Source organism: Mustela erminea, chromosome 1, assembly GCF_009829155.1.
Source record: "Mustela erminea isolate mMusErm1 chromosome 1, mMusErm1.Pri, whole genome shotgun sequence".
Lineage (NCBI taxonomy): Eukaryota > Metazoa > Chordata > Mammalia > Carnivora > Mustelidae > Mustela > Mustela erminea.
Window position 1 is genome coordinate 14,176,641 of NC_045614.1, and position 107,403 is coordinate 14,284,043.

The 107,403-nt window shown below is 54.6% G+C and overlaps 4 protein-coding genes and 2 long non-coding RNA genes across 23 annotated transcripts; 4 read left to right on the plus strand and 2 right to left on the minus strand.

The window, feature by feature from the left end:
* Positions 1 to 12,603: 12,603 nt before the first annotated feature.
* IL12RB1 (interleukin 12 receptor subunit beta 1) lies at positions 12,604 to 33,083 on the minus strand. The gene is made up of 17 exons (XM_032315632.1): positions 32,998 to 33,083; positions 32,721 to 32,874; positions 31,551 to 31,613; positions 30,673 to 30,787; positions 29,819 to 29,988; positions 28,576 to 28,718; positions 25,774 to 25,807; positions 25,222 to 25,356; positions 23,766 to 23,848; positions 22,480 to 22,717; positions 20,079 to 20,246; positions 19,227 to 19,364; positions 18,680 to 18,835; positions 16,921 to 17,055; positions 15,893 to 15,998; positions 15,499 to 15,580; positions 12,604 to 14,720 (listed from the first exon to the last, which is right to left on the minus strand). The coding sequence occupies exons 2-17, from the start codon at positions 32,848 to 32,850 to the stop codon at positions 14,367 to 14,369; spliced, it is 2,250 nt and encodes a 749-aa protein (XP_032171523.1). The 5' UTR covers positions 32,851 to 32,874; positions 32,998 to 33,083; the 3' UTR covers positions 12,604 to 14,366.
* LOC116574823 lies at positions 33,060 to 35,705 on the plus strand. The gene is made up of 3 exons (XR_004279513.1): positions 33,060 to 33,129; positions 34,227 to 34,463; positions 35,300 to 35,705. It is a non-coding gene; the product is annotated as an uncharacterized LOC116574823 (long non-coding RNA).
* Positions 35,706 to 39,088: 3,383 nt separating this feature from the next.
* MAST3 (microtubule associated serine/threonine kinase 3) lies at positions 39,089 to 76,769 on the plus strand. 18 transcript variants are annotated; one of them, XM_032315814.1, is made up of 30 exons: positions 39,122 to 39,170; positions 46,094 to 46,125; positions 47,961 to 48,331; positions 48,619 to 48,708; positions 56,817 to 56,905; positions 56,985 to 57,057; positions 57,239 to 57,259; positions 57,788 to 57,902; positions 58,313 to 58,473; positions 58,658 to 58,733; positions 59,031 to 59,240; positions 59,339 to 59,440; positions 59,695 to 59,827; positions 61,400 to 61,461; positions 61,828 to 61,913; positions 62,743 to 62,951; positions 63,581 to 63,719; positions 66,110 to 66,242; positions 66,430 to 66,595; positions 67,174 to 67,275; positions 67,938 to 68,060; positions 68,891 to 69,000; positions 69,822 to 70,000; positions 70,503 to 70,747; positions 71,215 to 71,421; positions 71,696 to 71,922; positions 72,399 to 72,521; positions 73,104 to 73,240; positions 73,358 to 73,545; positions 74,376 to 76,769. In XM_032315814.1, the coding sequence occupies exons 3-30, from the start codon at positions 48,285 to 48,287 to the stop codon at positions 74,906 to 74,908; spliced, it is 4,086 nt and encodes a 1,361-aa protein (XP_032171705.1). In that variant the 5' UTR covers positions 39,122 to 39,170; positions 46,094 to 46,125; positions 47,961 to 48,284; the 3' UTR covers positions 74,909 to 76,769. The 18 variants fall into 18 exon arrangements, with proteins under 18 accessions (XP_032171675.1, XP_032171684.1, XP_032171714.1 ...); XM_032315784.1 differs by lacking the exon at positions 47,961 to 48,331 and having other exon boundaries at positions 39,089 to 39,170; XM_032315793.1 differs by lacking the exon at positions 47,961 to 48,331 and having other exon boundaries at positions 39,089 to 39,170; positions 56,988 to 57,057.
* A 766-nt stretch (positions 76,770 to 77,535) lies between these two features.
* Positions 77,536 to 90,005, plus strand: PIK3R2 (phosphoinositide-3-kinase regulatory subunit 2). The gene is made up of 16 exons (XM_032316006.1): positions 77,536 to 77,688; positions 79,526 to 80,271; positions 82,977 to 83,069; positions 83,427 to 83,477; positions 83,560 to 83,691; positions 83,781 to 83,991; positions 84,497 to 84,582; positions 84,729 to 84,837; positions 84,926 to 85,024; positions 85,179 to 85,359; positions 85,440 to 85,565; positions 86,545 to 86,687; positions 87,116 to 87,292; positions 88,158 to 88,229; positions 88,401 to 88,571; positions 88,859 to 90,005. The coding sequence occupies exons 2-16, from the start codon at positions 79,950 to 79,952 to the stop codon at positions 89,064 to 89,066; spliced, it is 2,181 nt and encodes a 726-aa protein (XP_032171897.1). The 5' UTR covers positions 77,536 to 77,688; positions 79,526 to 79,949; the 3' UTR covers positions 89,067 to 90,005.
* On the minus strand, positions 82,113 to 91,394 carry LOC116575012. The gene is made up of 3 exons (XR_004279557.1): positions 91,198 to 91,394; positions 83,114 to 83,224; positions 82,113 to 82,660 (listed from the first exon to the last, which is right to left on the minus strand). It is a non-coding gene; the product is annotated as an uncharacterized LOC116575012 (long non-coding RNA).
* Positions 91,395 to 92,471: 1,077 nt separating this feature from the next.
* On the plus strand, positions 92,472 to 96,363 carry IFI30 (IFI30 lysosomal thiol reductase). Its single transcript, XM_032316014.1, has 7 exons — positions 92,472 to 92,848; positions 93,875 to 94,057; positions 94,146 to 94,220; positions 94,677 to 94,769; positions 95,597 to 95,749; positions 95,924 to 95,977; positions 96,069 to 96,363. Exons 1-7 carry the CDS (start codon positions 92,720 to 92,722, stop codon positions 96,129 to 96,131), a joined length of 750 nt encoding a protein of 249 aa, XP_032171905.1. The 5' UTR covers positions 92,472 to 92,719; the 3' UTR covers positions 96,132 to 96,363.
* Positions 96,364 to 107,403: the final 11,040 nt, after the last annotated feature.

Here is a 107,403-nt window from a genome sequence, read left to right on the forward strand (position 1 = left end):
TAGTCAAGGCTAAGTTTAGGATGGCCAGGGTCGTCTGGCAATTCAGGCAGGATGTAGTGCCCTCAACGGCCCACAGGTGGAAAGACAAAAGTCTGAGCACAACCTTGGCCCAAGGGCCAGGGGAGAGTGGTGGAGGGGTGGGCAGCAGGTGAGATGAACAGTCAGCTCGCCTCTGCACAGGAATTTCCTGAGCCACCTGCTTCCCCAATGCACCATCCTCTGCCCCATTGCCGTGGCTACCTCCCAGGACACAGAGCAGGAAGAATAAGAGACTACAGGCTGCTGGGTAGAGTCAGAAGGCAGAGAGAAGAGTTTTGGGATGCCCAGCTGGGAACTCTCAGGACTGAAAACCAGGGCTGGGATGGAAACAGTAGCAACCACAGTCATCATAGCTGCCTAACATCTCCAGCCAAGCCTCGCTGGAGCTACCTCTAATAGCCACAAAAGCCCCCAGCAGGCTGGTCCCAGAAATATCCCCATTTCACAGACTGGAAGACCGAGATTCAGAAGGACGAAGCTACTGGTTGAGGGCACATGGGGACCATGATGCAGCAAATCTTTGTTCAGGCTGCTATGACGAGCTACCATAGAATGGGGTTAACAGCAAACATGGACTTCTCACGCTTCTGAAGGCTGGCAAGTCCAAGGTCAAGGTGGTGGCAGATCTGATGTCTGTTGAGGGCTGATTCTGGGTTTACGGACACACACCTGCTCATGGTGTCCTCACGTAGCAGAAAACAGGGAGAGGAAGCCAGCTCTCCTGTGTCTTTTCTTCTAAGGGCACTAATCCTATCATGGGGGTTTCCCCCTCATGACCTAATGACCTCCCAAAGCTCCCACCCCAACACTATCACACTGGGGCTTAGGGCTGATTCAACTTATGAATATTGGGCAGACACATTCAGTCTATAACAACAGCCACCTTTCCTTTTTATCCTCAATTCTGAGGTGAGAAGATGGAGGCCCAGGTTTCAGGGCTGGAATCTGGGTCACTGGACCATTTGTCTGGGCCATTTGTCTCTGGCCTCAGTAGTACTGGCTATGAAATGGGACTTTGGCCAATTGCCAGTATCCATAGGCAGACCTTCACCCCAGGCTCCTGGACCCGTTCTGGGCTCAACGCCAGGGGACCATGGCAAGAGACAGTCTCCATCTCCCCACCTGCTGAATCTATAACTCACTGTTTCCAGTTGGTAAGGACAAATGTGTTCACCCAGTATTTATAACTTACCGTATACCTGGAGAAGGGGATTGGCTGCAAGGGGGTGGGGGGCGATAGAGCTTTCTAGGTAATGGAAATCTATCCAGAGTGATTGTTTCAGAATTGTATCCCTTTGTCAATACTCACCCAACTGTACTCTGTTGTATGTGAGCTGTGCCCCAACAAAGCTGACCTTTAAAATAGTTATATGATATTTTATTTTAAGACTGTGGGGAGGGGAAGGCAACATCGTAACAAAATCCAAATGCTTTGATACAAAGTCTTCTGTTTCAGGAAGATGTGTGACAGGTTACAGCCAGGGAAGGGTGAAAAAACCTTCCTACTATAGAGTCTAGCTCTCCAGGCGTGCCTGTTCGTGTTCTTTTTCTCACTTCAAAATAAAGCACATCCGTCTTTTCAATCACATGAATATTAATGCAATACATACAAAGCCTTCACGCAATTCACATGCGCATACTGTTAGGTAAAGGCGTAGACCCCAGTTGTACGATGAGGTCGTAACCCCCTGGCCACATGGGGACCGGGTGGGTTGGGGGTGGTGTAGTAGGTGCTATAGAGGAGGGATAAGTAAACCCTGGGTTGGATTTAATATCTTTTATCCTCTCTGCTGTATGTATTTGCTTTCTGCTGATGGCAATCCACAGAACAGAGATATCGCACATCGAACCATGGCCCCGCACTTGAGCTGTTCGTCTACAGGACAGGCTTGCTTGTGTGGCCCAGCCATCCCCAGTGCACAGCCGCCCCCTGACAAGGTCCACTTGTGGTGCTGCTTCTATTCTAGAACAATCGTGGGGATGCTGAGGAGCCCAGGCCAGCCTCCTGAGGCCCCGGAGTCCCTGGGTCATTAGGAGTCCGGGTCATTGGACTCCGGGTGACAAATGGGGGAGCTCATGGCCTTTCAAGGGGACTTTGCAGTGCAGGTCAAGGGGACTCGGCACTATGACTGTCAGGATAGGGGTTAACACGCGGGACAAGGCAGCTGGGCCCCGGCTCAGGCACAGCAAGGACAACTTTGACCTCATTCAAAAGTCCGGCCCCTCAACCACTGAGTGGACAGTTCAACAGTATGTCTCTTCCCACTCAGACTAGAGGCCCAAGGGTAGATGCCGGAGTGGGGGTGGGGGTGGGGCGGGGTGAGACTGGGCACCCAATCCACCTGGGAGAGAGACAGATAGACAGTGGGAAACAGATGAGACAGACAGGGAGAGAGGACAGAGAGATGGGGGAGAGACTAGGAGAGAGATACAAAGAGATAGATGGGGGAAAGAGAGATAAAGAGAGACAGGGAGAGACAGAGATACAGAGAGAGAGAGGGAGAGAGAAAAGGTTTCAGGGGTGACTTAGATTTTGGAGCGGGGCTTGTCCTGTGAGAAGCATCTCAGGTCTCGGGTAAGGAGTGTGACTCTGGGATTAGCAGTACCCTAATAAGGTCGAGGGGGAAGGAGCGTCATGGACATGGGTCAGTGCCTCCTGGATCACTGCAAGTCTGGAGACAGCCCATGGGGTCAGTGCGCGTTCTTGACTCCAGGGCATGTTTGAAATTTTCCATAACACAAGCATTTTAAAATGATCTCTGCGCTCCTGGGTCTGATTCCAGGCCTGATGTCCAGGATGGAGGGAAATCTCAGCTCTTCCTGGAGACCAGCCCAGAGGCGCTGGAGTGGGGGTTGCCGAGAAAAGTCTGAGATTGCCCCAGGCCTGAGACAGAGGCACCAGGCAGCCTCAAGGAGGTGGCTCAGAATTCTGCCCCTGGCATCTCCCTGCCATTTCAGCAAGAGGTAGGTGGCTCACACCCCCCACGCCTGCCGGGAGCGAGGCTGGAATGACCCAGGCAGAGACTGCTCCTTCCTAACCCAGGGGAGGCACTTGTAACATACAGAGTGACCACTCCCCCTGCCATGGGCTATGATCCTGGGAGAGGCTGGGGGTGAGGGGAGGCCAGACCAGAAGAATGAGGAGGAGTGAGAAGTGATGGCCTGAGTTTTAGGGTAACTGGACTCTCATCCCATTCCCTGAGGCTGGGGAACTGAGATTGGCCTTATCATTGATGTCCCTGAGGAAATGGGCTGGAATCCAAATGACCAGATCTGGAGAAGCCCCTCATTTCACCAGGAAAAGCCTCTGAACCATGGCCTCCACCAAGAGTGGGAACAGGAGGACAAATAGGACAGAAGCTTAAAATGAACTTGATGTGCACCCCCAAAACTGACAAGGGGAGATGCTGGCCACGTGAAAATGGGTCCCTCTGAAAACAAACAAACAAAACAACTTGGTCCTATCAGGAATGTAGTGGGGGAAACCATACCCCGGTCAAACAGAAAATCAGCTGAAGGACTCCCTACATAGGAAAGAGAAATAAATGAAATAAATAATGTTCTCACCCCTTCAAGGAAACAGAAATGGCTGCCTTAAGAGATGCCAAGGAGGATGCCTGGGTGGCTCAGTCGGTTAAGCATCTGCCTTCAGCTCAGGTCATGATCTCAGGGTCCTGGGATTGAACCCCACGTTAGGCTTCCTCCTTGGGGGGGGTGTCTCTGCTTTTCCCTCTGCCCCTCTCTCCTGCTCATGCTCTCTCTCTCTCTTTCAAATAATAAATAAAATCTTTAAAAAGAGAGAGAGGAGAGAGATCCCAAGGAAACAACAGGGATAATGGATGTACCATATTCATGGACAGGGAGGCTAAGGCTCAAAGGATGCTAATTCTCCCCATCTGAAGGTTTGGGGTTTTCTCCCCCCCATCTGAAGTTTTAACACCATCCCAATCAAAGTCACAGCAGGGGATTTCCCTCTGGAACATGATAAGATGATTCAAACATTTACCTGGAAGAACAGACGGTTGCAAATAGTCAAAATACTTACACGGAACAGGCGGGGTGTTACCTGTCCTACCAGATATGGGAACCCATGACAAAGCCTGTAATTAAGTCAGAGGGATATTGGCACCGGGAAAGACAGGTTGACCAACGCATTGGAATTAGATGCCCGCAGACACCCTATGCAGGTCAAGGATTTGCTCCAAGATCAAGAAGGTCTATCCCAGGAGCAGAGAGGGGAGACAATTCTATAAAAGAAACTGTGAAGTGAGAGTCCCTGTCAAAAATAATTCACTTGGGTCCTCACATCACTTCACACAAAAAGCTCAGTCTTTGGCTCCAGCCTCTGCTTGTGTCTTATCTGGCCTGTTCAGCTCTCAGATCCGCCCCACCTTGCTTTTATCTTATAAAGACACTTATCATTGGATTTGGGCCGCATCCTAATCCAGGATGACCATATCTCGAGATCCTTACCTTACTGACAAATGCAGAGACTCTATTTCCAAATACGGTCACATTCACAAGTTCTGGGTGGCTGCTGTCTTTTGGAGGACACCATACAGCCCACTTTGGGAGACCCCTGATCTTAAGATCACACCCTAACACCCTGAACATTCATCAGCCTGAGGTTCATAGATCACGTCCCTGGTGCTGCCAATTCTCGCTCGCCTCGTGTCCCCAGCTCTGGCAAGGATGTGGCCCACAGTAGATGGGAGGTGATTCGAGAGCTGGGAGGCTCTCGACAGATTCAGGCTCCAAACAGCTGGGCTTTAAGTCCTAGCCCTTCACATCAGCAGCCTGATCGCTCTGTGCCTCAGTTTCCCCTAAAGTAGCGCTGATAATACCTGCCCGGAGAACGTTAGATTGTGGCCCCCAAAAGACATGTCTACCAAGAACCTTAGAACGGGACCATAAAGGGCATTAAAAAGAAAACAACCAACCTAAAAGGATATTGCTTGGGCCAAGTCACCAGAAAGGGGCTTAATGCCTAACCTAATTGCAGTTTCAACCTCCCCCAGAATGTAAGTCTTAACCAGTCACCCAAGAATTTTCTGATCAGTGAGCTGTTGGACCAGTGAGCTGTCTGACATGTGGGCCCTCTCCATCCCACTCTCCTAGGGAAGAGGAGGTAATCCACCTAACCAGACCCGCTGTCCTTCTCCCTAAGGGAAGGTGGCCTTGCTTGGACTAACCCTTTCTTTCCTTTTGCTGATAACTGTCTTACCCCATCCTTCCATTTTGTACAACTCCTCTCCCCTCCACCTGCTAAGTGCAATGTTGTCCCATCCATTCGTGGCTTCATAAGGCCAATAAGATCTTCAGATTTACTTGGTCCAATTTTTACAAGGGTCCCTGCAGATGGCATGAGTTATGGGTCTGGGGACAAGATCATCCTGGACTCTGGGGATCCTAAATCCAATGACAGGTATTCTTATAAGAGAGAAGACAAAGAGAGAGACAAAGGCCACAGGGAGATGGAGGCAGAGATCGGGATTCTGCAGCCCCAAGCCAAGGAACCCCAAGGGCTGCTGGAAGCCTCCAGAAGCTGGGAGACAGGCCTGGGATGGGCTTTCCCTCTGAGCTCCCAGTAGGAACGCACCTTGCCACCACTCCCAGACCACTGCCCAACCCCCACCTCCGGCCCCACTGGATTGTGTAAGAATATTGTAGTTGAAACCCAGGCAGGGTTCATGGGCATTTGTTCCAGCAGCCCCAGGAATCTCACACGTTGCCTTAACAGAGCTATTGGGGGGGGGGGCGGGGATCAAATGAGCCAGCACCTGGGACACAGCCTGCCAAACAGTAAGCACTTAATACATGCTCCCTGGGAGAATAAAATGTGCTAATTCAGCAAAGCATGAAGTAATGGTTGACTGTGAATTGAATGAGGGATCAAAGCTCCGTGGGGAGGAGGGCTCAGTGCACTCCCAGGCCCCGCCCCCCCAAGCTCCACCGCTGACGTTGGCCAACCCTCCGCCTTCTGCCCCCTCTGTCCAGGGTTGCCCCGCTCCTCGCTCCCCCTCTGCCCCCCAGCCCATGGGCTGCTCAGCCATCTCGCACACAGACAGTGGTGCTGCAAGCCTTCCCGGGCTGTGGCTGGGGCAGGCAGGCAGTTGGAGCCTGACACTATTTGCAAACCGAAACTTGGGCTGAGGCTTTGGCCACCCACTTGTGAAACCAGCCGCTGCTGTTTCCTCCCTGTGAGAAAGTCCCCCAGTGAAGCTGCATCCGGGAGGGGCCAGGGGAGTGGAGGAAGGCTGACTACTGTGCTCCCCTGGGACCTTAGGAAGTGACAGCACCTTTGTGCCTCAGTTTACCCTCCTGCAACTGGGCGGCTCGGGGTGGGTGGAAAGGAAGGAGGGATTTGCAGGTTGGAGACACTAGATCCGGAGATGCTGGGCAAGTGACTTCATTTTCCTGAGCCTCAGTTTCCCTGCCTGTGAACTGGGGAGACCCACATAGCTGCTCTTTCCTTTGGGAGACATGAATCAAATCCTGTCACTTGCCTTGAGACATCCCAGGGTGCCCTGTTGCTCTGAAGGTGAAGTGCAGCCCCCTCCCAGGCCCCCAGGGCCCCATGAGTCCAGGCTTGCTGCCCTCCCCACATGCTCTCCAGGCTCTGCCTCCACACAAAGAAACAAGCTCATTCTCATCTCAGGGCCTCAATGCCTCCCCTCTTCCAGGAGGTCTGATCTGAGAAAGACCCTCTCTCTATCGCGTCTGGCCACGTGTCCTCTTTTATTCATTCTGTCCATCTCTCTCCCTGCCCCCAGGCCGTACGTCCCACCAGGGCAGGGATATGTCTCAACTGTCCTCAGCGCTGTCCCCAGCCCCCAGCCCAGGGCCTGGCACACAGTAAGCGTCTGGGAAATGACTCATCACGAAAGTAATTGTGAGCGCAATGATGAAGCACGTTGGCTTAACACGGCTGTGAATAAAACACAGACTGCTGATGGCAAGAGAAAAAGGGCAATGTGGGCGGACATCGGAGCCGAGACCCAAATGAAGGAGGTGCTGGAGACATGCGGGTGTCTTGGGGAAGACTATCCCAGGCAGAGCCACAGCCTGTGCAAAGGCCCTGAGGCTGAGTGGGCCTGATGTGGAAGCGTTTTCAGGAAGTCCATGTAGATCAAGGGGAGAAAGGGTTGTGTTGGAGTAGGCAGCTAGTTAGGCTTTAACAGGATGCCTAGAGGCCAGCAAACTGTGAGGCCAGTCAGCTATCTGGAAAGTCAGAGGTCTGTCCTGGCAGCTCTCCAAAACAAAGCCACGAAAAGCCAGATTGAACTAGATGAACCCAAAACAAAGAAAAAGAAAAAAAAAAAGCACAAAACCCTGTTCCCCAAAAAGTCTCCTCCCCAAGAAATAAATATTCCACTCCTTAATTAATAACTATCAACAACAGATAGAGACCCAAACCCCAGGCCCAACTGCCTCTCCCTTGAGCTTGCCTGCTCTCACATCTTAGACTGTACTTTTGCTTTAATTATATGTTCCTTCCTGCACCGTTATGTCTGGTCTCTCCTTGAATGCTTCCTTGTAGAGATGGAAAAGCCTCTGGCAACATCCAGGGTGGGGCTGGAAGGTGGGACCAGCGAGACCAGCAGGGTCCTGCGGTTACAAGTGAACTTCCGGCTTTTACCCTAAGGGAGATGGGAGCCATAGAGGGTTCTGGAGAAAGGTAGGATAGCTAAGTCTGCCTCCGGGCACCATGGAGGGAAGATTCTATAGAGGCTGAGAGCAGAAGCAAGGAGACCGGGGAGGCAGTGCCTGTGTTGGTCTCAGGGATAGACTGATACGGGGCAGGAACAAGTAGGGAGAAAGGGTCCGATATGTGAGCAGTTCTGCTGGAGAATGGAGAAGAGAGGCAAGGATGTCTGTTTGATCCCATATCACAGGGAGGTAAACTGAGGATCTGGGAGCAGAGGAATCTAGGTAAAAGAGACCCTGAAAGGGACAGTGGGAAGTTAAGAGGTGGCCAGGGTCCGGGAGGGAGATACGGGGCCACCCCTCACTCACCGGGCCAGTAGGCCTCCTGATACAAACACCTTCGCCATTCCATCTCTGATTGTCTCTATAATTTCAGTCTTGTCAGAGGGAAGCCGCTCACCACCTACGGTTGACAACAGGCCTGACCCAGCTTCGCACAGGTTCATTTACTCCCCTCAGCGATTCTGAGACCAGGGCACAACCCCTGTTTTACAAAAGGGGAAACTGAGGCCCGGAGAGACAGAGAGGTCATGCAGGTTGATGAGTGGCAGAGAGGGGAATCGAACCCAGGACTTCAGGCTCCAGACCCTATTGCTGGGATGGCACTCCGCCTGGGGGCTGGCCAGCAGCATCAAATGTCCCATCCTAGAACGTACTACTTAGTACCCGGCTTCCGATGGGGACTGGGGTGGGAGGCCCCAGGTGTGTAAGAACTCAGGTTTCCACCTGTATGGCCTTCCAAGTCTGGGGTTGTAGAACTGCTCACTCTTCCATTCATTCATTCTTCACCACCTTCAGGTTCTTGCCTCCTGCAGGGTGAAGTCCAAGGTCTCAGGTTGGGAGGGTTCAGGCCTAGATACTCCTAGTTCCACAGAGCCCAGGCCAGAGGCGGTACCCAGACCTGGGGGTCCCCAGGTTTCCGGGGGCTTCCTGAAGAAAGGACCCTCAGCCTGAGAACCCCTTCCCTGTGGCCCCACCCCCACGGTTATTATGAAAGGCAGGGAGTGGGGCCAATGAGGCACTTCCTGGGCTAGAGGCTCCAGCTTCAAGCCCCGCCTCCAGCCCCCACTCTCGGCTGGCACCAGGCAGCCTCAGATGGGACCGACGGGGACATGACTTGGGCCACCCGCCAGACCACAGCCTCTGGGAAACCAGCTCCGGGAGGTGAGAGTGTCACTGCCCAGTCTTCCCTGGGGTGGAGGCATCTGAAATGACTATTTCTGGGACAGGCCCAGGGGACAGCACACTTGGAGGACAGTCTGAAGCCACAGAGCCTGGTGGCTGGGCCAGAATGACCAGTATTGTCCCTGGGGCTGGAGGCTCTGGATGCAACTTGTTCCTGATACAGGCCTCAGTTTTCCCATCTAAAACCTTGGTGGCGGGGTGGTGTGTGGATGTTAAGAAGCTGGGTTTCCTAGGTCTGAGAGGGATTCTTACACAGTCTGGGTCTTCTGGACGGCAAGTGAGTGTCCCAGGCTTTCGGGAGCTGCCCCTGAGGCCACAGTGGGGACAGATGCAGGCACATTAGGATCTGGGCTTTAGGGAGGTGCCCAGACTGACCACTACCCTGCGCCAGCAGGGGTAGTCTGGGCTATCCTCAGGCAGGGTTCTGGGAGAGACAGAAGTAGGGAGAGACAGGGAGAGAGGTGAAGGAGCAGAGAAAGGGAGAGAAACCGGGAAGGGTGGAGGCGGGTGCAGTCAGGGAGACACAGGCCCATCCCTGCCCTGCAAATCCAGGGGAACCTGGGGGCTCAGGGTCAGCCCCCTGTCCCCTCCTTGGAGCAGCCCCTGAGTGGAGCGTTAAATCTCTGGTTTGTTGTTGTTGTTTTAAGATGATGATGATGATGATGATGATTATTTTGATTTGAGAGATCGAGAATACAGAGGGAGAAGGAGAAGCAGACTCCCCGCGGGGCAAGGAGCCGGATGCGGGGGCTCCATCCCAGGACTGTAGGATCTTGACCTGGTGGGAAAGGCAGACGCTTAACCGACTGAGCCACCCAGGCGCCCACAAACCATGACTTGAATATTATCATGGACGATGTTAACCACAGCTTCATCTTGCTCCCTCTCCCGCCTTCCCACCCTCAAAGAAGACTAACTACCCCCATTTCACCCACGGAGAAACTGAAGCTCAGGGCGCCCCAGGCTGCACGGCCAGCTGGGGACAGGGCGCAGAGCCAGGGCAGCCCCGGATCCGTGAGGCGGGGTGACCCGTCCCCCCTAACCCCCGACTCGAAAGCACACCCGCGACTGCCCCCTCCCCCCACTAGCCCTCCCGGAGTGTTTTTCTTCCCTCCTCCTGGGTGTTTTGGTTTCGGCAGGAGCGCCCGTGGTGCGGTAGCAGGCGGTTCCTGCCGGCAGGGTTAGCCCAGGGCTGGCGGGGAGCCAGAAGCAGCTCCGGGCCCGGGTAGGGAGGACTCAGGGCGCAACCTACGCCCTCGCCCCAGCACCGGGGCCCGCAAGTCCGGCTCCCCTCGCCCCAATCCGCCCCCCCTCCCCCGCCGTGTCTTCCTCGGTCCTGGACAGCCGGGGCCCAGCCGGGTCGCGGCCCCCACGTGTGGCCATAGGGGGCGCCAAGGAGCCGATGGGTCCGGGCGGGGTTTCCCACGTCAGTGCCAAGGTTCCGTGTGCCCAGTTCGTTATTAAACATTGATGGAGACCGCTGGGTGCCTGCCCGAGAGGCCTCCCGGTTGGGGGACTAGGACGCAGATGCCCCAACACCAGAGGGAGGGGGGGTTGCCGGCCGGACCGGGGCAGTCGCGGGGGGCAGGGGGATGGGAGAGTTGCTCGAGGGCCAGGAGCCTTCTGGGCTAGGACACCTAATCACAAGCAACCAAAGGAACACGTGAATTGGTCTCCATCAAGTTAAAAAAATTTTTTTTTTCTGCAAAGGACACTCTTAAGACAGTGAAAAGCTAACTCCCAGAGCGATAGAAAATATTTACAAATCTTGTATCTGACAACAGATCAATATCCAGACGATCTAAAGAATGCCTAGGACTCAGTAATAAAAAGATAAATAACCCAATTAAAAATAAGGAAAGGATTCAAATTGAGATTTCTCCAAAGATATAATAAATGGTCAATAAACACATGAAAACGCGTTTAACACCAACAGTCCTCAGGGAAAGGCAGATCAAACCACAGTGAGACCCCATGCCACCTTAGGATGGCTCCCCTCTCCCTAACTGGGAAATAAGAGGTATTGATGAGGATATGGGGAAATCTGAACGCTCACACATTGCTGATGGGAATCCGGCAGCGCCTCGAGAGGGAAAGTTAAACACAAAATTACCCTATGACCCAACAATTGTCCTCCCAGGCATATACCGAGAGAACTGAAAACGGGTGCTCGCACCAAAGCCTGTAAACCAAGCTCACAGCCGCACTGCTCACGATCGCCAGCAGGTGGCGCCCATAGGATGCCCGTCAAGGAACAGAGAAACCGAGCGATCCAGCCGCACAGCGGAATATTATTCAGCCATTAAAAAGAATGAGGTTCCGATTCATGCTACAACAACGGAGCTGAACTTCTAAAACATGATGCTGTTTCTTCCACAAGAGCACAGACAGAGAAGGCCACGTGCTGTGTGATCCCACGGATAGGAAGTGTCCTAACAGGCCAATCCATAGAGACAGCTGATATTGTCGGTTGCCAGGGACTGGGTGAAGTGGGATGGGGAGTGACGGCTCATGGGCATAGGGTTTCGTTTTGAGGTCATGAAAGAGTTCTGGAATTACACAAGGCGGTGGTTTCACAACATTGGGAATGCACCAAATGCTACAGAACTATTCACTTTGCAAGGGTGATTTGTATGGTGTGTAGATGTCTCTTTAAAAGAAAAAAAAAAAATGACAGGGGCTCCGAGGTGGCTCAGCGGGTTAAGCCTCTGCCTTCGGCTCAGGTCATGGTCTCAGGGTCCTGGGATCAAGCCCCATATTGGGCTCTCTGCTCAGCAGGGAGCTGCTTCCCCCTCCCTCCCTGCCTACTTGTGATCTCTCTCTCTGTCAAATAAATAAATACAATCTTTTTTTTTTTTTTTAAGACAAAACACGAAAAAACAAAAAAGGAGGCATGAACAAAGGTGCCCAGTTGGGGGCAGGGCAACCTTGTCATGGAGGGCAGTTATGTGTGAGAGGCCCGGCCATGGCTGTCCTGTGTCATCTCCCACAGCCCAGAGTCCCCAGGGAGCCGCTGATACCTCAGTCCCATCCTGGCTCGAGGGCAGAGACAGAGACAACATCTCTTTCTGACCAAGCCCAGAGGCCACTGGAGAAATAGAAGAGGAATATATCTGGGGAGGTAAACTGAGGCAGCCTCTCTCTCTGATAGAGACATGCTTCCTGACTCGCGGTGGAAGCCATGGTGAGAGGGAGACCAAGAGAGATAGAGACAGAGGAGAGGAAGTGAGAAGGGGCCCAGGGCTCTGGAGAGGCCACCTTATCCATTTTACAGACGAGAACACTGAGGCCAGCAGGGCTGGGTCACCCGCTCTTCTGAACGGCAGCAGGAAGAATCTTTAAACAACTCAGAAATCGGGTTTCAACAATCCTGCTCTAGGACATCAGCTCCCCCAGCACAGGAATAAACCCCGTAAGTCCCCAGTAGGCAGTGATCTCTAACACCCTCCTCTGAGGCACTCCCCCATTAACCACACCCACCTCGGGGCCTTTACTCACTGGTTTTGCTGCCTCCCCTCACCATCTTGACCCTCCTATCACCCCTTCCAGGAAGACATCTCTTACCCCCTGTTCTTTACTGGGCTGAAGTTCAGCCCCATTGTAGCACGATTCAGAACCTCATTCCTTTTTATGGCTGGGTAATATTCCACTGTGCGGCTGGGTCTGTTTCTCCGTTCCTCAATGGGCATCCCGGGGCGGGGGGGGGGGGGCACCTGCTGGTGGCCGTGAGCAGTGAGGAGCACAGGAGCAGTAGGGGTGGGTGTGGGGCCCTGGTCTTGAAGGGGTAGTTCTGAGCCCGGGGCTCAGATCCCTCTGGTTTTCTTCTGTGAGGGCGCTGACCCAGCATCCCTTCCTGTCTGCCCACTCGGTCCTGCCACCTAAGAATGAGAACTGATTCACACGGGAAGGCCTGCCAGACGGGGAGGTGGCAAATTCAAGGGAGGGAGCATGCGCGGAACAAGGAGCAGTCACTCGTGGTTGGAGCACGAGGCCAAGGCTTCTGTGTCCCCATCTAGATGCACAAATGGGGGCCCCCCAAAGGGGCGGGGCCTGGACCACTAGTCTCCCAGCCTGTGGGGCCAGACCGCTCTCACCCAGAGGCTTCAGGTCCTTTTGCCAAAAAATTCAGTGGCTCTGGGTTCTAATCTCCACCCCCCCACTCCCTTCCCCACTTAACACCGGAAAAGTCTGTTTTGCAAACTCCTAGCGGGCTGAAAGGGGCGGGGAAGGCGGTGTGCCCCCACGTCCCCGCTAGACCAGAGAGACACGTGCTGCTGTTGCCACCTGGTGGCCACCAGGGGAATCCGAGACGCCTCGTTTAACAATGGGAGAAGCTCTGGGCAGGAGGGGAAAGGAAGAGGGGGGATTCAGGGTGTGAACGGCGGGGGGGCAGGCACGCGTTCCTGCTGTGGGCCGTTGGGTGTCAGGAGAAAGGGGGAACCCCGATTCCTGACCTGAGCCCTGGGTGGAGGGCGGATCGACCCCCAAACGGGGCGGAGTTGGGGGGGGGGAGCCGGCGGAACTGGGGGAATGAACCAAGTCTCATGTTTTGAGGGAGCCAAATCCTACTCCCCCTCGAGTCGCCCCTCCCCTTGCCCAGTCCTGACTCTGCCGAGTGATCATCATTCTGTCTCCCCCCAATCCGGGTGCTCCTGGGGGCGCCCAGAGGGAGAGATGGGTAAATGCGTGTGGAGAATGAATGAACTCCCCTACTGGGGGATTTTGAGCATGACACGCAGGCTTCAGCCAGGGGAACGTTACCCAACAGAAGGCTCATTTATTAAGCCGTACACCCCCTCAATAGACCTGTGAGTTCAATATTATCCTCACCCCCATTCTAGAGGGGAGGAGACTAAGGCTAAGCAGGAAACCATCGCCTCCCTCAGAATGCTTAGGGCTGCCCTTGTTTTCCAACGACTAGATCTTCCGAGCCTGGAGCCTGCAGTGCTGCTGGAGTTCTGGGCCCAGACTCCCCATCAAGTGCTCCTGGGACACACGTCCAGCTTAGTGTCCTATGGGCCCCCCTCCAATCTAGTCTACCCTGAAAAATTCTGTCCCTTCCCCATGGGTTTCATGGGGTGTGGCAGCTTCCTTTTCTTGGTGGTTCCTAGGGTTCCCGCCACAGGACGTGGTGCAACCTGTGTTGGCAGGAGGGGAGGGGCCGGGACCGGAAATGGGGTCTGGATCTCTCTGCCCAGGTTTGACTCCTGCCTGTGCTGGGTAGCTTCTGGCTCTCTCTGACCCTTGCTCTCTCTGACCCTTAGTGGTCATCTCTGTAAACTAGAATAGCCATGTACCTCTCGAGGTGGTTATGGGGAATCAGGACATCATGGGTGTGTCTAGACAGAACAGACTGGGTATGCAATGTTTGCTTAATAACCGGCCACCTTCAGTCTTCCTGTCTGAAGGTCAAGGCCGGCTTTCGTCTCTCTCACTCAGGCCTCCAAGTCCATGTTCAAAGGGCCACTGATTATGGGGGTCTGTATTAGGTCTCCCAAGGGCAGTGAGAGTCCAACCCCCTGGGCAAGGTTGCCCTCCAGACCTTCCTGCCTGCCTGGCCCCAGAGCCCGAGGCTCAGGATGGCCTTGCACCTGTCTCCTGTCCTCCAACGGGAGCTCTGTGTCCAAGGTCAGCTCAGGAGTGTCCCGAAGTAGCTCTGTCTTCTCCTTGAGATGCATGGGTGTGTCCAGGTCAGTTCCGTCACCTTTTTCCCAGGACATGTTCACCACCAAGGCCTCTTTTGGGGACACCTCCTCCGGGAAGTCTGCCGGGCTTGTCCACTGCCAAGCCTAGATAGGAAGGGTGGGGCCAAGACTATGGGCAGGGCCCTATTTTCCTGGAATCAGGTTCCTACTGGCTTAATTCCCTAAAATCCTGAGACCAGAGGATTAGCTCTGCCTCAATGGCCGCCCCCCCCCCCCCCGCCCATTCAGCCCCTTTTAGGAAGCCCTCCCCACCACACACACACCATTTCTCTTTGGGAAATTATTCCTTCTCTTCTCGTTTTGATGTGGTTGTGCACTGACCCCACCACAATTTGACTGATGGATATGTGACATGGCCCAGCCAAGCAGAGCACTCTAGCCTCTGATTCTGGCAATGGGCTCAGGGATGAGCATGTGACCCACTCTAGGCCTATTGGTGATGGCCCTGGGACTTTTGCTAAAGTGAACTGAACACCCTTCTTCCACTGGGGAAAGGCTGAACCTGAGTGGGAGGGAAGCCTGCGGGCAGAACAGCAGTCCAGACAAATGGATACCCAGTCTCTGGATTCCTAGACCTAGCCATGCCTGAAGACCACCATCTGGGGAATCTCCCCATCTCCCATCAGTTTCCCTTTTTGTTGAAGCCACTTTGAGTTGTTTCTACTGCTAAGAAAGGACCCACAGGAGGTTCCTTTCTGGGCCTCTTCTTGCCTATCTGTGAAATCGGACAGGTTCTTGGAGTCCCTGTGTCCATGGTTAGGGGAGGATAAAACGAGTTAGTCCATGGCCATTACTCTGTAGAACCCTGGTCCAGAGTATAGAACCAAGAAATAGGACTTTAAATCAGAAAAGGAGTCCTTACCTGCTTTCCCTGGCTGCTAGGGAACTCGATCACAGTGCTGGCGCAAGGTGTGGGCAGGGGCGGGCACAGGTACCGCGCAGCCCTGGGGACGGAAGGAAACTGGTCAGAGAAGCAGCGTTTTCTGTTTTTACTTTTTAATTGTTCCAACTTACTCTTTTCATCTCCACTACGTTACAAAGGGAGATTAGATGTGGATTGGGGTTGGAGGGTGCGGGAGGCTGACAGACCTGGATTTAAATCCCAGCTCTGCCCCCCTTGCTGGATACCTGGGCCCTGACTCTCTGGGCCTCAGTTTCCTCATCTGTAAACTGGGCACAAATACTGACTTGGCATGAGCGGTTACTATGATCACTATTGGCATTACGGATCATCTTGGGGGAGACATGCAAATTACCTGTTCAGGCAGAGGTACCCAAAGACGCCCAGGAGAAGGATGCTGGCGAAGCTCCCCAGAGACACGAGGAGTACGGACAAATCGAACAACCGGGAAACCTGGGCTTCTGGGAGTGCGAGAGGTTGGGTTGGCAGAGGGGCACCTCCTGCCTCTTACTAGGAAGGGTGTTGGGAGGGCTGGACCCTCCATCAACTCACTGCTGACTGTGGCACACCGTGGGTCCCTCTGTGCCTGGTTCCTCATGTGTGAAGCAAAGAACCAGGGAACCCACCTGCCCTGGGTCTGCAGGATAAGTCCTGGCATACAGGGCTTGGGACATGTTAGCTGCGCATGCCTGCTTGTTGTGCCCCTGTGGTTGCTCCCCTGGGCCCAGATCTGCCACCCCATGCCAAGCCCGACTCACACTGTCTCTCTTGAGACCAAACTGCATTATAAGGGCAACAGGCAGGGACCACGGTAGGAACAGGGATCATTTGGTTTCCAAATCTCTTCTGGCCACACGCCCCAAGACAATGGAGTCCACCTCCTTATCTTTGTGACAAGAGAGATACCAATTCTTTCACTAGATCAACAAATGGCCCCCTATTCTCTCCCCCACCACCGGAGCCCCCAAGCTGGACAGAGCCTGGCAGAGCCTGGACAGCCTCACCCACTCCCAAGCTGTCAGGCCAGGAAGGGAGGATTGTCACAGCTTGGGGGGGAGGGGCGAGGCGCGTGGGGTAGGTACCCTGGAGAAAGCATGGTTGGCTTCCTGGAGGAGGAAGCTTTTGAACTGGGTTTTAAGGATGAATAGGAGTTAGCAGGAAGAACAAACATCCCAGGCAGAGGAGCCTGCATGGGCAAGGCAATGAGAGCATGAAAGGGAGGTTCACAAGGGGACACTGCACAAGGAGGGGAGAGCAGAGTGGGCTGGGACTTTCTCCTGCGGGTGCTACATGGGGAGCAGGGCCAGGGTGGGGCTGCTTGCAGAGGCTTGGGGTGGGGCAGTGCATGCTGGGTACATACCCAGGCCCTGCCCTCCTGCTCACCGATGCTGAATGGCTGGGGCCTGCTCCAGGCACCCTGCAGCATCACAGTGTCCGCTCGAACCTGCACGGTGTAGGCTGTCCCAGCCCGAAGGCCATCAAGGGTGACCTGGGTCTCTGTGGGCTTCACAGGCAGCTCTGTGGGAGGGAGGCAGCCGTGGGTCCCCAGACTCCCTTTACTGCCAGGAGGCCAGGCTCAGGAGTGGGATGCCCAGGTCCTGGGTGGGCAGCCGCATGCTGAGAGTGGTAGTGGGGACTCAAGGACATTTTGCTCAAAACATTTAAAAAAAATAATTTAAGATTTTATTTTAGAGAGAGAGCATGAGAGGAAGGGGCAGAAGGAAAATCCCAAGCAGACTCCTCGCCAAATGTGGAGCCTGACTCGGGGCTCGATCTCACAGCCCTGAGATCACGGCCTGAGCCAAAACCAAGAGAGGGACCCTTGGCCCCTTCTGAAAACTCTGAATGCACCCATTCACCCCATCTTACTTGGGGGACTGTTCTTCCCTCCAATATTTAGTGAATGATGCTATTTTTCTCAAATTCTGACCTCTGCTCGCTCTTTCTCTCTCCCCCACGCCACCCCATCCTCCAAGCTCCTTAAAGATACCAGGTTCAGTAGCACCTCAGGGCCTTTGCACTGGCCTTTGCACCACCGCCCCCACCCCGTGCTCACCCTTTCCCCAGATAGCCCCATGGTTTCCTCCCTCTCCTCCTTCCCATCTTTAGGGTCAAGTTCAGCATTAACTTTATCTTGCTTCCTCAGTGTCCCTCAAACCTCAGCACACAGTAGGACCTCAGCACACAGTCTGGAATCGGTTGGCTTTCATTCACAAATAAAGCTCTCCATAAAAGTCCTTAAAACGAGAATACAGTGGTTGGCTCTTATCAAGAAGAAAAAAATTCCTAGAACCCTAAGTCTATATTCAAGAGGAATGTTCTTCCAAAGAAACTGGAGTGGGGGAAATTGCTCAATTTGGCGAACGGGCATTTGGTGCATTCATCTTCAGCATTTTTGACTTTCAGCAAATCGGCAAAGGGGTGGCTTCCAGCTGTGCCACCAGAATGCGTCCCTGAACCCTACTTGGCCCCACTTACCCCCTCTAAACAGCGGGTGATCACGCAGATGACAGGATGCATGTGTTTCTGATGCGAGAGCATCCCCCCAGTATCCCTCCCCTGCTCCCCGGCATTCACGCCTTGGCCTTGGCCGGTGCTGGGTGCTGGGTAAGAACATGAAGACACGAATAGGCCCGTCCTGCTGGCCCGGACTGTTGCTGCGGGAGGTGGGTGGGTGAGGCCACAGGAAAAGACTGCATGAGGGGCCCCCAGTGTGTGAAACGTCAGGAAACTCCAGCGCTGGTGAGACTTACCATGTACAGACGGCTCTTTTTCCCTCCCAAGGGGCAGGAAGGAGCATCTGACTGAGCCCAAATCCAGGCTTGCTTAACCCTGGGGCAGGAGACCCTCTCCAAGCCTCAGTTTCCCCATCTGTGAAATGGACACGGTCATCCGGCTCCACGGCAGTCAAGCTGCTGATTTGCATGAGGAGCTGACTTCCACACATGGAAGCTGTGCCCACTGAGCCCTCCTGAGGGTCCAGAAAGGGCAGTCTGGCCTCTTGGAATCGAACAACTCTTGTTTTATGAGTGGGAAAACCAAGGCCCAGAGAGGGCTGGTGAGGTGCTCAGGGGCCCATAGCCAGGCAGACGTCGATCCCAGGTCCCTTCTTCCCCTAGCCAGGCCCGTGCTGCCCACGTACCAGAGACAAGGCTGCCTTCCTCATCCTCACAGCGCACGACGTACTCCTTCAGGACACCGGGGCAAGCGCTCAGCGGGGACGGCGTCCAGTCCACGTTCACGGAGCCCTGGCTGAGCTTCTTCACTGACACGTGTTGTGGGCGTCCTGCCCCCGAGGCTGCAACCAGCCCGGTCACCATGGTCAATTCCAAGAGCACCGGCTGAATTTTTTCTGCCTGCCCAGCCTGGCGCTGTCCAGAGACCCAGGGAACCTTGGCAACAGAGTCAGGCGGGCCTGGGTTCGCATCCCGGCTCCACGACTCAGCCCCCATTGCTGCCTGTCTCTGAGACTCACTTTTCTTATCTATAAAATGGGGGCAGTGCCCTTCAGGCGTGGGGAGCAGAGTGGGGGGCGGTCTTCAGGATCCTCTGAGACTTCTGCGCATCTGGATTCTGGTCAAGGCTTGACCTGGAGTAAGTGCCTCTAAGCGTTCATTCCCCTCTCCTGACACCCAAGACCCCCACCAAGCCCCTCTGGAGAGACCACCCTGCAGGTGTGGGCTGCTCACCATTGCCCCCGAAGTGGTAGGTGGACAAGACTGTGGACCACGAGATGGGCTTCTCTGGACGTGGAGAGGCGAAGATCGTGATGTGGTAACATACCTTCTGCTCCATTGCCCCAGATCCTCTACTCCAGCTGTAGGTTGCTAGAAAGATTGGCGAGGCCCAGGCCGGTGGTGTAAATAGGTTGTACTGATGCTTCTGCCCCTTTGCACTGGCTGTGCTGCCTGCCAGGAACTCCTAAAGCTCTCCTGCTCATAATTCAAAGCCCTTGTGCCAATGTCCCCTCTTCCAGGATCCCTTTCTTATTCCCACCGCCCGCAGCCCATCCCCCCACCTGTAGCCCAGCCCGGATGCCAGGGAGCCAGGTGCATCTGGCTCCAGCTCTGTCTCCCCATTCTAGGAACCTCAAGGGCCAGGTCTGAGGCTGAGGTTTCCGGGGGCCCTGGGCCAGGCCCCGGGTAGGAAGTGGGAGTGAGAGGCTGCCAGGGCTGGAAGGCTCCCCCTTTTTCTCCAGAGGTCTCATTAGTTTGCCACCAGCATCTTGGGAGCTGTCACCTTCTCTGGCACAGGGACCTGTTTAACAAACACCCTGGGATGTGAGACTCATTACCTATTGGTGTGCGATCTGCCTGGGGCTATGGCCCTGACACCTCAGGGTCCTGGCAGGAGGCTTCAGACATGCATGAGCGGCAGGGTCCCAGTCTCAGCCCGTCCCCACCTCTGTGTGACCCTGGGCAAGTAGCAAGACCTCTCTGGGCCTCAGACACCTCACACACCCCTATGGCTGGAGCCAACCAGGAGCCCTAAGGGAGGAGGCAGAAGCAGAAGCAGAAACAGGGCGACAGACATGACGGTACCCATTCCTGTAGGGTCCTGGTCCTGGGACGGAGTCAGGGTGCAGTTGGTGAGGTTCCTGTCCTGGTCTTGGGCCTGCCACTCAATGCAATATGCCTTGGCCCTGGCCTGGGCTGGCCAGTGCATGGAGGTCCCATTGGCTCCAACACTGATATTCAGAGCCCTTGGTTCTGGAAGGAGATGAGGGAGGCAGGTTAGGCTAACAATGGTGGTTTGAATGAGTTAGGTCTCCTGGTCTGACTGTGAGTCCCCTGCCAAGATGCCCACCATCAGGGCTGCCTGTGCTGCTATCCCCACCCCCACCCGTCACCCTCCCCCAACTGGCTTGGGGAGCATCTCCTGCTCTAGCAGGTGTCTGCAGGGTGGGCCTCCCAGCCGGACAGGAGCTCAGAGGCCTGAGGACACACCCACTCAGTCCCCAGGGTTCCTCCCTTCCTGGGCAACAATCTCAGGGAGGCGGGCACTGCTTCCAATTCCAGGGACAACAACTACCATTTACTGAGTGCCAACTATATGCACCAGGCCAGTGCTGAGCACTTCACAGGTATCATTCTGCTACGAAGTGAGAAGGTGATCACCCCAATAATACAGAAACTGAGACTCAGAGAGGGAGAGCCACTGGCACAAGGTCACACAGTGGGGCCATGACCTGAAGCAGGCCAGGAGCTGACGGACTTGTGGCTGTGCCATCTTGGCACATGGCTTTACCTCTCTGAGCCTCAGAGGTCTCATCTCTGAAATGGGCACGCCCGTACCAGCCCTGTCCTCACAGGATTGCTGAGTGCTCAGCAGGGACACGACCAGGGTGAGATGAGTGAGGCACGTATCAGGCACAAAGCTAGAGGTACCAAAGAACTCTGTCGTCAAGACAAACACTGTTAATGCCATTTTTTTTAAGAACCAGAAAATGAGTGGAGGGGGTGCCTGGGTGGCTCAGTGGGTTAAAGCCTCTGCCTTCAGCTCACGTCATGATCTCAGGGTCCTGGGATCGAGCTCAGCAGGGAGCCTGCTCCCCCCACCTGCCTGCCTCTCTGCCTATTTGTGATCTGTCAAATAAATAAATAAAATCTTTTTTTTTTCTTTAAAGATTTTATTTATTTATTTGACAGAGAGAGATCACAAGTAGGCAGAGAGGCAGGCAGAGAGAGAGGAGGAAGCAGGCTTCCTGCTGAGCAGAGAGCCCGATTGGGGCTCGATCCCAGGACCCCGGGATCATGACCTGAGCCAAAGGCAGAGGCTTTAACCCACTGAGCCACCCAGGCGCCCCTAAATAAAATTTTTTTTAAATGAGTAGGAAAATATGCCATGAGCACTCTTTGCGATGGCCCAAAGGTGGAAACAGCCCAAACGTTCATTAACGGATAAACAGATAAACACCACGTGGTTCAGCCACACAGTGGAATGTTACTCAGCCACGAAAAGGAGGGGAAGCCCTGATACACTCTACGATGTGGGGGAACCTCAAAAAAACATGACGCTGGATGAGAGAAGCTGATCACGAGGAGCCACAGGGTGTGCAGTCCCATGTATAAGGAATGTCCAAAATGGGCAAAGCCATAGAGACAGAAAGATTAGTGGGTGTCAGGGGCCAGGGATAAGAGGTGTGGGATCAGGGTCGCCTGGGTGGCTCAGTGGGTTAAAGCCTCTGCCTTCAGCTCAGGTCATGGTCTCAGGGTCCTGAGATCGAGTCCCGCATCGGGCTCTCTGCTCAGCAGGGAGCCTGCTTCTCTCCCTCTCTCTCTCTCTCTCTCTGCCTGCCTCTCTGCCTCCTTGTGATCTCTCAGTCAAATAAATAAATAAATCTTTAAAAAAAAAAAAAGAGGCGTGGGGTCTCCTTTTAGGGATGATAGAAATGCTCTGGAACTAGACAGAGGTGACGGTTGCCCGTCGCTGCAAATGTCCTAAACACCACTGAATTCTACCTACCAAACTGGTTCATGCTGAGGTGTGACCTTCACCTCAATAACTTATGTAGACGTATTCATGTGCATGTATACATAAATATAAATCTTGATTTTTTCCTCTCATATCTATAAATATAAGGACATCTTTAATCACATCGATACCTATATAGAACGAGCAAATATCAAGATTTGAAATGAAGTTAGGGTCGGCCGCATATTCGCGTTGTCCTGCCTCACTCACCATACCCTGATCTCAACCCTGGTCCCAGGAAACTTCATTTACAAATGGTTGGCCTGGGCTGTAGTTTGCCAGCTAGAGTTTGGTAAAATATCGCATTCTAACAATATGTACCTTAATTAGTGATTTTGACACATTCCTGAATGAGACACCTGCTTGATTTTTGTGCCTCACCTGCCTCACCCTAGTCTGGTAGAGGCTCAGAGGAGGCATTTAGCTCTGAGAGGCCCTCCCACACCCCTCCCCGGCTGGAGGAGGCACCTGTATGGGTGTGGGCAGGAATGTGCCATGTCTGGTTGGGGCCGGGGCCGAAGCGATTCTGAGAGATGACAGCCAGGTCATAGGCCGCACCAGAGAGGTCGAGTGGTTTCTTCAGCTGAAAGTTCATTGTCGACTTGATCTTACACGAGCAGGATAGCATGTGCAGGCGGGCACGGTAGGTCACCTCCCCGCCAGAGTTGGATCCGAGGCAGCCTTCTGGAAGCTCAACTTGGGGCAGCTGTCGTGAATGTGAGAGACGGTTTGTGGAGCCTTGAACACCGTCATCATCCCCACGGGCCAACATCGGCATGCAGCCCCTGAACAGACTCATCCACGGGCCACAGTCTGTGACATGAGCCAAAAACTTTTTAAAAACAAACAAGCAAAAAAAAACAAAGCAAAACAAAACAAAAAAAACCCTCGGTCCTGGGGAGGCTGTTGGGAAATAGGCATCTGTGGCAAGTGCCTATTGGTTTGGGAAGGAAATAATTTGGCAAAACCTACTGAGTGTCAGGAAAAAAATGTTTTTCCTCTTTGGACCCAGTTACTTCAAGCCTGGAAGTGTTTCCTAAGAAAGGGAATTCAGGGGTGCCTGGGTGGCTCAGCAGCTTAAGCCTCTGCTTTCGGCTCAGGTCATGATCTCAGGGTCCTGGGATGGAGCCCTGCATCAGGCTCTCTGCTCAGCCTGCTCCCCGCCGCCCCCCCCCCCCCCGCCTACTTGTGATCTCTGTCAAATAAATAAATAAAATCTTTTTTTAAAAAAGGAATTCAAATGACAGGAATGCCAGGAAGTAAAGCTTCACTGTAGGCATACTGGGCCAGCCTATTAGGGAGCCGGCCAATTAATTATGGTAAAGCCAGTGGGTGAAATATCTGATGGTTTTGGCCCTGACTTGGGCAAGAGATTTTCCCTCTGTGCTTCAGCTTCCTTCTCATAACTTGGAGGTTAATTAGACTGCTCTTAATGGGTTGCTCGGGAGACTTCAAAGAAATCCTCTCCCACCTAGACCAACATTGTCTACCCCTGGCCTGCCCACTTCCACCCTAGCCCCCCACACTCTGGTCCCCCCATGGGAGCTGGGGGAAGTCTGGGAACACTGAACCCAGTCATATACCTCTTCTGCTCACACACCCTCCATTGTTCCCCATTAAACCCAAAGTCCTCGGAATCCTCGCCTCCTCCACATCTCTTCTCTCACAGTATCCCCCTTGTGCACCCTGACTCTAGCCTCTTGTCTCCTTCTCCCCATCCCAGGCCACCCCACAGCCCCGTGACAGCCCATTACCTGCCCGTGCAGGGTCACCTGCCTCCTCCCATTGGGACGGAGCGCCTCCACAGAGAACCTCAAGCTGGGTTGTGGAAGATGTTCTGTAATGGAATGGTGAGACAGTGACGCGGGGGGTGGTCCCTTGCTCACCGCCACCTCCCACAGACCATGCATGGGGACCCAGGACATTTTCCTTCCCTCCCTTGAAACACAGGATTCCCATGGGTTGTTAAGAAGTTTCAAAAGCGGGCGCCTGGGTGGCTCAGTGGGTTAAGCCTCTGCCTTCAGCCCAGGTCATGATCTCAGGGTCCTGGGATCAAGCCCCGCATCGGGCTCTCTGCTCAGCAGGGAGCCTGCTTCCCACCCCCCAACCCCTGCCTCTGTGTCTACTTGTGATCTCTCTCTCTGTCAAATAAATAAATAAAATCTTTAAAAAAAAAAAAAAAAGAAGTTTCAAAAGCGGAAACATGAAGATCTAGTCTATGACCATGTGACTATACTTAATGCCATAAAACTATCCACTTTGGGGGCTCCTGGGTGGCATTGGACTCTTGATTTCAGCTCAGGTCATGGTCTCGGGGTCATGGGATTAGGCTCCAGGCTTGATGGGGAGTCTGCTTGGAATGCTCTCTCCCTCTGTCCCTCCCCCTGCCGTGCGTGTGCTCTCTCTCTCTCTCGAATAAATAAATACAGTCCTAAAAACAAAACAAAAAAAAAACAAAAAACAAAAAAACCCCTATGCTTTAAAATGGTTAAAATGGTAGATCTTATCTAATACATTTTCTACTACAGTTTTCGTTTTAAAGTCTGAAAAGAACTCTTGGAGCTGTTTCGCAGTGGATAATGCACCGGGGGCAGGAAGAGACCTGCCAAGGTCACAAGGTCAAGGGCAAAATGTTGACAATCACCTCATCCTTCCTTGCCTCTCGGGAGCTCCCATCTCCACTTGGGAGCTGCCCAAACTCCAGCTTCCTGTGTCCTTCGGGAAGCTATGTCTTCACGACACGGCCATTTCCCCCTGCCAACTCCCTGCGTGGCCTTAAAGAACAAAGCCAACAGGACACATGGGAAGGAAAGAAAGACTGGGAAATGTTTCTTTTCAGATTATGGATTCTCCACATTTTACAAAGTGAAACTCGCTCCACCTCTTTTTTTTCTTTTTTTAAGATTTTATTTATTGATTTGCAAGAGAGAGCACGCATGAGTGAGGGTGGGGGATGGGGGATGGAGGGTCCCAGGGAGATGGACAGAAGCCGACTCCCTGCTGAGCAGGGAGCCCAAGGCCAGGCTCAGTCCCAGGACCCTGGGATCATGACCTGAGCTGAAGGCAGACGCTTAGCCCACTGAGCCACCCAGGTCCCCTGCCCTAGCACCTTTTACTAATTTCCCCAAATTTCTCTTGCCACCTTATTTCTAGTACCCACTGCTGTATTTCTAATGCCTGCCCCACTTCCAGGCTCTGGACTGCTCTCACCAGGGGGGACACACACGGGGCTGCTCCAGCTGCTCCAGGGGTCTCCTGGGTCTCCTGGGGCTGCTGGCCTGAGTCGCCTCCTGCGGAGCTGGAATTCCTGGGCTGCGTCCATCCGCAGGGGGCAGAGGCAGGACTCTGGTGGGGAAATAAGCCGAACTTCAAGCTGAAGGGCTGTCTCAGACTTAGGGGTGCCTGGGGCTTGGCACTCATCGTTTAGCCACCAGACACTTAATTGAGTGCCAACTGCGTGCTGGGCCCTGGGACCACTGTGGGAATAGGCCAGGCCCTGTCCTCTTGGGGGACCTCAAGGTGTCCCATTCTTGCCCTGGCCCTAGGTTGATGTCGTGGCAAGGCTATCCATTGGGATGCGAGCCTGGTCAATGGCTTCTCACCCCCGAGCCCATTTCCTCACCTGAGAAATGGGAATAATCCACTATGGAACTAAGGATGGGCCAAGCAAGCGTACAACGAAATTAGCACTGGGCCTGGCACACAGTAGGTGCTCAATTAATGCTAGCATGCTGAAGCTGTTGTTGGTACTATTATTCTCACCGAAGCCAGCATCCTCCTGAGGTCCGCAGTTGCCCTAGGACCAGATCATATATACATAGTTTTACCTTTTGGTAAAAGGTTAAAAAAAAAAAAAAAAAAAGGTTTTTTTTGAAAGAAATATTAGCTCTTTTATAATTTTAAACAATTATTCTAAGTGCAATGTGGAAGCTTGGGTTAGAAAAAGAAAGAAAGAGGACATTTGTTTTTTGTTTTGTTTTGTTTTTTAAAGATTCTTTATTTATTTATTTGACAGAGAGAGAGAGATCGCAAGTAGGCAGAGAAGCACACAGATAGAGAGGGAGAAGCGGACTCCCCACTGAGCAGAGAGCCTGATGAGGGGCTCAATCTCAGGACCCTGAGACTATGACCTGAGCTGAAGGCAGAGGCTTAACCCACTGAGCCACCCAGGCGCTTTAAAAAAAAAAAAAAAAAAGAGGACTTTTGTGGAAAAACAGGTGGCTCAGAATAAGCCCAGGGATTTAGTCCCCAGCAACGTGGCAACGTTTATCTTGGTTGTGGACAGACACGCTCAAGAATGTAAGATGTGGGGTGCCTGGGTGGCTCAGTGGGTTAAAGCCTCTGCCTTCAGCTCAGGTCATGATCCCAGGGTCCTGGGATCGAGCCCCATGTCGGGCTCTCTGCCCAGCAGGGAGCCTGCTTCCTTTCCTCTCTCTCTGCCTGCCTCTCGGCCTACTTGTGATCTCTGTCAAATAAATAAATAAAATCTTTAAAAAAAAGAATGTAAGATGTTCGCATGTGGGGCGGCTGGGGGGCCTTTCTAGTGGAGCTGGCTACTTCTTTGTAACTTTTCTGAAAATCTAAGATTATTCCCAAAATAAAAGTTGGCTTAAAAGATTTTCAGAGGCAAAATTATTATTCTGTACTTTCCTACAAAAATTGTTTTAGGAGGGAAAACCTGTATGTCAGTGGTGTTGGGGGTCAGGAGAGTCAGGTGTAGGACACGGCCTGCCCCCCACACCCTGTGTCATGCGGAGAGGTCCCCCAACATCCGGAACTTCAAATCAAACTGACAGAGAGGCCCCTCCCCCAGCAGGAGTCCCATATCACCTGCCTCTGGACAGATCCCATTCACCGGATGGGGTCACTGAGGCTCAGGGGGCTCCGACACTGGAAAGGGAGATGGGGCTGAAGCTGGGGTTGCTCCCTGGCCTGAAAATGCCACCAGTCTGAGGGAGGAGGAGATGCCACGATTCAGAGGTCCGATTCAGAGGACAGAGACAGAGGTCTCTGTCTCTTCCCATCTAGGGGCTTCTTGGGCCTGAAGCAAGGGCTGAGGTTCCTTGCAGACCCAGCTTGCTCCGCGTGGGGGCAACAGAAGGGACAGCAGAAGGTAGCTGAAGAATGAACGAAGGTCTGCGGAGGACATACAGACAGCCAACAGGTAGAAAGACCATGCTTGACATCACTCTTCATCAGGGAAGTGCAAATCAAAACCATAATGAGAAACCATCTCAGTTCGAATGACTATCATCAAGAAGACACAAGACAGGGGCGCCTGGGTAGCTCAGTTGGTTAAGTATCTGCCTTCATGTCCCCAGGGTCCTGGGATCGAGCCCCACATCGGGCTCCCTGCTTGGCGGGAAGCCTGCTTCTCCCTCTCCAATTCTCCCTGCTTGTGTTCCACACACACCACCCCCCCAACAAATAAATAAATAAATAGTCTTGAAAAAAATGTTTACTGCAGCCTCACCTACAATAGCCAAGATACGGAAGCAACCAAAGTGCTTCCATTCATCCGCCGATGAATGCAAAAAGAACATGGGGTACACACACACACACATACACAGGGATATTATTCAGCTGTAAAAGAAGGACACCCTGACGTGTGTGACGATGTGAACAAGCCTCGAGGGCACTATACTAAGTGAAATAATTCAGAGAAGGACAAATACCATAGGATCTCTCTCGCACACATGGAATCCAAAGCAAAATAAAATGGAACTCATGGACATGGAGAACAGATCGGTGGTCACCAGAGGCAGGGGGTTGGGGGGTGGGAGGAATGGGGGTCAAAGGTACACACTTCAGTTATAGCATAAGTAAGTCCTAGGATGTCATGTACTGCATGGTGACTATAGTTCCTAATACTGTGTGATGTACTTGGACGTGCCTAGGAGAGTAGATCTTACAAGTCCTTACAAGACATAAGGTTTGTATCGCAGGTGGTGATGGACAGTAGCTAGACTGACTGTGATCATTTCACAATACATACAAATATCAAATAATGATGTTGTACACCTACAGCCAACATATTGTTATATGTCAATTGTATCTAAAAAAAAAAAAAGAAGAAGAAGAAGAAGAAAAAGGAAGGGAGGAAGGAAAGAAAGAAGGAAAGAGGGAAGTGGAAGGGGAGCTTCCTAGAGAGGCTGCCCTTGAACTAGACCCTGAAGATCAACTGGATTTTCAGCCACTCATAGAGAAGAAGGTGTGAAGATGGAGGAGACTGCATGGGCAAAGGTAGAGTTTGGAAATTCAGGGCATGGGCAGATAATGATGGCCATTCAGAGGGGGCCAGAGGAAACATGAGGTTGGTGAGGGTGCCTGGGGCCAGCTGAGGAAAGGATGCTCTCCCGAGGTAATAGGGAGCTATGGAGGGTGTGTGAGCAAGGGAGGTTCCGATGAGATCTGAGTGTCAAAGAGACTCCAGAGGCTAGCTGCAGGGCAAGAGTGGAGACCAGGCAGGAGGGGAGATGGATGTAGAGATGGTGAAACTGATTTGGGTGTCATGTTCCCCGGGGAGAAGCCTGTGTTCTCTCCTGGCCTGGGGAATAAACTCACCAACTCCCACAGGCTGCTGGATGTCCGGTGCCGGAACTGCACCTCGGCGCCATCCTGGCGGGCTGGGTTCTCCCACTTCAAGAGCACCTGCCCTGAAGACCTAGACACAGTGACGTCTCCAACCAGCGGGGGGTCGTATTTAACTAGGAACAGAGATGGAGATTGGGGAGGGGAGCCAGAATATGTGTAAGTTATTCGTACTTAAAATTTTGGAAAATCTGCCCCACCCAGCCCAGGGAAACTGACTGAGTCTCCAGGATGTGCATCAGGGAAACCCTTACAAGTTCCATCTAAGCCTAGGATTCTATGGCTCAAAGATTCAAGACTGACACTCCTTGTAGCAATATTGTGGTGAGATGGGCACTTTTGTGAGTTGCTGATAAGAGGATAATTAATTGAATCTATTTTTTAGAAGACTATTAGGGAAATCTTACTAATTTTTTAAACCCTGACTTGAAGAGAAGCATCCATCATTCTTTTCTGCATCTTGGTCATACCATGTCTGATTCTACCTCAGGACCTTTGCACTTGCTGTGCCCTTATGCCCTCTGCCTGGAACACACTTCTCTACCCCTGATTATTGTTGGATCCTTTTTGACCTTCCGGGCTCAGCTTGACCTCCCAGCAGCATTTCCTCATATATAATAGTCCTTCCTGCTCATCACTTCCTCTTGACTCTGGCCTCCATGAGGGATGGTCGGATCCTGCCTTCATCTTAAAATTTGATACATTGTTCATCATGGATTTTTTGGCATTAATTTTGATTTTTCAAAAAACATCTCTTTACAAAATTATTTATATTGACTCCTGAGTTTTCTGGCATCCCTTACAATTTCGTGCCCAAGTCAGGTTCCTCCCTCACCTTACCCTAATGCCAGCCCGGAGCGGCCAACTTTGTTGGCCTCACTCATGTCCCCTATGAGTCAGCATAACACACAGGAGCATCTCAAACTCTAGGTATTAAGTGTCCGTGGTTGCGTCGTGAAAACGGATTTTAAAGACCCAACGAGGTCCCAGTGGTATTACAGTTTCGGGGAGAAACCAGAAGCAACCTAAGTGCCCAGCAGATGGGGATTGGTGAGGGGACTGTGAAGAACTCTACCATGTCCCGCAACAGGGTTTGATGTGAAAATCATTGGCATTATCAAGCCCCTGGCCCAGATCCCGGCGGGTCTAGGCTCAGGGACCCGAGGCATCTCTGGGTGAGGAAGGGGGGGCAGGGAGGAGGAGAACGGGTGCTGACCTGCACTATGAAGCTTCAGGGTGATCTTAGGGGACTTCTGTGTCCGGTTCTCAGCTCGAGATTCCACCCAGAGCGTGACGGCTTGGAGCACAGCTACGCCGTCCTGGTCAGAGAACCGCAGGCTGGTGGCTGAGCCCGCGGCAAAGTAGCAGCAGCGCCCGGACCTGAGGCTGCGTGAGGGGAGCACTGGGGCTGAGTCTGGGGTTGCAGGACCCGCAGGGGGGCTCAGCAGCCCCGGTAGATGAGCCGCGTCACATTCCAGGATCTTCTTTTATTTTTTTTTTAAGATTTTATTTATTTATTTGACAGACAGAGATCACAAGTAGGCAGAGAGGCAGGCAGAGAGAGAGGGGGGAAGCAGGCTCCCTGCTGAGCAGAGAGCCCGATGCGGGACTCGATCCCAGGACCCTGGGACCATGACCCGAGCCAAAGGCAGAGGCTCTAACCCACTGAGCCACCCAGGCGCCCCATCCCAGGATCTTCTTCTGCCCTTTTGACTCCCCCTCCCCAGCCTGGGGACTCTAGGGGGATCAGCCTGCCACTGAGGGTTTGGGGGAACCCCAGAATCTCACGATGCAGATGAAGAAACGAATGGTTGGAAGGATGGACAAATGAGTGAGCGGGTGAGGAGGAAGGATGAGAGGGACCCTAACTGCCACCCAACTTAGATGCCCACCTAACGCTGACAGCCCCCCCCCCAATAAAGTCCCCACCCTCCCTTCTCACATAAGACACTGAGCCACCAGGAAGGGCAAGGACCTTGCTAAGATCACATCTCTGAGAGCAGGGGCGTGGGGGCAGGAGCAAGTGTGGGATGATGGGTGAAGGTTTGGGGACCGGGGCAAGGTCCTTACCAGCACCTCAGGAAGTGGCTGACCCCAGTCGTGGGGCCCTCATACTGCCAGGAGCATTCATAACCAGCACTGACTATCCGGTAGCAGTTCAGGTCCCTGGGGCCTGAAGCCGAGCCTGGAGGAGATCCCAAAGGTTTCAGAAGGAACCAAGAGCTGGGAGGGGGCCCTCCTTGCTGGTGCACACTTGGGATGAATCTTTGTGACATTTAAGTAATCCAGTGTCAACCTCAGCCTTGGCGCTCTCCCAGCACCCTCCCTGTGCCCTTCGCTCCTGTCTCCTGCCTTCTCCTCTGCTCACCCTCCTCCAGCCACACCAACCTCCTCACCAGTCCCCAAACACAGCAGACTCACTCCCACCTCAGGGCCTTTGCGCATGCTGTGCCATCTGTCTGGAATGCTTTTCCCACAGATCTTGACATTCTAGTTTCTCCTTCAGCGTCACCTCCTTGACCACCAGGCAACCTGAAGCCGCCGCCTCCTCCATCCTCCCTCCCCTTCCTCTGGTTTCTCATAGCACATTCTGGCATGCTGTCTGTGCATTTGTCTGCCTGTTATCCACCTCCCACACTAGGCTGTGGCCCCAGGAAGTCAGTCGGGCTTGTGGCTGATTCTTTCACGCCTAGAACTGGGTCTGCATGCAGTAGGAGCTTGGTAAATAGTTCTTGCACGAAAGGAAGGACGAAACACCTGTTTGGTGGCAGACCCTGGGACACCGGAGCTTGGTGAGGACAGGAAGAGTAGGCTCTTAGGCTGTTCCCAAGACCTCAGGTGCACCTGAATCTTTGACTGGGCGGGAGGGAGCTGAGGGAGGAGCGGCTAAGGAAGGGGCAGTCAGACCCTAGCATGACCTCTCCCCACAATAAGGAACTGTCCCAGACCTGCGCCTGCATCCGGATACGGCGGGTCCTGAAAACAGCACCCACTGGTACTGCACGCTTCTGCTGCAAAGACAACGAAGACAGAATGACGTTTCCAGTCTTTTACTGCATGGTGGAGGCGCTCTGGCGGGGGGCTTGCCAAGAGATCATCCGTCCACCCACCCACTCTCCCATCTATGGGTCCGCCCACCCATCCATCCACACATCCTATCTTCCACCAGCCACCCATCAGGCACGCACGCATTCATCTGTCCTACGCTCCACCCATCCGTCCATCCAACCACCCATTCATCCATCCAACCACCCATCCATCCACCATTCATTCATCCACTCAACAACCTGAAACCTTGCTGATGATCAGTTTACAGAGACACACAGAGAGGCAAAGTAGTGACTTGAGGTCACAATGCAGCCACAGGGGAGCTGGAATTAGATTTCAAACCCAGTCATCTGCAGGGGTCTGGGCTCCTTTCCGTCCGATCCCACGAGAAGGAGAGAGAGTATGTACATATATTTTGTCTAATAATAAAATAAAACTATAAACATGTATATCCATTATATACATACTTGTTCCTTATCCTTTTCTTTTTCTTTTTTTTCTTAAAGATTTTATTTATTTATTTGAGAGAGAGAGAGAGAGAACACAATCATGGGGAGGGGCAGAGGGAGAAGCAGGCTCCCCACTGAGCAAGGAGCCTGATGTGGGACTCGATCCCCGGATCCCGGGATCATGACCTGAACTGAAGGCAGACACTCAACTGACTGAGCAACCCAGGCATCCCGCTTTTTCTTTTTTTTAAAGATTTTATTTATTTTACAGAAAGAGAAGGCACAAGCAGACAGAACGGCAGGCAAAGGGAGAGGGAGAAGCAGGCTCCCCGCCGACACAGAGCTCCATCCCGGGACCCTGGGATCATGAGCTGAGCTGAAAGCAGACTGAGCCACTCAGGTGCCTCTCCTTATCGTTTTTGGATTTTAGCATTTCTCACAGAACCCCAGGGGGTGGTTAAGATTCAGAGATTTAGCCCATTCCACAGAAGATGATGTCAAGACCAGAGCAGAGATGCCCAAGTTTGATAGAGGGAAAGACTGAGGCTCAGCCAGGTCCACCACCCTACACGCACATGCCCCGCGGCAAGAAAAGCCATGATGTCAAGGTGGGGAACTCACCGCCTTGCCCTCGGAGCAGGAGCAGAAGGAGGGGGACCAGCCTGGCCCACAGCTGTCCCATGGAGCCCACACAGAAGCTCACAGCCCCAGATGAACTTCTGCCAGCCACCCTGTCCTTGCCCCTGAACATGTTGAAGCTGAGTAAGAAGGAGGACTTAAAAGATCAAAAAAAAAAGAAGGAGTTAGATGTCATGGCCCCTCCTGGCACAAGTCAAACTGAAAGAGAAACTAAGAAGTCAGCATCGTGGTGGCGGCCTCATCGCGGCCACAAACCCACCTGGAGTCACGGATCTGGGGGTCTACACTGATGGCCCAAGCCTTAGCCGGAGGTGCCAACCCCTTGAGTGGCCAGCTGCTCTGAGCCCTTGCCCTGGTTTCCGGCCCTCTCTAGCTGACCTCTGAGACTCAGGTGCCAAGCGGGAGCCCAGTGTTCTCGGATGTCTGTGTTCACTCTCCTAACAAACCGTTATGAAGTGTTTGCTCTACGCTGCCCCCTCCCCACACGCCCACCTCTCCATTTCCCCAACTCCACCGCAGGGCACCCTGGGTCCCCGCGCCTGAAGAGCTCTTTGCTTCATTCAGACTAAGCTTTGTCCCCTCTCTGCGTCTGTTTCTTGGCATCGGGGGCGGGCGGGTCTCAGTTTCTGAGCCTTTCTCCTCACTGTCTACAAAGTCCCAAAATGTCCATGGAGAAGGACAGACTCATGCTAAAAAGTGGGTGAACCCCAAAAAAGTCCTGCTGAGTGAGAACAGCCAGACACAGCAGCCCACATGTTGTATGGCCCCCATGTACGTGAAATGTCCAGAACCGGCAAATTCAGAGACAGAAAGATAAGTGGTTGCCAGGGGCTGGGAGATGGGGTTTGGGGAGTGACTGCTAATGGGGACGAGTGTCCATTTGGGGTGATGAGAATGTTCTGGGACTGGACAGAGGAGATGGTTGCAGAACACGGTGAAAGTTCTAAATGTCCCTGAAGTGTAGATTTTAAAATGGTTTATTTTAGGTTATGTGATTTTCACCTTAAAGAAAAATGTTCCTGGAGCACAGGGGGACTGAGGAACATGGTGGGAGTCTCTCCCGGAAGAGCATCTGGGGACCAGGACCCAGGTGGGCTGGGAGGAAGCCCAGTCTCAGAGGCTCCCTGTCCCTGCGGGCGGCTGAGCTAGTCAGGGTCAGGCGCCCAGGAGGCCATGAGGTCAGAGACATGGGAACAAAGAGGCAGTGTCCCAGGCCTGGCACAGTGGGGACGGGGACCCCGTGACCCCGTACAGAGCAGCCTTCACTGGCAATAGGGCCCAGGCCAGGCCAGGGGGTGGAGCGGGCTGCAGGACGGATGTGTGAGGCCTGGGGGGAGGGGTAGAGACAGAGAGACAGAGACAGAGACAGATTGGTAGAAACATAAAGAAAGATGAAAGAGACAGAGATGGAGCCAAATCCTTGGTCTCCTCTCGAAGATCCTGACACCCCTACCCCAGGAGACACCATCTCTGTGTCCCATTTCACAGATGGAGAGACTGAGCCCTGAGGTGCCCAGACCCCTCGAGTCCCCAGCTGCACATGAAGAGATGGATTCAGACAGAGACTCCCCCTTTCCCCCCAGCGAGGGTGAGTTTTGCATCTTTAGGAACAAGCCTCATGCCCCAGGGCTGGCCCCCACCAAGGCTGGCCCGTCTAGGCTTCAGCTACACCATCTGCAAAATAGACAGTTGTGAAACGCTAAAGGAGGGCCCGGCTCCTGGCAGGTAATGCCCACCAGACAGCCAGGGAAATGAATCGTTCTTTGGGGGGCCCCCAGCAGCCTCTGCTCTTGTTGCAGATCTTTCCCAGCCCCCCAAAGTCACCGGACTTCCCAGAGCAGCCCTTGGAAAGACATTGGGGGGTGGGGGAGGAGCAGAGGAAGGGACACAGCTGGACACAGGTGCCCACAGCTCCTTGGCAGCAGGGGTGGGTGCAGGGAGTGTCAGAGGTGGGGGCACGTCCCAAGGGAGAGTCGGGAGAGATGCCCAGAGAAGGGGGATCTTGAACTCGGTTTATAGAAAAAGCATTCCTGGCAGAGGGCACAGCAGAAGCCAAGTTCAGGGACATGCTTTGGGGAATATCAAAATGAACACGGCAATCTGTGGCTCCACAGGAGTAAGGCAGATGAGCACCTCAAGTGCCAGGCCGAAGGGCTGGACTTTCTCCTAAGGGGACTGGGCAGTCATAGCAGGTGTGTGAGCACCAGATACTAGCCACAGGGGAGGTGGTGTTTCTACTCTTATCAAAGTCGGGATCTGAAGCTTGCCCCAAGGTTCACTGCACTTCACCTTCCCCGTGCCACATCTGCACACCCACCGCCCCTGGTCTGCCTGCACCCTCCGCCAGGAAGCCCTCAGGGTGCCCTTATGGGTCCCTCCCTGCTGCCCCAGAAATACAGCCAGGATATGCTTCTAGGGCTGCCCCACTTTCAGATGCCTCCTCGCTAGCTGCAGGGAGGGTGAGGCAGGAAGGACTGGGTTAAAAGGGGCCCAGGAAATGGAAATCATGATGGGAGGGACCACAGAATTTCCCCACCCCCTTGGTTTCCGTTTTCTTCCAGGGTGAGTGACTTGCAGCCCAAGGAAGGCTGAGCTTCTCTCCATGTGGCCACGAGACCCTAATGCCTCCAGAGGGCATCTAAGGAGAATGCTGAAGGATAAGTAGGAGTTTGCAAGGAGAAAATCTTAGTTTACAAACACATTTGTGGTTTCTCATTCACCAATAAGATCAATTTTCATCCGTTCATCCATTCATCCAGAACTTTCTAATGCCTCCAGGGATCGTTTAAGGATGTTTTAAATAATACCCAAAAGGATGCGCCTGGGTGGCTCAGTCGTTAACCATCTGCCTTCGACTCAGGTCGTGATCCCAGAGTCCTGGGATCGAGCCCAGCATTGAGCCCCCCACCAAGCCCTCCATCAAGCCCCCCATCAGCTTCTCTGCTCAGCAAAGAACCTGCTTCTCCCTCTCCCTCTGCCTGCTGCTCCCTCTACTTGTGCTTGCTTGCTCTCTGTCAAATGAATAAATAAAACCTTTAATGAGGAAGAAAAAAAGAAGGGGTGTCTGGGTGGCTCAGTTGGTTGAGAATCTGACTCTTGATTTCAGCTCAGTATAGTAATCTTGGGGTCATGGGATCAAGCCCTGCATACAGCTCTGCCCTGAGCACGGAGACTTCTTGTCCCTCTCCCTCTGCTCCTCCCACTGCTTTCTTTCTTTCTTTCTTTCTTTCTTTCTTTCTTTCTCTCTCTCTCAGATAAATAAATAAATAAAATCTGGATGGCTCAGTCGTTAAGTGTCTGCCTTCAGCTCAGGTCATGATACCAGGGTCCTGGGATCGAGCCCTGCATTGGGCTCTCTGCTCAGCAGGAAGCCTTCTTCTCCCTCTCCCACTCCCCCTGCTTGTGTTTCCTCTCTCACTGTGCCTCTCACTGTCAAATAAATAAAATTAAAAAAAAAAACCAACACAGAAGATTATCAAGAAAATAAACTCTTGTGTTCATTCAACAATCATTCCCTGCTGCTCTATAGAGACATATGAAAAGGGTTTTGATGGGTGTGTAGAAGTTCACAGGAAAAAATTTATTCATTCAATAAGTGTTCTCTGATGCTTCTCAAAGAAACTTGTAGTGGGTTTTGAAGGATGCATAGGTGTTCACCATGGGAAAATTTCACGCATTGATTCACGTGTTCAGTCAGTCAATGAGTCAGATGTCCCTTGTAGCCCATTGAAGGGACATCTTGGAAATTCTTGTGTAAGTTCTTGTCATCTTGGAAGTTCTATGTATTCTCCAGATGGAGCAGGGGCATTTGATACAGCCCTGATGGCCCTCCAGCAGGTCCCAATTTACCTGGTCCAACCACTTCCAGTTCAGGGATCCTGTCTTTCTCCGGGATTCCAGACCAAGTCCCCAAGGAAGACTGATTGGCTGAGCTTGAGTTACCTCTCTTCCATGAGCTAATCACAGTGGCTGAAGTGGATGATCTCTAGGGGCACCTGGGTGGCTCAATCGGTTAAGCATCTGCCTTCAGCTCAGGTCATGATCCCAGGGTCCTGGGATAGAGCCCTAAGTCAGGCTCCCTGCTCAGCAGGACATCTGCTTCTCTCTCTTCCTCTGCCCACACCCCACCACCACTCGTGCTCTCTCTCCCAAATAAATAAATAAATGTTTCTCCCTTTCCCTGTGCCTCCCCATAGTGCACGCGCTCTCTCTCAAATAAATAAATAAAATCTTAAAAAACAAACAAACAAACAAATCATAAAGGCCTTATCTCCAAATGCAGCCACATTCTGAAGTACAAACTGTAAGGATTTCAACATACAAGTTTTGGAAAGACACTACTCAGCCCATGACGGTGACTGCTTTGAACTGCCCGTAACAGTCTGGCAGTTTCTGGAAAAGCTGAAATAGAGAATTCCCATATGAGCCAGGGATTCTCCTCCTAAGGGTAAAAACCCAAGAGCATTGAAAGCAGATGTCCACACAATAACTTGTGCGTGAATGTTCAGAGCAAAACAATTCACAATAGCCAAAAGGTGGGAAAACTCCAGCGTCTATTAACAGATAAATGAGGAAACAAAATGTGGTCCATCCACACAACGGAATACTATTTAGCCAAAAAAAAGGAAGGAGGCACTGATTCAAGCTATGATACGGATAAACCTTGAAAACGTACTGAGTATGCCTGGGTGGCTCAGTGGGTTAAGCCTCTGCCTTTGGCTCAGGTCATGGTCTCGGGGTCGTGGGATCGAGCCCCGCATCAGGCTCTCTGCTCAGCGGGGAGGCTGCTTCTCCCACTCTCTCTGCCTGCCTCTCTGCTTACTTGTGATCTCTCTCTCTGTCAAATAAATAAATAAAATCTTAAAAATGCAATGAGCAAAAGAAGCCAGACACACAAAGCCATGTGTTGTGTGGGCCCATATATATGAAATGTCTAGAACAGGCAAATCCATAGAGAGAGAAAGCAGACTGGTGGTTGCCAGGGGCTGGGGAAGGAGGACGGGGACTGCTCCTGGGTCAAGGTTTTCTTTTAGGGTTGATGTAATATTCTGGGGTTAGATAGTGGTGATGATTACACACCTCTGAGAATATGTTAAAAACCACTTTAAAAAGCTGTATTTAGAAAAATAAAAAATTGGGGCGCCTGGGTGGCTCAGTTGTAAAGCGTCTGCCTTCGGCTCAGGGCATGATCCCAGGGTCCTGGAATCAAGCCCCGCATCGGGTTCCCTGCTTAGTGGGAAGCCTGCTTCTCCCTCTCCCACTCCTCCTGCTTGTGTTCCCTCTCTCACTGTCTCTCTCTGTCAAGTAAATAAATAAAATCTTTTTAAAAAATTTACAAAGAGTGTATTTTATGGTGTGTGAATTATATGTCAATTTTTAAATGTGCATAAGAAAAACTAGTGCTGTCAGGGGTTTTTCTGTGTTTTTTTAATGTATTTTTATGTGCTCAATCTGACCATTGTGATTGGGTAGGAGCTTACCTATAGAACGTCAAAGGCAAGTGGACCCTCCCTAGGGTCTCCTCCAGCCTGAGAAGATACTGTTAATGCCCAGTTCTAACAGTGGAGTAGTCAAGGGAATCTGAAGCTGCAGAGACCAGAGAATGGAAGTCCCAGTGAAAGAGAGAACACGGATGTCATCTTGGGACTTTGGGATTTTCCCTGCCTCAGTTTCCCTTCTGCAAAGTGGAGCTGACCCAATTATCATCAGATAACCTGTGAAAGGTGGTCCTCATGAGGCACTTAGCCGGGTGCCCAGTTGGCTTAGCAAAAGCAGCCATCCTCAAAACAGAAACTGGCAACAACAGTGGCTTCCTGTTCTTGTAAATAAAGTTTTATTGGGACTAAGGCAAGGATTAGGGTGAAAAAAAGAGAGGCAGGTTCACGTACAGGCAGAGTTTGATACTGTCTTTATTTTAAATTGTGATATTTAGTTCATCACGCCTCTTTTGCGCTAGTTTAAATTCTTTAAGCTATCCTCTTACAATCTTGGGTATCTTAATTACTGATGTTTGTGGGCCCTCTTAAATTTTGAATGGAACTGGGTGCTTCATTCACCTCACCCTAGAACCAGCCCTGTTGTATGCCCTGGGCATATTAACTAACTTCTAGGAGCCTCAGTTTCTTCATCTGCAAAATGGGGATGATAACGTTCCCTTACTTATTGGAAGACTCATTGAAAAAAAAAAAATGTTTTCATCTTGGCTGGTGGGTAGGGTGGGGCCTGGAAGGAGGTCCGGCCATCCGATGGAGGCGGAGCCCTGCCAGGAGGGTTCCGAGAGAGGGGCGGGGCAAGGCCCATCAGCTGACCGGCTTGACCAATGGCGCGGGGTGGCGGGGCTTGGCAGGTTGGGGCGGGGCCGGGGGCGGGCCGGGCGGTGCGGACTAGCGGGCCATGGACGAACCGAGCCTCCTGCGGCGCCGAGGGCTCCAGGTGAGGCCCCTGCGTGGGCGGGCGGAGGGCACGGCAGAGTAGACCTGAACTGGGTGCCAGGGGCGGAGCTTCGGTATCCGGAGAAACTGAGGCGGAAGGCGGGACGTGCGCTCCAGTCTTTCCTTCTGCCCACCCGCTTCTCAAAGTGCTTTTTGCTTGGTGGGAAGGGGCTATACCCCGTTTGACATATGGGGAAACTGAGGCTCCAAGCGCCAGCGTGGGAAAAAGGGACAGAAGGCTGCGCCCCTTACCACCAGCTGCTCTAATAATAATATGAGCAACAGCAGCCTTTGAGCGCTCACCATATGTTCATCCTTGAATTCATCTTTCTACTAGTGATATATTAATATTAATTAATGTGTATTATTACCTGCCTCTTGGTTTCGCTGCTCCACCGCGCCCCAGCCTCAGATCACCCCTAAGGTGAGCCCGGGAGGTTAGGGCTGTCCAGGCGCCCATTTGTCAGATAAGGAAAGTGAGGCTCGAGTCCGGAAAAGTCACAAACTCGAGGTGGCCCAACAGGGCTTCAATCCGGCGGCTTTAACCAGCTCTTTCGTGCACAGGGCACTGCCAACTGGCTGCGGCGGTGGGGAGTGGGGAGGAAGAGGAGGGCGGGAGCCACTTTTGCTTCCCGGATCTCAGTTTCCCCATTTGCTGTAAGGGCTCTCCTTTTCTGACCTCTAGCCCTGGGTTTGTATTTGGGAGGCTCAGTTACTAGGAGGTAAGAACATGGGTGTCAGAATTCGAACCCACGCAGGGGTCCCTGTGACCCCGGTGGGCAACATCTTTGACCTTTCTGGACCTCTGTGCAAAGGGAATTGTGGCGATTTAGCCAATTCCCCCTGGGGCCTTAGACCACACCCTTAACAAGCTCCCAGGTTGCTGGTCGGGAATCTGAGACGCATCATTTACACAACAAACATTTATTGAGTGTCTGCTGTGTGCCCGGCAGTGGAGAGGCAACAGGGTGCTGACCCTCTAAAACCGCTCTTCGGGATCTCCCAGCCTTTGGGGGGAAACAATGAGCAGCAGCGACCCCAAGGAGTGGTCAGCTGCATCGTGGGACGCTCGGGCACACTTGGAGGAGGCGCCTGAACTGAGCGTGGCTGGGTGGCCTCGGAGCGGAGGAAGCAGCCGCGGGGCTGGGGGGTGTATGGGGAAATAAAAGCGTCTGAGCGAAGCTAAAGCCTAGAAAGGACGGGGTGGGCGGTGGGTCAGGGAGGGCAGGGTCAGAGCTGCGGGCAGAAACACCCCCACTCCCGCTCGGCGTTGGGGGGAGGGGGCTGAAAGACGAAAGTCCGAGGCCAGAGGCAGGAGTGAGGGGCTTGGGCCTAGAGGAGGGGGCGGTGAGCAGTGGGGTGTTGTGGGGGGACAGGCCCCGCCCGGAGCCCCAGTTAGACTCGAGCCCCGCCCGCGGCCTCTTAAAATAGAGAAACTGCCATCGGGTAGGCGAATGGGGGCGCTGCTGACGTCAGGAAGTGGGGGCCTGTTCCATGGTGGGGGCATCCGTACCCTGATGGCGAGCCCCATGCTACAAAAGGGGAAACTGAGGCTTTGAGAAGCGTAGCCACTGTTCAGGTGTCACAGCAGGTAGGTGACAGAGTCAGGATTTGAACCCAGGCAGGTTTGGCTCCCCCTCCAGACCAGCTCTGCACTAGCAGTCCTTCCCCATGGAGGCAGAGGAACACGTGGGGACACCCCCAGATGGGTGCCGGAATTCTGGGCCCAGAAGCATGTAACTCTATGTGTTGTATGGGAAAACTAGAAGCCATTTCTTAGCTCCAGAGCTGGGGATGTCAGAGGGGAACCATTTGCTTCAGGGGCTTCCAGCGCTGATTTGGAAGAGGTTAGACTTTCCCCCTAGGGTGACTGGGAACTAGGAAAAGTGCTGGAGCAGGGGAGAAGAACACACCGGGGCTTTGAAGGACTCCTCTGGAGCCGGTGGAGGGCAAAGAGGTGGCCCGAAGCCAGGGAGGGGACTGGAGTGAACGATCAAGTAAGAGACAAAATGAAGGAGGAAAAAAAAAAATATATATATATATATATATATTTTAAGATTTTATTTGTTCATTTGGCAAAGAGAGGGAACACAAGTAGGCAGAGTGGCAGGCAGAGGGGGAGGGAGAACCAGGCTCCCCGCTGAGCAGAGATCCCAACATGGGGCTCCATCTCAGGACCCTGGGATCACAACCTGAGCCAAAAGCAGACGCTTAACCGACTGAGCCACATGAAAATATATTTAATAATCAAATTAAATTTATTAAATTTAATTAAAATCTTAAAAAAAAAAAAAAGGAGGGGCACCTGGGTGGCTCAGTCAGTTAAGCGTCAGCCATCAGCTCAGGTCATGATCTCAGGGTCCTGGGATCAAGCCTCTGAATCGGGTTCCCTGCTCGGTGGGGAGCCTACTTCTCCCTCTCCCACTTCCTCTGCTTCTGTTCTCTCTCTCTCTCTCTCTTTCTCTCTCGCTGTCTCTCTGTCAAATAAATAAAATCTTTAAAATTATTTATTTATTTACTTACTTTAGAGCGAGAAAGAGAGAGCATGAGTGGGGGAGGAGCACAGAGAGGGTCAAACAGACTCCATGCTGGAATGCGATGCAGGGCTCGACCCCACCGCCCAGAAATCCTGACCTGAGCCAAAATCAAGAGTCAGACGCTCAACCCACCGAGCCACCCAGGTGCCCCAGACAATGAAAATAATTTATAAAGAATAATATTAGTATAAATAACGGCTCACATCAAAAGAAATGAAATCTTTCCATTTGCGACAACATGGATGGAACTAGAGGGTATCATGCTTAGCGAAATAAGTCAATCGGAGAAAGACAACTATCATATGATCTCCCTGATATGAGGAAGTGGAGATGCAACATGGGGAGTTTGGGGGGTAGGAAAAGAAAAAAATGAAAGAAGATGGGATCAGGAGGGAGATAAACCATAGAAGACTCGATCTCAAAAAACAGACTGAGGGTTGCTGGGGGGAAAGGGGTCAGGAGAGGGTGGTGGGGATATGGTCATTGGGGAGGGTATGTGCTATGGGTGGGTGCTGTGAAATGTGTAAACCTGGCGATTCACAGACCTGTACCCTGGGGATAAAAATACATTATATGTTTATAAAAAAATTTAAAAATTAATTTTAAAAATGTGAATAAATAACGGCTCACATGAACAGGCACCTATAAATGCTAAACACTGGCTGTACATTTAATTCTCCTAACATCGCAAGAGATCAGTGCTATTATTAGCCTCCTTTTTCAGAGGCGGAAACTGAGGATCAGAGAGGGAGAGTAAGAGATTTGGAATTCTAGCCAGTCTGGCTCCTGGGGGTACAAAGATGTTGAGGACCTCAGTTTGGGCCATTAGGTATACAGTCCCTTAACTGGAGCTTCGTTAATAGGCCCAGGAGCACCACCTCCCGGCCAATCAGGGGGCAGCCTACTGGTCCGAGCCAATCAGATACTCTGGAGGCTGACTTGCTAAAGGTCAGAGAGTCAATTTATAAAAGCTTTAGGAAGCCGTGGCGAGGTCAGTTGCTTACTGAGCAGTCCAGGCAGTGGCTCTGGGCACGCTGGCCAGTCTGGTTGTGCCAGTGTACGCGCGCAGCTGGCTGTGCGCTGGGAGGTGGTGAACAGGACCTGGTCTTGCCCTCGGACCACCAGTTTGCGTTTGGTCAAGGCAGGAGCCGGCATCTGGGCCTTCTGGGTTTGGCTTCAGCTCCCTCTTCTGTGCCGTGATTTTAGGGGCTAGTTCGTGGAAGCCGTTATTGCTACAAATACTATTCTTACTATTTTATCATTATTTTTATCATCTCCGACTTGGCCTTTTGCTTCACAAAGGACAGAATTTTTTTTTTTTTAAGTTTTATTTATTTATTTATTTATTTGGCAGAGAGATACAGAGAGCACAAGTAGAGTGGCAGGGAGATGGAGAAGCAGGCTCTCTGCTGAGCTGGGAGCCAGAGGCGGAGCTCGATCCCAGGACGCTGGGATCATGACCTGAGCTGAAGACAGAGGCTTAACCAGTTAACTGAGCCACCCAGGCGCCCCAGGACAGAATTTTAAAACCCTAGGTGCCTAAATCCAGGCGGCGAGGAGGCGGTCAGAGCTGGTATCTGTACTTTCTCCCGCAGCTGTTGGAGGGCTTCCCTGAAAGGCCCAGCCTTTCTCCTCGTGGCCCATTTCCACTTACTCTGTTCCTCCCAAAAGCCCTCAGGCTGGTGCTATGTGGTCCCTGCTGACTTCTCTCCCTTCATTGCAGCTGCCAACTTCCCATGGGGCTCGGTGCCAGGTGGGCTGAGTCCCACCTCCACCCTACAGTTTCCTACTAACCTGACAGCCCCTCCAAGGAAGCCTCTTGGCTTCCTCCAGCCCCACCTCCAACCCTTCTCTCCCTCTGGGTCCCCCCTGTTGCCTCCAGTATGGGGGTGTCCATGTCCTGCTCTGTCTTCTTCAGATTGAGGGTTCCTCAGGATGGAGCTGAGACTTTTTGCTGGAAGGCAGCATTGCCCAGCCCAGCCAAGAACACAAGAGGATGCCGTAAATATTATCTTTAAAGGGCAGTTTTAAGGGATCGGAGCCCCCACCTACCCCGTCTACGCGGGAGTCACTCCTTGGGGAACAGCCTGCAAAGAGGGGGCTGAAGGCGGAAGCAGATGGCTCTGGGAGCAGAGGGTCCGGGGGCGGTGCCAGGAGAGTTCCATGTGGTCCTAGCTTTCCACAGAGCCTTTGCAGGGGGCTGCCGACCTTCCCTCGCTTCTCTCTGCCACTTCACATCTTTTTGTATTTTGGAAGCAAATTAAAATATGTGGTTCAATTGGTGGTTATTATTAATCTCACGAAATCACTGTCTTGGCTCTGATTTATCAAAACCTCCCCTGGTGCCAAGCCCTTGGCTTGCTACTTGATTCCTTCCAGGACCTTGTGTCACCAGGAGGCTTTCCAAATGAAGAAACTGAGGCACAGAGGTGTGAGATTGCTTGGAGGGGGTCACACAGCTCAGATGAGGGGGAGCTTGCCAGAACACAGGACTGCCGGGCTTTGGAAGGAGATGGTTGGGATGGGGGGAGGGTGCAGCTAGCAGCCCTGGCAGACGCCAGCTCCTCACTTTTTCACAGGTTAGAGGAGAAGGGTAAGCTGGCATAAGATCCCAAAACAATTGGAGGGGGCGAAGGAGGTATTAATGGTGGTGGTGGTTCTGGGACTATGATCAATTGCCCTGAATGATACTGAGCTCCCGGTCCCCAGAGGTATTCATTCAGGCAGACAGAAACATCTCAGGATGGCAGGTTAGCCTCTTCCCGTCTTGCATGGCTTGGTTTTGTTTTGTGGGCTCAAGGTAATTGGGGTCAGCCTTTGGGATTATACCCCAATCCTGTGGACCCTCCCCTTACCTAGCTGGGGGACCCAGCCAGCCTCTCCCAGCTGAGTCCTGCGCGGGGCAGCTTCCGGCCCTCTGGAATTGGCTGCGGAGGCTGATGACGTCAGTGGTTGCCATGGTGAACGCCCCGCTCTGGATGTGGGCAGCCCAGAGCCCACCTGGGTAAAAATAGTCATGTGTCCTCTACGCGACTGCCCTGGTGTGTGTGTGTGTGTATGTGTGTGTTTGTTGGTGGTGGGGACGGGGAGTGGGGGGAAGAGGGATGTCCAGAGACCCGGATTCCCCACCTTCTCCCTGCCAAGAGACATGGGCGGCAGGCTTCCCTCTGCGCCTCAGTTTCCCAGCCTGTGAAATGGCCCTGCTCCTGATCTCTAGTAGGTGGCTCGGTAAATGTAAAATGTATCAGGTATTATAACAGTCCGCCTGGACCCTGGCTGAGCTCAACAATAGCACAGCGACACACAACAGCAACAGTAATACTAACTGATCCTTATTACCCTGGACCCCTCCTGATGTTAACCTCCACATTATAGATGGGAAAATCAAAGCACAGAGAGTACAAGTTACTTGCTCAAGGTCCCACAGCCAGGAAGGAACGGATAATAAGTAGATCCTGACCCAGGGCTGAGTATCCACAGATTCTAAACTGGTGCTACATGACCTTTTGAGGATTTAAAAACCTTCTTGGGTGAGCCACATTTGAGGATGGATTCAGGTCACCGTGGATCCCAAGTTCGGGCTTTTTGCCCTGGTGAGGACACCCAGGGTTGATGCAAGTCAGCTTGTTGAGCTCTAAAAGGGTCTTCAATAGGGAGTCACAGATCAGGGTCCCCACCCTTCAGTGACTCCCAGGACACAAATCTGCATAGGTAAGAGGGGAAGGGCTTTCAGATCTGGCAGGGGGCAGGATGAGGATGAGTCAAGGATCTCCCTTTCTGGGGCATCTGAGTGGCTCAGTCATTAAGCATCTGCCTTCAGCTCAAATCATGATCAAGCCCCAAAGCATTGGGTTCCCTGCTCAGCAGGGAGCTTCTCCCTCTGCTTCTCCCTCTCTCACTCCCCTTGCTTGTATTCCCTCTCTCGCTGTCTCTCTCTGTCAAATAAATAAAATCTTAAGAAAAAAAAAAGAATCTCCCATTCCTCAGCAGATCGTTAGTATTTAGCCACTACTGGCATACTTCTTTATAAATATAACTAATTTGTTATTTAAAGTTACGAAGCTGTTTTTGGTGCAAGTAGGGTATGAGCTGGGCGGGGAAGTGACTGGGAGTCTGGGAGGGCTTCCCGGAGGAAGGGATGCCTGAGCTGAGGAAGGATGTAATTAACTAGCACCAAAGGAGAGGGAAGGCCGTCCTGGCAGAAGACACAGCAGATGCAAAGGCTCTGAGGCAGGGCAGAGCCCAGCGTGTGGGGCAGTAGAAAGGAGACATTGGCTGGAGTTGGGTGATGAAGGGACCAATGGGGTGTGGGGGGGGGCTGGGAGGAGGGCCAGGGATGTGAAGGCCTTGCCACCTCAGGAATGACCCTTGTTTCCTCTCATTTCAGAAGGAGCTGAGCCTGCCACGCCGGGGACGTGGGTGAGTTCATCTAAGGCCAGTGGGCTGGGCCCTATGGTCCTGGATACAGATTTTTTCAGCAGCAGCCTCCAAACTGTGAATATATTTAATAATTATAACAAAGCTTCTCACTTTGATCCTTTCCCCCGGCGTTTCAGAAAATGTTTCAGAAGTGCTTTACTTGGTGGTCACAAACTGGGAGGCCCAGGCCAGTTTGCAATTTAGGAAACATTTGACAAGTGCTGCAGGGTTTACCACTGACACAAGGACATCCAGCCTGGAAAAGGGAAAATTGTCTCACACCTAAAGTCCAAACTATAGAATTCCAGCCAAGTATCCCAGAACCAGCTTGCATGCCTCCTGTGATGGGGTGCTCACTGTCAGGAAACACGGGTAGAAAAGTGTATGCTTCAGGGTCTCATTAGCGTTTGTCTGGAGGTTGGCATTTTTGGATCCCAAAAGCTCACAGAACATTTTGGTCTGTGCCTTTGCCAGTGTATGGATGGGAAACCAAAGCCCAAGACAGGGAGGGGTTTGCCTTGTGCTGGTGGTCCGAAAGTGTGTAAGTGCAAGACACCCCCTCTTTGGGGGCTGTGTTGGCCTGAGGGGTGGGAATTCTCTTGCCTTGCAGTGAAATCATCCACTTAACAAACTTTTTTTGAGTGCCTACTGTGCGTCAGGCCCTGTTCCAGGCAAGGGGGACCCAGAGATGGGGTCCAATGCTGAACCCTGCCCATGAGCTCATACTCTCTTGGGGAAAGTGATGGTGAAGTGATACTATGCAGGGGAAAAATTAAACAGAGATAGAGGGGCTAGGGGCCAGCTTTAGCCCTGAAGATATGGGGCCTCTTGAAGGAGGTGACATTTGAGCCTAGATCTGGAAAAGGAGGCAGAGGCAAGGGGGAAAATTCGAGGGGAATGGCCTTCCAGCTAGAGGGAATAGCATGGGCAAAGGTCCTGGGGTGCATACCAGCTTGACATTGGAAGAATACCGTGGAAACAGGGGTAGCTGGAGTGAAGACAGCACAGGGGAGATGGAGGGTGAGGAGAAGGGGGAAGTCCTAGGGGTTGGTTGAGAGTTTGAAATCTGATGGTGGGGATGGGGTCAAACTGGCCCCCAAGCCCAGACCATCTGTTCTTGTTGGGCTGGGGATAGTGCAGCTGGTGAGGAGGAGCCTGAGGGGCCCAGTAGGGGCAGGGCTCCAACATTGACCAGAAGGCGGGCACTGTTTCTGGCCTTTGCCCAGTTTGGGGGCGGGGTAGTGGGCAGGAAAAAAGAACCATAGAGGGCAAAGTCCTGGACTACTGGGGCAGGACCAGGACAAAGACTCCCTGAGGGTTGTCTACTCTGCTACCTGCCGTGTTCCTGACTGGGTCCAAGTGGGGTGTCAAGGGGGCCATAGCCAGACACAAACAACCCCGGACTCTTGGGATCTGCACTGGGCAAAAGAGAGGATGGGACTCAGGGAGCCATGCGTCGTGTATAGGGACGGCTCCGCGAAAGAGGGGCCCGCGGGCCTGAATTCGGACGTGGGTGAGCGGGACGACGCTCCTGACGAGAGGGAACCCGGTGAAGCAAAGGCCTGGAGGCGTGGCCCCGGCCCCTGGTAACCGCGGGGATGCTGAGACCGCCAGGAGGGGCTCCGAATGCTGTGCTGAGCTGCTGGGGATGGGGAACAGGGTCAAGACGCACTCAGATCCCGGGTGCGAGTGACACCCCCCCCCCGCAACCCCCCCCCCGGGGAGGCGGGTCGAGGGCAGAGACCCGGCCGTAGCCGGGAAGGGGCGGGGCCAGACGATGGAGCAATATTGCCAATCTGGAAGACAGTGACCGCCCTTCCTTTCCGGTGGCGCAGCCTGGGGGCTCGAGACCTGGCAGCCTTGGCGTCGCTCTCCGGGAGGGGGTGGCACCCGCGACTCCAGCCTCCCGCAACCCGACTTTTCCTGCTGGGCTGGGCCTGCGCGCAGGTGCGGGGCTCCGAGCCCCGCCCCGAGGAGGAGAGAGCCCGCCCCCCGCGCCCCCAGCGGCCCAGCCTCCACGCCGCGTTGGTAGCGCCGGCCAGGCGTGCTGTCCCCACGTCCGCGTCTGTGGGTCTGTCCGATCGCACGGTGATCGGGGTTCAGGGGGCCACAAAGGTGGTTTTGGCACCCGGCCACGTAGACGCAGCCCCGGCCTCGGCATGAAGTCTCGCAGAGACAAGCTGCACATCCCGGCGCTGACCCTTGAGTGAGTGCTTGTCGGAGAAGGGGGGAAATAGGGTGGCGGGGAGAGAAGCAGACAGATAACCACCCTTATCCGTGTGTCTCAGTTTTAAGTCTCCCAGAGTCCCACCGCCGCCTCCGGGGAGCCCTCCGGGGTCATCAGGCCCCGCCCTCGCGGCCTGCCAGAGACCCAGAATCCCAGGCCTTGGGGCCCCTTCTCCCTAAGGGAACTGAAGTCCCTGTCCATCTCCGGCTTTGGCCACACGCAGGGGCCACCAACAGGTTCACCGTCCCCGGCCTCTTTCTTTGCAGTCTGTCTCCGAGCAGCCAGAGCCCATCTTTGCTGAGCCCCAGCAGCCCCTGCAGCCCCTGCAGCCCCTCGCTGGGCCTGCACCCCTGGAGGTAAGTGACAGCCTATCGGGGCGGGGCTCGGACATTGCCCTGGCACCCCCAGAGCCTCAGAAGCAACCTAGACCCTCCCCACCAAGGTACTGTGGGCTGGTGACATTGCCTCTCTAGGCCTCAGTTTACCCCTCCATAAAATGAAAGTGCTATCCACACTAGGACCTTGATGGGAAATTCCATTTTCAGCCCTAGCCAACAGGTCCTGCATCCGACAGGTGGCCAAGGTGAGGCCAGAACTTGAGCTCTTGCCCAAGGACATCCTGAGACAGGTGCTGGGTTCCCAGCCTGACCCCTACTGAATCAGCCTCGCCTTCCAGGCTAGGGTCAGGGACCCTCCCCACACCCAGGTCAGCGGGTTGGAAAGCTCCTCCCTCAGAGTTTATAGACACACACTCACGTGCTCACAGGCACACACATACCCACCCAAGGCTGAGAGTTCACCATGATGGCCCCATGCACTGAACAAGGCAAAGTGGTGTCAGGAGAGAATCAGCCTGACTGGGGCCAGCTCTCCCAATGCCTTCTGTTTCCTCCCCCAGGAGGGAGGAAAGGTGCCCCAGGAGAGAGGTGCCCTTCCCGACCCCATTCCTCAGCTGGAGAAACCGAGGCTCAGAGAGGAGACACCAGTTCTCCTCGTTTAGTACATCTGGAGACTAAGCATCAGGGCCAGCTTGGCTGCCCAAGTCTTTTGAGGGTCTGAGCCACCCTCTGTGACTGGCGCATCTCAGGGTCCCCCCCACCCCCCGCCTGGTACAGGAGGGAATATAAGGGTTATCACGGGCTCTTCGCACAGCTTGGGAAAAGTTCAGGGAGACGACAGATGTGTGAATCAGTGATGTCTAGAATTTGAGGGCCTATCAGTCATTTATACCTTAGGGTGAATGAGCTGCTTAGATTCTTTCCACAGACCTTTAATGGGGAGAAGAGAGAACAATTTGAAGTCCACACTGGGTGCTGGGTAACAGACAGTTAACATTAAGTAGACGCCTGCTGCAAGCCAGGTGCTAAGGGCATAGATGTGAACAGGACTGAAATAGCCCCTCCTTCAAGTGGCTTTTAGTCAGCTCTAGGGAGGTGGGCAGTAAAGAAGTGAGTGGACAAACAGGATACATTCAGATAGTGACCTCTTGGGGGAGGTAGTGTTTTATTTAAGATTTTATTTATTTATTTATTTGTTTGACAGAGGGCACAAGCAGGGGGAGTGGGAGAGGAAGAAGCAGACTCCTCACTAAGCAGGGAGTCTAATGTGGGGCTTGATCCCAGGACCCTGGGATTGTGACCTGAGCAGATGACAGATGCTTAACCACCTGAGTTACGCAGGCACTCCAGCGAGGTGGGTTTTAGTCAAGACCTAGGCAGAGCCAGGGGCAGGGGGGCACCAGACAATGGGAACTGTACATGCAAAGGTCCTGAGGCAGGGCCAAGGTTTTTGTGGGGTTTTTTGAAGATTTTATTTATTTATTTGAGAGAGAGAGACAGAAATAGTGACAGAGAGCATGAGTGGGGAGGAGAGGGAGAAGCAGGCCCCCTGCCAAGCAGGGAACCCAATGTGGGGCTCGACCCCAACCAAGACCTGAGCCGAAGGCAGATACTAACCAGCTGAGCCACCCAGGCACCCCAGAACCAAGATTTTTAAAGCCTCTCTGGCTGTTTGGGGGGAAGAGTATCTGCTGGGGCATGTGACAGTAATGGAGGTGGCAGTCAGGGAGATGGCTAGGACAACGTCTGGGTAGGAGATGGTGGGGGCTGGACCAGGTGGGGGTGTCCTGTGGAAGGCAGGAACTGCTGTACCCCTATTTAGGAGAGGAGGAAACTCAGGATTTAAGAGTGTGTTGTCCAGGGCCACCCTGGGAGAGAATGTCAGGCCAAATCTGACCCTGACTCTTTGGCCTCTACTACCTCCTTGGCCTCTACCCCGGGTGAGGACCAGAGGAGGGGAGGAACCTGTTGTGAACCGCTGAGCCAGTTTTACCAGGAGCAAATGGAGGCAGTGTTTGGGGTTCTGAGCAGAAAAGTCTCCTCACCCACCACGAGAGGGCAGCAGAACCACATCACTTGGGGCCAGGAAAGGAACTGGGTCCCTACCTCCCCTGCCCCAAGCACCCTAGGAGTAAGCCCACATTTTTTCCCTCAGCTTCGAGGCCCCATCAGTCTGGCCCCTGCAACCCCCACCTCCTCCCCGTCTATCTCCCCATCTGGCTCACCCTACCCTAGCCATGAGACCTCCTGGGCTGCCAGAACACAAGCTGGTCCAACCTCAGGGCATGTGCTGCTTGTCTGCCCAGAGCTCCATTTCCTCCATTTCTTCATTTCTTCATTTGTCAAATCTCTATCAAGCCCCCATATAGGAAGCTTTTCCAAACCACAGCCCCCCATTCAGGGTCTCCCAAGCCCCGATTATGTCCATTATACCTGTCCCTTTCCCTCATGGACACTGCATTATAGGTGTGATTTCTATGTTTTCTTGTGTGATTTTTGGGTTGTTTTTCTTACCCAGAGGCTTGGGAGCCCCTTGAGGACCAGACCTGGATCTGTCCTCTATCCTAGGGCAGGGCTTGGTCTATAGCTGATGCTCAGTTTAATGCTTGTGGCACGGACACATGGGAAGCAGGCAGGGCTCTGCTTGTGGTGGTGGTGGTTGTGGGTAGAGGAAAGCTGTGAGTTTGGTCCTTTTTGATAGGGTCACAGCAAAAGGTATTGTCAGAAGAGTGTTCCCTTGGGGCCTTGAGTGCCAAAGACAGGAAGAATTTGCATTTTTCTCTCCAGGGTACTAAGAACGGCACAGCATCCGTGACTGGAAGCGGTGTGGACAAGGCATGGGCAGGTGTGAAGGGCTGTCAGACCAAGGAAGAGTTGGGGGTAGGGGTCTGTATGCTCCCTATGGCTTTGCCATTTACGCAGTCACGAGTACAAGCAGAGGGAGACAGATCCTGAGTCGCAGACAGGGTTGGGATCTGAGACGAATTCACCCAGAAGTGTGGTTTGGCTGTAAAAGCAATGAGGAGCCATGGAGAATGTGTGAGTTGGGGAGGGACAGGATCTGCTGGGCAGCGAGCTGGCGCCAGAGATCAGCGGCTTGGTCAGGCTTTCATGGGAGGCCTTGGCTGTGACCACGGGCACTCTGGATTGTCAGCTGCATCCCTGTTCTGCAGAGGAGGAAACTGAGGCCAGATGGCCGTGGGAGAAGTGGCTGCTGGGGATGCCAGAGCAGTGGGCGTAATGGGGCGCATGTAGATGGTGTGGGGTGTAGCCACAGCTGGGATTAAGCAGGGTAGTTCCTTTCCTAACTGCGCAGCATTGTCCCTGGCACACGTGGCAGGGAGGGTTCATGGGCATAGCATGTCAGCAGAGGGTGACGCGAGACCATGACTCCGTCCCTACTTGGGTCCCCAGACCTATGGGAATTTGCATTTCCCATGAGCAGGAGGCTCTGTCCCTGGCCCATGGCCCAGATGGGACACCTAAGGGTCAGAAGTGACTGCTTCCATCCTCCCTTCCACATCTGGCCCTTCAGCAGGGCCCATCCATTGGCCACAAAACAATTCCAGAATCTCCCCCACTTTTCTCCACAGCGTCCCCCTGGTCCAGGCCTCAGTGTCTCCCCTCCCAGACCCCGTCACAGTCTCTCACTGGCCTAATGCCATCTGCATTCCTGTGCCTGATATCTCCTGTTCCACATGGCAGACATGGGAGGGCGGTGACAGTTCAGATGGTGCCCCTCCCCTGCCCACACACCCTTCATGGCACCCCTTTGATTCTACTGTTCAGCTGCACTCCTCTTAACAGTGCACAAGGCTTACATGGTAAGCCCTGCTGGCATCCTTCCCTCAGTCCTGTCTCAGGACCTTTGCCCAAGCTGTGCCCTCTGCCTGGAACACTGTTTCCATGACTGGCTCCTCTTTCTTCTCAATCTCTACTGGCTTTAGTGTCATCTCCTCACAGAGGCCTCCAGACTAAAGTCATCCTTTGCCATTGTTACCTCTGTTCCTTTCTTTCCTTGACTTCAGTGTTCGAAACTACCTTGATCATTTCATTGCTTCCGGTTTACTCTCTGCCTCCCCCTCCAGACTTGGGGCCTCTTGAGGGCATGGTCTTCAGGGTTCAGCGCAGGGTCAGGCACACAGTAGGTACTCAATGAATGTTGAGTGACTGAATGACCAGTTATGGGTGTTTGAGACCCAGGCTTGGGGGACCTGGAGATGGAGAGCGTTCTGGGGGACACACCCAAGAGATACCTGAGAGTGACACTGGCCGGGAAGACAGGGTGGGGAGTCTCTTGGGAGACCTGAGAAGCAAAATTGGTGGCAAGAGGGTTGGAGAGAGTTAGGATTATATATCAGGCAGGGGTGCCTTTCTGTGCCTTCCCTTCTCAGATGTGGGGTCTGGGCTTCAATGTCAGGCCCCTTGGGTTAGTTCCCAATGTGTCCTGTGACCTGTGAAGGGGCTGCTCTTAAGGTGACACCGTCCCTGTCTTCTTGGGAGTGTCACAAGCAGAAGCATTAATTCAGCCTACTGCCTACTGCCTACTGTGTGAGATAGTCCTATTCCCATGGTAAGCAGGTACCATACTCCTAGCACTTTCTGTCCCTCTGATTCGATTCCATTTTCATGAGGGAACATTTGTAGATGGAGAAGCAGAGGCGTGGAAGTTAGCCTGATGCTAACATTGATCAAACATGTATCAGGCACTGTGGGTGCCACCTTGCATCTAATTCGTGTAATCATCCCATTGACCTGGTTCCCCTCCCATTTTACAATCGAGAAGACAGGCGTGAGGCGGTACCTATTAGGTGTCCTCTGAGTCCTGACTGTAGCCAGGTTGATGGCCTTTCCATCACATAGGCAGAGCATGTCAGATGCCCTGACTCGATTAATCATGCCCTTTCTCCCAGTCCAGTGCTGGGAGATGCTGGGACCCCCAGGAGCCGAAGCCTGGGGAAGACAGAGCCAGACACAAGAAAAGGCTCCCTGGGAGAGGGGATGCTAGATTTTGCCAGGCAGGAAGGACATTCCGAGAACTGAAGCCAGCGTGGGCGCGGTAGCATGAGCCAAGCCAGGCCATTGGAGAATTCTCAAGTGCCACATTCAGAAGAGGTTAGCGCAGGGGAGTGGGGGGAAAGAGAGAGAGGGAAAAAGGAACATGAACAGATTTACATTTCGAGGAAAGGGGCCAAGTTCCAGGGCCTAACCTACTAGGCGCCAACGCTCCGCCCCCGCTGCTCGCAGCCCTGGCAACGCCCCGCCCCTCCGCCCGCGGCCCTGGCAACGCCCAGCCCACTAGCCTGCACGCGGGTCCTCCAGCCTCGCTTCCGCGTCGCTCGCCCCGCCCCGCAAGGCCCCGCCCCCGCAAGGCCCCGCCCCCGCGCTCGCCTGGGCGGGATTCCCGGCCGCGCTGCGGGGCGCGCGCTTCCTCCTCGCCCCCTACCCCAACCCCGCGGCGCGCACCCTCTGCCCCGCTCCGCGGGGCTCCCGGGGCCAATCCGGCCGCGGAGGTTCGCGCCCCGCCGCCGCCGGCTGCGCCCCCGCGCCTCCCGGGTCTCCGACGGCGGCGGCGGCACAAAGAGAAGCAGCATGTCCGATCCCAGCTACTGGACGGCGGTGGCTGCGCCAGGCCACCGGAGCCGCCTTGCCAAGGGCGCGCTGCTGCAGCGCTCCAAGAGGTAGGGGCACCGTGTGGGCAAAGGCTCGGCGGCCGGCCAAGCAAACACGAGTTGCCAGAAGTATATCCCGGCAGCGTGGCGAGGGCCGCTGTGTGTGCGACAGTAGGGGGAAGGGGGAGGACGCTTTGGGATCAGGGTATTCGCTAGGGGCCCAGAAAACCTCCTTTTGCCCCTCGTTACCCGGAGTTGGATGTCTGCCTGCCGGGGTCGCAGTTAGGGTGTGGGACCGGGCCAGGATTCAAACCCGGGTCTTTAGGCCTGGGCAGACCTGGAGAGGATCTTCTTGGAAAAACTGAAGCTCGTCTGTCCCTGGGGCCCGCGTCAGCGGAAATACTGTTTCAGAAACAGATATTTGCCGCACGAGGCTGGTGTGCAGGTGGTGTGGTAGGAGCCGGTAAATCGGGTAAAATACTGGGTTTAACCACAGCAAAGCCTCGCCCGTTTTGGAGTCTCCGTTTCCCTTTCTGAAAAGCAAAGGCCAAATAAGGGCTGTGGACTTGACAGGACTCGGCTTCAAATTACAGCTCCGCTCCTCCGTGGCTGTGTGACCTCGGGCAGTTCCTTAACGTCTCTGTTTTCTGGCCTTTCACTGGTGCTGGGTTGGGGCATTTCTAGAGGGGAGCACAGGCAAAGGCCGGGCAGAGACGGCAGCTGCTAAAGGACATGGAGTACTAGGGGTCAGGGCTTAGACCCTTTTCCCAGGTCCTGTGGAGTGACAGAGGACTTAGGGGCACCTCAGGGATCAGGTGCAGGCAGCTGGCCTCAGGCCAGTGTTTTCTGCCATATTCTCACTCTGTGTTGTCCCACGTGGGGGTTTATTGAATGGCCAGGCAGCCTCTCAGGGTCGTAGGTCTTCTCCAGGGAGGGCTGAGCTAGTGGACACTGGACAGATGCTCGGCAAGTGAATAAATGATGCCCAGGTTCCCCTTGAGACATCAAATATGGCTGTTTTCAAGAAGGCCCCGCCTGAGCGCAAGAGGGAGGTGGGGCAAGTGTTTTTCCCAAAGGCTGTCACTGGTGTCAAATGCGCAGCATGGGGCTGAGGACCCAGATGAGGGCTGAGAGAGGATATGGCACCAGCGGCTATATGGGTGGGGGGGCTGGGTTTTGGCAGGAAGTTTTGCAGGAACCTGTGGGTTTCACTTTTGCTTCTGCACCTCAGACTACAGGCAGTTCCCTGCGGCTGTTGACATCTGTGGCCTCAGTTTCCTAGGCTGGGAAATGGGTGCAGGTGGTCTCTCCCACCTCTGGGGCTGTTGGGATGGGCAGCTGGTGACTGAATTCACTGGGGAGGCGTTGCCTGGCCTCCTGCTGCACATCCCAGGCCCTGCAGGACTTGTGGGGAGAGAGACAACACCGCCCGTACCCACTACCGTCTACCCAGTGCTGGGCCCAGACCTGAACACTGTGTATATACTTCATCAAATCTTCCTGGTACCTTGCAAGGTATACAGGTTGGGAAACTGAGCCTCAGAAGGGCAGCTGCTCATGGCTCCCTGCCTGTCTTGATGCCTCAGTCGGTGGCTGACCATGCCGTCCCATGCCTTAACCTGCACTGTGCCTTCTGCCTGGGACACCATTCCTGGCCCCGTGAGGCCCTGAGGTTTCATCTCTCCCTCCCTGAGCCACTGAGCTGCGTTGGCGGCTGGGAGTCTGTGGGCTGATGCACTTCCAGAGCCGTTGCTGGGCGACTGCACCGGGGAGGGAGGGGAGATGATGTTGCTCTCAATTTCCCTCTGCCAGGGCGGGGGCTGGGGCCCCGGCACAGGTGGGAGAGGCTGGGCCAGGGTGGGAGTGGCCTGGGCCAGGGGGTTCTGGAAGAAGGGAATTGGGATGGAGGAAGGGATACGCGTGGACAAAAGTTAAGAAGGATGGCACCTTCTGCAAGGTGCTGGCTTGAGGGTTTTTAAGGGTCAGATTGGCCTTTTGGGGAGGTCCGGGGGAGGGGGGGTTGCCAAGACACTTGGGGCCATGGGCCTGGGAGAGGGTGCATGGGATGGAATGGACACCTGCTTCAGTTCCCCAGTGGGCTCCTGGGTCCTCTCCGCCATCTGCTTTATTTGCCAGTGCTCCTGGCAGCGGGCAGGGCATAGGCAAAAGTGTAGGGGTAGGATCACGAACACAGAAGCCGGAGAAGGCGAGCCAGGGGCTCCTGGCCGTGGGCAGGGTTCACCAGGAGCCCAGAGTGCTCAATGCCACCACTGATAATAACCACAGTAATCTTAATAATAGGTAATATTCGTCAAAAAGGGCTACCCCAGGCCTCAAAGGTGGTGTGAACAAGGGGCCATGCCGGCATCCAGCTGGGGTCAGAGGGGCAGTGGTCGCGCCTAGCTTCCCGTCCTGCCCCAAAGCTGGCCAGATGTGTTCTCCGGCCTGGGCATGCACGTCTTTGTGCCCGGAGGCCTGGCCAGCGCCTAACCCTGTCCCCTTGTCTCCTGACAGCTGCCGTAGCGGGAACCGCAAAAGCCTGGTGGTAGGAACGCCCTCGCCGACCCTCTCCCGGCCCCTGTCTCCACTCTCCGTGCCCACAGGTGAGTGTGGGAGCAAGCACGCAGGGGCGGCGTCCTGTCTTCGCCCCCTCTGACTCATTGTCCCCCGCCTCGTCCCCAGCAGGCAACAGCCCCCTGGACAGTCCTCGGAACTTCTCAGCGGCATCTGCTGTGAACTTCCCCTTTGCCCGAAGGTGAGTGGTCACTGGCTTTGAGGGCTGGTGTTGGCACAGCTGGGGAGGGGACAGGCAGGAGCATGTGCTTGGTGGCTGGGCCTGCCTCCTCATTCACTTTTTCCCCCTCCCCTATCCCCTGCCCTGTGGTGGTCTCTCCCTCTGGCTTCTGCCCCTGGCAAACATGCACGGCCTTCTGCAGCCACATCCCACGCGTGGAAAGGTAATTTCAGGGAGCCCTTGGGGAGGAGGAGGGCAAACCTTCCCGTCTAAAAACTATTAACTCACTAAAAGCCACGAACTCACTCAATGAGAGTTGATGAAGGACCTGTTGGTAGCAGGCGCTTAAATGTCACTTACTCTATAACATTTACTCGGTATTTGCCATGTGCTGTACCCTATGCTGGGGGCCGAGGAAGGGGAGGCCAGACTCTGGCCCCTGAGGAGTCCTCAGTCTGGTAGGGCGGGGGCATGACTAGCATGTGTCCCAGCAGCTGCAACTCAGAGAAGTCGGAGCTTTGATGGGGTATGCTTTGACAGCTGGGTCAGGGAGGACTTCCCGGAGGAGGTGTCTGAAGGATGAGGAGAAAACATATAGCAGACTTGTTGACCTTGAATCTCTGTTCTCAGCCTTTTCAGAAGATTCTTCCTCCAACAGAGCCAGAATCTGCCAGCCATGGTATCTGTCTTTAGTCCCTGCACACCACGGAGGCCATGCCTTCCTTCTAACTCTTCTGGTTCTCCTCTCTAGGGCTGACGGCAGAAGATGGTCCCTTGCATCCCTCCCATCTTCTGGCTATGGAACCAACACGCCCAGCTCCACCGTCTCGGTACCCACAGTCCCACCTTGGCCAGCAGACAGGCGGGTGCGAGGTGGGGCGGGACACGTCTTTGGTTTTTATCAAGGTGTTGGATAGTTGTCCAGTCAGCCAACATCCTGGCTGCCCCCTCTGTGCCCCATTCTGGGCAACATATGCGTCCCTGAAAAGACCCAGCCTCAGTCCCAAAGAGCCCCCAATCTGGAGGACACAGACATCCTCATCCCATGGGGTTAGTGCCCAGCCAGAGGGAGTCTTCGGGTTGCTTAGGGAGCAGGCGGGGAGGATTGCTGGAGGAGGGGGCATCGGAGCTCGGGTTTTAAGGGATGCATAGGAGCCAGGCAGGAGCATATTACCATCCAGTGACCAGCAGGCAGCCTAGGCCTTAATGGGTAATGCTGGGGTTCTTGCTTTGGCGCTGACTGTGAACTCGTGGTCTTGGTACCCCCTACTGCCAGTCGAGCTCATCCTCCCGGGAGCGCCTCCACCAGCTTCCTTTCCAGCCGACGCCGGATGAACTATGCTTCCTGTCCAAGCATTTCCGCAGCTCAGAGAGCGTGGTTGATGAGGAGGGTGGCCACCGCTCACCCCACCTTCGCCCCCGTTCCCGCAGCCTCAGGTGGGTCTTGACCTCGGACTCCAGCCCCTCCCTGGGCTGGCTTTGGGGCCCACATTGTGACTCCTCCTCCATCTCTGCCCCCGACCCTGTCCAAGCTTGGCCTCTGATCCTCAACCCTCCCCTGAACTGGGTCTCTGGTCCCACATCACAAGCTGACTGGGTGTCGTCATCCGCCCTCCCCCAGCCCGGGACGCACCACAGGGACCTTCGACAATGAGATCGTCATGATGAATCATGTATACCGGGAGCGGTTCCCGAAGGTGGGCAGTGCCGGTGCCTGCACCGGCCCTAACTCCCCTCTGTGTCGTTGTTCCTCTGTGACACTCTGTCTTCCTGGCTCTGTCGCCCACCCCCACCCCCCCGTCCCTTTCCTGCCTGTCCTTACCTCTCTGTCTCAAACTGCCCCTCCCACAACCTAGGCATATTGCTCCCTGTCCTGCCGCCAATTCCCTGACCCCATCGCCACGTCTCTCTCCCCAACTGTCTCTCTTGCTCCGATCTGTGTGTCGCTCCCCAGCCCCATCCAATGACCAGGTTGCCCCGTCCACCCTGCCCAGGCCACGGCACAGATGGAAGGCCGTCTGCAGGAGTTCCTGGCGGCCTTTGCACCCGGCGCCCGGCTGGCACTGGCCGATGGCGTCCTGGGCTTCATCCACCACCAGATCATTGAGCTGGCCCGCGACTGCCTGGCCAAGTCTGGAGAGGCGCTTGTCACCTCCCGCTACTTTCTGGAGATGCAGGAGAAGCTGGAGAGGCTGCTTCAAGATGTGCGTGGGCAGTGGGGGGAGCGCAGGGGTTCAGGGGTCCCCAGGCCGGCCAGGGCCCGGGGCCCACAGGTGACGCCATCACCCACCTGCCCCCGCAGGCCCACGAGCGCTCAGACAGTGAAGAGGTCGGCTTCATTGTCCAGCTTGTCCGGAAGCTGCTCATCATCATCTCGAGGCCAGCGAGGCTCCTCGAGTGCCTGGTGAGTCTCTGCACATGGCCGGGTGACAGTCCCACCGACGTACAGGAGACAGTGCCCGTGGGGGTGGAGGTTTGAGGGGCACCCAGGGTGCCTCTGGGCCAGGGTGGGCTTCTTTCCCCGGGGAAGGGTCAGGCGCTGAGACTCAGGCGAGAGCTGGGACTGCCCCTCAGGCTGCTCCAGACAGAGGGAGCACCATGAGCAAAGGCCTGGGGGTGAGACCAAGCCCCGTCTGACCAGCCTCTCTGCACCTCCAGGAGTTTGACCCCGAGGAGTTTTATCATCTGCTGGAGGCTGCGGAGGGCCAGGCCCGAGAAGGCCAGGGCATCAAGACGGACCTGCCACAGTACATCATTGGGCAGCTGGGCCTGGCTAAGGACCCCCTCGAGGGTGAGCTGACAGGGGAGTGGTGTGGAAAGGGAAAACCCAAGGCAAGGCCAGAGCAGACCTGTGGTTCGAGCCCAGGCCCGTTGACTTCACAGCTGCCATATTGTCTTTTATCCCTCTGTGGCCCTGCCCTCAGCCACCTGGAGGGCCCACTGTGGGGAAGTGCCTGGGGTTCCTTTGTCGAACAGCCACACGTCAGACCCCCTGACCTGCCAGGGCCTAGGAGCCTCATTGTCTTCCAGTGCAAAGTTAAGATGAGCCAGGGAGCCACCATTAACAATAGCATTCCCATCATCCCGCAGACTCCAGAAATACTTCCCCGATGTCATCTGACTGTGGCCCAGGAGGTAGACTCGGAGTCAGACAGGGCGACCCATGGGCTGGACCAAGCTGGCCAGGGACGACCCCCATCCCCCCAGATAGCTGAGGCAGGAAAACTGAGACTTGGTACTAGGGGAGCATCGAACTTGGACCTGGCCTGGTCCGGGTGTGGTCACGGGTGGCTCTGGGGAAAGGTGACATGTAAGCTGAGTGCTCACAGATGGAGAGGTGACGAAGTATAGCTCTGGGGAAGGGAAGGGGTGAACCAGGCAGGGGAGGGGCGAACGCAAAGGCCCTGAGGTGGACCTGTGCACGGGAGGAGGGGTGTGGCTAGAGCCGAGGAAGGAAGGAAGCTGGGAGGAAGGCGATGGTGTTGGCAGAGCTCCATGCTGTGGCCGGTGTCCACCCAGCATCATTGCTGTGTTAACCTTGGGACTGGGCTGCCATCGTCCCCTTTAAAGCTGGAAAGACTGAGGCTCTGGGTTGATGAGGTCGAGCAGGGGTCAGACCTCAGTGGGCCCAAGGCCAGACCACTTAGAGACTTGCTGTGTGGCCATGGCCGGACTTGGCCCTCCAGTGGAGATAACGCAGGTGGTGCTGTGGGTGGTCCCAGTGTCAGAGGAGACAGAAAGTGGCCAGGTGGTTGGCGGCTGACACTGTGGGGCAGATCCTCTGTCCTGTGCCCCTGGCAGGGAACCCTCGGCATGGAAGGGAAGTGGAGAGGGCTACATTCAAACCCGGGCTTCCCTCGCCTGTGAGACTCCACATTGTCCCATCCCAGCCCTGCCCTGTGACCGTGAGACACTGTCTTCATTGCCATCCTCACATCTCATGTTCCCCCATCACTCAGTTGGGGCCACCCCTCTGCCAAGCCCTAGGGCCAGAAAATGGCGAGGGGCTCCCTCTGGGCCACACCCCAAGCTGACGAGGATATTAGGAGCCAAAACCCAGAGGCCCATGTCACAGCCTATGTTAACAGGCTCAAGGCTGGGAGCCAGGATGACAACGGTGCCGTCCAGAGGCTGGGCTTCCCACTGGTCCTTCTAGAAGGTTCCCTGGTTATTGCTTCATTTGGCCTCCTGCGTTTGGCCAAGAATTGGATGTAGTAGGGGCTCACTGATGGTATCATGGGGTCTGGTCAGGGAAGCACCATGTCTGCAGCCCAGGATGAGCCTTGGAAGCCGTAAGAGATCTCTGGGGGATCGAGGGGCAGGGCATAGAGGCCACATTTCAGGCTCCTCCCTTGTCTTCCAGAGATGGTGCCTCTGAGTCACCTGGAAGAAGAAGGACAGCCTCCAGCTCCTGAGTCCCCGGAGGTAAGTCACAGAGCTTTGATGCTCCCACCTGTCTTGTTCTTTTCAAGATAGACCAAGCGGCCGTGGGAAGGGCTGAGTTTGTTAAGCTTTTGCATGTAGTAGGTGCTTAATAAATGCCCGTGACTTCAGGGAGAAAATAGAGGCAAATGAGACTACCCTGCCATGGTGGTTGGGCAGGGCCAGACTGGAGAGGGCATCAAAAAGGGGAGTTTTGGAGGATGTAGAGTTTTCTGGAAGGAGAACATTGCTTGAGCCAAAGCTTAGAAACTCAGAAGCTGAGCTGGAGAAGTTGAGAAGGAGGAAGTAACACCAGGCCCAGTAGTTGGGACTTGAGGGCAGGGACACTGACCCCTTCTTGCCCGCTAGAGCCGTGCCCTCATCGGCCCATCACGGAGGAAGCCATGTGAGAGCGACTTCGAGACCATCAAACTCATTAGCAACGGGGCCTACGGGTAAGTCCTCAGGTCCCCCATAGACCCATTTCTCAGATGCCCATGGGGCTGCCCTGGGGTCCAACAGTGGCCCCTGAATGTGGAGATGGGGAAACCAAGGCCTGATGAGGAAAGTAGAAATGCAGTACAGCCAGGCCAGAGCCTCAGACGGTCTCGTCCATGATCTAGGCCGTTACCTGCCCCAGTAACTCTCCAGATATAGGAAGTCATAGGCATTTCAGGGCCATGCAAGCCAGCAGATGGCTGCACGGCAGTAGGAATGTGCAGCAAGCATTATCTGAGACCCCCCCACTCACGGATTTGTGTGGAGGTGGTGGGGAGGGGCCTTCCCCACAGCATCAGACTATGGAGCGGGTGGCCAGAGAGGGGGGCTTCTCGTCTGGGTGACGTCACTCAGCAGCATAGCCAGGAGTCCAGGTCAGACAGCTCCAGAAGGCCGTAGTGGCTCTGGGGTCTTCATAGCCCCCTGGGTGATCTTACTGTTGGCTAGTTAGTTCAAGGCAGTTTTACTAGATACACAAACCTGGCAAGCTCTAAGTGCCTCAAAATCTGCTCATTTTGGCTGTGCATAAAGCAGTTTGAGCCTGGTGCTGGGGCTTTTGAGCTAAAAGGTCACCGTCTGCTATGAAGAAGTAACCTAGAGGCCATCTTGGGCTTCTCTGTGACACCAGGGAGAGTGGCTGAGACCCATAGCAGGGCTGCTTTCAGAGAGGGGCTGGGGAAGGAGAAACGCTGTCCCGGATGTAGGGCCAGACGGCTTGGGTGAAGGCCTGGCCCCACTGAGTGCGGGGGCCTCAGCGTCCAGCCTCAGCGACCCCGGCTCCCCCAGGGCTGTCTACCTGGTGCGGCACCGAGACACACGGCAGCGCTTTGCCATCAAGAAGATCAACAAGCAGAACCTGATTCTGCGCAACCAGATCCAACAGGTCTTTGTGGAGCGTGACATCCTCACATTTGCCGAGAACCCGTTTGTGGTCAGCATGTTCTGCTCCTTCGAGACCCGGCGCCACTTGTGTATGGTCATGGAGTATGTGGAAGGTGCGGTCACAAGGGCTTTGTATGCCTCTGGTGATGGGGAGCTCACCCTCTACCCTGAAAGAGAGTCCCTCCTTTGATGCTGGGGTTTGCTCTGTCCTCCAAGGGGTCCCAGCCTGCCTTGGGGGACCCTCAGTCTGTGGTGGAGGGGGCCCATCCTCAGGGCTTGGGGCTGAGGGAGCTCAAAGAGGAGTGTGAGAGTAGGACCTCTTCGGCAGGGGGGACCTGATGAGCAGAGGCCTGAAGGCCAGGAGTTAAAGCAGGGAAGGGAGGGAGGAGTGGGGCGTGGGGCTGGCATGGTTGGGGGCCAGGGAGAGGAGTTTGGGGAGCAAGTTTGCAGTTTAAGAATGAGCACTCCAGGTGAGTGCAGGGGTTTTAGGCAAGGAAAGGGAATGACCACTTAGGAGGCACCAGCTGTGTACAGGGTAGGGGACTGGTGCCCTTCCGGAGCTACTGTCCTGCCAGCAAGAGAATCAGGAGTCAAGGTCTGCCCTCCCTCCTGCCCCTCTTGGTTCCCTGCCTTGGTTCGGTCCAGACTGGGGACATTCTATAGGAGGTTGGAGTGGTCCTGTAGGCCTGGGACGAGGCTGTAGAGCCCAGGGCCTCTGTGAATGCGTCTGCGCCCCCCACAGGCGGCGACTGCGCCACACTCCTGAAGAACATGGGCCCACTGCCCGTGGACATGGCCCGCATGTACTTCGCCGAGACAGTGCTGGCGCTCGAATATTTGCACAACTATGGCATCGTGCACCGTGACCTCAAGCCTGACAAGTGAGCAGCCTGGAGTCTTGGGGGTATGGGGGCTGGGCCTCTGATTGGGGTCTGGGGCTGCTCAGAGCCCCGCCTGCCCGGATTCTCCTGGCCCCTGGGGCCCCCGGTGACAGGAAGACACAGAACAGTGGCAATCTTGGGCAGCTGGTATATACAGAGGCGAGCAGGTATTTAATAGGCACCTGCTGTATGCAAGGGAGAAACAGTACATTTATAGAGAGGCTGCCAAGTAGAGAGAGAATGGATGCACAAAATATACAGGGGAAGGAACTGTGCACTCACAGAGCTATTGCTCCAGGGGGAGAGAGAACATGCACTTAGGAGGCAACATCTGTATACTGGGAATAGGGATAGTCCCTTTGCAAGACCTACATGTGAAGGAAGGGACTGTGCATATCTTGAGCATGTGTTGTATGTTCGGGAAGGGAAGAAAAGAAAAGAATGTGTTTCTTGAAAGCATTGGGAGATTTAATTTTACTCTAGAACCTAAGAAGCACCTACTGCATACCAGGCTCTCTATGGTTGACACGTGTAAATAATCCTTCATGCTCTGTAAACCCTACGTAATTTGCAAGGCACTCTCACCTGCATTAATTGAGCACCTGCTGTTTATAGAACCGGGGGCTGTTTTTATATCAAGTGCCCTGTGGCTATCAGGCTAGAAGCGTTAAGAGCCCGGCCTGTTTCCAGGGCATCTCATAGTTTGCCAGTGGCTCAGAAGATGAAGTATGTATTTGGCACCTGCTATATACCTGGGCCTCTATGCTCAACGCTCTAAGGAAGCCCAGCAAAACTCAGTGGATCGTCCTAGAGTGGAGTGGGGTCTCCCCAGAGTCTCAGGTCACACCCCAAGGCAGGACCTGCCCCTCCCAGGTGTGGAACCGTCATCTGCAAAAAGGTGCAGGCAAGTGTCTGGCCCCAGAGTGCTCAGGGAGGTAGGCACACGTAACAGGTGCTTGAGAACAATAGATACTTTTTTCACTTTGGAAAATTTCAAATATATCCCAAAGTCAGGAGAAGGTGCATTCATTGGCGAGGGCTATCAGAGCAGAGTAGCACAGACTAGGCTGCTGAAGCCACAAAAATGTGTTTTCACGGTCCCGGAGGCCAGAAGTCCAAGATCAGGATATCAGCAAGGGCTACCTCTGTAGGTGCCAGGAAGCGATCTCTTCCAGATCTCTCCCCAAGGTTCTGGTGATTTCGTGGCTTGTGACAGCATCGCTCCAGCCTTCACATGGTATCCTCCCTCTGCATAACTGTTTCCACATGTCCCCTCTTCATAAGGATACTAGTCCTGTTGGATGAGGGGCTGCTGTGCTCTAGCACATCCTCATTTATTTATTTATTTTTAAAAAGATTTTATTTACTTATTGGACAGAGAGAGACACAGCAAGAGAGGGAACACAAGCAGGGGGAATGGGAGAGGGAGAAGCAGGCTCCCCGCTGAGCAAGGAGCCCGATGTGGGGCTCGAACCCAGGACCCTCAGATCATAACCTGAGCGGAAGGCAGATTCTTAAACAACTGAGCCACTCGGGCTCCAATCCCTTGGTTTTAACTGTACCTGGCGGCTACACCAAAATGGTTTTCCTCGACTGGTGTACAGAGTAGTTGCTCAGGAAACGTCCCTTATGTTTAAAAATAGTGTCTGCACATAGTCGGTGTAGGGAGTTGTTTTTTCATAGAGTCGAGGTATACAGGATGTGCCAAATGAAGGGTTTATCAGACCACTTGGATCTACGCAGTGAGTTCTCTAGAAAATGAACCAGCCCATGTACCTGGAGGTACGTGAAAATGTGACTTTATAAAGATGATGGGGGGCGTTCGACAACCTAGGAAAATGTGTATGTACTTCAGCTGATGGGAAAACTCCAGCAGCAGGGTACACAGTAGGTGTACAAGTTTTCAAAAGTGAGTCCTCTTGGGAAGTGCACAGAAAGATTTCTGTATACAGCAGCTCCTCAAGCTTTGTTCACTGTTCAACAGGGAATGTAAACAATAAGTGCCTGAAAGGGTTTAGTTTGTTAAAAAGAATGAACACATGTACAAAAATACATTGTAGATCCCCCCCAGTAGGGGTTCAGGTGTTTTAACACACAGTGGGGAGGCGGAGTGATTCTTAGGAATTTTATATTTGAAAAGTGGCATATACAGTAGGTGCTCAGTAGCGACAGCAGAAGCATGCAGTAGGTGCACCAAGATGTTTGCCAGATTTGAAATACCGCCTAAGAACCTACTGGTTATTATGAGAACGTGCCAGCATTCGGGAACTTCCCTGGCTGGATTTCTGCCCAGCTGGGGTAGCACCAGGTTCCGGGGTAGCATGAGCAGGCACCAGGCACCTCAGGGGGGACTCCCTCCGGCCCTGAGTGCACCACTTACCCGCCCGCAGCCTGCTCATCACCTCGCTTGGCCACATCAAGCTGACTGACTTCGGCCTGTCCAAGATTGGGCTCATGAGCATGGCCACCAACCTCTACGAGGGTCACATCGAGAAGGACACCCGGGAGTTCGTGGACAAGCAGGTGTGCGGGTGTGCCAGTGGCCCCAGGGGTGGGACCACCTCCCTCTGTCTGCACCCCGACCCTCGGGACATGGGGAGACCCTGCAGCACCTCCACCCCTGTGCACAGCCTGGCCTTGGCCGCTGTCTCTCTCGCGGCCTCTCTGGAGTTGGAGGCCATCCTCCTCCTCCCCCTTCTGCCTGACCCAGGTGTGCGGGACACCTGAGTACATCGCGCCCGAGGTGATCTTCCGCCAAGGCTATGGGAAGCCAGTGGACTGGTGGGCCATGGGCGTTGTCCTCTATGAATTCCTGGTGGGCTGTGTGCCTTTCTTCGGAGACACCCCCGAGGAACTCTTCGGCCAGGTGGTCAGTGGTGCGTTTCTCCCCACATGGCCGCGGTTCGAGTCTTACCCCACCCTGCCGGGGCTCTGGGCAGCAGCCCCGCACCCCCTTCAGGGTGCCTTGCCCCAACCAGACGCTGGGGACGTGGCCAAGGGCAAGACAGACAGTGAGGGAGATCAGTATGCAAATTACGGGACATCAGATACCAAAAATGCCAAGGAAAAGAAGCAGGAAGAGGGGAAGGAATGAGGTACTAGACGTGACAGGGGCTGCCTTAAATAGGGGGGGTCACAGAGGCCTCTGAGGTGACGTGTGAGCAAAGCCTAAAGGAGCAAGAGGGAGCCGCAGTAGGAGAAGGGTGCAGCCCTGGTAGAGGGGCGCAGCCAGAGCAAAGGCTGTGGGCAGGACCGAGCCTGGTGGCGTTGTGGGGACAGAGGAGGCTGCTGGTTTGGTGTGCAGTGAGTGAGGGGAGGTGGGGGAGTTGCTACGAAGGGCTATCCTCACGCTCTCCCTCCCTCTTATTTTATTCTGTTTTATTTCATTTTATTAATCTATTTATTTCAGCTTATTAATTTATTTCATGTTTTTTTTCCTCGCTCCTCATTTTAGATGAGATCATGTGGCCAGAAGGGGATGAGGCCCTCCCAGCTGATGCCCAGGACCTCATCACCAGGCTTCTCCGACAGAGCCCACTGGACCGTCTGGGCACTGGTATGTGAATGTGGGGGGTGGGGGCCCAGGTGGGGGGTAAGCAAGAACTCTACTTGAGAGGCTACATGGAGGAGGGGACTTGGGGCTGGGGTTTTGAAGGATACATAGGAGTTCACCAGGAACTTGCAGATAGCTGGGTTTGATGCAGACAAGGGGCACTGAGGCCAAGTATGGGAGCCTGCAAGGTCACCATAGGCTATGTTCTAAGGTCCTCAGAGGCCCAGCCCACTGGATCCCACTGTTTGGATTTCCCTAGCCATCTAATTAATGGTTAAGGGACTGTTTGAGACTCTTGGAGCCACTATAGGTCACGTTCTTGATGAAGCTTAGCCACTGGGGAGAAGCATAGGGGCTAAGGCTGGGGAACAGGATACCTTCATGCCGTCAGCTCTACTCCATGGAGTTGAAATACACGGAAAAGGCCTGGGAAGGAAGCCCTCCTGGGGCTCTGCGGTTTCTCCAGGTGGTGGGATCTCAGAATCCAGCAGAGGCAAGAGCAAGGCCTGGGTTCTAGGCCCAGCTCTGTCCCTCTTCAGGCTATGAAACAGTGGCTGCTCCCATAGCCACCTTCATGGTTCTTTGTTGGCCAAGTTCGGGCTCATAGCTGGCCCTGGGAGCAGTGGGGACAGGGACCTGCAGGGCTAAGCTGGACATGTCTGCAGGGGGCACCCATGAGGTAAAGCAGCACCCCTTCTTCTGGACCCTGGACTGGGCTGGGCTCCTGCGACACAAAGCTGAGTTTGTGCCACAGCTTGAAGCCGAGGACGACACGAGCTACTTTGACAGTAAGTGCAGCTTGAGGGGGTGGGCTCTGCCATCCCACATTCTCCTGAGACAGGGAGGGGGGTGTCTGCCAGGGTCTCCACCCAAGTGCCTCACCCTGAGCCTGGAGCTTCTGACTTCCTGAGCTTTCTGAGAAATTAGAGCATGTCTGCTGGCAGCTTCTCCCCACTTGACTGGTTTCCTGTGCATCTGGGTTCAGGAGGCCACAGCATCCTCTTGGTTGCGGGAGAGGAAGCCGAGGTGCTGAGTGTGGCACACCCTTGCCTGGCAGGTTCAGCCTCCTCAGTGTCCAGCCCTGACCAGACAGGGAGCCCTGTCTGTCAAACAAGAGGGCAGGGCGCTTTGCTGTGTCCCTCTGCCACTGTGGGTGGGCTCAGACGAGTCTTCCTTTGCCTACTTGGGGTTCCAGCCAAATAGATGAAAGGCCGTCCGTCTCCCAATTCCTCTTCCAGAACTTGCTGTATGATCTTGGGCATGTCAGAGGTCCTCTGAGCATCTGTTTCCTCTTATGTAAAAAGGGGAGCATCCTTTTAAGATGCACAGAATTCCCTAATTCTGGGTGACCCATCCCAAGGGTGAGGATACAGAGGGCCACACACAAGAATTCCCACCCACAATGCCACAGATCATAGGGACACAGCTGGGGTTTATTGCCATGTAGTCTGCCACTCAAGCATCCTGTGGTCCCTGAGTACACCAGACACGGTCCCACTTCAATGCCTTTGCCCTGACAGTGTCCCCCTGCCTAGGACGCCCTCCACACATCACCCCCACAGCCTTTGCAGCCATCTCTGGGCATTGGGTGGGCTGCATGTGCCTTTCCCTCCTGCAGCACGCTCAGAACGGTACCGCCACCTGGGCTCGGAGGATGAGGAGACCAACGATGAGGAATCATCCACAGAGATCCCTCAGTTCTCGTCTTGTTCCCACCGGTTCAGCAAGGTGGGCAGGGGCCCCAGACACTGCTAGTGCTCTGGAAGCCTGGCGAGATGTTCATTCTGGGGGCGCAGCAGTGTTCTTTAGTACATTCAAAATGTTGGACCCCCATCACCTCTGGTCTAGCTCTAGAACCTTCCTGTCACCCCAGAGGGAGACCCCTGTCCGCAGGGGCAGTCACTCCCCTGCCCTCCTCCTCTGGCCCCTTGCCCCTGCAGCCACTAATCTTTCTGTCTCTGGATTTGCCTGTTCTGGATCTTTCACCGAGCCAGAATCCCACAACACATCTGGCCTCTTGCATTCTCAGCCCGACATCTTCCAGGCTCATCTGCGGTATAGACCGCATATCAGCTTCGTTCCTCTTTATGGCCCAGTAACAGTCTGTTGTATGGATGGGCCCCACTGTGTTCACCCCTCCAACAATGGACATTTGGGATGTGTCCGCATTGGGGTCGTTGTAAGCAGTGCTGCTCTGCTGGGTCTCACCTTAGAGCCTCGCCAGCTTCAGGGCCTCCTTCCTTTGTAACTGGATGGAAAAAACTGTGCCGCTTACTGGCCTGAGCCCCATGCGGAGTGCCCTGATCAGCAGCAGAAACTCCCAGCTGGGGCCCCATTGGTAGCCAGGCCCCTCTGAACCTCAGTTTCTCCATCTGTACAGTGGGCTAAAGACTCCTCTATTCTTCGGGATGTGGCGGGTATGGATGGAAGGAAATGACTCACGAGGAAGCATGGGGAATATAGGAAGCTTTTGACTCAGCGAGCTCTTCTTCCCCGGGGGTGTGGTTGCCTGTCTCCTTGTCCTTACTGGTGTGTTCTCTTGTTGCCAGGTCTACAGCAGCTCCGAGTTCCTGGCTGTTCAGCCCACCCCAACCTTCGCTGAACGCAGCTTCAGCGAGGACCGGGAGGAAGGCTGGGAGCGCGGCGGCGAGGTGGACTACCGCCGCCGCTTGAGCTTGAACACCGCCTTGAGCACCGGCTTGAGCACTGGCTTGAGCACAGAGATCCGGTAGGTGGGCCGGGGAGCATGCGCAGATCCAGCCTTCCAGCCCACCGGGGGCTGGAGCCACTAGAAAGCTTCCCAGTGGCCCAGTCAAAAAGGGTCAAACCCATGGGCCGGCGAGTTCAAGCCCCGTCAATGTGGCCAGGGGCTTTGCGTCTCTAACCACACCGAGCATAGCGCAGCGGCGCGACCATACTGTGTTGGCCCTGTTCCCTCCACCAGAATATCCTTTGCTAACGACCTCCTATTCATTCCCCAAAGACCAGACTCAACAGAAAAATAATCAATGTCTGCTAAAAGATGAGTGTTGGAAGCTGGATTTTAATAAAAGACACAAATTCCTCAGGCAGACAGAAGACCCAGCATGCAGAGGGAACTCACTTGCATTTACAGATTACCTCTGTTTCTAAGCTGGAAGTTAAAATATGGCCACTGGGGGCGGGGGGTGACTGGGTGTCCTGGGGCCAGGGTACCTGGCAAGTGTGACTTTAGCTCTTCTCTGCTGCAGGCTACGGTCCTGGACATCCTCTGGTTCTTCCTGCCAGTCGTCTTCTTCCCAGCCTGAGCGGGGGCCCAGCCCATCCCTCTTGAATACTATTAGCCTGGACACAATGCCTAAGTTTGCCTTCTCGTCAGAGGATGAAGGAGCCAGTACAGCCTCTGTGGGCCCCAAGAGGCCCATCTTCATTCTGGGGGAGCCTGATCCACCCCCAGCAGCCACCCCTGTGATGTCCAAGCCCTCAAGCCTTTCTGGTAGGTGAGGTCCCGGATGAAAGGGATAGTTTTGTAGAAAGTTATCCAGAGGAGGGACTATTTGAGATGGGCTTTGAAGGCTGAATAGGAGCTCTCCAGAGAGACCATTCACATGCCTAACAAAGGCTTTAAGATAGGAAAGGCCAGGGCTTCAGAGAGGCCTCAGGCCTCAGTGTTACTCCCGTGTGATACCCCCAGTTTCACGGGGTCAGGATGGGACTGGAGATGGGGAGGAGGCTGGGGAGCTCTGAGAGGGATGTAGGGGTGTGAGGGGTGGGGGAAGGCTTCCCAGAGGAGGGGACTTGAAGAGTGGAGCTTTCCAGGGAGAGCAAGGCAGGAAGGAAGTGTAGGAAGAGGGAACTACCTGAAGAAACGCGGACTGGAGAGGAAGGAGCTTTGCTCCCTGAGGGCAGAGGGGCAGAGTGGTGAGACTAGCCAGGCTAACCCCCAACCGTGCTGACCCCCAGCTGACACAGCCGCCCTCAGCCACGCTCGCCTGCGAAGCAACAGCACCGGAGCCCGACACTCGACACCGCGGGCCCTGGATGCTGGGCGGGGCCGCCGCCTTGGGGGCTCAAGAGAGCCAGCTCCCGAGAAGTCCCGGGTCTCCCCCAGCGGGGGCCGCGTGCCCAAGTCTGCCTCAGTGTCTGCCCTATCCCTCATCATCACAGCCGGTACCGCGCATGGCCCAGCCTTGTCTTTCTTTGCCTGCCCACGTCTATTTCGACCTCTGGGTTGGGGCCATGCCATGGGACAGGGGGCCGCAGCTAGGCCCAGGGAGAGCTGGGGGACTGGCATTCCTGTGCAGAAGCCAGATGGGGAGACCGTGCTTGGGGCATTGGAACAGCAGCAAAGCAGCCAGAGTGATCAGCTTGGTGGGGGCGGGGGGTGCCCTCCCAACCCTGGTCCCTGCAAGGGAGTGACCCCCTCCCAACCCTGGTCCTGCAGATGACGGCAGCGGTGGCCCCCTCATGAGCCCTCTGTCCCCACGCTCACTGTCCTCAAACCCGTCATCCCGAGACTCCTCTCCGAGCCGAGACCCGTCCCCCGTGTGTGGCAGCCTGCGGCCCCCCATTGTCATCCACAGCTCAGGCAAGAAGTACGGCTTCAGCCTACGGGCCATCCGCGTCTACATGGGCGATAGCGATGTCTACACTGTGCACCACGTCGTCTGGGTAAGTTGGTCGCGGGGTGAGCAGGAAGAGCGGGACCTGGTTTGAGTCTAGCTTCCCCCTGGCAAGGTGCCTCACTTTTGGAGCTGCCCTCTCTAGTCTCAGGAAAGCAGGCTCATTCCCTGCAAGATTTGGAGTCCAGGACAGGGAGCTGGGGCCACCCGGGCCTTTGCTGTACCTCTTCTTTATGGACAGGGGGGTTGGGCAAGATACACAGGGACGGACAGAGAGAGAGAGACCTCAGTGGGGCACGAAGCTCCCACCCCATGCCTGCAGGTGCGGCGTGGGGTGTCGTCCTGCCACCCCCCAGCCCAGGGCCTGTTCCCTCTCTACTGGTCACTCTCTGAAAAGCCCCCAAGGTCAAGGAAACAGCATGGGCAGCAGCAACTCGCTGAGCTCCCGCGGCTGACTCAGGTGGCATGGGTTCTCCAACCGCGAGGCCCCAGACCACTGACGCTGCCATCCACCCTCACCCCCAGAACGTGGAGGAGGGAAGCCCTGCCCAGGAGGCGGGCCTGCGAGCTGGGGACCTCATCACCCACATCAACGGCGAGTCTGTCCTGGGGCTGGTGCACATGGACGTCGTTGAGCTGCTGCTGAAGGTGCAGCCCCCTACTGCTGCCCACCCTTGGGGCTCCCAGAACCCCTGCCCCTGACCTCGACACTCTGGTTTGCTCCTGTGACCCCCTGACAGCTCCAGACTCTGAGGTTCTTGCCCCAGAACCACACCTTTCCACACTTGGTCCCACCTCCAGGCCTTGCAGGTCCCCTCCCCTCTGCCCAGGTTGTACCGCCTTCTTTGTCCCCCTTCCCCCCATCCCATGCCCCTACGTTCGGCTCTCCCTCTGGCTTACCTCAACCATTTGAGGCTGGGGGTATCTGTACCGTCTTTGTCTTCCTCAAACCATGGGTCCTTAGGGGCTGAGGCCTGGGGGTGGGGAGGCGGGCACAGGCCAGGAGGCAGGGCCTTGCTTGGATAGCTCCTAGGACTGGCAGGTGGGGGGCGGGCGGCTGGTTGCATGGGCACACAGATGATGGACATGTACCTTTGGTCCACCAGGTGGTGGGCATTAGGCGAAAAGTGGGTAGATAAGATCGGGAGCTTCGGTGGATGAGGAGGCAGGTGGGCAGGTGGCTCCCTAGATGGGAGGCACCCAGGTCACCCCTCACTGTCCGGCCGGCAGAGCGGCAACAAGATCGCCCTCCGGACCACGGCCCTGGAGAACACCTCCATCAAGGTGGGCCCCGCCCGGAAGAATGTGGCCAAGGGCCGCATGGCGCGGCGGAGCAAGCGGAGCCGCCGGCGGGAGACGCAGGACCGGTGAGCGGTGGGTGGGCCCTCCACGGAGTGTTGGTGGAGGACCCGGGCAGGCTCCCCAGGCTGCTGGGTGTGGGGAGGCGAGCGCGGGTTCTGAAGCATCGGCTCTCTCACCCTCAGGCGGAAGTCGCTCTTCAAGAAGATCTCAAAACAGTCCTCTGTGCTGCATACCAGCCGCAGCTTCTCTTCCGGCCTCCACCACTCCCTGTCGTCCAGCGAGAGCCTCCCAGGGTCGCCCACCCACAGCCTCTCCCCCAGCCCCACCACGCCTTGCCGCAGCCCAGCTCCCGATGTCCCAGCAGGTACAGGTACGTGTGCTCCCCGGGGGCAGCCCAGGTCTGTGGTGCCCGGGGCCATCAGGGAGCCAGCTGGGTTTAAAGGAAGGAAGGACAGGAGGTGGGAAATGAGGCCCCCAGAAGGGCCTTTCCAGGCAGCCTAGAGGTGGTAGGAGACAGGCGTGAGAGCAAAGGAGAGTGTACTCCACCCCCAGCCAAGGGAGCATCATGAACAGCAAACAGAAGGGTTGTGAAAACGGGAAGGCTGGAGAAGGAGGAAGTTGGGAGATGGGTCAGGCCAAGGAGCTGGGCTTATGTTGGTGGACAGTTGGGAGCCATGGAGGGTGTGTGAGCAGAAGAGTGCATGTTTTAGATGAATCTGAGTTTTAGAAAGATCATTCTGGGGTAGGAAAGGGTGACTTGGCCCAATGCTGAGCACCCCAGTCCATGAGACAGCCAAACACAGACACCCCCAGCCTCACTGGGTTAGCATTCAGCTGAAGGGAGGAATAGGCTGGGGCAACCCAAAGGGGAAGCAGGGAAGGCCTCCAGGGGGCCGGGGCACCCCAGCTGCTACCCCTCTGGCTCACTCTGACTTCATGGGGTGGAGCATATCTTTGGCCTTTTGAGAACTAGGTCATTAGATGGGAAGTGGGTGGATAGGAACTAGGGCTTTGATGGATGAGTAGGAGTTCACCATATCCAAGACAAGGGAACAACTTGCACACAGAATAGGAGGCAAGAAAAGCAGACATTCTGGGTAGCCATGGGGAAGGACGTGGGCTTTGGCAGGTGTGCTCAGCCCCACCTCAAGGCTAGAGACATTGAAGCTGGTGGTCCTGACCCTCATCTGTCCCCCACAGACACCACATCCCCTCCCAGTGTCTCCCCGAGCTCCAGCAGCCCTGCCTCTCCTGCCGCCAGTGGCCACACCCGCCCTAGCTCCCTGCATGGCCTGGCCGCCAAGCTCGGGCCCCCCCGCCCCAAGACTGGCCGCCGCAAGTCTACCAGCAGCATCCCGCCCTCACCACTGGCCTGCCCACCTGTGCCTGTGCCCCCACCCCGCTCACCCTCACCCCTCCCCGGGCACCCGCCGGCACCTGCCCGATCTCCTCGGTTACGCCGGGGGCAGTCAGCTGATAAGCTGGGTTCTGGCGAACGGCTGGATGGGGAGTCGGGGCGCCGCGGCCGTGGGCCAGACTCAGAGTTGGTGGTCATGCGGCGGCTACACCTGTCCGAGCGCCGAGACTCCTTCAAGAAGCAGGAGGCTGTGCAGGAGGTGAGCTTTGATGAGCCACCCGAGGAGGCCACCGGACCACTCACCTCTGTACCACAGATTGCCGTGGAGGGCGCTGAGGCTGTGCTGGGAACTCTTGGACCTGCCGGGAAGGACTGATCCCTCCCACCTGGCCTCTCCCTGGCCTAGGAGTTGGGCTTTTTTTGTGCAATGTGTTTTCCATAAAGTGACTTCTGGATGGAGACTGAGCCACCAGACTAAGACACCTGGAAGGCGAGAACCCATCTCGGTCCTTACTGGAAGGCAGAGACCGCACCTCCCTCATGTTCTGGTGCAGATCAGGGGCCGTAGGGGCCAGAATGGGGAACGAGGGTGGCATTGTAAATAGCAGCAAATCCCTGCGACTAATTTATTACTTTTTATAAGCGCTGGGTAGACTGAGCTGCCACTGTGAAGGCGGCTGCCCGGGTCCTGCCCCTTGCACCTGGGACCCCATTTGCAGACGCTGCCCCCTGGGCTGAGAAGGAAGCACTTTGGACAAGTCATGTATGTTCGTGTTTTCTAGGTTTCCTGTATTTTTTTAGTTTTGTATGTGTGTGTGTGTGTTACTTGATCCCATCCTGGCCCAAGACCCACTGATCTGAGGGGATACAGGCAAGCTTACCTGTCTGGGCCCAGTTTGGAGAGTCTACAACTGATTCCCCTCTACCACAAAGCAAGCAATGGCGATGATGAACTGGATTCTGGAAGCTCCTTCTCACTATCATAGCCTCCATCCTTAGGCCAGTCTTGCTAGAGTTTGTTTCTAGTCCTGAAGGCTTCAGCTTAGAGGAGGGGGTGTGGAAAATGGGACTTTGATGGATGAGTAGGAGTTCGACAGATCTAGGCAGAGGGGTCCTCCGTCCCACAGGGTGACACAGATGCTCTGGGAGGGAGACTCAGGACTCCAAGGGTACTACTGCCAGGGCAGAAGAATGTCCACCCTGCACAAGATTTCACGTGCTTGATGCCCACCAGGGTGAACCCTTGACCATGATGTGTCTGAAACACCCCATGGCAGGGGGTGGTCCCTCCATGTGTCACAGCCTTCCTAGATTGAAATTCAAGTGAGAAAACCCAACTGGGGGGCAGTGGGGCCCAAGTTTGAATCTTGGCTTCCATGTGTGGCTCTGGGAAAATGGCTTTCCCGCTCTGTGCCTCAGTTTCCTTGTGTTTACAAAACTAATCCCAATGACTATTTATTCAGCATCTACTCTATGCCAAACGCTTTTACTCGTGGCTTCTTCCTCAGCCAGCCTTGAGAAGGCTGCAGGTGGTGTCGTCATCCCCATTTTACAGTCAAGTAACTGAGGCCTGGTGAGAAGTGGAGACTTGTCCCACAAATCACATGGTAAAAATCATGCAGCCAGGCCCTTTGATGGGCCTAGTCAAGAAGGGAGCTTGAATGGAGAGTCTGGTGCCAGATACAGCTGACTCCCATCTCCAGCTTTCTTCCCTAGGATGCTATATGACCCACTGGGCATGTCAGACAGAACCTCCATTTCCTATTTGGAGGTGCCTGGCAAGATCACTGTGCCCCCACATGGTAAGGGCACTTTCCAGGCACTGCAGCCCACTCTGCATCCCTCCCAGAGACCCCCACCCAGCACTGGCTGGTGTTGGAGCTAGACCGAGGCTGTGCATGACTTGCTCCCTCTTTCCATCCTGGAGCTGACCGTGAATAAAAGCCCACATTTACAAAGAGGTCCAGTGTCTGGATTTGTGAGGGGCAAAGGAAGGGGTAAGGGAAGAGAGAGTGCGGTGGGGACCGGGTGAAAACTGGCTTCATTTACAGGGGTTCTGAAGGCTGCATAGGAGTTCACCAATGAGGTATCTCCCTGATGCCTTCTCAGGTCCCTGGCCTCCTGCTGCCCTCTCCCTGAATACCCATCATAGGCTCTGCCCTTAAAATCTTCATCCAGACAGCGATCTGGGGCCCTGAGCTGTGTTAAGTAAATAAACCATCTTTGTGCCCTTTGTATACAGGTTTTTGCTTGGACTGTACCCCACCACCAAACCTCCTCTCCCCCGCCCAAATCCCCCCACTCAGCTCAGCTCTAGCGCTTTGGGTTACTTCCTGAGCTCCGGGTGGTACCAGAAACCTTTGGCCATGCCCCCGTTCCCGAGTGTCTTCGGCTATTTCCGGAAACACTCGTCCACATCTAGGCTCTTGTTCGGCGTATTCTCGCGATCGCAGGGCTGCGTTCCTTCAGCTGTTCCCACAAGCTCTAGGTTGCCATGGAAACGCTTTCAACCCAGGCCTGTTCCGCTTTCCTGAAAAGCAGCTGAGCTTTCTGTGGCGAGCTCCTCTTCCATCCGACGTTCCTTCCCTGAGCCTCGGTCCACTTCAATCGCCCTCTGGAGTTATCCATTCTTGGCAAGTTCCGGAAGTTAGTGGTCAGCCTGTGGATCTAAACTTCCAGGGCCTCTATCTGGGTCCGAGCACACGAGTGTTCTTTTCAAAACTCTCCGCAGTCTGGAGGCTCAGCCTCTGTTCCGTCAGTCCCGCTGGAAGGCGCTCGGCGATTTCCGGAATTGCTCCGTCATCTCAAACCCCAGCCCAGCCGGGGAGAGGCTTAGCTAACCCGATTGCACTCGGCTGTTTCCGGAAATGATCGGCGATCTCGTGGCAGCCTCTACCCGCCAGTCCCGCGGGAGTGTGTTCGGCTCTTTCCGGAAATACTCGGACGTCCCGAGGCTCCGCCTCCGCCGCGCTTCGCCCGCCTGGCCCGAATGCGCTCGGCCATTTCCGCCGGGGGCGGGCCCGGCTGTTCGGAACCGCGGCGGCGGTGGCGGAGGCGGGGATCCCGGGGCTGCGGCGACGGCGGCCGCGGTGGAGCCACGGGTCGGCCTCTGCTCGGTGTGACGGCGGCCTCGGCGGCGGTGGCGGCCGCGACCAGGTAAGTCCAGGCCGGCCGGCGTGGCAGGCTGGGCTGGCGTGCGCTCAGATGCGGGGCTCCTAAGCAGAATGTGGGGCCGAGGTGGAAGTCAGAACGCAGGCTCCGAGCTGCATCGCGTCCCGCGGGAACTGGGGGCCTCAGGGGACGGGAGGGAGGCCTCGGGCTCGACCTGGCACGGTGTTGCCTGCCCGGGACTGTGGGAGGGGAACGGAATGCTCGCAGGCCGAGATAAGGGGCTGGGGTTGCGGCCCCGAATGGAAGGAGGCCCTGCCTGGAGTGGGGCGTCGAGCAGTAATGAGGGGCACCCAGGCATTGTGTGGGACATAGTGGGATGCAGGAGGGTCGGGGGTCGACTCCGCTTGCGTTGCCCGGGCTAGGCTGCGGGGTCCACGGAGGCCCGCGTGCGCGTCTGAACACGCATGAGCGCGCGCGGGCCCTGCGTCCAGCCGCCAAACCCCTGGCCAGGCCTAGCCCCTCCACCCCGCCTCTTGGATTCGGGGAGCGCTGGTTCCCGGGCGCACACACTGGGGCGTGTGCAAACCTGTGCATGCTGGAGCGCGGAGGCGGGCAGGCAAGCGGACCCAGGCGCTTTCCTGGATGTCCCCTCGCTGGGCCTCAGTTTCCCCACTTGTAGAATGGGAGTACGGGGCGGGGGGCAGATCAGGAAGCAGGTGAGTTTGGGCACCCCGGAATGTGGAGCCTCTGCTCCCTGCTCCAACACCTTCCGAGGCTCTCGTGGTCGGGGGATATAAAGCCCCGACCTGCTCTCTGGCACTCGAGCACCAGCGTGGTCCACACTTGGTGGCTTTATAAAAGCCAACCTGAACTCTTGGCAAGCAACTTCCCGCTGTCAAGCCTTTGCAGGGACTATTTCCTCTAGCCGGTTCTGTCTCCTTGCCTCTGTGAGGACCTACCCTCTAAAAAAGCATGCCCTCCCCCACTACCCACTCTCTGGAGAACTGAATCTGCAGGACTGAGACTGGGAATGCTATGTGTGGTGGGCTGTTTCCCCAAAAGTTGGGACTCCTGGGGCTTGAGCATCGCCCTGCATCCAGCAGCCTACCCCCTTGGCAGCTGTGATGTCCTCCTCCCATTCACACTCTCCTGGCTCCATGTCTCCCTTGGGGCCAAGATCCCCTTGATCTCCCATGACCCCCCCCCCTCATGTTTTGAGATCCTCCTCTAGGCCCCTCATTTAGTCAAGCCGGGACATGGTCCCCTCTCTTCATTTCTCCCCTGCAGAGACCTTGGACTCACTTCTTAGTCCTTTGACTGTGCTGGGGCCTCTGCCTGGACCGGCTTTCCTACCTCTTTGCTTCCTTACTGCCTCCTCTTGTGCTTAAGTGGCCCAGCCCCTCCTCGGGCTCCCACAGTACCCTGAGAATTCCCCATCACACTCCACCCACTGTGGGCATAACCACCTGGCCATGTGGCTGCTGCCTCCTGCCTCCTGCAATCCATTCTGGGCCTTGAGGTTGGGTGGATCCCGGTCTTTGAGTCCTGGCTTCCTGGTGCACTGAGTGATCGAACAAAGACCTCCAGCTCTGAGCCTCAGTTTCTCCATCTGTAATAAAGGGGCAAGGAAGAGCTGGTTTACTGAGTACGCATTATGCCTGGGGCAGGTTCCTCGAAGCTCTGCTCACAGGGACCCCCAAGGCAGGGCTGTTGTTACACCCATTTTACAGCTGGGGAAACAAGCCTAGAGAGGGGCTGGGACTGCCCCAAGGTTAACTAGTGAGTCAGGGGATTGCGACCCCGTATTGGGGCCCATCTCTGGGGAGGGGGGGGTGGGAGGAGCCCAACCTGGCTGATGCCACCCTGCTCATCTCCCCCCTAGGTCGGCGTCCTGGCCAAGCATGGTGACAGCCTGTGCCCTCGGCCCCCTCGTCTGGCGCAGCCGGAAGAGCCGCCAGCCTCGGGCGCCGATGGCCCCCCATGTGAGGGAGTAAGCAGCCTGGCATTGCCCTACGGATTGAGGGGGGACGCAGCGGCTGAGTGAGCTGAGACCACGCTGCCGACCCCCTCCCACCAGCTGACGAATGGTGGACAGAGCAATGAGTGACCCATTTCAGGGTCATGGAATAATGGTGGGAAGCAAGGCATGAGTGACCCCCCCGCGGTCACCTGTAACTTCTCAGTAGAAATAGTGGTCTCAGTGCCCCAGGCCGACTCAGCAGACCCTCCCAGCCCTCGGCCCAGCTGATGGGGCCACTGGGGCCCCGAGCAGCAGCTTGACCGTCCAGACCCCACCGGGCCCAGCCATGGCCGGTGCCGAGGGCTTCCAGTACCGTGCACTGTACCCGTTCCGCCGGGAGCGGCCGGAGGACCTGGAGCTACTGCCGGGCGACGTGCTGGTGGTGAGCCGGGCAGCCCTGCAGGTGCTGGGCGTGGCTGAGGGCAACGAGCGCTGCCCTCAGAGCGTGGGCTGGATGCCTGGCCTCAATGAGCGCACGCGGCAACGAGGTGACTTCCCTGGCACCTACGTCGAGTTCCTGGGTCCTGTAGCCCTGGCCCGGCCTGGCCCTCGTCCACGTGGCCCCCGCCCACTGCCCGCCAGGCCCCGGGATGGGCCCCCTGAGCCAGGTGAGCAGCAGGCAGGGGCCCTGGCAGGGACGGGGTCCCCTCAGACCCTCAATTTCCTCTTCTTTCTAGTGAGGCAGTGGCATGTCTTCCAGAGGAGGAGGAACAAGCTCATTTGGTCAGTTGACAAGTGTTGACTATGATGCTGTCAGGGCTGGGCTCCATTCATGGCACTGGGAACACAGTGGGGGGCATAGGGCTCCCTGTTTAAGAAGTGACAAGGATGTGATTAGGTGGTGAAAAATACTGTGGGGAAGGAGCCTCAGTGGGGAGAGCTGAGGGTGAAGGGTTCCAGGCTATGAGGTAGGAATGTAATGGCAGGTTCGGGGAACAGCCAGCGGAGTGGAGTGGGAGGGGAAGGGCAGCAGGGCTGTGCCTCAGGGACTCTGTGGGATTGATTTTGATGACAGTGGGGAGCGTTCAGTAGGATTCAGAGGTTCACCTTAGCTTCGTCCCTCAGTTTGCAGATAGAGTCCCTTGAGAAACCCCCTTTGTTACCTGGTTTCCAAAATGAAGGGAGCCACAAGGCCAAAAAGGATGGACTGATCCCTCGAGGCCATGCAGCGTGAGGACCCCATATCCCTCCCCGAAGATCCTTGGCCATCTACACTTCCAAGGGATGTGCTGGGAGGGAAGAATTGAGGGCACTCAGGGTATGCGGAAGTTGCTGTGTGCTGGCAGAGTGCATGGGTGCCAGCCAGGGAAACTGAGGCTCAGCTTGTGGGGAGGAGGCCAAGTTCCCAGTGCCTGGTAGTCTGCACCAACCTTCACAACAACCCAGGGAGGCCCCGTGTACAGATGGGGAGACCAAGGTGCAAAGGGGTCAAACCACGCACTCGGGGTCCATCCCCCGGTGAAGGCCAAGGCCCCGGGAAGCACCATGGTCCTGACCTTTGGCCTGCCTGGTTTTGTGCCAGAGGGACCCTGGTACCCCAAGAGGGTCATGCCAGAGTCCCACAGCATGGGGCCGGATGGGAGGCATGGAGGCGACGGTTTGCAGCATCTGGTGCCTCCAGGGCTGGGGCCTATGTCCCGCCTCAGCCTGGAGGAGCAGGAGGCGGCCCCATCCGGGCTCCCAGCCAAAATCTGCCTCTCCCCCTGGTAACAGCCGCCTCCCTCCTCTGCCTGGCCTCCGTCCAGCCTCCACACACATGCCCACTCCGGGTGGCTGCCTGGCCCCGCCCTCCAAATCCTCCAGGACTGTGTGACAGCCGCCGGGGCCAGCCCTCCCCGGGCCTCAGTTTCCTCATCTGGCAACTAGAAGGCTTGGTTCTTTGCACGCTCAGGCCCGGCCCCTCCAGGGTCCTAGGACCACCCAGCAACATGCTGTGGCCGCCTGTGTTTCCTCTACTCAACCCCACACCGGGAGCTGAGTGCAGAACGGTGTCACCTGGGCCCCCAGAGGGAGGTTGCTCCCTCTCTCAGCCTCAGTTCCGATCCATAAAATGGGCGTGACACATGTTCTGATGAGTCTTCCCTCCCCGTTGTGCAGACTCATCACAGGCAGATTTTAGAACCGTGCCTTCCCCTCCGTCACCCACCTGCTCTCCCCTTGTTCTCTCTCTCCTTTTTTTTTTTTTTTTCCCTTCAGTGTTTTGGACTTAGCTGGGCCTTTCTCCAGCTTGAGGCACCACCTGGCCCGTCACTCAGGGACGCCCCGCAGGCCTGGGCTTGCCCCTGCTCTATGCCAGGGCGTCCCTGCCGAGGGCCAAGCCGCATCAGACGGTGGCCGGGCAGGCAGAGCGCGCCTGCACACAAAGGGCCCGGTGGAGCGAGAAACGCAGGGCCATGGAGGCCCCTGGCACCCGCTGAGAGGGCTTTCAGCATTGTTAAAAACGGGGGAAATACTTTTTTTTTTTTTTTTTAAAGACAAGATGACTTAGAGAATGAAGGAAGGTCCTCGGAATGAGGTGTTCTGACCCACAGAGGGATTTCGTCCTTTTATTCTTTTCAACCACTTTGTTGTTCACACGGAGGAGGGAGTGAGGACACCGTGAGCAAGTTTCTTACTTGAGGAGACTGAGGCACAGAGAGGGCGAGTGCTGGGCCCCAGGTTGCACAGCAGAGCTCTGGCAGGCCCCTGAACCTGCTCTCCTGAACGCCCACAAGCTCGATGGCTTCAAGCAACAGTTTACTTCCTCGATATTCTGGAGGCCGGAAGCCCAAGATCCAGGTGTCGGCGGGGCCCTGCTCCCTCTGGAGGTTCTCGGAGTGGATGGTTCTTTGCCTCCTCCGGCTTCCAGTACCTCCAGGTGTCCCTTGGCTTGCGGCCGCATCACCCCAGTCTCTGCCTCTATCCTCATGTGGCCTTCTCTTCTTATAAAAATACTAGTCATTAGGTTGAGAGCCCAGAATCTAAGATCTTGTCTCAGAATTCTTATTTTCATTATATCTGCATAGTAAGGTCATAGTCACAGGAATCAGATTAAGATGTGGACATACCATTTTGAGGGACACTAATCAACCCACTATACTTAGTCTCTGAAGTTGTGTAAACTGATATTTTAACCCAGAAAATTGCTGACCACCAACTCAGCCCTCCCAGCCCCTCCAGCCAGGTTTTGGCTTCCCTAGGATGGTGGTGCAGATGTCAGGCACTTGCTTAGACCAGACCCTACTTGGAGCTGCCCAAGCTGAGGTCCACCAGGCAAAGAAAGGGGATGGGGGCCTTCCAGGGACCCCACCAACACGCCATCCCCTTCTGCCAGGCCTCACTCTCCCCGACCTGCCAGAGCAGTTCTCCCCACCTGATGTGGCTCCCCCCATCCTGGTGAAGCTGGTGGAGGCCATTGAGCGGACAGGTGAGCCTCAGCCCCCTTAGAACCCCTGTATGCTGCTTGCTTACCTCTGGTGATGGGCAACTCATTCCTTCAGGGGGCTGCCAGACACTCTGCGTGGAAAGAAGCTGAGCTTGGATGCTCTGGGTCTCCATGTTGAGTCGGGGCAGTAGTGACTCCTAGGATGTGGATGGGAATGTCACCAGACCCTCCATTGCATGTACTGTGCCCTCTGGCACCATCTTTCTCCCCTGCCCCCTCCAATTATCCCTGGGAGGTTGAATAGCCATCCCAGGCCCCACAAACGGGTCCAGGAACCATCTTCGAGCTGGGCTTGCCACCTGGGGTAGAGCTGATCCACCCTTTCCCCTTTCTCCCCAGGTTTAGACAGTGAATCCCTCTACAGGCCTGAACTGCCTGCCCCACGCACAGGTAAGGGGAAGCTTCGATGGGCAGGGGTGGGGGGACAGCTGGCCCGGACATCACGGCCGACATGCCCCCCCTGCACCTGCAGACTGGTCCCTGAGTGACGTGGAGCAGTGGGACTCCGCAGCCCTGACAGACGGTGTCAAGGGCTTCCTGCTGGCGCTGCCCGCGCCCCTCGTGACTCCCGAGGCCGTGGCCGAGGCACGCCAGGCCTTGCGGGGTGAGCCTGGCGGGAAGCCCGGTTGGGGAGGGGGCTGCGGCGGACAGGAGCCGACTCCGGCTCACCCTGCTCTGGCCGTCTGTCCGCAGAGGCCGCGGGGCCAGTGGGGCCTGCGCTGGAGCCCCCGACGCTGCCACTGCACCGCGCGCTCACGCTACGGTTCCTGCTTCAGCACCTGGGCCGGGTGGCCCGACGCGCCCCAGCTCCGGGCCCCGCGGTGCGAGCCCTGGGCGCCACCTTCGGGCCGCTGCTGCTGCGGGCGCCGCCTCCCTCGCCGCCGCCAGGGGGCGCGCCCGACGGGTGAGCTGACGGAGGGGGCGGGGCCTCTGCCCGATTAGCAAGGGGTGGGGCTTTAAATGGAGGAAGGGCCCGAGAGCCTCTGCCTGGCAAGGGGTCCTGACCAAGTTAAAGGATTGCGAACAGGGCCCTGGGGGGAAAGAGGCCAGAGCTGTTGTGACAGCAGGCCAGAAAGGATAGCGAGGCTGGGACCTGGGCCCCAGGAAGACCCCAGCAGGCCTAAGACGGAGTGATGGGACCCAGACCAGAGGGAAGGCACATGGGTGGTAGGTGTCCCATCGCTTCTGCTCCCCACCACCACAGGTGCTGGACTCCTGTGCGTTCGTTGTACGAACGTTTATTGAGTGCTTGCTGCATATACATAAACAGGAGTTGGTTTCCCACACCTGCCTGTCATCTGCCCTTCTTCCCTACACCTGCTTTCCCGTCCAGCTGCCCCAGGCGTGCAGACACGGTGCAGGACCAGGTGCGCCTCAGGCCCTACCCACTGCACTCCCCTTCCCCCCAGGACTGAGTCCAGCCCTGACTTCCCGGTGCTGCTGGTGGAGAAGTTGCTTCAGGAACATCTGGAGGAGCAGGAGGTTGCGCCCCCAGGTGACCCCTGTCCCCATATTATCTCTTATTGTTGGGAGCCTCGAATGCTAACTCAGGGCCTTGCCGATACCCAGAAGGTCTGTTGCAGTAGGAGCTGGCCACAGTATACAGTCGGTACTCAATGTGCATTTTTTCCTGTCCCTCAGCGCTGCCTCCTAAACCCCCCAAAGCAAAACCTGCCCCTGCAGGCCTGGCCAATGGGGGAAGCCCACCCTCCCTGCAGGACGCGGAGTGGTACTGGGGTGACATCTCCAGGTAGGGTTTGGGGATGGGCCACGAGGCGGGCAGGGCCCGGAGGGCAGGGTCTCTGGGCGGGCGCCCCCAATCCTGGGTGTCACCACAGGGAGGAGGTGAACGAGAAGCTCCGGGACACGCCTGATGGCACCTTTCTGGTCCGAGATGCATCTAGCAAGATCCAAGGGGAGTACACGCTGACCCTCAGGTGGGGGCCTGTCCCTTCAGGGTGACTGGGTGTGAGAGCTGCAAGGGAGGCTACCAGGTCAGGAGAACTGGGGATGGCATGGGGAGTGGGATAGGTACAGTTAGCAGGATGGCTGGGGGTCCCCCTGGCTGCTGACCCCCCTTCCTGCCCCCAGGAAAGGCGGGAACAACAAGCTGATCAAAGTCTTCCACCGCGACGGGCACTACGGCTTCTCGGAGCCTCTCACCTTCTGCTCTGTTGTGGACCTCATCACCCACTACCGCCATGAGTCGCTGGCCCAGTACAATGCCAAGCTGGACACCCGGCTCCTCTACCCCGTGTCCAAGTACCAGCAGGTCTGTGGCCAGGGAGGGCGGCTCCAGTCGTGGGCCCAAGTGTCCCTGGCAGCTTCTCTGATCACACCGGCTCTCCCCAGGACCAGATTGTCAAGGAGGACAGTGTGGAGGCGGTGGGTGCCCAGCTCAAAGTCTACCACCAGCAGTACCAGGACAAGAGCCGCGAGTATGACCAGCTCTATGAGGAGTACACCCGCACCTCCCAGGTACCACAGGCACCGAGGGGCAGTGGCGAGGCCCTGGGGACAGACATCTGCTTCCAGGTCACAGAGCAGCCATGTAGTGCCCAGGACTCCCCTACAAACAGAAGTCAACATTTTCAAAAAAACACAAAAGAACTGATCAGAAAGCACCAGCCAACGCCCTGGGGAACAGCCAAGTCAGGACCTTGGAGTGTCTCCTTGAGCCTCTGAGTCTCCCTGGGCCTCACTTTCCCCATCTCGAACTGTAAACTGGGGCCGCAGGTCTATTTCTCCTGGCCCTTCAACCTGGATGTTATTCAAAGTGCTAGCTAGTAACCTGATGAGAGTTGACAGAAACAGAGTCAGGAGGTCATGGGAAAGGGCAGGGTCTTTTAAAACAGGGAGGAGGGAGGACGGTTTTGTCACATGAGGACTTTGTTAATAAATTACCTTTCAAAAGTTGGGATGTAGCTTATTCAGACCAGACATCCCATCTCAGAGAATATTTGTCTCCCCTGTTATCCCCAAGAAATTTCTTTCTTGTCCCCGTTTTACATGATGGATCAGCTGAAGCTCTGAGTGGACAAGACGCCTGTCCAAGATTGGTTATGAACATCAGGATCTTGGAAGTGACTTAGAGCCCCTGAGTCTGTTTCCCCATGAATAGTTCTGACTTTGTAGGAGGCTGTTGGCAGGTTCTACAAGATGATGTATAGAAAGTACTCCGCAGAGCATCTACCCTGAGAGGCCCCGTGAACTGTATGTTGCAACTAGATCTGTCTTTAATTCTTAGCAGTGCTAAGGAGGAGTGGGTTTGGGGAGTGGGGTTCTGAAGGCTGAATAGGAGTTCGTTGAGTACAGTAGGGGCTAGAGGAATGAAGCACCTGATAGAGGGAACAGCTTGAGCAAAGTCTCCATATCAGAGGTGGGCTCTGCCTTCGCCCCCCATGAGGGGCTTGTCAGGAGTCTCGGCAGAAACTGAGATTCGCCCCCATTCCCGCAGGAGCTGCAGATGAAGCGCACAGCTATCGAGGCCTTCAATGAGACCATCAAGATCTTTGAAGAGCAGGGCCAGACACAAGAGAAGTGTAGCAAGGAATATCTGGAACGCTTCCGACGTGAGGGCAATGAGAAGGAGATGCAGAGGTGAGTTGCCTCCCCTGCCCTGCCCTGCCCCACCTGATCTGGCATAGGCAAGTGGGAAAAGAAAGGAAACACTAGGCAGCCTGAGTTCCAGGAGGAGGGGCATCATTTAAAAATGGACTTGGGATGCCTGGATGGCTCAGTGGGTTGAGCCTCTACCTTTGGCCCAGGTCATGATCTCAGGGTCCTGGGATCGAGCCCTGCATCGGGCTCTCTGCTTGGCGGGGAGCCTGCTCCCCCCCCGCACCCGCCACTCTCTGCCAACTTGTGATGTCTCTCTATCAAATAAATAAATAAAATCTTAAAAAGTAAATAAAAATGGGCTTTGAAGGATGAATAGGAGTTCACTAGCAAGCAGTCAGGGAAATCGGCATGTGCCAAGGCTTGGAGGCTAGGAGCCTTCTGAGGCCTCAGAGCTGCCCCTCTGCCAGGATCCTGCTGAACTCAGAGCGGCTCAAGTCTCGCATCGCCGAGATCCACGAGAGCCGCACAAAGCTGGAGCAGGAGCTGCGGGCGCAGGCCTCAGACAACCGGGAGATCGACAAGCGCATGAACAGCCTCAAGCCAGACCTCATGCAGCTGCGCAAGATCCGAGACCAGTACCTCGTGTGAGTGCCCGGCCCCGTGCTCACCGGCAGGCCCCTTGGTTCGGGGACATCTGGTGAGGTGATCTCTGCCGCTGTCTCACTTGTGTTTTCTCCACCAAGTGGTCCCACCTTGCCCCTGAGACCCCTCAGCTGTCCAGGAGCCCCCTCCCTCTCCATAGGTCCCTCCTGGCCCCCTTGGCAGGGCTCCCTGTGGGTGGGTCTCAGCCTCCCAGGTGTCTGTGACATGGGAGCACTGCTCCCCTGGGGCTGGGTTGCTGGGAGCCTCCCACAGGATGGACTCCCTGAATGCTAACTGGATGGACTCCCTGAATGCTAACTGGATGCCCTCGTACGTGCTGGGGCTGCAGCAGCCCCATTCTGGGCTCAACTCCTGCCTCTGCCCCCTGGGAACCTCCCTGCCTTAGGTGCTTACATGTACCTGCCGTGTACCAGGCACTGTGCTGAGCACCCCGTGCACATGAGCTCACTCTGTCTTCTCAAAGTTCTTTGCAAAGTTGCCCTTTAATAGCTGAGGGAAACTGAGGTACAGAACAGACAGCTGCCCTGTGTGAAGTCACACTGCCATGCAACCCTCAGGTGAGACTGGTGGTGATAAGACCTTGCTGGAATGGTGCATTCTGGGGGTTCAGTAAGAATGAGCAGACACATAATAGTAAGTAGGAAGTCAAGCTTTCCTTGACCAAGCCAAGGCTGACCCCTTGTGGCAACTGGCGTCATTGCACCGAGAACCGGCCCTCGGAGGTCCCCCGCACCCCTTGCCTCCAGCCAGGCCCGCCCTGGCCCACTGGGGGCTAGTCAGCCTGTGCTGCGGCTGCTCTTCCCCTACCAGCAGTGTGGAACAAGCCCACCTTTCCTCTTCCTCCAGGTGGCTCACTCAGAAAGGCGCCCGGCAGAAGAAAATCAACGAGTGGTTGGGGATCAAAAATGAGACTGAGGAGTAAGTGAACCCCTACCTGCTAGGGGCCAGGGAAGGCTTCCCAGAGGAGGGGCCATTTTCAGGGGGTTTTGCAGAATGAGTAGGAGTTCGCCATGAGCGCTATCCAGGCAGCAGGGGAGCCTCAGAGGCATGGGGGTGAGTGACCAGGACCCCTCCTTGCTTCCCCCACAGCCAGTATGCGCTGATGGAGGATGAGGACGACCTGCCCCACCATGAGGAACGCACGTGGTATGTGGGCAAGATCAACCGGACACAGGCTGAGGAAATGCTGAGCGGCAAGCGGGATGGCACCTTCCTCATCCGCGAGAGCAGCCAGCGTGGCTGCTACGCCTGCTCTGTGGTGTGAGTGCCTGGTGGGGGCTCCGGGAGTGAGCTGAGGGGTGGGGGATCTGCGTCTCTGGGAAGATCTGCCGGGAAGGAGTCCTGCCCCCCATGGCTGCCAGAGGCAGAAGGGATTGTTGGGGGGCAAGGGAGGAAGCTAGGGCCGCATTTGGGCAGGAGGTGGTGGCATCTGGGCCAGCTTAGGGTCGTGGGAAGAGGTCACCGGAAAGAAACGGCAGGAACTCAGGGGAATCCTGTGGGAGCGCTCCCCACCCCCTGACCGCCAGCCCCTCTGCCCGTGCCTGCAGGGTGGACGGCGACACCAAGCACTGCGTCATCTACCGCACGGCCACAGGCTTCGGCTTCGCGGAGCCCTACAACCTGTACGGGTCGCTGAAGGAGCTGGTGCTGCACTACCAGCATGCCTCGCTCGTGCAGCACAACGACGCGCTCACAGTCACGCTCGCCCACCCGGTGCGCGCCCCCGGCCCTGGGCCCCCGCCCCCTGCCCGCTGAGCGCTGGGCGCAGGACAGCGCAGAGCGGATACACCCCAGGGCCTGGAGGCTGGGGAGGCAACCCCCCCCCCACCCGACCAAGGGCTCCGTCTTTCGGGTTTTCTGTCTGCCTCTCTCCTTTGTGAGTCTCTTCCTGTCTCTTTCTCCATTTCTCTCTTTCTGAGCCTCTCTCTGTCTCTCCCTGTCTCTTTCCCTTCCCAACCAACTACCCTTCTCTCTGCCCTCCATGTCTCTGGGTTGGGACTCCTGCCTCCCCTGCCCCATATGCCCCTCTCTTGTAGGCATTGCCCTCTGGCCACCCTGAACCCTGTGCCCTGCCCACCAGAGGCCCCCCCTCCCCAGGGTCCCCAAAGACCCACCTGGCTGCACCTGCCATGTTTACAGAGGCCCCTGGGCTGTGCGGCCCCAGCCTGGGTGCCCCAATTTTTAAGCCATAGACCTGGAGTCACGGCAGGAAGGAACTTTACTTGGCCACGTCCAAGAACCACCTTGGCGGGGACATTCTGGGCCGGGCGGGACCCGCCCCACAGACCCCAACTTCCCCTCCAAACCCTGAAGTGAAACCACCACTTGGTCGTCCCCACATAGGGGCCACTGCCAAGAAGTACCCCCCAAAAAAGAAAAGAATTAAAAATAAACGGACGAGCCAGCTCCACTCGGCAGCAGGCCTCCCAGAAGTAGAGGTGGCCCGGCCGCACTGCTGCCCATGGCACTTCTACCCCGTGCAGAGTCAAGGCTTCTCCTCGATCGCCTGGGTTCTGATTTTATTTCTTCTTGACTGTAAAGCCCTTTTTTCTCTCCTCTTTTGGGACGAGAGCCCTGGTTTTCTACACTGCCCGCGGACCCCCAACCCCCTCCCCCCGCCTGCCCAGCTAGGCTGGCGGGCCGGTTTTGTATGGTACGTTGATACTGATACGGATATAAAACACAGAACATGTGGATGCTTCTGTTGGTGGTGGTGGGGGCTTCTCTACGGCTGCAGTGTGCTGGGGACCCGGGCGTTCCCAGGGTCACACACACATCTAGCCCCTGGGTTTATAATTCCAGGGAGCAAAGGAAGGCTGACGACCCTCCCCGAGCACCACCCAGTTTAGCTGCTTGTGACCAGAGAAGGTGAGAGACTTGCCCAACCAAGGTCACACAGCAAAGAGGTGCAAACCCTGAGCTCTGCTCTACAGTACGGCCTGCTCAAGGCACCCCAGACATCAGACACCAGCCTTTCACCAGTACCCGGGCTGCCCCCCACCCTGCCCCCAGCCCCCCAAGGCTGGAGTCCCAGCACTCAGACACCACCAGCCAGGCCCTTCGGAAAGTCCCCTCCCCTCTGACATGCAGCAGCATCATGGTCGGGTGGAGGCAAGAGCACGACCCCTTACCTGGCACCCAGAGAGGCCCCCCCACGTCCTTAATGCCCTCAGTGCCACCCCTCCCTGCCAACTCTCTTCTGACCTCCTCCCCATACCTGTCTCTGACGTGCAGGCTGCCAGGTCCCAGGGGGACATTGACTTGGGGCCTCATGGTGTCTTTGACCTGGAACATTCGTTACCCTCCCCTCCCCAGAGTGCCTGTGTCTTGGCCCTTCCATTCTTAGAAGACTAAACCTGCCCCCCTCCTCTCCCCATATGGCACCCGTCAGGGCCCAGCATCCCACAGCAGCTGGTGAACAAACAAAGCTGCCCTCTAATCTTTTCTCCTCTGCTGGGATCTCAGAAGGACAGGACCTGGCCCCCTTGCCCCTGGCCTCAGAGACCTCGGGCCTTCCCAAGTGCTGTCCCTACTGTGTGCCCAAGTCAGGAACTGCCGCATGAGGAACCCCAGCCCAATGCTATCTCCCCTGCGGTCTTCACCCACCGCAAGGGGGGCACAGAGTAAAGGCCACTTTCTAGATCCTGTGACCCCAGTCGGCGGAGCTTGGAGACAGAAGATAACAACAGCCCACGTGGCCTAACATGGCCTCTGCAGGTGTCTGTCCACCACCACCAGCCTGGGCATGTCACCTCGGGGGAAAGTCACCCCCCACCTCTGATCCTCAAACTCCTCTTATCAAATAGGGTCAATATCTGCTTCCCCCACCCCCCAAGGGGAAGTCGCTCAAGGATTGAGGTTCGGACAACCCAATGAGTGAGGTTACCTTTGTGAAGCTATACATCAGTGCCATGCTTAGTGAGCCCTGGGAAAAGTAGCCTCGGATGACGGCTTCTGTCCCACCCAGCAACAGGGCAAGCATGGGCTAACTGCCCTCGTGCTGCTTAGTCTTAGACGCATCACAGAGAACCTGGGTTTTGCCGTGGGGATTTGAGAGAAACCCCAGTCAGGGGCTGCTGCTCTAGACAGCAGGCTGGGGCTTCCCCCAAACCGGAAGAAGACAGGAGCTGGGGACTTGCCTGCAATCTGGGCCAGACGTGGGTGTTTCCTCCCGTGGGATCAGGTGCCCGGTAATGCTTGGCATTTGAGGCCCTGCAAATTCTGAACATCTGGGTTATTCCCTCACCACCCCAGCCTCCACGCCTAGGCTCTTCTCTGCCTGCCTTCCCCTCGGCTGTCAACACCCCTCCACCGGCTTCCCCCACCCCCATCCCAACCTGGGGCAACTCTACTTCTGCCTCCGAGCCTTCCCTGTAGCTGTACTCCCCAAGCTTCACTCTTGTGCCCACGGACAGAAGGGGAAGCTGAGGGTCCAGCGCTTGAGGTGCCTGGTGCAAACCTGAGGCAAACCTGGTGACTCCAGGAGGTCTGGGTCCCACATCACCAACCCCCTCCCCCAGTCTGCCTGACATGCATGCACAGTATAGGCTTCCTCCCAACCCGGGCTTCCCTCTCCCGTGGGAGTTCCTGCGGGCCTGCATGCCCCCTACCCCACCCCAACGACCGCCTCGAGCTCTGGATGCTGGAAAGCAGCAGTCCGGCTTTTCTTTTACCCCCCACCCCCACCCCCACCCCAGACAGGGCTGGGAAGACCAAGAGAAGTGAGGCGCCCTCCCCGCGCCGGCTTCTGCTTTCTGGCCTAGCAGTGGCGACGCCTGAGTCAGCCCCACGCGACCACGCTTGGTGGGACTGGAGCGTCGGGGCGGAGGACCCTGAGAGGAGGACCGGGCGCCCGGGGCAGCTCCGATGGGTTAAGGGGGAGGGAGTGGGTGAGGGCCGGGTCGCCGTAGTCCCTGCCCACGATCGGGCAGGGGATCAGCCGCCGTAAGAGGGCAGGTTAGGGAGGCGAGGTTCCCAGGCTAGGAACGGAGGGCTTGGATCACCCCGGCCGCCCCCAGATCGATCCGCGGGGCGTGCGCGCGTGGAGACCCGTCTCAGTCTACCTGCCTGTGTCTCCCTGTCTCTGAAGCCGCCACCTAATCTCTGCTCTTGCCCCAGGCTCACATGACCTGGCGGCCCTGACGGCCCGGAGGGGGCGGGCGGGGGAGTGGAAGTAGGGCGGCCCCACGGCCGGGTGACTGCGGGCCCCGCACCTGGCGGGAGTGCGGATGGGGGCCAGGTTGGAAGAGGACCCAGACCTGCCAGTAGACACCGAGAGACGCCCGCCCCAGCCCCCAGGGGCGTGGACACCGGGAGGCGGGTCCGGCCCGGGGGCTGGGCCACCGCCGGGTTAAAGGCGGCTCCTTCCCGGGCCGCTGCTCCCGCCTCCGCACCCCGGCCTCTCAGTGATGGCCTCGTCGCCACTCCTGCCGGTCCTGCCGCCCCTGTTCTTGCTGCTGCTGCTACTGCCAGAGGTCCCCGCGGCGGCGCGGGCGTCCCCGCTGGGGACACTCCCCGAGGGGGCGGCCGCCTGCAAGGTAGGGACGGCAACGCGGTGGGAGGGCCAGGGGGACAGGTGCCCAGGCAGCGGGTGCTGCGGGACCGGCGCCTCCTCCCCTCTCCCCAGGTTTTGCCGGGAAAGACCGGTTCGGAGAGGGGGAGGCTGCCCCACTCGGGACTGAAAACCCCCCAGCACTGTGGCCTCGCGCCGAGTCGTTTCACTTCCCCATCTCGCGTCTGACACTTTCAGCTGTCCTCTACCCCATCCACACCCGCCCCACGCGGGGGTGCATTGAGCTCCTGCTGTGTACGTCTGGGGCGGGAATGGAGTCTCCTCTCGGAGTCCAGGGGAAGCCCAGAGAAGTCGGGCCGTGGCACAGACCCTCTAGGTGCTGCTTACTGGGTGCCTTTCGGCCAGGGAAGAGCTCACAAGTTTCTGGTGCGGGGCGGGGGCGGGGGGGGGGGGCGCGGCAAAGAGATTCCCCGGAGGCTGAGCCACTTGCTCTCGGCTGCATAGACATTGGCTGCCTGCTGCCCCGCAGCTGCAACCGGAAGTCAGCACATATTAGGCGCCGCCTCAGCAGCAGGGCTCGGGAGGGGTTCACCTGGGCCCCTTGAGAGGAAGAATAAATAAAGGCTCAGCGCAAATGTAGGGCCTTGCTCAGGTCAGGACCAAGGCTCTGGGGATGAAGTGGCAACAAATGAGCATGCATTAGTCTCCAGTGGTAAGCACCTTGGGAAGGCAGGACGGAGAGCAGTGACCAGAAATGTGCATGTGTTGAGTCCTTACTGCATACATTTACCTGGGGGGCGAGGGGTCTCACCTCAACTGAAGGAAAGCAAGAGCTGTTCATAAATTAAATGCCTACTGCTTCCAAGTCTATGTCACATCCGTTTTGCAGATAAACTGAGATCAAGGAAGATTGAGGGATACGATAAAATCTTAGAGTCAGGATTCCACCTGGCCTTGTCTGGAAAGAGTGCAAGATAGACTACCTACTGTTTGTAGTTGCCAGAGAACCAAGCAGGGCTAAACTCCCTTCACACCCCTTCCTCCTGCATAGGCTGGGGGCCTGTGCCTGCCGGTGCCCCTCAGGAAGTCACAAGCACCTCCTGTCAATGTAAGCCTCTACTACGAGGCGCTGTGCCCCGGCTGCCGGGCCTTCTTGGTCCGAGAACTTTTCCCGACCTGGCTGATGGTGATGGAGATCCTCAATGTCACACTGGTGCCCTATGGAAATGCCCAGGTATGTTGGTACTGGGGAAACCGAGGCACTAGGCCAGGGAGGGGGGGCACCTGATGGGCTGGCCAGCACTCACCTAGCTGCCTTACAGGAACAGAATGTCAGCGGCCGGTGGGAGTTCACCTGCCAGCACGGGGAGCAGGAATGCAAGCTCAACAAGGTGGAGGTGAGCAGCCCCCCAGGAACCTGAGCGGTGGGGGCATGGAGGCTGGGGGGCCTGCCCACTGTTGAGAAAGGCTAAAGCCAGGCTCAGAAGGGACTGGAAGTAGGGGCACCTAGGTGGCTCAGTGGGTTAAGCCTCTGCCTTCGGCTCAGGTCATGATCTCGGGGTCCTGGGATCGAGCCCCACGTCGGGCTCTCTGCTCAGCGGGGAACCTGCTTCTCCCTCTCTCTCTGTGTGCCTGCCTCTCTGCCTACTTGTGATCTCTCTCTGTGTTAAATAAATGAATAAAATCTTAAAAAAAAAAAAAAAAAAGGGACTGGAAGCAGCCCCATCCTCTGTGTCTTCAATCACCTCTTCATTCACCACTTCATTAGGGAACACCCGTGATCACTCCCAGAGCGGTCTCGAGCTGCCCTGGGCCCGCTTTCTGCCCTTGCCTATCCACCCGCTATCCTACAGGCCTGCCTGTGGGACCAACTGGAGAAGGAAATAGCCTTCCTGACCATTGTCTGCATGGAGGAAATGGAGGACATAGAGAAAAATCTGAGACCGGTGAGCAGCACCCCTCACTTGGCCCTGGGTTGGGAGACCCTGATCTTCCCTGTCCCCAGACAGACCCAGGTTCAGGTTCTGGCCTGACCACCACTCTCTTTGTAGCCCCAGGAAAATGGCCTTCCCTCTGGAAGCCTCCGATCTCTGAAGCAAGGGAACAAAGATCTTTGGGAAGCATGAGTAGATCAAGGAGGGCTTCCTGGAGGAGGTGCCTCTGAGCCGGGCTTGGATGAACAGAAACATGCAGGGACGTAGATGATGATCCTCACCTGGGGTATGGGGATGGCAGGACAGGCCCGCCTGCTTCTCTGGAGGGTTATGAAAAACAACTCCCAGTGGAGTGACTCATTGACACCAATAGCTTATTCATTCATGGAACATCTGGACCACCCAAAAGGCTCACCCTGGGACACCCCCAGCAGCCCTGCAGAGTCATAGCGGGGCCAGAGGTGGGCAGAGGAGGAGGAAGCACTGGAAAGATTCTGGGGGAAGGAAGTGGAAGGGCGTTCCTGGTGGAGGGAATAGCACAGATGGAAGCTCTGAGGAAAATGAGACCCTGTAAGGGGTCCGGGGCTGCGGTCTTCTGAGTCTGGTCTTCTGAAAAGCAAGAGCAGCCTGAGCCCCTGCCTTGGGGGCGTCCACTCAAGTAAGTGTTAAGCATGTGCTGTGTATGCTGTGGACCCAACTGTCTCCTATTGCCCAGGAGGTACAAGCTTGGCCCCAGCAGCCGGGGAGGGGGGGGGGCTGGAGGAGGGAACACTGGGGAGACAATGCCTAGGAAGCTGAGGCAATGCTCCCACTCACCAGGCACCCTTGTCTGCCCTCAGTGCCTGCAGATCTATGCCCCAAAGGTGTCCCCGGACACCATCATGGAGTGCGCAATGGGGGACCGGGGCATGCAGCTTTTGCATGTCAATGCCCAGCTTACCGATGCCCTGCAGCCGCCCCACGAGTATGTGCCCTGGGTCGTCGTCAATGGGGTAAGAGTTCTTACAGCCCTCGCTCTGGCCACTGGGCCAGCACCAGCATGACGGGTGTGCCCTCTGGCAGAAGGCCAGCCATGGGGCCATTTGCCGCCCTTCTGAGCTAGGCGTGGGTTGATGGGGGGCGGGAAGCAAAGGAGACTGTGTGACTTCCTGTCTTGCTTTCTGCAGAAACCCCTGAAAAATCCAAGTCAGCTCCTAAGCCTCGTGTGCCATCTGTACCAGGCAAGCCGGAAGGGGAACGGAGGGATCCACTGGGGGCAGGGGTGGGCAGCGGCTGCTTTCAGGACCCCCAGCTCATGGCCCTCTCCTCCAGGGTGAGAAGCCAGACATCTGCCAACCTATGGCCAGCTCCCAGAGGGAAGTCTGCTTCAAGTGACAGCTGGTGCCCTGGGAGGGACCTGCTGGAGGAAGAGCAGGAGCGCACCTGTCCCTGCTCGTCCCGTCCCTGACTCTCAGCAGCCCCTGCCTACCATCCAGATAACTTCTACACATTCCATGAAAGCCCAGACTCAGACTCCTGCCCCAGGATCAAGCATCTTGCCCCACTGAGAATGGTGCTACATTGAAACGAGTTTAATAAACACTTCTGGATTTTGTGATTCATTTAATAAGTTAACAAATTCCCCCTGGACCACGACACGCTGCTGGGACCCTCCTGAGAAGGCCCCTTTCTCGGGGAGGCAGAGGCAGACAGACACTCCTCATCCCACAGGGAGCAGAAATGGGCCAGAGGGAGGCACCAGGCCTGGAGGAGCCCAGAGAAAGAGCAAAGGCTCTGCTTAGGGAATAGGAGCATAGGGGTTGGGGTTTTGAAGGGTGACTAGGAGTTCATGAGGCAGAAGACATACTCAGTAATTCAACAAACAACCCTAACTACTCCCTTTTGCAGACCCCACAATGGAGCCGGGGATTTTGGCTGGGAGTTTCAAAGAATGTGTTCCCTGGTGGTAGGGGCTGTGTCACAGTGTTCCAGGAAAGAGGAACAGAGTGTGCAAAAGACAAGCGAGCAGCAAAATCTGAAGCTAGAATGGGGGCTGAGACATCTGAGAACATCGGGCATGTTATGGGATACTATTAAAAAAAAAATCATGATTCTTACACTGATCTAAAATGATTACATGCCAAAGATTTTATTTAACCCATGACTAATGAGGAAAACTGGTCAAATGTTTCAAAGAACAGATAGATTTATAAATGAGAAATCTTGAAATGATGGTGCAAAGAGAAAATTGATCCACTTTTTCACAAAGCAGTGGGGGCAAGGGTGGGGGTAACACTTTCTTCACTCCCAGCTTTTTTTTTTTTTTTCAAAATTTGGGTTTTTTTAAGATTTTATTTATTTATTTGACAGAGAGAAATCACAAGTAGACGGAGAGGCGGGCAGAGAAAGAGAGAGGGAAGCAGGCTCCCTGCTGAGCAGAGAGCCCGATGCGGCACTCGATCCCAGCACCCTGAGATCATGACCTGAGCCGAAAGCAGCGGCTTAACCCACTGAGCCACCCAAGCGCCCCTTTTTTTCAAATTTTAATAATAGGTTTTATTGCGGTAGCACAGCCGGTTAAGTGCCCAATTTGATTTTGGCTTGGGTTGTGACCTGCAAGTCATGAGATTGAGTCCCGCTTCAGGCTCCCAGGTCAGCAGGGAATCTGCTTGAAGTTCTCTCTCTCTCTCCCTTTGCCCCTCCTACCACTCTCCCTCTCTCAAATAAATAAATAAATCTTTGCCCCTCCCCCCAAAAAGGAATAGATTTTCTTTAACCTGATACAAATCTGATACATTATCATTTCAACCCCTAGGCAATACGAAAAAATTTAATGAGAGCCTCCTCATTCTTTTTTTCTTCCTAAGTCTTTTTCTCATACTAAGTCTTAACTGCTGTGTATTTTATAGCATCTCTCAACTCAGATTAACTACACTGCAAGTGCGCACGAGCCCAGTGGGTGATTGATTACCGTACAGGGCAGGAAACATCACTGCCCCCATCCTAGGCTCTGCAGCGAGACTCCTGTAATAAAGATTAACAAGAGAAAGACAAATTTAATAACATGCGTACGTCATGAATACATGGGAAATACCCACTAAAACTGGGTAAACTCCCCAAAGTGGTCAAAGCCACCACTTTAATTTTGTTTTTCAAATTTTTTATTTTGGGGGCACTTGGATGGCTCAGTCATTAAGCATCTGCCTTCGGCTCAGGTCATGATTCCAGCGTCATGGGATCGAGCCCCGCACTGGGCTTCCTGCTCATGGCGGAGCCTGCTTCTCCCTCTCCAGCTCCTTCCTGCTGTGTTCCCTCTCTTGCTGTTTCTCTCTGTCAAATAAATAAAATCTTTTAAAAAGTTCCTTTTAATATTTTTATTTTAGATTTTATTTGAGCGAGAGAGAGACAGAGCAATAGCAGGGGGAAGGGGCAGAGGGAGACACAGGCTCCCCGCTGAGCAAGGAGCCCAACATGGGACTGGATCCCAGGACCCTGGGATCATGACCTGAGTCAAGAGCAGACCACTTTTAGCTGACTGAGCCACCCACACGCCCCTTTGTTTTTATTTCACAATAATCTCCACACCCAATGTGGGGCTCGATTCACAGCCTGGAGATCAAGAGCAGTTCCACACCAATAGAGCGAGCTAGGTGTCCCCTGAGTTGCTATTTTAAATACCACCCTCCTGGGTGGCTCAGTGGGTTAAAGCTTCTGCCTTCAGCTCAGGTCATGATCCCAGGGTCCTGGGATGGAGCCCCGCATTAGGCTCTTTGCTCAGCAGGGAGCCTGCTTCCTCCTATCTCTCTGCCTGTTTCTCTGCCTACTTGTGATCTCTGTCCGTCAAATAAATAAATAAAATCTTCTATAAATAAATAAATAAATAAATAAATACCACCACCCTCCGGGGATGCCTTGTGGTTCAGTGGGTTAAACCTCTGCCTTCGGCTCAGGTCATGATCTCAGGGTCATGGGATCAAGCCCTGCATCAGGAAGCCTGCTTCTCCCTCTCCCTCTTCCGGCCGCTCTTCCTGCTCATGCACACGCTCTCTCTCTCTCTCTCAAATAAATAAATAAAATCTTAAAAAAAAAAAAAAAAAAGGAGACACTCCATCTCTTTAGGACTCTCCCCAAAAACCCAGAACACCAGCCCAACCATGAGAAAATATCATCCCAACCCAGACTGAGCGACATTCTACAAGATATCTCACCAGTATTCCTCCAAAGTGCCCAAGTCATGAACAACAAGAGAAAACGGAGAAAGTGTCACTGACCGGAGGAAACTAACTTAGTGGGATCCTGGCTAAAGGAACATTTTAAGGAATAACTGGAATTATGATTGACATGGCACTATTCTTCTTCTCTTTCTTAAGATTTTATTTATTTGACGCAGAGAGAGAGAGAGAGAGACAGCGAGAGAGGGAACACAAGCAGGGGGGAGTGGGAGAGTGAGAAGCAGGCTCCCAGCTGAGCAGGGAATCTGATGCAGGGCTCCATCCCAGGACTCTGGGATCATGACCTGAGCTGAAGACGGACGCTTAATGACTGAGCCACCCAGGTGCCCCAAACACGGAACTACTCTTGCCTCAAATCAGTCAAGGCTCTTCTAGGAATCTGACAGATAGAACTGTATCACAGACAGTGAGGGTATTAACCAAACTCCCTTTAGATAAACTGATTAGGATAATTATGCCTGCAAAATCCTTCCTGGAATATCACCTATTATCACATTCACATTCTATCATACCGACAAGATCTACCCGCGCTGGAGGCGGGCACGCGGGTGCACACCTGCGGTAGAAACCTTGGGGCCATCCTAGACTCCTGCCTCTCACACCTCCTGATGTAGAAAAAGATGACCCACTCACACAGTGAGAAGACCTTTCTGAATTACAGAACAGTATATGGGCAGAGAGAGTTTATGGCTTCAATTCTAAAAATTTTCAGCCACTGGGGCACCTAGCTGGCTCAGTTGGTAGAGCGTGTGACTCTTGATGTCAGGGTTGTGAGTCAAGTCCCATGTTGGGTGTGGAACCTACTTACATAAATAAGTAATTAATTAAACAAAATAAAATAATATTTCAACCATGGGAGAAGACAATACATAGTGAAGGCAAGGTAAAATTTAGAATTTGATTTGGGGAACTTGGTTGAAAATGTCAATGGTTTGAACATTTGATTAAATAGGAGAGCAGGGGGCACCTGGGGGGCTCAGTAGGTTAAGTCTCTGCCTTCGGCTCAGATCATGATCCCAGGGTCCTGGGATTGAGCCCCGCATCAGGCTCCCTGCTTAGCGGGGAGCCTGCATCCCCCCCCCCGCCCCCGCCTGCCTCTCTGCCTACTTGTGATCTCTGTCTGTCAATAGATAGATAGATAGATAGATAGATAGGAGGGCAGGAGCCGGGCTGACCCAGTCAGTGAAACATGTGACTCTCAGTCTCAGGGTTGTGAGCTCAAGCCCCAATTACAAAACAATACTGGATTACTTATTTTTTTATTTTATTTATTTATTTGAGAGAGAGAGAGCTTGAGCAGGGGGAGGGGCAGAGGGAGAGAGGAGCAGATGCCCAGCTGAGCAGGGAGCAGGAGGTGGGGCTCGATCCCAGGACCCTGGGATCATGACAACCTGAGCAGAAGTCAGATTCTTAATCGACTGAGCCACCCAGGTGCCCCTAATCTGTTACTTATATAATACCAAAGTGACAACAAAAGGTTTTAAAGACAAAAACAGTAAGTTCTACAGTTGGGGGTCAGGGGAAGGCTTAGCTCTTTTAATATTGAGGAGACTCCGTTTTCCTAAGTAATCAAAGACCTCCAAGCAACAGCATTTTGGTAAAACATAGAGAATCTTTGTTTTCCCCGTGAATCACTCAACAGGTAAAGAAAAGCCTTTGACCATAATCCAAGATAAGGTCGTTCTTTTAACAGAGAAAGCAGATCGAATTCTAGTCTGCACAGTTACACTGATATTGAAGCTCATTGTTAAAACCCTTATAATAAATCCATGTGATTTGCACAACCTTGCTCGCACAAGATACAATTTTCTCTCTCTCTTTCTCCCTCTCCAACTTTCTCTACCGCCTTAGATTTTGGTCCTTTGTTTTCCTCATTCTTATTTTGAACCAGTCTTTTTTTTTTTTTTAAGATTTTATTTATTTATTTGACAGAGAACGCAAGTAGGCAGAGAGGCAGGCAGAGAGAGAGAGAGAGAGAAGCAGGCTCTGCACCGAGCAGAGAGCCCGATGCGGGGCTCGATCCCAGGACCCTGGGATCATGACCTGGGCTGAAGGCAGAGGCTTAACCCACTGAGCCACCCAGGCGCCCCTGAACCAGTCTTAAGTTAAGACAAAATTACTCTCCTTCCAGCCTTCATATTTCCTTCATTTCCTACCAAAACACACCCTATTTTCCTTGCATATTTTATGTTTTTTTTTTCCTGTACCCTGATTAGTAATAATAGTTTCATTTTCTTATATTGATTCGAATATATAACACTTATTTCCAGTAAAACCAGGAAGCCGGCAGTTGTAAACTGCAGACATGCCCACATTCCGCCCTAGGTCAGCAAATCTTTGAGTCCACAGTTTTGTCATTTCTGAAGGCATATGCTTTCTTACAGTGCAATATTTCAATGTGTCAGGGGCTCCTGGGTGGCTCAGTAAGTTAAGCATCTGCCTTCAGTTCAGGTCATGATCCCGGGGTCCTGGGATCGAGCCCTGCATCTCCCTGGTCAGCGGGGAGTCTGCTTCTCCCTCTCCCTCTGCCCCTCCCAGCACCCCCCCCCAACCCCCTCCGGCTCATGCTCTCTCCTCTCTCTCAAATAAATAAATAAGATCTTAAAAAATTGTTTTTCAAAAAAGAAAAAACAATATTTCAATGTGCCAAAGGACACGTTCACAAACTAACCAAGTATCTTTTAGTCCATCTGTAAAAATCAAGAAGCCAAAGGAGACAAACTTGAACTCATTTTTAGTAAGTATGTTTCAGCATTTTATCTTATTTGGAAAGGATCTAGATATTCAACAATTATCCATCATCTAACTTAGCCAAACTTCAAGGTTCCAAGTTTCTCAAAGGATTTTTTGAGCTTTTTTTTTTTTTAAGATTTATTTATTTATTTGACAGAGACCACAAGTAGGCTGAGAGGCAGGCGGAGGAGGGGGGGGGAAGCAGGCTCCCTGCGGAGCAGAAAGCCCAATTTGGGGCTCCATCCCAGGACCCTGGGATCATGACCTGAGCCAAAGGCAGAGGCTTTAACCCACTGAGCCACCCAAGCACCTCCCCCCCACTCATTTTTTTTAAAGATTTGATTTATTTATTTGACAGAGAGAGATCATAAATAGGCAGAGAGGCAGACAGAGAGAGAGGGGGAAGCAGGCTCCCCGCTGAGCAGAGAGCCTGATGCAGGGCTCGATCCCAAGACCCTGGAATCATGACTTTAGCCGAAGGCAGAGGCTTAACCAACTGAGCCACCCAGGCACCCAAACAATTCACTTTTAACATAGATTTTGTTCTTAGGGTTGAATTTATAGTTTTATAATCTTAAACAGAGAGATAATGTGACTAATCTTATGTAAGCACTTTTTTAATAAGTCAATTAAATATTTAGAGCTCTTGACAATGACTTTTTAGCAATAGCTTCTGGAGGTAGAAAAATATTACATAAACATGAGAGACACATACAATCACAGATCTTATAGCCCTTATTTTTAAATTTTAGGCCATGAGACAGGTACAAGAACACAATACTCACATGTTTAAAAAAATAGAGTTGAGGGGCGTCTGGCTGGCTCAGTTGGAAGACTGTGTGAGTCCAACTCGGGGTCATGAGTTCACGCCCCATGTTGGGTATAGGGATTACTTAAAAAAATTTTTTTTTAAATTATTTTTTAATCTTTAAAAAAAAATAGCTGAGGAGGCCCTGGGTAGCTCAGTCATGAGGGGCTCTTGATCTCTGGGCCATGAGTTCAGGCCCCATGTTGGGCATTGAGCTTACATTAAAAAAAATTAAATTAGGGGTACCTGGCTGGCTCAGTTGGTAAAGCATGCGACTCTTGGTCTCTGGGTTGTAAGCTGGAGTCCCACGCTGGGTGAAAAGATTACTTAAAAAAAAAATCCTTATAAATTTTTTAAAATAAATTTTAAAAATTTTTAAAAAGTAGTTGAATTGAAACTATGTTTCTGGCAGATGGAACAAGTTACTAATATTTTCAAAGAAGACTTTTAAGAGATTTCACATGCTAGTCTGTTCCCAAATAGCCCTCTGACTAGGTAGTTCCTTTTAGCTTTGGAGAGAAGGCTTTGGAAATAGTTCCTGTCAGCCTGGGAACATTAGCCTCCAATTAGGCCGATTTCTGTCTACAGAGTTCCTGTAAGAATAAAAAGAGTCCTGGGGTACCTGGGTAGCTCAGTTGGGTATTCGTCTGCATTTAGCTCAGGTCATGATCCCAGTGTTCTGGAATCAAGCCTTCCTGCTCAGCGGGGAATCTGCTTCTCCCTCTCTCTCTCCCTCTACTCTTCCCCCCTGCTCAAGTTCTCTCTCTCTCTCTCAAATAAATAAATAAAATCTTAAAAAAAAAAAAGAATTTAAAAAGTCCTTTCAAATATCTTATCAGGTTTCAGCTCAAACAAACTAAGTTTTCTGGCACTACTGAACTCCTTTTTTTTTTTTTTAAGATTTTATTTATTTATTTGATAGACAGAGATCACAAGCAGGCAGAGAGGCAGGCAGAGAGGCAGGCAGAGAGAGAGAGAGAGGAAGGTAAGCAGGCTCCCTGCTGAGCAGAGAGCCCAAGGCGGGGCTCGATCCCAGCACCCCGGGATCATGCCCCCAGCAGAAGGCAGAGGTTTTAACCCACTGAGCCACCCAGGTGCCCCTCCTTTTTATTTATTTATTTTTTTTTAAACCAGAAGTATACCTATTCCAAGTGATTCAGAACCCAAACCCAAACTAAAGCCTTTTATGATCCAACCAGGGACACAAGAGATGCCTCCAAGAGCGTACAAAAGATGCATTCTTCCCAAGATCCAGAGCCACTCCCAAAGACAGCCAAAACACAGACAGACAGACAATTCTCTAGAGAGCTGACAATGACCCTAGCCACAGTGGAGTACAACTCACATACCTGTCTGCTCATCGACATATTCCCAGGGCTCCTAACCTGATGTCTGGTCCCCTGCAGCATGCAGAAAGCCAAGCCAAGCTTTCAGCACACAAAAGGAGACTCATAACAGGGGCGCCTGGGTGGCTCGGTGGGTTAAAGCCTCTGCCTTCAGCTCAGGTCATGATCTCAGGGTCCTGGAATGGAGCCCCGCATCGGGCTCTCTGCTCAGCAGGGAGCCTGCTCCCCTTCCCCACCTCTGCCTGCCTCTCTGCCTACTTGTGATCTCTGTCTGTCAAATAAACAAATAAAATCTTTTAAAAAAATTAAAAAAAAAAAAGAAGAAGAAGAAGGAGACTCATACAGAAAGCAATAGCTGTCCCTGGAGGCGGGGACCAACAAGTGGGTACCCAAAACCAAATTTACAAGAGTCACAAAGTTTCCAAAGAACTAATCCTTACAAATGCTTGTCTCTTGCCCATCTAAACCCAGAGGGGATGGACAAAGAAATTTTTACCAATCTCTCCCAACAGAGATCCAGAAAGCAAACGAGGCAAAAATTCTTACCTTACCTGTGGGCTTCATCAGGCCCCAGGACCTGTCAGCTGCAGATCCCAGAGCCAACAGAGCCCCAGCCAATGCGATCCCATCTCATTACCAAACCGGGGGAAACTTTACAAGAAAAAAAGAAGATCCAAGAAGTAACTGGGCCTCGGTGATTTACCTACTAGGTTCAACAGAGGGAGACAAGGATGGAAAAACAACTGAAGGGTGTGCAGAGACTACAGGAAGATCAATTATTTTAATAAGGTCTGTTTGGGGCGCCTGGGTGGTGCAGTGGGTTAAGCCTCTGTCTTTAGCTCTGGTTGTGATTCTTAGGGTCCTGGGATGGAGCCCCACATCTGGCTCTCTGGTCAGCGGCGAGCCTGTTTCCCCTTCTCTCTCTGCCTGCCTTCTAATCTCTCTGTCAAATAAATAAAATCTTAAAAAAAAAAAAAACACCAAGGTCTGTTTGGACGGATGCCTTCAGCCTCAGCTTCCCCTCTGGTAATAACAGTGTTTCTTTCTCCTGGTACAGGGGCAGCACCTTCCACTTGGGGAATTTTATCTCCTGGTCTTAGGAAGGGAAAAGCAGCTCAGTATATCCTTTGTGCATGTTGCTGTGTTTCAAAAGAATCAATCCGCCAGAGCGGCGTATTTTGGGGTGGCCTATCTTGACCACCTTCAAAAGAGACACTAAAGGGACGCCTGGGTGGCTCAGTTGGTTAAGCAGCTGCCTTCGGCTCAGGTCATGATCCCAGCGTCCTGGGATCGAGTCCCACATCGGGCTCCTTGCTCTGCAGGGAGCCTGCTTCTCCCTCTGACTCTGCCTGCCACTCTGCCTATGCTCGTTCTTGCTCTCTCTCTCTGACAAATAAATAAAATCTTTAAAAAAAAAAAAAAAAGAGAGAGAGACACTAAATACCACAGGTCCAGATACCAAAGTCCCTTCTTCCTGATGTACTCCTTTTTATTTTTTTTTTAAGATTTTATTAATTTATTTGATGGAGAGAGAGAGAGATCACAAGTAGGCAGAGAGGCAGGCAGCGATACAGGGGGAAGCAGGCTCCCTGCTCAGCAGAGAGCCCCACTCGGTCCTCCATACCAGGACCCTAAGATCATGACCTAAGCCAAAGGCAGAGGTCTAACCCAGAGCCACCCAGGTGCCCCCCCACTTAGGATTTTTTTTTTAAGATTTTATTTATTTAATTGACAGACAGAAATCACAAGTAGGCAGAGAGGCAGGCAGAGAGAGAGGAGGAAGAAGACTCACCGCGGAGCAGAGAGCCCGATGTGGGGCTTGATCCCAGGACCCTGGGATCATGACCCGAGCCGAAGGCAGAGGCTTTAACCCGCTGAGCCACCCAGGCGCCCCCCCAATTTAGGATTTTATTCTTAAGTAATCTCCACACCCAACAGGGGGCTCGTACTCACAACCCCAAGATCAAGCGCCACCCATTCTGCCAACTGAGCCAGCATATAGTAAATAGTTTAGTTACAGACCATGCGGTCTTTGTTGCAATCACTCACTGTAGGGAGAGAGGAGACAATACAGAAACAAATGGGCAAGGCTCTGTTCAAATTATAGCTTTATTTATGGTTTAAAAATTTGATTTTCATATAATTTCCATGTCATAGAATATTATTCCATTCCCCCCCAACCTTTTGTCAACTAAATAAAGGAGACAAAACTGAAAAGGAGCAAATGTTTCTTTGGGGGGCTCATAATTACAATTTGGGAGCCCAGATTCCAGAATAACCAGGAAAGTGTCTCCTTCATGGAAGGAAAGGGTTATGAGAAAGAAGGAAGGGGTAATTACCTGATTTAGATAAAGAAGAAAGAAATTCTACTCATTTGATGCTGACTGAAGTTGGAAAGATGTTAGGGTTCGAAGCGGACGGTCAATAAAAAATTCTTGAGACATCTTTGGTGCAAAAAGGTGGTTTTATTACAGGAAGGGGACAGCACTCCAGGGCAGAAGGAGCGGCACTGTGGTCATAAGGAGTGGCCAGTTACATACTTTCAGGTTGGGAGGGGGTTAGGGAGAGCATAATTCTCTAAGCAAACTGGAAGCAAGGTTTCCAGGACCTCCAAGGGGCTAGCTCTTGTTGGGAAAAGGTCATTTATTACCCTCTAGTAAAACCTGAGTCATGAGAACCTTCCGATGCATATCGATGGGTCATATGCTTGGGGGATGATTGCCAACATGTATCTTGGGGGGGTAGAGATAAAGGAAGTTTCCGAAGGAATTTTTATGTTAAAGTAGACTTACAGGATCCTGGGGGTCAGGTTAAGATTGCCTTTTGCCCTGAGCAAAGTATTATCATCAAGGCAGCTGAGTCCCTAGAGGAATGTCACTTTGCCCGTTTCAAGGACTTGTCAGCGGGCTGTAGGTAGTAAGGATATTAAATTTTCTTTTGCCTTTGTTTCCCACATCACTGACCAGCTGAGTCACTTCTGGTTATTATAATTTTATTGGTGCTATCAAATGAAACTGTCCCTGATATTATTAGCTTTACTTCTCCATATGATCCCAATGCCAATTGCTCTGTTGAAATTTTATGAGCAACTGCTTGTAAAATTATTGCTGCTTCTGGCCAGTCCATGAGCTCATTCGTTGTAAAGGAAACTGGGGATTCAAAACGGATTCTCTCATGTCCAGAAACTTTATACTATTTCACACATTTAAAAAATTTAAGAAACATTTTTACCTCTTGAACCTCACAGGAACAGCAACGGGATTTGGACCTCTGGCCGCAGTTTGCAACACCCTCGTTCCCCGTAAATAACGCATAGGTTTCCATGGAAACTCCTATTTTCCGCTACAGGAACACAGGAGGTAAAGTAGGGATATAGCTGTTTGCAGAGGTGCCTGTGGGGTAAGTTAATGCACGCAACGTGCCCAGATCACCGCCTAGCGTTTTAACTATTACTATTTTGGAACCGAGGTCAGATACCCAGCTAAAGGTCAACGGTTGGGTCCGATCCTACGGGGCCGCGGGCGCAGCCAACGCATAACCCGCTCCGA

Excerpts from the sequence above, each read along its gene's own strand:
- IFI30 (XM_032316014.1), top strand. The coding sequence starts at position 92,720 with ATGGCCTCGTCGCCACTCCTGCCGGTCCTGCCGCCCCTGTTCTTGCTG. Across the intron at positions 94,058-94,145 it reads TGCCCTATGGAAATGCCCAG|GAACAGAATGTCAGCGGCCG; the intron begins GTATGTTGGTAC and ends GCTGCCTTACAG. Across the intron at positions 95,750-95,923 it reads CCTGGGTCGTCGTCAATGGG|AAACCCCTGAAAAATCCAAG; the intron begins GTAAGAGTTCTT and ends TGCTTTCTGCAG.
- MAST3 (XM_032315784.1), top strand. The coding sequence starts at position 39,132 with ATGGACGAACCGAGCCTCCTGCGGCGCCGAGGGCTCCAG. Across the intron at positions 57,903-58,312 it reads CTTGGCCAGCAGACAGGCGG|TCGAGCTCATCCTCCCGGGA; the intron begins GTGCGAGGTGGG and ends CCCTACTGCCAG. Across the intron at positions 66,243-66,429 it reads GGGAGTTCGTGGACAAGCAG|GTGTGCGGGACACCTGAGTA; the intron begins GTGTGCGGGTGT and ends TGCCTGACCCAG.
- PIK3R2 (XM_032316006.1), top strand. The coding sequence starts at position 79,950 with ATGGCCGGTGCCGAGGGCTTCCAGTACCGTGCACTGTACCCGTTCCGC. Across the intron at positions 87,293-88,157 it reads ATCCGAGACCAGTACCTCGT|GTGGCTCACTCAGAAAGGCG; the intron begins GTGAGTGCCCGG and ends CTCTTCCTCCAG. Across the intron at positions 88,572-88,858 it reads TGCTACGCCTGCTCTGTGGT|GGTGGACGGCGACACCAAGC; the intron begins GTGAGTGCCTGG and ends CCGTGCCTGCAG.
- IL12RB1 (XM_032315632.1), bottom strand. The coding sequence starts at position 32,850 with ATGTTCAGGGGCAAGGACAGGGTGGCTGGCAGAAGTTCATCTGGGGCT. Across the intron at positions 29,989-30,672 it reads AGCCACTTCCTGAGGTGCTG|CCTCAGGTCCGGGCGCTGCT; the intron begins GTAAGGACCTTG and ends CCCCTCACGCAG. Across the intron at positions 19,365-20,078 it reads CCAGGACCCTACAGGAATGG|CAACCTACAGCTGGAGTAGA; the intron begins GTACCGTCATGT and ends CAATCTTTCTAG.